General features: G+C 44.6%; 1 protein-coding gene across 1 annotated transcript; it reads left to right on the forward strand.

The window, feature by feature from the left end:
• The first annotated feature begins 10,231 nt into the window (after positions 1 to 10,231).
• TRIM8 (tripartite motif containing 8) lies at positions 10,232 to 114,627 on the forward strand. The gene is made up of 6 exons (XM_086922695.1): positions 10,232 to 12,727; positions 61,603 to 61,698; positions 102,049 to 102,282; positions 104,470 to 104,501; positions 109,642 to 109,757; positions 112,747 to 114,627. Exons 1-6 carry the CDS (start codon positions 12,152 to 12,154, stop codon positions 113,352 to 113,354), a joined length of 1,662 nt encoding a protein of 553 aa, XP_086778821.1. The 5' UTR covers positions 10,232 to 12,151; the 3' UTR covers positions 113,355 to 114,627.
• Positions 114,628 to 144,179: the final 29,552 nt, after the last annotated feature.

Below are 144,179 nucleotides of genomic sequence, written 5' to 3' on the forward strand. Positions count from 1 at the left end.
AAACACCCAAAATATTTTTTATTTAAAAATACTGAAACTAGCTGAGGTGCGGCAGGGGCAGCTCACCTGTTCTCTGGGACGAAGGCGGAGGCTCCTAGGCTCCAAGGGAAGCAAGCAGCTGAGGCAAACGAGGAGGCTCTGAGCAGAGAGCAGAGAGAGGCTGATTGAGAGCCGAGTGAGCCTTAGGAGACGGACACGAAGGAGAATCGGTAAAACTGCCTCGTGGGAGACTGTGGGGGGCTGCAAGAGGGGGCCGAGGCACACAAAAGCGGATTTCTAAACAGCGAGGGCTGGATGTGGCGTCTGTGGCTGATTGAAAGCCGAGTAAAGGCAATACTTAGGACCATCCGATTTCGACACATATAACTTCAAGGGGCTGGACGGCGTTTGGTTTATTTAATCTGCAGACTCACTGGGGGTTAAGCTTAGGCTCAGGCTTTGGATCTGTAACTGCTTCAGAGAGACTTGCTATGGCACCTAAGCCCCCAACGACCACCAGGATTACACGTACCACGAAACAGACGGTGGGGACTACAGGATTGGAGAGCAATCCTATATCTGCAACAGTAGCTGTAGGAATGGTCATGGAGACGTTTGAGGCAAAAATCCCCGATGGTGGAAAGAAACCAGGTAAACTGGAGAAACCTGCACCAAACGTCGGTAAGCCACTCAACTGTTTACCAGCTTTACAAACTCTGCCAACTCCTGTTAAACCCATTGCGGTACTTGATAAGAATGCATCAAATGTACTCTCTAATGATCCTACAACAACACCAAATATCTCTCTTGGGACACAGGGCAAACCCATAGCGAATCAAACAAAGGGGGAGAATAATAATATAGTTATTGTCTCAGATACTGTCTTAGAGAGTGCACTCAACACCACCTTGAAAGGTGCAAATACAATATCACTAAAAGGCTCTGTACAGGCTCAACCAGCGACTCATCTAGAGGCTCTCGTGGACATTAATATTAACGCTAATGCCAAAGCAAACGCTAACTCTTTCCCACCTATGTCGGCTTCTATATCAGCGGTAGTGATGTTGGAAGATTCCGGCGATAAAGAAACAGCTGACGGAGAAGAGATGGTAACGCCGGTAGGGCAGTTGTCAGCTGTAGGAGAGGAGACCATAAAAGATGTGGCAAGAGTAGCTGAAACTGAACAGCTTAGACCGGCTGAGCTCCTGTTTGATCATCTGACTGGACACTTGGAAGATACTGAAATGGATGAGGATTATATTGATTACCCTGAACTTGGTAATAACACACCTCCGTGCTCAGCTAAGGAATTTCTGAACGGCATAAGGAAAGGAAGAGGTAAAAATAAGAATAAGACTAAAAAGATTACATGCAAAACTAAAACTACTACAACAAAAGCAATAGCAGAGGGTAGCCCTATAAGGAAATGGGCACAGGCTAAATCTTTGGCATCAAAGCCGTCTGAGGTCAGTCTCTCTGGTGCAGCTGCTATTTCAGGGGAGACAAACTGCCCTGCGGATGAGATTACTTCTGTGGTGGCATTGATGAAAGAAACTGATAGTGTGATTGCTACGGCGGAAACAATGGGCGCTCTGTCTTCTCCTCTTCCTACCTCCCATATGTTAACACCGGGAGTGATCTCCTCCCACAGCTTGGTATCTGGAATATCCGGAATACTTGAACCAGCTTCAGTTACAACCGCCAGTCATGGCTTAACTGGGGTAGACTACACTAATGATATACCCCCTCAAATACATTTCGAAATGAAGCATCCACTGATTGTAATCTTCACGGGGAGGTTTCCTCGTCATTTTAAATGATCCTGCAACTGCTTAATGAACAGAAACATAAAGCGCAATCCCACTACCAGAAGATGCGGGATGACAGTAATAAGACTCAATCAACGCTACATGAAATGTCTCAGAAATTAGGGGCTATATCTCAAGAGATGGAAGAACTAAAACAAAGGGTCGTCTTAACAGAGGAAAAAACAACCCGCTCTGAAATAACAGTGAACAAGCATGAGGCTCGGATCTGCCAAATGCAAGTCAAACTCGAAGATCTAGAAAATCGGCAACGAAGACAAAATCTACGTGTATTCGGCATTGCGGAAGGGGTCGAAGGAGCCGATCCAAGAGCATACATTGTTCACTTGTTTCAGAAAGCTTTCCCAGAGTTATCAGACTGGGACTGGGACTCACAGATACAACGTGCCCACCGACTCCCTCTGACCCAAAGAAATAAAAACTGTCAGTACCCGCGCCCTACCTTGATTTTTTTTGGTAATTTTCTTCTTCGCCAAGCAGTCTCATCAAAAGCAAGACCAAACACCCTGGTTACTAGTGACTTAGTCACGTTCTTCGTACGATCGGATCTAAGTAAACTCACGATGGATCGTCGATGTACCTCTCAGCATCCAACTTTAGCGCTGTGATATCCTACTCAGGATGATTGTTAGCGCTCTATAAATAAATTAAATACAAATACAAATACAAATACAGATGGAAACTTCGACAATACATTGACCCCATCAAGGAGCTGGGAGGTCAGGCTTACTTGCAAGAACCAGCTAAGCTAAAGGTTCTAAAAAACGGACGTTCATTTTACTGTATGGAAGAAAGGGAGGTAGAGCAAATAATGGATCAATGGAAATCGGAAAATAAACAATGAAATAATCTTTGATCATCAATTAAATTAGACTGAATTAAGTCACGTATTGGTTAGTGTGATTAGATTGGGGCATTAATTAAGAGAATCAGCAGCTGAATCTGAATATATTACTATATAGTGATAAAAGATACAGTTAGATAATATACATGGTCTGGAGTTGGTAACATTATACAGCTGGATCCTTGCGGCCGCAGCTCCGTCTCTTTTGCTGCCAGCACATCGGCAGTTGGGTTAGTATATTTGGGAGGGGTACCCTTTCTCAGGAGGAGGGAAGGGGTAGGAGGGGAGGGGGGTCAGGAATGTTTGGGGGGAGGGGGGTTTTGTTTGGAAAAAATAGCACAGGAGGAAAGGTTTCTTAAACAACTAGAGATAAGTTTATTACTTGTTTTAACTACACATAACGACAGGATGTATTTGAGGTTTTCTTTTTTTGTTAAATGTCTCGAGTAAAATGCTTAGTTTGGAATGTTGCAGGTTTAAATAGTAAAAAGAAAAGGCATTTGGTACGGGAAGAACTAGCCCTGTATAAACCCAATTTTGTATTTCTATCAGAAACACATGTAGCCTATAAAGATAAAAAAATCTTGAGTCATTTGGGCTTAGAGGTGCTAACCTGTTCCAAGTTTAATGCTTCAATAAGGGGGGGTTGCCATCCTTGGGGATAAACGGCTTAGAATAGAAGTTAACAAAACTGCCTGTGATAAGAATGGGAGGTGGGCCATAGCCCAATTAACTATTGGAAAAAAGTAAACTGGTATTTTGTGTTGTCTACGGGTCAAATTTTGATGAGGCGTACGTATTTGATCAACTGAATATGGAACTGTTGCAATGGTCAGGAGAATTGTTTATCATGGGGGACTTTAATTGCATAATGAATTATCAGATTGACACTACAAGGGTTAATTCCTTTCAACGAATGGGGAGAACACGGGCCGCCATTCTCGAGCTAGGGCGTCTGCATAATTTAAAAGACGTTTGGCGTCATGCCTTTCCAACTGCGCCTGGCTACACATATTATTCGGCTCCTCATCGACTCTGTTCCCGCATTGACATGGTCTGGGCTTCTAATAGAATAGCAAGTACTAGTACCATCGAACTCTGTCCTAGAATTAATTCTGATCACAACCCAATATTACTATCATTTGATATCGAACAGAAATACACAGCACCTCGACATTTCTCCTTCCCTAGGCATTTATTTTCTAATACTCTATTTATTTCACAACTGAAGGTGCACATCTCTGATTTTATTAAGTTTAATCTTGATTCTACTACATGTCTTATGGTATGGGACTTTTGCAAGGCAAGCATACGTGGGTTTACTCAGCAATTTCTTCTTCATCAGAACTCAGAAAACCGCAAGAAAGACATAACCTTGGTAAATGACATTCTATCAGCAGAGTTATTATTGGCAGATGCCCTTCGCCTATGGACCATTAGCACAACTGAATTAGAACTGCGTCTGGGACAACTTAAGTCAGCCATTAAAACCACCTTCTGGGAAAAAAGCAGCATAAAACTGCATAAAAATCAAATCACACAATATGAAAGTGGAGATAAAGTTGGGAAACTACTAGCTTTTAAAATAGCTGAGGAGAAAGCTAATACCTTGATTAAAAATCTGAAGGGCATTAATGACACTATAATCGATCAACCACTGCAAATACTAGAAGAATTTGTAACATTCTATAAAAAATTATATACTCCTGAGATTTTCCCTTCAGCAACATCTATCCAGAATTATCTGGATCATTTCCTCGTTAGACCTAATTCCCTTGGGATGGACTCACTCTCTGCTCAAATCAGTCAGCTTGAGATTAGACAAGCAATTTTCTCTTTGCCATCTGGGAAGGCGTCCGGTGAGGACACTATCCCAGTGGAAATATACAAGCTGTGTGCTGAGGAACTTTTACCACTCTTTTTTCAAGTTATCAATTTCATAGGGGATAGTAGGAAAGCCCCGAACTCCTGGAATAGGGTAAAATTCGTTTATTTTTAAAAAAAAGGGAAACCACCGGATGATTGCGGCTCTTATCGCCCTATCTCTTTAATTAATGCAGACGCTAAAATTTTTGCAAAGGAGCTGGCCATCCGTCTAGCACCTTTTATACCCAAAATAGTCAGCCCACACCAACATGGGTTTGTCATAGGCAGGGATACTACAGCACACATCACTATGGCGGTAACTGCCTTTGATATAGCGGAAAAGGAAACCTCCCCACTCGGTACGATCATGTTAGATGCAGAAAAGGCATTTGACCGAGTGGGGTGGGAGTACTTGTGGCTAGTCATGGGTGGGTTTGGTTTCGGGGGTAAATTCCTGAATTGGGCACAATCTTTATATGATAAGCCTAAAGCCACAATCAACTATGCTGGCTTGACGTCGGCTCCTTTTTTTATTACTCGTGGAACTCGCCAAGGGTGTCCCTTATCACCTCTTTTATTTGCATTATCAATAGAACCATTTCTCCAAGCACTACAACTTCAATCTGATATCATTCCTTTTAAATTTGGCCCGCATACACTAAAAATCACAGCTTATGCTGACGATATTGCTATCTACTCAACTGATATCGTAAAAGCTATGCAAGGTATTAAGGTAGAAGCTACCAGATTCGGGGACGTATCCGGATATAAATTAAACATAAATAAAACCCAAATAATTGGCAACTACAAACCGGGGAGTGCAATTATTGGATTATGTCAAACGGCCACCTATCTAGGGGTTAGGATCACTGCTCAAGTCAAGAATATAACGAAAATAAATTATGATGAATTAGTTAAAACTACTAAAGATTTATTTAAAAAATGGCATAAACTACCCTTAAATATCGTAGGCAGAATTAATCTGATACATATGATAATACTACCAAAATTCCTTTACTTATTCCGCTCTATTCCTTTGGCTTTAGGTAACTTATTCTTTAGAAACCTGGAAGGTATCTTCAGTAGTTTTATATGGGGATATCATAAAGCCCGCAGATCTATGACTCTTTTAAAAGGGACTATAGAAGCAGGAGGGCTGAACTTTCCGGATTTTAAATTATACTTTTGGTCCGCTTATGTTGGACGTATGAGATACTTAATTAATTCGGAAGGATCAGACAATCAACCATACTTTTTAACGTTTATGTTCGATAAGGATGCTAAGTTTTTTCTTTGGAGGATCAACGACCCTAATTATTTTAAAAGAGTACAATTCAAGACCGCAAGAGATTTGTTAAAACCTGGCGCAATATACAGGCTTTTTGTAATTTGACTTTCTTTCACCCTAATTTAATTTTATGGGGAAATCCGGGCTTACCCGGGATATTTAACGATGGAGCCGCCAATATATGGCGGGCGCATGGAATAAAAACACTCGGAGACTTATATGGCGCACAAGGGCTGTTGAGCTTTGAGAGCCTTAAAACACTATATAATGTTACTGATACCATGCGATACAAGTATATGCAAATATATGATTTCCTGACTCGAAAAATGCAGCTTCAGAGTATCTCAGAGCCCACTGTTATCTGGGAGAGCCTGTATTCTCAAAAGAATAAGTCCCTAATAAGTCACTGTTATAAACGTTTTATTACATACAGAGTTAGTGATTGTAGTATCTTGGTGGAGAAATGGAATAGGCTGCTAGGGAGTAATATTAGTTCAGCAGCTATCAACAGATCTTTGGGCAATATCCATAAAGTCGTTCTTTCCTCAAGTTTAAGATTGCAACAATTTAAGACAACTTGCATGCTTTATCATACCCCTGAAAGAATTTCTAAATGGGCTTCTAACAGTAGCTATACTGATAGAACTAAATGCCCTAAATGTTCGTTGGCTGCGGCAGACTTGGTGCATATGTTGTATACTTGCCCTAAGATATCTGAATTCTGGACATCGGTTGAGAATGTAATGAAATTAAAATTAGGATGTACATTTTCCCTGGATCCGGCTTTAGTTCTGCTTGATGTTAATATCACGAACACTCCACATAAGTATATAATTACAATCATGCTATCATGCGCAAAACTTATAATCGCCCGCGCTTGGATTTCCCCTACACCCCCACACTTCATGGAATGGTGGTCATTACTTAATGAGATTCACTGTATGGAATCTACTCTGGCTAGGATTAGAGGCAACAAGGCCTTGGTTAAATTTGATAAGATTTGGGGGTCTGTTATTTGCTGAAACGAATACTTACACAAGGCCTACTTAGCACATGAATATCGATTTATAATATTTGCCTGCAACATGAATTACACTTTATGTGTCTGGGTCTAATGAGAATTCATTTATTATGATATGTTTATCCTGTCCATGATCAGAAATTCTTTTTTCCTTTTCTTCTTCTTTTTCTCATTGTTAAACTTCTTGATATGTGTGTTTTTGATTACATTTCTTTCCTGTGCTGCTAATAAAAAATGTTTAAAAAAAAAAAAAGTAATGGAGAAAGATTAGAGGATAAAACATTGTGTAATACAGTTTGGGAAAATGTTAAGATAGGGTATTTATTCAAAAAAGAACAATTTGACATAAAAACAACATGTTGAAAGGAATGATCCTTCAACAGAGAGCGTTCTAGAAGAACCCAGGTAGGTACAGGAGCTCCATCAAAATCATAGGCTACAGAAAAGGATTGTTTGATCAGGAAAGCGGAATGGTACATTTTAAAGTTGGGAAATCAAACTCCACCTTCAGGTTTAGGACGAATCAGTTTCTGTAGCGCTATTCGGGATGCTTATCATTCCACAAAAATTTTGTACAAATAGAGTTAATGCGGGAAAAATAGGACATGGGAATCTTGAAAGGAAGCATAGACACCGTATAGAGAACATGTGGAGTAATCATTTTTAATTGAGTCCAGTCTACCCCACCAGGAAAGAAATAATGGGGACCAGAGTTGAAGAAGGGAGGAGAGTTTCTTTATAAGAGAATCAAACGTAAATTTAAGGGTATCCTTCAAGGAGGGAGCAAACCAAATACCAAGGTATTTAATTTTAGATGGACACCATGCAAAATCAGTATTATTAAACATGTATTGGTAGCAAAGTGAATTAAGTGGGAGGACTTCAGTTTTGGAGAGATTCAATTTATATCCCGAAATAGAGGAATATAAACGGACCTCATCCATGAAAGGCGGAAGGGAGGTTTCAGGATTGGACATGTACACCAGCACATCATCTGCATACGCGGACAATTTAGTTTCTGTAGATGCCAATTTAAAACCAGTGATGTCAGGATTAGAACGAATTCTCTCTAAGAAGGGCTCAAGACAGAGAATAAATAACAGGGGAGAAAGGGGACATCCCTGACGAGTACCTCTAGATAGGGAGAATGACTTGGAAAAGTGGTTGTTGACAAATATACTGGCACGAGGGGAGGAATAAAGGAGTTTAACCATAGAGATAAAAAAGGACCGAAACCAAACCAGTGTAGTGTACGTATGAGATAGTGCCAGTTGATACGGTCAAAAGCCTTCTCAGCATCTAAAGACAGTGCTGCTAAAGGAACTTTAAGATGTTTGCTGTGCGCAATGACATTAGAGAATAAGCGAGCATTGTCCGCAGCAAGCCTCCCCTTCACAAAACCCACCTGATCTGTCTTGATAAGGCGGGGAATAAGGGAATCAAGGCGAGAGGCAAGTATTTTAGCAAAAATTTTGCAATCATAATTTATTAGGGAGATAGGGCAATAGTTTTTGCACTGGGTGTGATCTTTATCAGGTTTAGGAATGATGATAATTAGTGCATCCAAAAATGACCCAGAAGCCTTCGCACTACTAATAAATGAGTTGAAGAGTTGGAGGAGTTTAGGGGCAAAAAAGGTATGAAAGGAAGAATAAAATTCTACAGGAAGGCCATCAGTGTTTTTGCCTGTAAAGTTAAGCACATGACACCCTATTAGGTCCATGTATAGGCCTGAAACTTTGAGGGGGCTGCTCCTACCTAAAGCCCCAGGCATGCATTTAAAAAACACATTCAAAACACAGCTTTGAGTGGGCTACAGGCAATTATTGTATTGTATTGTAATTGCATTTATATTGGGCTTAGTACCCCTGACGAGGCGCCAAAGCGTTTTTTCGGCAAGTAGCATGCTACTCCTGAACCCATAAAGGATTAGTGTTGAATTAGTATAGTGAAATATGAAAGTAATTTGAGTGGTGGATATGTTAGTCAGTGTTTTGGATTGAAAAGGATAGCGAAAGAATAGAAGAGGGAAAAAGCTTTGCATTTATATAGCGTTTGTTATCCCTGATGGGGTGTTGAAGCGCGTTCTTGGCGAGTAGCATGCTACTCCGGAATACATAAAGGATTAGTGTTGAATTACTATAATGAAATATGCAAGTTATTTGAGTGGTGGATAGGTTAGTCAGTTATTTGGATTCAGAAGGATAGCGGAGGGGTAGAAGAGAGAAAAAGGTTTGCATTTAATTGTTACCCTTGATGGGGTGTTGAGGCGCTTTTGGGCGAGTAGCACTATATTTATTTGAAAATAGTGAAATATTCCGATATAGCCTATTGTGCCATTACTCTTGTATTAGTTTTGATCCATTTTTTCAGGACTTTTCCCTAACTTAGCAAAAATTACCTCCTACAACAACTGTTTCTTCTTTTCCTGCATTGAAACTGGCCTTCCCTAGGATCCTGGAAGAAGTGGTACAATCTCTTGTTACCAACCTTCTCAAACCTGTGATTGCCTTTAATATTTCTTGTTGCTAAGCCTACAAATCCTTCACTGGATCCATGAAATCTTTCATGGATGAGAAATTGCCCCACTGTATGTCCAGGCCACAATCACACAACACATCCTGGGATGCTCTGCTAATTACAAGGGGACTGAAGTCAAGATGGAAAATAAAAGAATAGAAACCCAGTTTTTATTAAAGATAAATTTTGAGTCTTTATAAAAAAGGTACACAAAAAGATGTTCAGCCATTATAGGAAGTTTACTGGGACCAGGAAATCAAATAGGCTTCCACCCACCCTTCCTCTCTTTTCCGGCTCCTCAGATCTGCTCTGACTAATGCTAGCAATTTTACCAAAGGTAGGCCATTGCAAGATTTTGGTAACCGCCTGAAGCATTCCTTTTAGCTCCTGTTCGAAGAACTGGGCTTGACCTCTTTAATAGATTCAACATACAATCCTCAAAAGCAGTAGGATTATTTGGAGGAACCGTTGGGCCTTTAGTATTGCCTCAAAACCACCTAAATCAGCAGGGCAGACATTTGTGATTGTGCGGTTGCTGTTGCGTAGTTCCCATGATGCATGCGCCTGCTTCAGGAGCGGTCCCGTGGACAGGCCTCTCTGACAGTCTGCTTTAAGCGCAGGCCTGCGTGTTGCTGCTTCCTGTGTCTGTTTTTAAAGCGGGCCTGTGTGCGTGGTTCCCTGTCTGTGCCCGGGGCCCGCCCCCTCGGAGGGCCCTCCTTTGTCCTTGATCTCTGTGTGCGGGAGTGACGGCGGCGGTGGGATCGCAGGAGGCTGTGGGCCCCTCCAGTCTGCATTCTAGAACCCAGCGGGCTGGCGCGCGGAGGCAGCGCCCTTTTAAGAGAGGAGGAGCCCGGGCCTTTGATGCGCGGCGCTGGGCGGCTCACGTGAGGGGTGGGCGCGCCGAAGGGGCGGGGCCGGGTCAGAGCCCGTCCGCAGCCCCAGCTGAAGCCTCGCCAGGCTGCAGCGCTCATCGGCCACCGCTGACGGAAGGTAGCAGCGTCGGCCACCGCTGACGGAAGGTAGCAGCGTCGGCCGCCGCCCGCCCAGTCTTCCGGATCGGTCTGGAGGGAGCCACCGAATACCGGGCACCGCTAGGACTGCGTAACAGAGGCAGGGAGTTACGGGCCAGGGGGCGTCCCGCGAGCGGCTCTGTTTACAGCAGAAACAAGATGGCTGAGAGGAGCGACTGATCGACAGCCGCCGCCGAGCAGCGGAGCTACTGGGGCGAGGAGCCGAGGGTCCGGAGCTGTGCGGCCGCCAGTCCTACTGTGGTATCGAGGGAGGAAAGACCCTCCACGAGCCTGCGGCATCTGTCAATTGTACCCGCAACCCACCTCCGTCATTCGGGGCTCAGGAGGAGAGCGCCCCCCAGGCTCAGAGACGCCCCCGAACACTCGAGCCCCTCTCCATAAAAAAACAGGGATCCATTTAGGGCTGAGCTGGTATTTTTTTAAGACTGACCCCAGGCTGTCTTTTGCATTTTGTTTTTAACGAAGACGTTGCCTTTGTTTCCCCCCCTCCTATACAAACAAACTGGATAATAGAAAAAAAACTTTAAAAATCTACGAGGATACCCGGCTCCGTGATTTCGAGCAGGAAGACAAATTCGCTCATTATTGCAAGAATTACAAAACAAGATGGCTGAAGGTGGCCGTGATGAGTGTGTTGGATTTTTTTGATCAGATGAAAAAGGCACAGCAGCAGCTGCCAGCTCGCCGTTAAGTTTCCCTTCGCCGAACCGAGACCACCGCCGTTTAAAAAAAAAAAAAAAGAAAAGCCGGTGTCCCTGGAAGCAGTTTTATATTCCTTTTCTGAAGCAGTCCTGTGCGGATTGGGGCTGTCGTTTGCGCCGGTCGACTCCCACCCTCGGTCTCTGGGCTAGATCTGAAATAGCTTTCATGTCCGAGGGGGAGGGAGAGTAAAGGAGGCACCGAGGGGGGAAGGGTTATGATTAACAGCGGACACATTCCTCCTCACCCTGATCAAGGCATGCCTGCTGACCAGCACAGCGTTTCTCCACCCTCCGCCCAAAGGCTACAATGTGCATAGCCTAGCAGACTCAAGGCTTTTAAAAGAAATATTTTCTTTCGAGGATACATTGTATAAATAGCTCTATTCTTTTAGGGAGTGATAAACGAGATTCTGCTATCCGTAATGTGCCCTGCCTGGTTCAAATAGGTGGAAGGACTGGTTTCATTTTTTTTCTATTTTTCTCGCCCTGGGCTGGAATTTAATACACGTGATTAGCTGGTCTCTCCCACGGAGCTGCTTCCCCTTAGCAGCAGAGTGTGCCGAGCAGCCTTTACAGCTTTGAGACTATTTTCTGGTGAGGCCTCCTTCCTCTTCCTCCCTGGGCCTTTTTTTCCGACTGCCGTGTTCATCCTCAGTGATCCTGTTCATTAATGGTGTTTTGTAGTGTTACAAACGCAGTTTATACTACTAACCATATCTAAGCAGCTCCTATTCGACGGCTTGTATGGAACTTGGACATTGTGTTTCTTCACGTGGATATCGATCGCTGCTTGGGGGTTTAACGCTTCTGGCATTGATATGCTTGAGACTTCTAGGGAGCCATCTTTTAGGCAACACTGCCTTGCAACACTCTTCTAATTGAAGTCAGAAATATTGGTATATGGTGTATGTGCAGAACTGCGTGATGGTCACGAAGTAGCAGAACCTGAGCACACACGGTCGTTAGATCCGTGCAGCGAGATAAAATCTCATTGGTTATAAGGTGCACGTTAAAATAGGCCCACCTCCCAAGCGTCTTCCGTTTTTTGATAGGACCTTGATTGTACGCCTTTGCGATGGAGTTGGCAGAGAACTGGAAAAACTGTTTTGAGGAGGAGCTGATTTGCCCCATCTGCCTACATGTGTTTGTGGAACCAGTACAGCTACCTTGCAAGCACAATTTCTGCAGGGGCTGCATTGGCGAGGCCTGGGCCAAAGAGACTGCGCTTGTTCGCTGCCCTGAGTGCAACCAGGCCTACAACCAGAAACCCACATTGGAGAAGAATTTAAAGCTTGCTAACATTGTGGAGAAGTTCAACTCGCTGAATGTGGAGAAGACTCCCTCGGTCTTGCACTGTGTGTTCTGCCGCCGGGGGCCACCCCTACCCGCCCAGAAGATCTGCTTGCGCTGTGAGGCGCCCTGCTGCCAATCCCATGTACAGACGCATCTCCAGCAGCCCTCCACAGCCAGGGGCCACCTGCTGGTTGAGGCAGATGATGTTCGGGCCTGGAGTTGCCCTCAGCATAATGCCTACCGACTCTACCATTGTGAGGCAGAGCAGGTGGCGGTTTGTCAGTTCTGCTGCTACTACAGTGGGGCGCACCAGGGACACTCGGTGTGCGATGTGGAGATCAGACGAAATGAAATTAGGGTAAGTGATGTATTGTTCTGTCCTGTTTTGATGTGGTAAATTCTAGAATCCCAAGTGGTAGCTGTAATGTCCGGATCTGGATCACTTGCTCACTGGTAGCAAGCAAGGACACAATGTGTTGGGGTTTCTTTATATCCCTTATAAGTGGAACATGACCTGGCTGTGCTGGCATAATTTTTCTATTTTTAGGTAAAGCTTGACTTGACTTCGCTTATATACATCTTTTATAGTTACAGACTGGTAAGAGATTTTTTACAGCTGTAGTGAGGGCACAGGTACTTGCAAACCTGGACCAATCCCGTAGACTCCTAGGATTGGGTTAATAATAGTGGTAAGTTAATGTACAATGTCCTGTGGGATTCATTCAAATGTTAACAAACAGGATGTGTACCCAAAAGGATGAGCCCTACGCATAATATACATCAGTCAATGTTACAATAAAAATGTGGTCAAGACCGGTTATTTAAAGTATGAATATTTGTTTTAATAGCTTAGTAAAGAATATTCTTTAAAGTTAAGACATTACCTCTCTAGTGTGATGAACAATTGTCTTTGGGATTAGTCTGGATATATTGAACATATGACATACTGTTTTTACAGCCTTCATTTGTGTGTGTGTGTTTTTTTTGGGTTATATCAGCAATAGTGGGTGGGGGAGGTTAAAGGGATATTTGGAGTCCCTTTCCTCTTGACGCCTACACCCAGCCAGTATATAAATGGCAAACTGTATCAGTAAGCCGCGCTGTAAAGGGCAATCACGAACACTGGGATCAATTAAGGCCCCCAGTTTGAAGACCTGTGTCCCTAACTAAGGGCCCATGTCTGACAAGGCCTGAATGTTTGGACCTATTGTTTCCATTGCTTCATGTTTTGAGGCCAAATCTTAAATACTTTTCTTTCATCATGGTAGTCATATCAACGTCTGAGCCGTACTGGACTTGATATATATTATTTTTGTGTGCTTGCATGTTCCTGTAAAGGTTAATGTTCAGATCAGTTTGGGCACTGTCCGTTTTGTAGACATGGACACCTACAGCGGATGTTTTTGATATCCAGAATTGACTGTAAAAGTAATGTCCCATTTCCTCTTATGTTGTCACTGAGCATTGTAATTCATTGGAGGTCTGAATACTGAGTATCGAAAGAATTAAGATGCTGGTTTGATTTTTAAAAAAGGCCGGAAAAAAACCAAAATGGTAATGAGTTGGCCACATAGCATCAGGGATTGAATGTTGGGTGAATTTGGGAGGATGGTGGTAAGATTAAGAATGTGGTCCCTGATAGAGTGGTTGTGTGTGTGGGGGGCGGGGGGTGCATTACCCATGCACCATTGGTAGAGGTTAAAGGCAAGCTGTAACTAGAGACTAGCATAGCTAAGGAGCAATCGCCTGTGGCCAAGATATCCTAGGGAAGTGTATGTTGGTTGAGATGCATGGCTAAGTAGTTAATGAAATTAGGGAATGTGTTTTGCCGGAGGTAATCTGAGAAGGGGATTGAATGCTGGGCTAATGGTTAATGAGGAATTGCATATCCAAGTGGCTATGTGGTGAAACATTGTGTTCCACCGTGATATAGTTGTTGAAAATATTTCAATGCATTGGAAAGGGACCAAGACCAATGGTATATATGGACATTGCTTACTATGTTTTAATTTTTTTTGTGTGCTAGGAAAACTGCCTAGGGCATTTCATATTCGCAATATTCAGATTAACCTTTCTTTTTTATTTTTGTTTTCTTGGTTCACTGCATGTCTAGGAATTTATCTGGACTATTTTTTTTTTCATTTCAAGAAGATTTTATTGAGCGAAATAATGATCCAAATAATATCCAAATCAAAATACAAAGATGCGATACATTCCAATATGAGCAGAAATGTGAAAACATGGGCAATACTTGATCAATGACAAGCTCAATGTAAGTAAAATTGGAGAACAGGCAACTAAAATGAGGGTAATGAATTGAGCCAAAAGAGGAATACATTGTTCAGAACGTAGAACGTATCAGTCCGTAAGGTGAGGACAGGGGCAGGGGGAGGTAAGAGGAACAACAGGAAGAAGGAAGGAGAGCAAGGAAAAAAGCAGCAGAAAGAAGGAACGGGAAGAGAGGACAGGAAAGAGGAAGAAAGAAAGAAGGAAGGAATCCCACAGGAACAACCCAATGTAATGCACCTTACCAAACAAGAAAATTAGGTAGACATAACAGCAGGAAATGGAGGGACTACACCATTCGCAGAGAGTTCCATATATTCATCCAGAGTTGCCCAAACCCCACTAGAGATGGAAGGTGACAGGTGTGCTAGATCTACTGAAGTGTGAGCACTGCGTAAGAAGGAAACCCATGCCCACCAAGTGTGATTATCTGGACTATTTTAACACCATCCTACCTATAAGTGGAGCTTTGCATTCCAGATGAATCTATCTGAACATTAGACAAAGCAAGATGTCATAGAACATTGATATTCAGATGACATTTTTCTTTAATGTATCAGTTATTGAATTCTGGGCCTGCTACTAGAAAGAGAACAGTTGGAAATTAGTTGGTGAACTTGTTGATTGCTTCGTTATGTGCAAGTCCTGCTTCTTGCATAACCTCCAAAAACAAACCATATTGGATGCTCAGCTTTAGGGTGTATTTTAGACTAGTGCGTTAGCGGGTTGATGGGAATTTATTGATAAGGAGAAGTGCAGCAGAGGGGTTATTTCTAACAACCTACTACAGTACAAATTTAATGGGAGTGTGTTATACATAACTTGAATGCCTAAACAAAACCCTTAGTTTTTCAAACATTCAGGTCTTTAAAAGTGCAAACATATAGGTAACAGGGAATACGAATGCGTATTATTTTTGTTTCCATCCCAATACGGTCTAATTTTTCAGACAACAGGGGGCCTTTATTGATGGTATCAGTACTTTGGGGACTTTCCAACGCGTGTTGCCTTCAAAACATTACCACCACATTAATGCAAGTGAGAAGTGCATTTGGTTGTCTTTTTCCTTGTCTCTTAAGTGCCATTACTAGTTCTAAGGGCCTACAATAATCTCACCAAGTTATGCACATTAAGTAGGACGACCATTGTTACTTTTGCACACGTTTGCTTGCATCTTCTGAACATCCCTCATGTCACAATTGGACTTATTCATTTGAAAGAGCCAAGCATTGTTGAAATGGAAAATCATATAGTTCACAGGTACATTGTACAGTAAGTATGCTCATTAGTTTGAATTTTGAGTAGTTTTGTCATCTGAGAAATTAAGATCTTAAGGGTCATAAGGGCACATCTTGTCATTGGGTTAATTAAAGTAAGATGTTGAGAAGAGACGGAAAGCTGTACTATCTGCTACATCATTAGCTAGAGACCGTTTGCTATCTTCATTCCACTCCACCACAGAAAATATGGTTAAAACTTGTGGCTTTTAGGGTCAGTGTGGTTACCCTCCTTGATGGTGATATCTCACTTCGGTGTCATAGAACCACCCCAGCTATTGAGAAATATGGTAGTGGTGCAATCATCTGATTTTGCTGGTAAATGTCTATCATTTATCAGAGTCTAAGATTTTGTACTACATAGAACTAAAGCTCATAGAATAAGATTCGTATTGAACGAAAAAGTCTGGATACCCCTTTCAGACATCCCAAGGAAAGGGTGAAGACTCCTGCTGTGTCCATGGTGCTGCCCAGCAAAGAAAAGTGAGAACTGCCAATTGTCTCCTTTTTAGATGGTCTCAATTATGCGGGACCCCCCCTCCCCGAAAGAGAAACTCCTTTGGCAATCCTGTTCTTGAGTGGAGTTGGAGGTAGCAATGGAGAAATTAGCCAGGCACAAAACTCCCCCCCCCCCCCCCCCCGATATCCGGAAGGAGAAGAGCGCCTGGCTTTACCAGGAGAAGATCCATAAAGAAAAACTATCCAACTATACTAGCTAGATGAAGATCACAACGAAAACCTAGGAAACAAAATGTTGCAAAATATGTTGCAACACATGTTTCTCTCATAAGGCCTCCTTTTTTATATGCTTCAAACAGGAATTGGCATCACAATAAGAGACTCTGACATCCTCTAATGGACAGACCACCATCTGGAAAGGGCCCTTTGTATGCCATGCTGAATTCTGGATTGCCACTGTTGCCCTTCGTGCACCACATGGCTTGCAAAGAAACAAAAATCTTTCTGGGTCACAATGAGCATGAAAGTGCTGGAACAACATGGGCATTAAGGATGCTCAGCATCAGTCTGAGCGTGGAGTCTGGCAGTGCCTTGATAGGGAGTGCTTGAAAGAGTTCTTTCTCTTCTGATCTCAGGCATTCTTGGTATTGTCCATTGCACAGGTTTCAGTGCTCGTGTAATACCGGCTTTGAACTAGTGCAGGTCTTTCTCTTCGACCTGTGTTGAGAATTTGGAATCTGGCCTTAAGGTCAAAACCTACTTTTATACTGCTCTGGAATACAGCTGTCTTCCAAAGGTAATACACTTTAGAGTAATATTGGCCTTCAAATTGTAAGTATATCAACATGTCTTTGCCGTTGGGTCCTCTCTGAATTGCCACTTCAGATAATTAGCACCTTGCCCTAGCCTTATAGCCAAAGAGATAATTTGGCTTGAGTATACTGCATGTGGTTCCCCCTTTTTTTGCTATTTCCCTTCTTTCGCTTTCCTTTTAACACTCTTGTGTCGCTCTCTGTCAAAAATCAATAAGATTCAGCATCTTTTCTCGTTCTCAATTTGGCCTATTTATCTGATCTAATCTTTGGAAGCTTTACTGTTTGCTACTCTGTGTGAGAATTCGGTGGGAAAAGGGTCTGCATTATTGCTCTGGGCAACCCAACAAAAACTTCAAGCCCCACCTACCATCTAGAAGCCTGAACAGAAGAGTTTACGATTAAGCCGGTGAACAGGACCAGCTAAACTACCAGATCTCGAGTGTGTGTTCAAGCGTGGGTCACCTTTGTGCTGGGGCTCACATGCAAATGGGGGGGTTGGGTTGAATCATGGAGTTCTCTTGGTCAAATGTGTAAATTTATGGTAATGCTTTATATTTGGTCCTTACTGATATGTGGTACCTGTATAATCTACTGAGGAAACTAAAAGTTAAAGTGACATCAGTGTTAGGTATGGTAGTAAGATCTTGGATTATAAAAGATGTATATATAAAAAATATATATAAATGCATTCCAAAAACGTAGGTTGGAGTGACGTAATAGTTAGTTGTGTAGATCAGAAAATTACTGAAATTCACCAGGTAAATTTTTTTACTGAGGTAACTATAGCTTGTCTTTGCTACGCACATATTTAATCACTGATGTCATTGTTACAGCGTCCTAAAGGGTTTTTGATCCTGAAGCAGTTCAACATACTACACCTGTGGCAAATTTTCTATTCATCTTAATAGGATTACTTCCTTGCCACCAGTGTATAATACAAGCATGTATATATGCCAATGTGTATATATAACACACTGGCAGTTACGCTGTGTAGGCGGGTCAGATTCCATAGGAAAAGCATTTTTTCTGTCTCGCTAATAACTTGGGTGCTGACTGATGAATATGCATGAAACTTCCTGAAACAAAAGTTCATGCACATCTGGAATATTTCAAGGTGATCCATCGTATGTGTGTGAGGGCAAGAAACAGAGGGGACTAAAACATTGATTTCACATAGGAAACCTCTAACAAAAACGGCTGAAGGGAATTACAACTTTTGGTACACAGTGAAGCTTTACTCAAAGAGCGGGACTTTTTTGATTCAGTGTAAATCAGTAACTGTTTGCAGAAATTTGAATTTAAAGAGATGCTTTGGGTGATCAAGAAGGGATTAAAATAGCTATAGCTGAACTGTTGGTATCCAGAAATGCTCTGCTTGACCAATTTATAAAGTGGACTAATCAAGCCTAATTGTCTGGCCACATCACGAACACTGTTATGGCAACCATTAAATGACTTATGGACATGGTCCTCGCTAAAATGTAGTGGTTGCAAGGTTTTGAGGTTTACTTTATGGAGGACATAAAAGGTGATAACCGATTTTTAGGTACACTGTAAATCACTTGTTGGTGGTGGTTTACTCATTTTAGAAAATCTGGTTTGTCTCTTAGGCAAGACCTGTTGGCTTTGCCAATGCGTGTTTGTTATAACAGGTTTGTACAGGACTAGGAAGCTTTCAGTACAGTCTTGCATTCCTTTCCTTGTAAAATAAGGATCCAGAATGCAACAACTGCCACCAGAAAACAAATGGGTATTCATCTTTTTATTCATGGTTTTCTAGAACAGCATTGTTGCCTGGATCCATGGCCTGCCATTATGTTTAATTTAAAAAAAGAAAAAAGTAATGGTAATCTGAGGGTTTTTCTTAGTGATTACCCTTCTTCTTTATCTAATTCGCAGTCCCGGTTTGATATGGACCTTTGTTTTAAAGATATAAAAGGTTTATATAAAATTGTTTTTTCTTTTGCCCTGCTCTGTGGGTTTACTCGGTTTTTGTTTTCAACTGCATTTAGTTTAATTTGAATGATTAATAAAGTTGTTTAATTTGATCTACACTGATGCCAAAGGTTTGGTTAATATCCTGATCTGGTTGCAGTTGAGCTAAGACGCACCAGAATTGTTTACCTTCCTGTATGCCCATTACTTTGGCTCATGAGCATATACTTAGGCATAAGATAAACGCAACATGTTTGGAAGGGATCAAAAGCAGGAGTTAACATAATAAAATATTGTTATAAGTAGATTGTGTCCCAGAGATAGTGACCTAAATGGTTTGTTATAAGCTGAAGATGCGTCCCTCAAAAACACACCATTCATTCCTTGTCATTTTCGAGTCATTTCGTTGTGGTTAGTGTTCTAAGCTTCTTTCTCATTATATGTGAATTATTAAATAGTTTCATTGGAATACAAGGGAGAAAGCAAAATATTAAAGATTAAAAAAAAATAATGGAACTTTAAGGTAATGGAGAGGAAAAGTAATGATTTTGAATAATGGAAGCTAGAGCACGTCCATTTTATTTTTTTATTGCTATGAAATTAAACTAGACGGGAAGCTCCCATCCTCCACGGTTAGTAGTGTAGCTGTCTTCACCTTCCAATTTGTGGCTTTGAGTCAGCATGGCATGGGGAACAAGTCATTAATCTGCAGTTCAAGGTTGAAGATACAATATTGTACAGGACCTGGAATGAAGCAGATCTTTTAAATAAAGTAAGCCAGAATACAAGGAACCATGTGGAAATGTGTTGTTTTGAAGCCTAGGCATCTACCTGCGATCAGGAGACACTAATGTATTATGTAAAGATTTCTCTGGACTAGATTTACAAACCTTTTATCCCAAAGAAAAATATCTATGCCTCTTCTGATTTTCTTAAAGCTTCTGCTGTCTCGAAAAGATGTGACTTTGGAACGGACAAGACTATTTGTCTAGCACATCTGAGTAGAAATGAGAAAACGCAAATCTTTGCCACTTTGCAGACCAAGAACTACATGCCAATTCACTGAACAGTTTTACAGAAAGTATTTGTCTTTTTTTAAACTTTGAAATTGTACCTTTACACGGGTGATGGTTCTATGGGAATTATCACTGTAGGCAGGTTGGCCGCTTTAGAAAGGAAGGCATGCATAGGTTTTTGTTGGTCTTCGGAAGGGAGGTCAAGGGACCGAAAAATAATGTTTGCTTGACAAGTTTCTCAGTTGTCTCGCTATTCAAAAACTGGATATTTAGTCGTAAAAAAAATTCACAGATCTGGGTTGAATCCATCAAAGTTCTTTAGCTCACTTCGCCACCTCAGTTCAGACTCCGCTATATGCAAATGAGTCTTGACCCTGTGCCTCATGGGAATAGTCAAGCCCGAACTGCCAAGCCAGGTCTTCCCTAAACTGGAAATCAGCATCCTGGGACCGGTTTTGGGGTAGTAACACCCCTCATCAGTCAGGCTAGCTTGAAAGCAGCTTGTTTTCCTGTCCAGGGAGGACCTGACCTGACCTGGCAGTTCGGGCTGAACTGTTCACATGGGGCACAGGGTCAAGGCTGATTTGCATATAGCTGGGTCCAAACTAAAATGGAGTGGTGAACAAAATAATGATGGATTAAACCCAGATCTGTGGCTGGGGGTGAATGTTTGACAAAGTTCAACTTTCCGTCCATTTTTTTTTGTTGCATTTAGACCCAAAGTGGTAAAGGTATACCCAACATGGGTCCTGTGCTTGCTACGCCACCGGTTTTAAGCTAGCCTGGCTGATGATATGTGGTGATTCCCCGAAACTGATCCCAGGATGCTTGTTTTCTGGTCCATGGAGGACCTGGTCTGGCAGTTCGGGATGGGGCACAGGGTCCAGGCTGATTTGGATATGACTGGGTCCAAACTGGAATGGCGTGGTGAGCAAAGTAACAATGGATTAAACCTAGAACTGTGACTGGGTTGAATGTTTGACAAAGTTCAACTTTCCGTCCATCTTTTTGTGTTGCATACATGGTTTGCTGCCTGTTCTATTCCAGCTTATTTATGCCCCTTGATTTCAAGTATATAAGAATGAATGTGTTCTTGAGTAGTGACTTCAACTATTTCCTTACATTGCCACGTTAATTGGATCGGCATGCTGCGTTTGAACTCATTTTCAAATGCTACTTTCATATCGGTCAGTAAAGATACCAGTTATAATGACCAGTTTGTTAGTTTCAATCTTTTTAGATTTGAAATATATTGCTGCAAGCTTTTCAGTCTGCTCACTGCTTCTTACTATATCCATTCCCCACTGCTTCCTCTCCTCAACCAACTATTTTTTGGAGTGCAAAATAAGTTCAGGTTAGTTGTTTACCCAATTATGTGATCAGTGCAGCTTTACAATGCACCCTGCATTCTGTATAGCAGTTGACATTGATGCAGTTGAGCTTCTATGAGTTGAAGCTCTTGGAGTGGCTCACCTATCAGCTGACTCTTCATGACAGTGGAAAGATTGTTATTTCCTGGGTGTGCAGTCATGAGGGAAGTGATCTGTTCGTCATGCCATCTGGGAGTCACATAAGCAGAAGACCTTCAGAGATGTTAATTGCATACATTTGGTTGCTAAGATTAGGTCATTTACAGCAGCGATCAGGCCACAATCGCTTCTCAATTTGTAATCATGAATGTAGTGATCACTGGTGCCTTTCCCATCCAAGTTTAAACTTTTTTGTATGTTGACTCCAAAGCATGTTTTTCCACTAATTCTGCATCACCGCTGTGTTGCTAAAATTCGTTTCTCGGCATAGCTAATTAAGCTGTGCCTGGGAAAGTGTAACTGATTTTTTTCAAATTATGAATACTTATAACCATGATGAATGTCTACTTAAAGTACCTGGTGAGTAAGTATGTTAAATTTCACCGTCGGGCAAATTAACCATTTCTGACGGTCAATGCAACTTGAAATCGGACCTCAGCCTAAGATGAAATAGTGCCCCCTAATATGATCACAAATTGTGACATTTGTGTTTTAAAGATTGCAGGAGCACTGCTCATTTAATCTAATACAATTTGCAGACCAAATTTATGTGGTGTTCCTGACGTTTTGGCATGGCTGTTTAGAAAAGGTATTTCAATCTTCAAGTACCATGTAGTGTATGTATCCAACTATCTGCTGTTATCTAGCAGGCCTGGATGTAGTTACGCAAGAAATCTGTATTTGTTTGCAGGGCGGGAAGGCAAAGGCTACTGAGCTCCATCAATGGGAGTCGAGGTCCTTTACAACTGGTGTACTATGGTCCGTATTATTATGGCTCTGCAAATTGGACCAGTTAGACTCTTCCAGGCTCCAGTGTGGGGAGGGCAAAACTCTGAACTCAACAATCCACCATTAGGCACAATAAGTGCTGACCAGTCCAGATCTTTTTTTATTCTTGCAAGAAGAGAAGTACTTTAAAACATAAATGTAATACTACACACAGTAATGGGGTTCAGGTACAGGGTTCTTCTAGCTGAGGGCTATACCCAAAGTGTGGTACTTGCATCCCCCTGGGAATCTGATAATGTGTTGTAATCACCTCTTTACTGCAGTGATCTCCTGCTAGAGCAGCAGCTCCCATCCATTTATATAACTTCTACTCAAGGTGAACATCAGCTAAGAATTGGCTCAGGTGTAGTACTCTACTATGGCTAGAAGATCAGTGGCCCAATGTGGATGACCATAGGTTTAGTCTCCTATATTGCTAAAAGTTATAGTGGTCCACTAGCAAGTTCATATATGCAGTTCTATGGCAATATACAGTCTCTTAGACATTCCTGCATGATCTGTTTTACAGGTCTGAATAGAGTAAAGTTCAGCTTTTGGTCGTCTGCACTCCGTGCGGTAACACCTCCAGAGTCCTTCAGGAGCAGAGCCAAGAAGCGGCCTGCCTCTCGGGTCACACCAGAATTGCTAGCAACAGGCTGGGAACAGCAGGCTGGGATCAGCTTTTAGTCCAAGCCCTTCTCGGTCAAATAGTAATATCCTCCAGCATCACTAAGGCAGGCCTCCTCTCGGTTAACGACAGGCCGTAATCAGTGGTTCTCTTCTCCTGGGCATTTGAGGCATCTGAGTAGCCAAAGGCACCCCAGACTATAATTATGGTGGCATCTGGGCACACTGCTATTTGGGGGCAGCTGGCCCCTCTGGTCATAAAGATTCCGGATTGTTCAATAATGTTGAAGATGGTTGTTGATATACATAGTTTAGCAAATGAAACTCTACGGTCTGGTCTGCACCCAACAGACTCCTGCACACGAGGCTGATTCTTAGAGTGTTATCGCCCTGTCTGAGTAGGTATGCTTCTGGTGATGTCCTCTAACTTCTGGGAAACTCGTTGTCCGGCGGTTCTCTAGGCTTGGTTTATATCAGCTGCTTGAATACTCTGAGGTAACCCCCTTTTTTGGTCAAGAAGAACACAGCGCTGGAACAATGTGAGGTGGTTTAGGTTCTACTTTCATACTCATTTTCCAGATGGGGGTGTGGATCTACTGTATGAGGTTCTGGAACAGATTTGGGTCTTCCCCTTTCAGATGCCATTTTCTGACTGTAGTAGAGACCAAGCCTTTATGCAGTATGATGGATCGCACAATTTGTAGCTATGGTGCTTTATCCTGCTGGAGTATTCAAAACATGTTACAAAGAAGTGTTAGCTCTCTGCGCCTAGCTACACCCTCCTGAAGTAGTAATCGGAGACCGATAAAAGGGCAGTCCCTGTCTAGTAATGTCCTCAACTTTTAACAGAATCTGCTGACCGGCCCCCATCACCATCAAAACAGCGTTGCTCAGGAAGGACTAATGAGCAACCCTTTTACAAAAGGACCTCATGGAATTTCTAACAATAGCCCTGTCTCTATCCTTCCTTCCTTCAGTGTCCGAGTCCACTCTCAAGTCACAGGAATGCAGGCAACACACTTCTGCTGTCTGCAGGACCTATATTCACTTGTCTTGTACCATGTTAAAACCAAGGACCTTTCTGCATGGGTCCCACGGGTCACAGCAATCCTACTCTTACTACACATTGCAAAGACAGGTGTGCCACCTAAAACCATTATGCACAGAAATACTCAACACATTTGTGATATGCCAACGCATGGCTGAGGTTCTCACATACCAGTGGAATTATGTATGAATGAACCAGTAGTTTACATTACTCTGTCTGGCATAAAAAAGGCGCTTCCCAGAAAGATTTCTTCAACGCTATATGCTGCCCCCATCCATGTGCATCAAGCGAAGACCAATACAAGGATCCCATGTTGCTACAGAGAGCATGCTTGGTGCAACCTCCTATGTCACAGACCTTGCTCTGGACCTTGGCTGTGCTACAGACAGGCCCAGGCACATGCTATGTTAGGATGCTGGCTGGGCCAAAGGTAGGCTACCAGATTCACATGCAGTTGGGCGCTTAGGATAGGGGTACATGTCCTTATACAGTGCAGGGAAATTCACATCCTAACTGGAAGCCACTTTTTAAAAATTATGACCTGGCTTCTTGTCTAAACATTATCATACTATACTACTCAAGGTTTTGCTGTGTTGATCATTTCTGTAACACATTTTATTTAGCCTTTTGGTGTCACTGTCATTTAGGCGAAATTATGTTATAATAGAGCGGATCGGCTTTATTTTGAATTGAGGGTTCTAGTTCTTAGTAAATGATAAGGTGTGTGTGACTCCACTGCGTAAAGTGTTTGGTTGCATATACCATTGAACTTTGCTGTTTTATTTCATTTGCAAATGTGAGCAGTTGTCATCGACTGGCCAGGTGTGTATGTTGATATGACACCTTTGTTTGCCTGCACTGTTTTTATTAGTATTTTCTAAGAGTGTCTGTGGCAGCATTTTGACTGTTTCTCGGCTTGGTTTCACGTTGTATTCTTGGAGGTTGTAGGAAGGTCTGGGGCAATCTAGTTGATTGGAGTTCAACTAGCGAGTGCTGTCAACGTAGCAACTCTTTGCCACTGTGACTTTAATGCAGTGTGCTGTAGTGGGCTGAAGAAAATGGTGAATGACACTAACAGACCAATGGATGAAGAGGACTGGTTGGAACCTCTTAAAAAAATATATATACATATAATCTCTTTCTAATTGTAGTAAAATCAAAACGCGTTGACTAACGCCAGACCAGAGATAAAACACTAATATGATCCATGGAAGTCGGAAAACATTTTTTTATTCTTACTACAGCTGCAAATGTGAAATCTATTGGGGTATGCCATTGCTGTGTGGCTAATTGCGAGAAGAAAATGTGTTGCAAATATGGTACAGATTTCTATTTTTTCTCAATGTATTGAGGGGAGTTATTTTGTTAACTTTGAAAACTTAGTAAATCAAATTTTAAAAAAATAGACACTAATATTATCTTGCACTCTTGAATTCTAAAGAACATTAGGTGCCCTGCTTAGTGAGTTTCTAATTTTTTACACTATAGTGTCTACAATGTTTTTCACCTCCAAGTACTGTGCACTTGTAGCCTTTCTTCTTTGTATTCAATAATGTACAATTAAATTCAACTTAAGCCAATATTGCCCAGACAGGATACCCTACAGCGAAGTTTGGTTGATTGTAAATGTCCCTTGAGCCGCCCCACTAGTGATTGCTATCCTCTTTCGATTTATACTTGTACATACACATATCTAAAATCTGATATGTTGAAGGAAAACTGGCATCATCTTTTAAGTAACTCAGCGGTTCCCAATGTGAAAGTTCTTCCCACATTCCCCTTCCTGGCTAATATGGCTGTTGTTGGAGGTGGTAACAGTTCTCGAGAGAGAGGAATTATGCTGTAGGGAAGCATATAGGAACAGTATTCTATTCCTAAAATTCCTCCACTGTACTTTCGGAACGAAACTCCATAACTGTAAATGGAAATCATATTCCTGACTTTGGTATTAAACTTATTGCACACATCCAATGTCTGTTTCCAAGGCCTGCATTGCTTGTGGTCTTTTGGCTGAGATGCGGTAGAAAACCATATTGTCAAATGGCTTTACTGCTTAAGGCTATGTCTGACCCCACATCCCTAACCACCTATGTCCAATGGCTGTGACCAAAAACCTACCCCACGCATTATATGGAATTAGTCTCAAATTTGTCATTGTTGTGTTCATCCCATCTGCCCTTTGTTTTTGCTTGTACACCCAACCTACTTCTACCATCGCACACATCTACGTTTAAAGAATCAGTTGTGTTTGCGCCCTCCACAATTGCTTTCCCTCTACTTGTATTTCGTGTGAACCCTTATATCCAGTAGTGCTGAAATTGGCTGCTTTCCATCCAGCCATAAGCTGAAAATGGATCAGTGTTCTGGTTAGACAAGTCTGATTGTTTGCATCGGTAACTAACATTTAACTTGTTTGTGAATAAGTGAAAGGCTGACACAACCTATGTGCGTGCTGACCTAATTATAAAAGTTGAAGTCCTGTACCAATGTGGTAGTTCTGAGTTGGGTCCTTGTCAAAAGATCTGCAAAGACACCACACACCCCTGATTAGACCTGGAGTCGTGCATCTCAAGACTGACTTAACTGGCATAACAAGTGAGCATGAAACCATCCACTTGGAGCCTCCGTCAGTAGTCTCCAGAAGAGAATTAAAGACAAAACATCTGTGCATGGCCTTCTTGAGAATTAAAAAGCACTGAAAAAAGGATCTGCTACACAAAGGTCCAACTCTGATCCCAATCTATTTTAAAGAAGCTATGTCTGTGTATAAAACCTGGTGACCGTTTCTTTGGGAAAACTGCCCTGAAATGGCTCAGCTGAAGGATGATTCCTGTTCATCTCTTTTGAGTTCAGGAAGCAGAAGGTGTAGAAATACCTTCTGTTCAGTTGGTGCAGATTTACATTTCTACAGCAAGCAGAATTTTAAGTGCTTTAGAATTGGAATACCAGCATCAACCTATGGTGGTCAAAGGTCCGAAGAGCAGAGGTGCAGGGTGAGATGCTGCCATTTTAGACATGACTGCTTTCTATTAATAACAAGGCTCAAAGAGGGCAAAACAAATGCCAGCGAAAAGGCTTTCTGAAGGTTGGTAAGAGTACGGCGTCAAAGTATTTACCACAGGTGCTTGCTGTAACCATACAGAGACAACAGTGTTTACATCTCAAAAATCAAATGGAGGTCAAATGTAAACCACGCCTAGGAGGAACCTCATCTAGAAACCTGACTTGTTGAACAAATGCATGGAGTCTTCTGAGGTAGTATGTAAATAGAAGCCTTGGAGGTCTGCTTTAGCTAGGACTCTCACCTCTTTCTCACTCGTCTCGCCTCCAAACTGCAATCTAAATCTAAGTTGAAACTTGTTAGGTTTTGCCTAGCCAATGCGTACGAAGTACGCATGTGCTAGGAAAAAGCTAATGAGTATAGTATGGGGGCTGGGAATCCGCCCCCGTCTTTCATTGGCTAGCTCCATAAATGGAGGCTAGCCATTGGAAGACACGTTTGTCCGTCAATGCAGGACCAGATTCGGGGGCGTTCCCGAGAATTTTTGGCTTTTGGCGACGTCAGCCGAAAGCCTGTTCTTGGGAACGCCCCCGAATCTGGGCCGGCATTGGAAACACCGGAAGAAGATGTCCGGCCCGCCGCCTGGTTGTGGGCGGGGCCGGGAGGACGTGGTTTCCGCTTCCCCCTTCCTTGGGGAAGCCATTTCCTGCCTTGCCGGTCTCCCGTGTTGTGAGGGAGACCGGAGATGCTGCCCGCAGCGAGATCCGGCCCGAAGGAAGCAGCCGTGTGCCTCCAGCCAGGGCCGCGCTGGGATTGGCCCAGCCGGCCTAGCCTCCGCCACGTCATCCAGAGGAGGAGGGGACAGCGAGTTCCCCGTCTCTCCTGCTCTCTCAGCGCTTCCGGTCACCTTCCCCGTGCTCCTCGTTATGCCCCCACAACAGTCGGGGATCTCTGGTGACGAGTTCGCCACACGCGGGGTAGGCAGCAGTCACGTGAGGGCCCAGGGGCTGGCAGGAGGACTTCCCCGGCAGCAGTGCCTCTTCTCGAGGGGCACAGGCGTGCGTTCAATCCGTGCGCGGCTCTCGGGACGAGCCCCTGATGACGCCGCACGCCTCTCCGGTCCTCGGCCAATAGGAGCGCGGCTCCTTCGTGTAGACCCTGGTGGTGGACCAATGGCAGCGCGTCCTTCTCAGGCGAGCTTCCCTGAGCGAGCCAATCCCAGCGCGGCCGCTCCGATGCTGCTCACGGGTCCCGGGCCGCTGGCGGTGTGTTTTCTTAGCGGTTATGAGTCCCGGGCCGCTGGCGGTGTGTTTCTTAGCGGTTATGAGTCCCGGGTCGCGGCGGTGATGATTCACAAAACAGTCCAGCAAACTAAAGAAAATACGGTAAAATTCTGTGTCTGCGAAGACTTCAATCGGAAGGTGTAGCGTTAAGAAAATGTGATTTGGAAATTTCGCCTTTCTTCCATATGCAAAATCCTTCCTCCACAATTATGGCTTTTTCAGTGCTGCCTTCTAGAAGCTTACTTATTGTTAGAAGTGAAATGAGAGAGAGGAAAGGCCTTTACCTTGTTTGGCAATTCTTACAAAGTTACAACTCTGAGGCTGTACACCAACACAGGTGCCACCACCTACGGTGCGACCAGGAGACCATTATGTTTCTGACCCTTCGCCACTCTTATGATTGTGAAAAATCCATCGACCTCTTAGATATTCTGAAGCAATAAGTCATTGACACGTATATATTTACTGTGACTCAGGTCGAAGTATATTTTGGAAATAGTAAATGTGTTCAAACTAGACAAACCCGTTCTAATGGTTTGTTTACATTCTGCTTCTGATGCCACGACACAATACTTCACCTGCAACACTAGGGCAAGATCCTGGTCTTCGTAAATGTAGAGGCTGCCAGACACTTTATAAAGTAAATTTGTGACAAGAGAGTACCTTGGAAAAAGTCCACTAAATACTTATTTCAGCTATTGAGTGCCCAATCTGAATATCATTGAGTTTAATACGTTAAACCACAGAAGGCTAGCAGTGAAGCTGTTGGGCTGCTGCCCCCTGTGGTCTAGAAGAAGCTGACCCACCGTAATTAAAGGTTTCTACTGTGTTGGCGGAAAAATTTGCTTTTGTGTGCTTGGTACCCCACCTGGAGAACATATATATTAGTTTTCATTTTAGCCTTCTTGGTCTGATGTTTGTTTGCTAACCACACAGTCTTGAGCCTCATAAGCTAAAAAGAAGATATTAATATTTCAGAAGGTAAACATTTTTTTGGCAAAGGGCTCCCACAAACAGGCCATGGCCACAACGACAGCATTCTGCTGGTCATGCCAGCTCGACTTGCATGTTTCTGTTGTAAAGAAACAAACCCCAAAATAAGTGGTTTGTGTTGACAAATAGGATAGCAATGGAAACTTTTGACAGGAATTTGGGGTAATTGTACATTTCTCCTATTTTGACTGCCCTTCCTTAAACAAAAGTGTGGTGGGCAGAACAACCGTCGATGGTTGACGGATTGAGGAGTGCAGAATACACTGACCCCCTGCTTCTTGGTCTAACTCAGTCATTGCCCTATTTTCATGTTGATCCCCAGTGTGTGTGGGGGGGACTCGCAGTGTGTGGGGCTCGCAGTGTGTGGGGGGGCTCGCAGTGTGTGTGTGGGTGTGTGTGGGGGGGCTCTGTGTGGGTGTGTGTGGGGGGGCTCTGTGTGGGGGGGCTCTGTGTGGGGGGGCTCTGTGTGAGGGGGTCTCGAATGGCTGTGTGTGTGTGAGGCTCTGTGTGTGTGTGTGGGGGGGCTCTGTGTGGGTGTGTGTGTGGGGGGGCTCTCTGTGGGTGTTTGTGTGTGGCATTTGCGAGAGATTAAGCTATTGACATTGTAAATGACAATGCCATTTATTTATGTTAGAAAAAAACATAAATAAAAATGTCAAGAGCAATGCCAATAGCTCTAACTTTAACAAAGGCAAAGCCATTGCATTGTAAATGCTTGTTCTAAATGCCATCCCTGCTACTAAGGGCCTACCAGATAAGCAAATCTAGAGGATTCCAGTCTAGTTGGTGCAGTGGAAGACCTAGAATTGTGACCTTCAGAGCAACTATGTTTGCTATACTTTTAAATCTGCAGTTACATTTCCAACGCACTTTTTCTTTTTTTTTTTTTTAAATGAATATGTATTTTTTTCTGTTTTTGTAGGGCACTGCAGTATTGCCTTCAAGGAGACCCAAGATTACTGCTCATTGATAGGAGTCTGTCACACAACAGAGTGCTAACATTTCCCTGCAAGCGGTGCTCAAATATGTATAAACTTTGGAGGCTATATTGTCATCATGAGGCACTGTGGAGAAGCTGTGAACTTCCATTGGACTTACATAGCCGTGTTACACCTTTCCTAGTGCTTCTGTCTAGCGCTGCTATGTCTTTAATGCTAACTATCCATGCACCTGGTGCCTGTTGTGGAAGACAGTTGTGCTGGTCTACTATTTTTTTTAATCCATAGAGGGTACCTTCTCCTTTCCTAGGGCTCACTGGAGCCACAAACTGCAGCGTGCTGTATAGAGGATGACTGGGTGTTCCCATCCGACAGTTAAATTTGGCCATGTTAAAAATATACATTCTCGAAGCATAAAGCTGAGCCTGGGTTAGTCTTCCCAGTTTAGAACGAAGCTAGAGGCCTTTATGGGAGTGACTACATTTTTGTGTAAACTCTGGAGCCTTCCTCAAAACTGTCTTAAGTCATATATGTTTACATGGGCCAGCAATAAGCACCTCCCCATCACTGTTCTGCAATTGCAGTGCCAAATACGTTCTTTTAGGAAGCCTTAGTTTTGCCTTAGTTTTGTAACTGCCCATGTGTGATTTTTGGCAAGTATAACTTGTTTCATTCTTTTATGACCTTTTGCGTGATCCGCTTCTTGGAGGGTGGGGGTGGCATGTATAGGGTGTTTCACCTGCTCGTTCTCCCCTGGTTAGAGGTTGATCGTAAAGGAATTGAGGGTCTGTTTTACATTTTGGAATTGAAAGCAGATGCATTTGGCACAGGCTTTGGACAGCTGGCGCTTTGAAGGCGTTCTCCAGCATGTTCAAGAACTATGGAATTCATAAAGATTATAATCTTTCCCTTTGCGATTCTGTGCAGCAAATCGGAACATAAAAGCCCTCTACCCCATTTTGAGAACCAGCTGAAAACCATTTAAAAGTGCAGGAGCTTCCGTAACTTGGCAGTCTGCTTCGCCTTCCGTGGTTGTTTGCTGTACGCTGTTATACTGGGAAGTCCTAAACCTGTTCATTAACACCAGAAGGATCACTTCTGACATTTGATTGGTTATTGCACTTCACTTTACTCATTCAGTACGGCTGTTGGATAGATTTTGTTTGCTTAGAGCACCATCTCGTGCCTTGCTGTGCTTCGGACTCGCATGTGAGCTTCTTTGAAGAGAGATTTAACTATAACATTTTAGTCTCAATTGGGAGACTTCTCAATCCGCTAAACGTGTTTTGTCTTTCTTTTTCTTTCTTTTTTGTATATGCCCCAAATTATGATGGTTCGTTACCGATGTCTGTTTTACCTGGAAATATTTTACAGGCTTTTTTGTAAATAACCCCAAGCATTTTTCTGCTGCGATGGACGTTGGATAGTTAAAGTCTGCATTAAGGTGGTTTCAATTTTCTGTTCCTCCGAAAATGTTCTTTCCATGCTACATTTGGTAAAAATGCCACTGTAGGAATCCTGTTCCCCCTTAATGTTCTTCTGCCTCAGCAACCTGGCTTTCCCTTCACTAGCCTCGGGTTGCTTAAGGAATGGAATTAAATATCTTTGCTGCACACTGACTATTGGTTATGCAGCATTTTCCGTAGACGAGCAAACAAGCCTGAATGCTGTCCTTTTTACCACCAAAAATCCCCACAATCGCAAGGATTTCAGGAAGCTGTTAAAAACTATGCATGCCTGCTCTGGTTGTACATCACTGTTCTCTTCCATTTCTGTGCCAAGGTGCTTGCAGTGGTGATGTACAGGCATTGTGCTTTAGAAATGATCGGTTAGTGTCCAACACATTCAGCCATAGGAGAAACGTGGTCTTTGAGTAGGTTGTGTCCGTGAATAGCCTGCAGGGTCTTTGTATTACAGACCTTAAAGTTGTTAGAGGTGATGAACGAGTTAAGTGCTTTTGACTAGTTGATGACGATTCCTATCCCACTGTCACCTGTTTGTGATATTCTAAAGGATCATCCAGACTGATTTTAAGCCACTTTCCAGTTGAAAAAGCCCACCGGCATAGGAAGACTGTAGTGCCAGACCTGCTTGCAAGCTAGCGTCTTCAGGGTTTGGTTGAGTATCTGTCGCATGGGGTTCTAGCTGGCCAGTTGGTGTCAGTGGGCACTTCATCTCTGTAGTGTCTTAGTTGTTTTTGGTAGGCCAGTTTGTACAGATGAGGAACACTGTATTGAGCTTGTGACGGTCCATTGTGTAAAACGATATAGTTAGCCATATAAGCATTAATTTTAAACTGTTTAAAGGCAGTCCAGGCTAAGTTTGATGGGGCTGTTTGGTTTCAGGAAAGTAACTGCACTTCAGCAGCAGTCAGTCCTGTGAGACCAGGATTAATTTGGGAAGTCATCCATGTTACCAGGAAGGATTGGTTGGTGGATGCTGTGTGTGGTTTCGAGACCCAGGGATGTGAATCTGTTGGTAAAGGTCTTTTGGGAAGTGGTTGGTAGGCGGTATCTTGGCTGAACTCTAAATCGGAACCTTGGATTATGTGTGTATATCTTAAATGGCCCTAGTCTCCTTGTGAACACGGTCCCTTTACTTGGGCTCCACACAAATATTTCATATAGAAAAGTATTACTTTCATAGTCTAAGGTCATTTCAGACCAACAGTCTTCTAACAAAACGTCTTCTGCTGCATTATGTGTGTTTTTGTTTTAAAGAATAATGGAGACGCAAACCGGTAAACTTTATATACCTAACAACGTGTATACTAGAAATCCAGTGTGTTGTAACGTTCGTATAAGGGAACATAACCCATTACAGTGAGCATTTTAGGGGGTTCGAATGTGTGGTGAGACTGACAATAACGTTACTAACAAGGTTTTACGTGGAGTCATCTGAAAATCGCCAACCTGTCATGGCCACACGAGAAAAACTAGATGTTCAGTTACCTGCGCTACATTTTAGCGTTGATAACCAGCCATGCGAATTCCTCGTATTCCTAACTGAAGAATACAAGGCTCTTCTTTTCACTTCTCACGGAGGCCTCCTTCAAATCCAGAGATCTGGCTGATACTTTTACAGTCTACTGCTGAAATGAAATTTTGGACTTCCAAAAATTGGATGGAATTAATTTGCACCTTGGAGCATGTTCAAGTTCCTAATGATGGCTGCGGGTTTTCTAGTGTATGCACTGTCTTTTAGTTTTATTTCGTTTTCCTATCCTATCCTGTTAAAGCAGTTTTCCTCAGGCCAATTGGAATTTCCATCGGTTAGAGGGGCAAAACATGTGAAATGGTAGTTTGGGGAGGAGAGGGGACCGTGTCCGTGTGAAGAGATTCGTTAGTGTAGTAGGCCAGGGAAGGTCTCGTGGTGTGCATGCGTCTGTCTGTAATGGGAGAGACGCAAAGCGCGCTGGAAGCTGCTGCTGAGCGAACAGATGCCGCAAGATTAATATCAGACTTGGCAGACCTCTGCAGAAGGGAAGCCTACATCAACTGCAAGGCGTCCCTGCGACCGACGTGTGCCTTCAGGCACCACTGGGAGGTGGGGGATGGGCGAGGAATTAAAGCAGCAGCGAGCGAGAGCTGCAGTCGAGGGTTCCCAGAGAAGAGCCCGAGTCTGATTGGACAGGGCGCTGCGGGGCTGGACCTCCCTCCCTCCCTACGGAGCTGGAGCCGCGCCTGCTGAACGCCGCCAATGTGCGTCCACGTCCTGGAGGTGCCAGGCCCAGGTGCGCGGTTTATTTTGGCCCCCGGTATGTGTTTACAGGGAAATCCTTCACGGCCGAGACTCTGCTTCCATGTTAAGCTGCCACACGTTCAGAGCCAAGAGCCACAAAAAACGGAGAAATAACGTGGTCCCTGGCAGAGCTTTAAGTGGGATGTCAAAGGTGGCCGGGTTTCACTTCGGAAATGTCACTAAGAAAGCCTCAAGAGCCATGACCTATGTAAATAAGGACCCTGCCTAATACAGGTGAAACAGATTCCTGTGCTTAGCTAATTCAAATGGACCAAGAATAGCTAAAGCAAGCACGCAGATGTATACTTGTTTAGTTTGTATAGCACCATTGCCATGCGCCATAAGTAATACAACTTTTCACAAGGCTACCTGTGGATTTAATTAAAATGGAATAGTCTTGGGCCCACTAATGGTGAACGAAAATATCCACCTCCTCTTGTGACCCGGGGGTTAGTTAACTGTTCCGCATTGTGGCGCGCAACTGGTTTTTACATACGGGTTACATAAGAAAATAATTTGTTTAACTTAATACAAAAAAAAAATGTTTCAGCAATGTGACCACGTATTTGTGTTTGTCTTGGAAGTGAGGTGACTCAATCAATCACCACTTCTCTGTGGAAAGTCAGGCTTTATTTTTAAACAACTGGGCCAATGTCGTTAATAATATGCAACTGTTTTACTTTAAAATGTGTTGTGACCCAAATTCTCTGTCAAGTGGAGCTACCGTTTAACGCTACGTGCCTTTTTAGGTCGAGCCTAGCGGCAGCGCGCATGCACTACTCGCTCTGCAAGGCATGCTGTAGTAGGGTATGCGGTGGAAGCCTAGTCTACTCTCTGCACCTATTTGTTATTGGCTTTGTGTCACTGTCCTTAATTGCTGGCTTCTGATTGGTAAATACGCTTTTTTGTCCCTCCTTGTCTCCATTTGTAACCAGTCTTAATGACTGGACCTCTTACTGGTCATGCTACACGGTCTGCTTTATCATTGTTGAGAGCACTATTTTTTTTATTTCCAGCGCAGTTCGCTTTCACTTCAGCAGCCAAGCTTGGTTATTTAATTAATTTGCTGTTTTCTTCTGCGTGAGGGGCGAGGCTTGGTTCTGTTGGGGTGAAAGGCAGGCACTTTTACCTAAACGAGCATTTGCAATGCAATATGTCTCACATTTACGCGAGTTTGAGCTATTGACATTGCAAATGGCAATGCTTTTATATTTTTGTTTTTAAAATCTAAATAAAAGGCATTAACAATGCCAATAGCTTAAACTCGCGTAAATGCGACACCTGTTGCATTGCACATGTCTGTTTTTCTTTTTTTATCGGTGTAGCATGTTTTTTATTGCCATGTTGCTTTTAAATTTTTTTGCAAACACCCAGATAAGAGAAGCCTGTGAGGATCTGCTTTTATTATTTCTCTTCTGCTTCTTTTTTGGTTCAAGGCGTTCCATCCGAGAGCACAGAGAATAAACTCTTTGAAGGCAGGAAAGCATTCTGCAACATGTAGGGAATGTAAAGTGTCAAGAATCCTCCGGTGGTCCAGCTTCTGTGGATAACTAATTCCACTATGGGCTACTTAAAACCCAGACTTGTATGTAACTGCCGGGCAAGCTGTGGCATTTGTAACATTGAAGGTACAACGGTCTGACCCAGCTCAGCCTTCCATGAAGGCTTGGACATATTGCAACTTTGTTACTGTTAAAAATAAAGTATACATGCCCTCCCCTATGAAATTTAATTTTCCAGTCACTTAATTCTATAAGCCTTCTGAAGGTATTAGAAAATGTAGTTCTGCGTATGCACTCCCTTAAGAATTGCTGATCCCTCCTCTGTCCTGAGTGGTAAGTCCATATGTCTTTAGGATTCTCAAATCTATACAAACCTTTGCACCGAAAACTCGGTTATCGGTCTCATTAACACTCAGCCCTTGCAGATGGCGTGTTGCAAGCCTTGTGGACTATCCTTAGAGGACTGTTGATGGACTTTCCAGCACTGGTCCACACGGATGAACCCCTGAAAAGCTTGATTTGACTCCGCATTGTAAACTGGAAATATATGCACATTCAGTGATCTGTTTTGAAACTGAATAGATAGTTAAACAAAAGTTTACAATGCTTAGTCTTGAGTTCTCATTACTATTTCAGGTGCTGTAAGCCAGGCATGTGTGGTCTGGGGTGCACTTATAGTCCACCCCCAAAACTAATATGAATCAAAACGTGGTCGGTGCTGAATCATTGGGTCCTTCTGGGCATTGCTGTTTTCTGTATTGATTACTGACTCGTGTCTCCTGCTGTTTGTGCTCTTCCTCCAGCACATCAGTCCCAAGCCTTAGTCAGTCGAGTTGTGTATATACTCCTGTGCTGGGACCCTGTACTTCATTAATTCTGTCAGCGTTCCAATGCATTTATCCACTATCCCTTCCCAAGTCTTACTCTGTAGATTGATTTAAAATGTATAACCCTCTGCTGACGAATTTAGTCTCTGGACCAGAATGGCAATTTATTTATGCTTTTGCCTGAGGTTAAGCTCTATCAATTTTTTTTACTTACCACACACTTTTATGTTGGTAATTTTAACGCTGTAGCCCAGGAGTGGAAGGTCCTGTTCTCCCAACAAGCTTTCCCTTTTTGAAGGCACGTTGAAGGAAGTATATTCTGGCTCGGTAAAGTGCTCTTAATTGGAGCCCTTGGGGCGTGTACTCTCAGGTCTTGTGTTTTATTGATATATTGCCGAAATACTTCTCTTCCATCTTCCTTGTTCGTTGGCAAGTGACACTGAGTGAAAGCTGAAAAGATGATAAACTTAGTTGGGCATTTTAGTTGGCAGCTGCAGTGTTATTTATGAATGGGTAACTTCTGCCCACTGTCCTAGCTTTGTGCCAGCCCTAATTGGAGAGTGATTTTTGTACGTGGCAAATGATATGCTGGGTTTCATGTATTTTCCAGGCAAGCCACTGAAATAGACGTTGCTTTAAGTGTTCAAATGAAATAAATGAATTTGAAGTGAGCAAAATTGAATAAAATGGAACCGCAAATACGATCTGATGAGCAATGCATTGTGGTCATTCCAGTGTGCATTATGATTTTGTTTTTTTTCTGTTGTATGTTAGAAACTGAAAGGAAAACGTACAGAAGAATGCTGGCCGCATAAATTACCCATGGGCGTTTTCTTTTTGTGTATATTGCCTTCCATAACGGGTACTCGGTCTACTTTACCTAGATCCTTATGCTAGAAGAGTTGCCTGTGGAACATGAACAAGTAAAATAGTACATTTTATCTATCTGTACATTCTCGCCTACTCAAAGTGCAAATCTCGAACTGTGGTTACTGCTTTCTTTAAGTATGTTATCCAGCATCCATGTGCTAACTGATTCTTACCACAACAGAAATTAAGGTTCTTACCAAGCATTAGACTGCTCCTTGGTCTGTTTCTTTCTGCATCCACCAAAACTGGAATCTTCTTAAAGTCCTCCAACTGCAGCAATCCATTTCTCCTGCCCTCTTCAGTTGCAACTTGGTCCTTCTACCTCTGTGTAATGCACTTTCCACCTGTTCGGTCCTGGCCTTAGTTCTTATTTCTGGGCACAAAACTCTAGGAGTTAGACAGCACCTGTAGTAAAATTTTAAATGAGCTCTCGGTCCGAATGATGGAGCTGTGACTGGGTGTTAGTAGGGATATTTATTATACTAGTAGAGCAAAGCCCATTTAGGGATCGAGCATGCTCAACATTATCCGAAACGACGAAGGTCAGTGTACCATGCCTTTGCATTCCCGTGCATTTTTATTCTGCAGAGGATAATTTTTTTATGGAGTTTCTTGCCTTTATGGTTTAAAAGTGTCTGTATTGAGCTCATATTTCATACTCCGTCTGGATCATGCTATTGTTCATTCTGGAAGGTTCTTATGTCTCAGTTTTGCTACCTCCACTGAGGACTCTTGACTTGCTCCTGGCAGCTTGAGCTTCCAGCATGCACTTCTCTCTTCCACCTTTTTCCACCCACATTCCTCTGTGACCTGTGTAGAGTGTTTCTGCATAGTCGTTCAGTTTCTGAATGATCCCGGATTTTAAACATTTCATGTTTGTCTTATATGGTGGTAAATACCAAAGATGGCCGGGAAAAAAGTGTGATTTAGGACTTTAAATCTGACATGCATAGGTACACAATTTGCATGATTTGCTGAACTGCACTGTTTGCCGCACAGATACGAATTGCATGGTTTATCGATCACCCAAGAGAACCATTCCTGATTGCACCTTCACTTCCCTAGGTGTAGCAATAGTCCTTATCTGTTCCAGCTCCACCGATGGCTTGAAGTTCTGAAAGGTGCAAATAGTTCTAGATTGCGCTTTCCCGTACACTGCATGCTCGTTGGGTAAATGTTGCTAATAATTTCCTAAGCAAGACCAAGATCTTCAAGCACCAGCTTCAGAACAGAAAGCCAGATCATGAGACAAACAATGATTTGAGAAGACTGATTTAATGGGAACAAATTTTCACCTCCGACCAATAGAGAGTGAGATCACCGTGACTACTTTTCCCTTGATACGTCTGGCCCAATAACCATCCAAATGAATATGAATTCCTTAGTCCTTGGAGATGGCCTGCTTCTGGGACTAGAAGGCTAAGAAAACGTTCTTTTCTTTTCTCCTGTCTTCAAGACTTTGAGACTGTGTAATTAGGCTATCAGATGATCGTTCCAAACTGGCCTTTGTGAACTCTGGTTCTAAATTTCCATGTGCTCCCAACCATTGTATGTTTGTGTACATGCCAATCTACCATGTGGTCACCCAGTCTTATTGCTCTGCAGCCTCTGAGATCTGTACACCTGGCTGTCAAGAATAAAGCGTTTGTTTAAAAAAAAAAAAAAGTGAAAAGGCTGTGTCTCCTTTCATCTGCTGACTAGTTTGGGCAGGAGTTGTAGTAGAGTCGGTAAACCCTCTTTTGAAGAAGCTGCAGCTCAGTTTAACTTTTTGGCTCACACACGACATTCAAGGTTTTTGGGTGTGGACTAGACAGGTTTTCTGATGGCCTAGTAGTTTGCCTTGTGTTTTATTCGTCACTTATGAATATTCATCAAATTACTTGGACATATATCCAGTATTTTGTGGCTTCCGCTTGAGACGAAAGTTTCCATTTTTTTTTCTTGTATAAGTTTGGATAGCATTAGTACTTTATGGATTTTTGACGTTCAGGATAGTTGAGCATATCGTTTAAAATATCAATTAAATCAAAAACATTTAACATTTCAAAGTAGCTCCAGTACATACATGTTCATGCTTTTACTTTAAATTAGAACTAGTAGTCGCAGGGTGCATATATTCTATCATTGTAATGTACTTTTTTTATTTTTTTTGTATTCTCTCCCTTTTGTCAAAATATTGTGCAAGTTAACTTCTCCCAAAGCACCACTATTTGCCCATGAAAGTTCAAATGATTTAATGGGTGGATAGCAACGTCTTCAGCAGCTTTATTCCACACCTTCGCTGAACAATTGAACATTGCACTAGGATTCAGGTGTTCCTTCTCCTCCAAGGCCTCTCTATTTGCTTCGGAGAGCAAGAACATGAGTGTTACTGGTTTGTCATGGTGAGTAAGATCACAGAGTTTGCAAGTCGGTCACTGCTTCAGGTCAGCTCAACTGGAAAAAGCTGCAGGCAGATTCTCGGTCACCTTAAAGTTTATTCACAGGCTTTCCTTGAGGCCGTTTGCCAAGTCCCAGAGTAGTTGTCTTCAGCTCTCCTCTACTCAAAGACCAAGTCCATTAATTGCCTGTTTCAGAACCAGTTCCCTTTTCTCTTTGGCCCACCTTTGTATTAGTCTGTGAAGGAATAAAACGTGTCTAAGTTTGTCCACGTTTTGGAAAGTTTAATTTCTACCTACTTGTTATGCATTATTAATCCTCAAGTGTATTTTTCACAATTAAGACATAACGATGTTCAAGAGCAATTTCGACCATTTTACGGAGAAGTTGGTACAGTGTTTATATTGTCTTTTGAGATCCTGCATGTCTTGATTGCCATGCAGGACAGTGTTCAGTGTTCAAGCAGGCCTTTGTATTTTTTTTGTCCATCCAGAAATCCGTTCTGACTAATTGATTTGCCTGCACATGAATTGTGTATCCATCCGTATGTACAAGAATCCTCCCGCCTCTTCTTTCTCTCTCCCCCCCCCCCCCCCCCCCCCCACCACCACCACACCCCGTTTTTAAAAATGTTTACTGCCATAATTTTCCTCAAAAGACTAACACTTGAATTCCGGTATGGCCCTTTGAAAAGCTTTGCATGTAGTTCATGGACTGCAAATCTACACCAACTGACGGTGGGTATGACTTATCTTCAATATCAGCCTGTGTTCTTCGGGGTATGAAAATTTTCGAGTTTGTCATGTTTCATATCCATCACTTTCTCAGTACCCTTGCCTGCTGACATTGCTTGGAAAGTCGAATGCTACTCCTAGTACACGGGTGTTCTCTGCCCTTATTCCTTGAATTATATCTGCTGAGTGGAGATGGCGGGAATTCCTTATAAATGTTGTCACTTAGGCCTGTCACCCTATTTGAAGCATTGACCTTGTGCTTGGTGCGAGATGGTAGTGCATCTTTCTTTTAATGCAGTTCTTGCAAGGTGCAGTACATAAACATTAAATAAATGATAAAATGCAAACATTTGAAAGCTGAGCAAGGCATTTGAGTGAATGTGCGGAGGCTTTATTGTTCAGAGGGATGGAAGCAGCAGGTAAAAAGCATAAACCTAAGCTGGTAGACCAAGAATGCAGTGGGAAAGTCCTCTGGAGAAGGCAGTGTTGGATGTGAGTCCCAATGGCTAATCTGGAAGATCAGACAATAGGGCAAAGGAGGAGAGGACCGTGTTAGATGAGAAGAGGCCACAGGGAGAGAAAAGGACACAGTGTGCCTGGGAGTAAAGGATAAAACTTGTCAGTGAACCGTGAGAGATCGTTGGGCAAGACGAGAGTAGATAAGAGCAGATTGAGAGCAAGTGAAGGTTGAGATAGGCTTATGGCAAAGTGTGAACGTAAGGGAATTAAATCTGTTGCCAGTAGATTTTTGTGTCGGCACAGAATTGCTAGTCTCGTTCTCTGTGAGACTGGGCCCACGTGAACAGCAGTCTACCTTGCAATGGCTCCACATGGTGAGCATGCCTACTTATAAAAAGTCGGTGTTTCCACATCTATTGCGTGAACTAACTGCTTGGGCTGGACGACAAGTGCAGGGTGAACTGGTCTTCTCATAGCTCTGCTTTTTAATTTCTAAGACTTATTGGTTGGTTTGCTTTCAGGGTTTTTGGGTATTGTCGCAGGTCATAGGCGACCATAGGTTCAATAGCATATGTTATAAAGGGCACTTTGTTATGCTAAGATTTAAACATTTTTTATATGCAATGGGGCTGGTTGGTGTAGGGGATAGTTCAAAAGCTGTGAATTTCTATTGGTTCTTTAGTGATCATGTCTTCCCTAAGTAAACAAACCTCGGCAAAGTCAATAGCTCGTGCCCTCGTAATCTATTGGCTGTGTCATGGTGTGCAGCTTACCTGATTAAGTACAGCATGGCTAAAGCAGAGGGGGAGGGGAAAGCTTAGGATAATGACTACCCACGCCATTTTGTAGGTGCACACTTAACGCATGCCCACGCCTACACCCTAGGACCATTTTTTCTTCAACTATCCGGAGTGGATCGGTAAAGAAAAGCCATTGTGCAAGCAATCTTGGTTTATAAAAATTTTTTTTTTATCATTTGATGGCTGGGGAGAGAAGCAACATGGATGCGGAAGAAAAGCAGGGTGATGCAACACAGTGAGGTTAAGGGGAGCAACACTGACAAAGCAATTTGGAGTGTTCTGTGTGAGGAAGAAGCACGGGGGCGAGAGCAATGTTGAGCTGTTGGAAGGCGCATAGGGAGGGGCAAGAAAGCAACACTGATGGGAGTAGCACTTGGTCAAGCACATTTCGGAGAGTAGGGGGGCAGAAGCAAATGGGAGATTGAACAACATGGAGTCACTTAGGGGGCAAACTAAATCCATGAGGGTGTTCGCTGTAAAACATGCTTTCTCATGGAATGCTTAAAAAGAAAAAAAGTAATTAAGAAATAAACACCGCAAGGACACGTAGTGTCCCCATGTAATAGGGAAGAAAGATAACACATGAAGAGGAAGGCTAGCTCGCACAAGGGAACAAATTAAAAGCAAGCAAATGAATGATAGGCATGAGGCTGGCTCACAGTCTAAGCTAACAATAGGTTTTATTGCATATAGACTGCCTTTGCTCTCTGATAGGCGAGACCAAAAAATATTATGCCGTTTATTAAAGGAGACTGCTGTTCTTTTCTAAGCCCAATTTTATCTCCCAGCCCTAATGGTTTTAATGAAACACTTTTTTTTTCTCTCTCATTGTGACCTCTACATCAACTCTATGCATTTGGGGCCCGATGTAGGTCACCAAATAACGTTCGGTAATAGCCGAATTTGGCCGTTACCGACCAGTATTTGGTGATTGAGATGTAGGGGCCATTATTTTACAGAATCGGTAAATTTGCTGATCCTGTAAAATACCGAATCGGTAATTTTACCGATTCGGTAAATCCCAGATGTAGGTAGCACTGTTTACAGTGCTACAGGCCTTCATAATTCGGGATTTTATCACATGGCACACAAACCTGGAATTGGGGTGCTACAGGGTGTCAAAGTGACACCCCTTTCACCCTTGCAGGATTCGGTATTTACCAATTCGGTAAATACCGAATCGGTATTTCCCATTGATTCCTATGGGCTTCAAGGCCAATAGGAATCAATAGGAAATACCGATTTACTGAATTAACTAAATCTGCCCCCTTCCTATTTACCTACTCTTAAATACAGAATCGGTATGATTTGGTATTTTAGAGTAGGTAAATAGGAATTACCTACATCGGTCCCTAGGTGTTTTATGTGTCACCCTGGCCTCATGTCTCATCCTAGCCCTTTTTTTTATGCTGTCCAGTGAATCTTATGCTTTGTCCCAATCCAATGCTGTTATATAGTGCAACTGGCGAGGAGGGCCCTTTTCTCAAAACATTTCTCTTGAACCCAGAAAGAGGTTTTGTCACACTGCCCAGGACAAAAAAGTATGCTCCCCGTTAAAGCCTTACACCCACCTCGGACTGCGTTATCCTATTTACTAATCACTTAATCAACTTTTTTACACACCTTCCAGTCCCATTGGCTGTTGGTTTAGCCTTGTTTATGATTAATTACGTCATTGTTCCACCTCAGAGTTTGAGGTCATAATATTGATGTACGGTAGTCTTTTTACATTCTGTAAATTTACTTGTTGTAAAACAACTTAATGTATTTTTCGTCCTTCCTTTAAAAAGCATTTCCCAAAATCCTGCATTTCCGAACTGATCCTAAAATATTTTCCTTGCAGTAATATGCGACACTGCTTGCAGTTGGGTGCTCAGTGCATTTGTTATTGTCCTGGCCCTGCAATAGGCCCCGCCCACCAAAATACTGCTGGTGATAAATTCTGAGAGACTACAAACATATTGTTCGTGTTTGATGAGAATAGCAACAGCTAAAACGCAGTGTTGATTTACGCCTCTTTGCTCCAATTTGCCATTTATTTTACCCTCTTTATTATGGCACTCTGTATATTTAGTTGGGAGTTCTGTGCCATCACAATTGATAGCCTCTAATCCGTGCTATGTTCTTTACTTTCTTTATGCTGGTGCCTTTTATGCATGTGAACTCAATGGTGGTGTAACCCAAGAGAGCACATAGAAATTAAGTGAATGGGCCTTGGTGAACCCACTGAAACCTGATTCTGGTTCAGTTCGTTTGGAACGACAGGGGTTCAGCTAGGGAAGTATTTCAGTAATGAATTTTAATCTAACTATCTGGCATGTCGTTTTTCACAGATTGTAATTAATTTATATGAAACGCCTTCAGAAGGTTGAAACAGCCGGTCCTGGTGTTGGAGACTTTAGGAATCATTGAAAGGTCACAATTCTTCCAAAGATTACATTGTCCTGAAAGTCATCTGGTACAAACGATTGGTCTATGGTTCCTGAGCGTGCACACTTGCAGAAATGCATTTTGTAGAGACTACCATGGTTATTTCTTCTCCGCATGGGTAGTGTTTTTTTTAAATCTTATTCACTAATTAAAAAACCCTAAGCCATTTCAACCAGGTGTAGGTCTATTTTCACACACCCGTGTCTCCATTATAAACTTTCATGAGCAAACTTAGTGGAATATGGTGTTTATGATGACCGCAGGAGTAATCTACAAAGGTATATTTATTAAATCAGTATCCAAGTGCTATATTCCTGTATAACAATATTTTGGCATGTGGGTCCTGTGCGTCGTCTTGTATTTCACACCAGTTCATTTATGCATTAACCACTAATCTGATTGCTGCGGGGAACTATGGCTATATTAGTCCTAGTTAATTTCTGATGGGCAGGCATCTTTGCCCCACTCAAAAAAACATAGTTGTGATAACAAACCTCTTGCCACAACTTCATGAGTAGTTGTTTGAAAGTCAAGCTATTGGTCACTGAGCTTTCTGAGGCGCTCCCCTTGCAGTTAATCTGCGCCTCAGATTAATTTGTTAGTTATGTCAATCAGTGTGAGATATGCCTGGAGGTTGTACGGCTAATGTACCAAACGGGGAATTGTTAGTATTGGCCCCAAATCAACACTCGGGAATGTCTCCATCTGGCGTAAAACCTCTGCATTGCATCCCTTGGTTCTATTTTGGATATCAGTTTAGCAGCCTGAACTATCGTGAGTAATCCAATCTCTTCTTACCACTGGACTGTGTGACCGCTGTTTCCATAACTAGATTCTCTAATGTGACCTGCACGTTGCCTCACGTGCTAAGAATTATGAAATATGCTATTGATCCTACCCGACCTAAATGCTTGCCTGTTATCGAGATTTTAGAAATTGCATTCCCGATTTTTTTAATTTTGTTTATTTTTTTTAGGTACAGTTTTGAGCAGGGGTTTTGGTTCCCACTTCATGGTGCAATATATTCCAGTAGTGCGTACGGTGGTTCAATATATGCAGTGAGCATTTTATTATAGAGGCCCACTCTGTCTGCTCAAACCACTCGCATGTGGCATGTTTGATCTGCTCATAACTAAAGCTCTAAAATCAACGGAGTGCCCTATGGTGGCTGATCCTTCCCATCCTCGGCTGTAACTGAAATGCTTTACAACTCTGTATCTTGTCTGTTTGGAATCGAGAAATGATCTAAAAAGCCGTGCAATACTTGTCGTCTGAGTAAATGCAATGATTTTGCTCCATTTTTATAAGTGTCATTAGACCATTTATTGTAAATGTGTGCTCCAGAAATAACTTTTACATAACTAATACCCAAAATTAAAGTGAAGTATAATAAGAAGGGTATTAAAATTATCAAGCCAGATTCGCATTAGCGCTGCTAACCTAACCGTCTCTGGTCGCAGAATGTAAGAGTGATTGGATGTTGAAGAAAAATATGATCAAAAAGTTCTCTATTGATTTAGTCAACAACCCAACTTTATATTCATAGTTTTAATTTGGTTGGGCTTGTGCAGGTATTTTTGAGTTCTCATGAATATATTCGGCGTCCGATTTTTTTTTTTTTTTGGGGGGGGGGGATTTTTTATACTACCTAGCCCACCTTCTGCCACAGTTGCTCAACGCCCTCCCTGACCGAATCTACAACAATATTTTACACACCATCATCCAATCCATGCATACACACAGCCTGTCGCCTCCATAATACTGTGCACACCAACACTTATATGCTTTGCACTCGGCCAATACGCTTAGCATGCTCAACCTGCAAAACCTCAACCACTCGCTGGAGACCCTTGGTCAGTGAAGCAACCATTCTCACATGCGCTTCCAGATTTTGAAACACTGTTCCTTCAGCTGTTTGGACGAACCCCTATTTTTAAAAAATTCAAGAAGGATGTTAAGGGTCTCGTTTTCCAAAGTAACTTCCAGATGTGAGTGGGAGCCTATAGATATTTTTGCATTGTTCAGCTTCGAGGTCGTGGAGAACAATCTTCTTTAGTTAACGGGAGAATTTCTTTGGATATTGTACTGATAACCGTACTCAACTTATTAGGATTTATTTTGGATTGTTTGGCCCTCGGGTTTACTCTCTTGCTATCCATGCATAATTGACTGCCAGCTCCCATGAGGGAGTTCGACTCCCCACATAATACCACCCATATCATGCACAGGTTACGTTTGATCCAAATGTTTAACTTCATAATTGAATTATGACGTGACGTAAAAAAAAATAATAAAATATATATATATATATATATATATATTTATTTATATTTCATTTCATTCCATTCCATTCCATTCCATTCCATTCCATTCCCAGGGCTACTAGAGGCCTGTCCAATGAAACTGGCTTGGCAGTGATAGAAGAGAGCATATTTACTATGTAGGTGTCAAAAGAATCTAAGGGGTGGCCAGGACCAGGATCTTCAGTTCATTATGCTTTATTTTTTTTTTCTGTTTTCTTTACTATTATAAAGTGCTGTAGTATCCTGGTGGAGCTGACTAGCCCTACATACTCAATCATTTTGAGTCCTTGGGCAACACTCCAAACCTTCTGCCAATTATGTGAGAGGGAAAACTGCTTTCTTGCCATTTAAGTGGGTGGAAGAAGGGGAAAGCCTGTGTAGGGAGGAGAGCGAGAATGAAGACTGGCAACTGCAGAGGTGGCAAACTGGCTACGGTACGTGCCAAGCGGGAAAAACCCCACAAGATGGAAGAAATTGAACAGTTTAATTTGCTGCACCAGATCCACGTATCTTGAGGTTAAGGACTTCTCGACCGTCTTGTGTATGCGTCTACCTCCACTCTGAATAAATCAAGGCTGCATTGGAGGGATTGGTAAGCAGTACCCAGCCATAGATTTCTCCCTAGACTGAACTCACTGTTTTCAGCTCTGGTCATCCCAGTTAATGAGCTCAGCAAAAAACCTGCTTCCTTTCGAGCCTCTGCACGGAGCTTGGCGTACAAGTAAGGTGCTTGGGTCTCTAGGTCCCCTGCAGATGCTGGCCCCTCTGCCTGGAGAACTTGCAATGTACTATTGTGGCTGTATTCTCTACGATGGGTCATTAAGCTTCTTTTGGAGCTCATGACTACAGGGGGCAAACTGCATTCCTCTATCTTGAAACTGCACTTCAGTTGCAGTTTTCAGATTTGAATTTGCTGATCTTAAGTTTCCATTTGCTTTTCTATACTTTGCCCTCCCTCACACTTACCTAGTAAAATAATCTGCACAATTTGGAGGTGAAAAGAAGCTGGTTCTGAACACAGTACCAAGAAGAATTGATCATTCTGGTCTGTATTGTATGGTGGCAATGCGCTTTAACCAGCCAAGCCTTACTAGCATGCTGGATTTATAGTCCAATTTGTCAGTGCTGTCATTTTTAAGGGTGTCACCAAAATGCTACTTGTTTCCTTTACTTCATAGCAAGACTGCACCTCTGACTTCCGCAATGCTCTTTCCAATAAATAGACAACATGCAGGAGATGGATGGAAGCTACTCGTATGTGTACTTCATTCTCCTTGCTAGCAAAAAACCTTCCTAGAGCAAATCTTACATTTGGCCCCACTGCTCTTGTTGCATCATGGCTTCAAGTAATTTCAGATTCCTTCAACTTGTTTCTTCTCAGTTGGTTCCTGTGAGCTGGAATAGAAGTGAGTTAGATGGTAGAGTAAGGATCTTTCATAGTGACTCGAGTAATCCCTGTGCTATGGGCTCCTATTTTTGCCTTCATTCAGATCGCCTCTGTGATTCAGCCAACAGTATGGCATATTTTCAACTCCGAATGTCGTCTACTGTTTTCCTGGCTTTTTCTTTGTATATCAATTGATGCCAATGACTGGTGAGTGCAAGCATTCCACAGATTCACTCATTTTGGGACTGATGTGGATGAAATAAATCTCATCTGTTAATTGATAGATTTGGAAAATATCTGTGTTCTTACTGTTGTGGTCCTAGCAAAATGAGTGTGTAACTCCCGCCCTCTCGGGTCGAACTTAATACTCCCCTTTTCAGACTCGTTTGAATGAATCTGTGAAATATGTGCCAATGAGTTTGAAAAGTTTTGTCCAAACTGAAGTATATTACATTAAAAGTATGAGCACTTTGTGAAACCCTATTGTTTGCTGCAGGTAGAGCTAGATACATTGAGATTGCAGGAACACCTGACTGCTTGCTGTGAGAATTGGACATTTGTTCGTGCCCAGCTCGTTGTTGGCTGTATAGTTGACTCCTTTCCACATAATTTATCAGCAGTCTGATCGCAAGAGTGTAAAAGTAAATGTTATCCCTGCCTAGGCCGGATTTCTTGATTACCAAACAAGGCAGCAACGTATCTACGATACAAGTAATTACGGGAATCAGAAGAGAACTCCTTCCACCGAGAGCCTGCAGACCCCCAACGCAACTGCTCTACCCAGGGACCCAACCACTAAGACTCTGAGCAGCGAAGGATCCTCCACCAACTGCTTGCTCCTAAATTGCAGATCAGCCTCCAAACATGCAACGGAGCTAGCGGAAGCCATTCTCTCACACAATATAGATACAGCATTCATCACGGACAAATGGCTCAACAATCTCTCCTACCCCATCATGGACACGTTGGTACTGCCTGGATTCACATTGATCAACGGAGACAGGATAGCTCAAAAAGGAGGGGGCCTAGCAATCCTTCACAAGAATAACATCTCCATCTCGGAAACCACTTCCTGCCTCTACAACTCCTTTGAATGTGTCTCTGTCAAGATCAAGACAAACGAGAACAGGCCATCTCTATGCCACCTTCTGTACCACCACCACCCTGGTAACGCCACCGAATTCGGAGAACACCTTTCTGACTTGATTGCCCACTGCTCTCTTGGAAACTCAAATAATATCATTCTTGGCAACCTTAATCTAAGATGGAATGAAACAAATAACCTGCTCATTCAAACCCTAAACAACCTCCTACTAGAAAACAACCTGACCCAACACTGCTCAGAAGAAACTCATCACAGAGGAGCAACCCTGGACGCTATCATTGCCGAAAGCAAGCAATCTCCATCGACCACATCCTTCCCGTAGACTGGTCCGATCACCACATCATCCTTTTTCAAATCCATCAAGAGGTACAAACTCAACCTTCCTATAAGGCCCCTCCCAAATAGATAAGGAACACAGCTCAGGTCCCACAAACTGATCTAGAAGAAAGAATAAGCTCACTTCTCCCGAGCACCACTGACCACCTCCCAACCAGCAAACTCGCCTCTCTACAACTCTAAAATGACGCGCACCCTGGATCAACTCTCCCCTCTTAAACTAAAAAAATCTAGAAGCATCGCATCCAGATCATGGTTCACCACCGATATCAACGAAGAAGACATTCTAGAGCCGTAGAAAGAATCTGTAGGAACAATTCCACCACCCTGCACCGCGAGCAACTCCAAACTGCCCGCAGGAACTAGAAAAAACACATTAAGAACAAAGACTTCTTTCTTCTGCTCAGTGCTGGACAACGCTAAAAACAGACCCAAAGAGCTTTTCAATATCATCAGGAAACAAACCTCTAAACCAATGACCTCCTCACCTCAGGCATCCAAAGAACGATGTGACAACTTTGCCATTTTTTTCCAACGACAAAATCGCAAAGATCGATCTCTCTCTTGGCTCCAACCTCACTCCCGCCACTGAGATCCAACCTCACTCCCTCCACTGAGATCCAGACAGCCGGAACCATCGACAGCACTTCCTTGAATCCCCCTAAACTCTGGTCTTCCTTCACTTCCATTCAAGAAGAAGAGATAGTTAAACTAATCTCCAACGCAAAACCCTCATCCCACGCCCTTGATCACCTACCCCCTCAACTAACCAAAGACTTGAAGCTAGTTCTAGATCCAGATTGGTGCAAGATCATTAACAGCGCACTGAGATCAGGGGTCGTACCAGATTGCCTCAAAGTTGGTCATGTCACACCTCTGCTGAAAAAGCCAGAATTAGATACGGAGGATCTGAACCACTTCAGACCAGTCTCGAACCTACCAATTCTATCCAAAATCATGGAAAGATGTGTACTCCCCCCAACTGACCCAACACCTGGACAACATTAACGTTCTAGATCCCCATCAATCAGGCTTCAGAAAATGCTGCAGCACCGAAACTGCAATCCTCAATGTCATCGACGACCTACACAAGTCACTGGATTCGGACCAATGCGGTCTTCTCATCCTCCTGGACCTATCGGCAGCATTCCATACAGTTGATCATAAGCTTCTCCTCAAGGCTCTTCGAGAAAGGGCTGGTATTGAAAATACAGTCCTCCTATGGTTCTCCTCCTTCCTCCACAACCGATTGCAAAGAATAAAAATTAAAAACGTTGAATCCGACCACCCCGTTACCAGGGGTGTTCCACAAGGGTAAGTCCTCTCCCCTCAGCTTTTCAACATTTACATCAAACCCCTCGCCTCTCTACTCAGGAAATCCAACATCCCTTTCCACCTATATGCTGACGACACGCAGTTGTATCTAGAAACCACTTCCATTGAGGACCTCCAGAGACTCAACGCCACGCTCAGAGAGGTACAACAGTGGCTCTCAAGTAACCATCTGAAACGCAATCAAGGGAAAAAGGAAATACTCCTCCTCTCCAACAAAGATGAAAACCACCAAATTGCAGAATGGCTCAAAGCTATAGACTCCTTCAATGGCAACATCTCACTGGCGGAATCTGTAAAATCTCTAGGTATCACCCTTGACCCAAAACTGGACATGAAAAATCACATCTCGATTTCCTCTAAAAGCGCCTTTCTCAACTTAAGACTATTATACAAAATAAAACCTTTCCTCCCTCCCATTGACCGCCAACAATCCACCCAAGCACTGGTGCTCGCCAGAATAGACTACAGGATCGCAGCCCTGACTGGCACTGCAAAATCCCACCTCGCCCCTTTGAAAACCACCTTCAATGCAGCAGCCGGATTGGTCACCGGAACTAAAAAATTAGAACACATCTCCCCTGCACTCAGAACTCAAATGGCTCCCAATTGAGTTACGAGCCAGTAAAATGTTGTAGTATTTGTGTCATGCAGTTTTATTAACTAGGGCAAAGTTGGTCCCTTTCTGTCCCTTTCCTTCTCTTTTGCCCACCAGACTGGATGCAGCATTTTCTGGCGAGTGTTGTCTTTGTATCAAGTTCACCTAAAACATTATGAATAATTGCAGACTTAAAGTACTGGCCATATTCTGACAGTGCCCATTGCTTCTTGGCACCACCTAGTTATCCCCTCACCTTCAGGCTTTGCTGATATGTTTACCTTTTCCCCTGTCCTGTCCACCTCCTGACTACACTTCCTTCCCGTGTCAACGTATTCAAACGACTTGTTGCGAAGACTTATTTTTTTGAAAGGTAATCGTACTGAACAAGTCTTGATGACATCAAGCTATGCAACCACTGCAAAAGGTGTTAAATGTTATAATATTTAGTTGGGTTATCTGAAATATTCTTCTGATTTAAACTTTTGGTTCAAAGGTTGTGAACAGTATAGAATCCCTGCATTGTGCACTCTTTTGTACATCCACAAAGACTTCTGCTGTTTTCCTTGCTTTTAGAATGGAAAAACTGCTAATAAAATAAAAAATCAATAAAATATTGAAAAACCCTCTTCAGCCATCTCTGTAATTAAGATGTGCTTAATACAGGTTATGAATGTACCGTATGATTGTGCCCTCCTCTAAATTGAGTCTTTGGCAGTTAACATTTGGGCTCATTTTGTTACAGGTAGTATGTGGTATCCCTGTTGTATTTGACTGAAGCACGAGCTGCATCGCTTAACTATTATTTTTACACAGCAGGACATGGTGTGTTTTGATCTTTCGGTAAAGAAATTAGAGTGGTGACAATCAGTTCCAAGCAGGAGCAGGTGAGGGTTGGCTATAGAAACTGTGATGCAGGTGAATGTGATTCCCAGGAGAGGGACAGGATGGAACAGGTACTCTGAGGCATGCTGGGCTTAGAGGAGCCTAAAAGGTAGCAGACCGAAGTGTCATTTGGGAGGCGGGCAGTATTTCTGACAATTGGAGGTAACCGCAAAACGAGTCTGAAGCTGGTTTGCTTTGGTTTTGGCCACGGATTCAGGATCAGTGCTCCTGTATGTATCAGATTCGTCATATGCTACTACTCTGAAGGGCGATTAAGACTACGATCTTCTGAGTATTGTAATGAGGATCACCTTGCCCGAACCTTCATTTTTTTCGTCTTAGAAGCTATAACAATTGAAATATGAAAGCTTTATAGAAATATCAAAATTCAGGTGGAGACATCTCTCCTTTAAAAAAAACGAACAAAATATACTGGATCACGGTGCCGTTTTTCCGTTTCATATTCAGATACATATGACAGTACTAGACACCGAACAGCTGTCACGTGTTTATATGAAAATTGAATGGTATTATGCTGTGTGGTGGCCACTCCTTGTTCCTGTTTTTTATGCTAATAAAGAAAACTATAAAATACTTTCTTGAACATCTCAATGTGTATTAAAGTTATGCCAGCATTTAGCCCTGGTGACGGACTCTGTAGTTGACCCTGTGGGCTGGTGTACCTTCGTTGATATTTAACTCGAATCATCTGATAGTTAAAAAAATATATATATAATTTAATCTAGACTTTACAATTGCCAACAAGTGCCGAAAGTACTTTGATTACGTTTAGCATTTTAGCTTGGTCACATGCTCGTACAGAACACATGACTTTCTGTGTACTTAATATTCGAAACCTGTAAACTCATTGTACACTGTTTTGCAAATATTTTCTCATTGTTTAGTATAATACCTGACGTGTAATTTAGCTTGATAATTATGCCAAAATGACCAGTAGTGGTTGTATCTGCTTCCATGAGGGGCTCAGAGCGAGCCCATGCTATCATCGACGTAATGGTAACAATGATGAGATGTGCACAAAAATCTGCAGGATTTCGAAGAAAGTCTGTGTGTGGGTTCTTAATTCCTCTTCAGACGAATTGCATCCTCCTGCCACGATCAGAACAAGTATTCCAGTCCCTTGCTGAGTGCCTGAACGACCGACCTCCCAGGATATTGCGTCATAAATTAACGCATTTTGCAGCACTTAAAAATGTGAAATTCAGGGGCCTTTAGGCATCAAATTATATTGCTTTTCTTTTTTTAATATACTTCCCCCGGGGGACCCGCCACATGCCTACAAACGGCGGGTCCTAATCCTCCACCCCCCCACCCCCCCCACGCTTTTTGGGTTGGAAGAAAAACATGTTGCCCCCTACGCCCGCCGCATTATGTCCCCACCTCTCCTGAAAACCCACAGCAGTCACACCGGCCCGTGGATGGTGGGAGTGCTGAGGGCAGGGGAGCAACTGCGAAGAGAAACTGCGTCTTGCCATGTAGAGACAAAACGTACCTGCTCTTTGGTGTCCTGGTCCGACCATCATCAGTGTTTATTTTTTTTTTTTTTTCTTCCCTTCTATCTTTTCTTCCTTATTCCCAACAAACACCGCGCCTGCTTTCCGATGTCCCCCCCCCCCGCCCCCTTATTTGGCTCAGTGGTCAACGCTTTACCAGTAAAAGACACGGGGTTAGGCACTTTTGTTTAAAAAAACAAGCACATGCTTTTTTTGCAAAACTGCTAATTTGTGTGTGTATTTTAGGTTTTTTTCCAAATGGTGAAATCTTATCGGGTTTGCCTGTCTAGTCCATATCGCCCCACGTTCAAGGGAATTGGACTTGCCAAAATGAAATACGAATGTGCATTAGAACATTGGAATGTTGGGAGCTCCATTGAAAACAATGGAGTGCTCTGGGCTTAAAATGGCTGGTATAAGCCTGGAGCTCCAACATTCCAATGTTTCTTTGTTCACAGCTCTAGATGTGAACAAAGGCTTCAAGGAGCCTGAGGGGATTCCAATCCCCTCACGCTCTCAAAAGGCTTTGTTCTTTTTTGTTAGAACATTCTACCCTCTAGGGGCAGAATGTTCTAATAGCCTTATAACCCTTCGTAGCTGGGCTATACCGCTATTAAAGCCCCTCTTCTTTGTTAAAGGCCCGAGCCGCTGGAGAGGGTTTTTAATAGCCGGTATAGCCCTCTACGGCGGGCTATAAGGCTATATTATACACAGGACTATGGTTGCAAAATCACTGCTTAGGTAGTGTAACTGGCCTGTGGAGAGCTCAGGAATGCTAATATAATGAATCCTTCAGTAAGATTCTTTGCAGAAACCCTAGTTTGTAAAGTGAAGTAGGGATGTAGTTTGTTAATTTACAAAAATGACAGGTGACATTTACCTTTTGTGAATGAGTGGCATTAAGAAGAGTTGTTGATGTGCTAAACATGTTTTTTCTCCCCCACGCAAGAACAGTGTTTAAAGGAATCCACTTGTAAATAAACACAGTTTCCTGCTCGGCTGTTTGAGGTGTATTTTATGCAGTAGTTTCTTCTAACTGATGAAAGGCACCACATGGCCACCACATGGCATAGAAGATTGCTGCTCTTTGGAATCCATGCATTCATTGTTTTAGTGTACCTCGTCTAGTCTTGAGTTGTGTTGAGACTAGAACAACTGTTCATACCTTGATTCTAACACTCCAAATCTCCCCCACCCTACCCACTTACATGCCGGTTTCCTATTTCTCAGCCAAGAGTGAGCTCTTTACCATTTTATTTTTTCCCCATGAGCCTGAAACCATAACCCATAGAATTATAGAAGCTTTTTCAGCACTAGATCCCCTCACAATGCTCGGGTGGAACTTAGGTCCCAAACTTCCATTCATGTCTCACTGGTTGAGTTCAGCTTCATAATAAGGTGTTCTACAAGAGACCAAGTCCTTAAACTTTAAACAGCAGGCAGACTGGTATAGGGTGCATTTTATTGACACAGGGTGGTGGTGTCAAAAGGATACCCAGTGCATAAGGCCCAGTCACTACTCTTCCACTGCTTTATTAATTTTTCCTCCTGCACATATAAGGAGACTACATCTTTGAACTGTCCTCTAATCTTCCACTGCACGTTCGTTTGTGTTCCATACATCGCTCTTTGGCTGCAAGTTCGTTTTAATTATGCTACCACTTCGCTCAGTGTTCTAACCTTTAGGATAAGATGCCATTAAGACTTGGGCCCATTCGCCTCTTCGGCCAAAGATTCTTTCTGCTTCTCAAACTAAATAAAAATTCTTGCAAAAAGCGCCTATTAAGGCTCTGTCTGCTGTGCTCCTCATTCTTACATCCTCCTACGCAAAGTAGGGCGTTTGTGGCACAAATATCAATTCCTCAACGAGCACAGTGTTCTTACTTTGCCAACCCAGGCTCTCTGACCAGTATTCATTCAAAGATTTTCAGGTGTCTAAAATTCCTTCACAGTCAGCAAATAGCTAGATGGACAGTTTGCGAATATAATCACTGTGCTAGTTTAGAAGGCTTCTTTACACTCTTATTTAATTGTGATAGAAAGTTTGTTCCACGGATGTCCAATTGAATTTATGCTTTGACCATCACCTGCACTTTACCCAATGTTCCATCCATCAATCCTGTCAATGTGGAAGCCCTGCCCTCGCTCTGTTCTTATGATGTCTGAAAACTGCATGTCTGTGGCCAGTTCCAGGCAAGGGTGGGAATGGTGTTGAGGGCAGTGGCTTTGTGCTTAGATGTGTGAACGCCGTATGATGTGAATCCCAGCTGCAATCTGTTTAACAGGTGCTAAACTTCACTTGAATTTTCTTTCCAATTTTCCTTCAGTTTGTGAATCCTATCTGTAATCTGGAATAGATTTTCCAGCCTTTAGTCTTGGCTCCTCCTGTGGGTCGCTAAAGCACTATATAAATACTCCTAAAGCTAAAGTGGGTGCAGATCCTGTGACGAAAGCAGTCCATCAAAATATGACTCGTCCTTATCTGAAACAGCACAGTTGTCCAGACTGAGACGCCTCGTAGTGAAGCTAGTAGGACACCTATAGACTGTTGCTGATGACAAAACAAATCCAAGCAGATGTTGACACCTGGCAGTAGTCAACACGTTTGTCAGATTCATCCAGTGCCATCGCATTCAAACTCGCACAGGCTGCATCAGTAGAACATAGTGCAGAACTGCTGTTGAGCATAAAGGAATAACCTTGCTCCTAATGCCCAGCTGCAATTTAATCTGTAAGTGTCACTTAAGCTAGTTAGTCCCTAAAAAATGCTATGGCTTATAGGACTAGACAGTTAAAGGTCAAAGAAAAGATTACCACCATAGCTCTCAATAGCATTGAATGTGTTAGATCAGTGGTTAACTTTTTCATACCCCCTTTATCACAAATGGAAGTCGGGGGCCCAAGCTATATCTTCAATTTGTACCAAAACAATGCTCAAAAACACACACAAACAAGTATAGACTATATTCGCTTTTCAATTGCATGCATGAATATGATCGCAACTATACACTGGTAGAATTCACAAATCAAATCACGAGAAAGCTGATATTTCAGCAGAAATGGTTCGACAAAAGTAGTTTAGTTTACTTCAGTCATGTCCTTTGTGTAGTGAGTATGCCCAGACGTAGGTCTCGGGCTTACTGTGCCACTGGAACCAGGATGCACCCGACTGAAGAGCCCCAACTAGGGCGAAACCAGTCGTGGGTTGCTTGTGATCCGTTTCCAAGAGGACCTGGCTTGGAAGTTTGTGCTGGACTGTTCGTATTGGCGCAGGACCAAGGATGATTTGCAAATTGCTGGGTCTAATCTGAGGCTGCATTGTGGGCAAAAAAACAATAGACTGGTATGTGGCATGAGTAATTACCAGTGGGCGTTATTAGTTAAAGCATTCCACCCATCACTTTTTTTATTTACTCTGGGACAGAAACAGTAACTGTTTTGACGCTGGCCTCTGATCAGTCACAGGTCAGTAGTTGAACTTGGCATGGACAAAGCTGGAAAACCTATTGGAACTTGGTATCAAATGGTGGTAGACCAGGTGCCAGAGTGCATCTTACCTCCTGGTAAGTGATACTCTGCCGGAAGAAGTACGTCAGCTCTGCTGAAAGTGCAGGTATGCCCATTTCCCAATACAGAAAGTGTGGATGTTTGGAGTCTGTAAATGAATGCACATGTTTAGTACTTGATGGGATTCCCTGGAGCATGCAAGGGTCTTTTTGGCAGTCTACCTGTGTATACATGTAAAGGTTACTGAGCACTTATAACACTAGCTTTCTAAATGTGCAGATGTGTACAATTTTTCTAGAAAATCATTAGCAATTCAAATTTTTTTGTCTGAAACGGATTGCTTGTTCAGGTCTGGGCAAGGTTTAATGCTTATAGTGTGCACATTCACATCGGCTCTGTCTTGAACTATGAATCCGCTGCTGACTGAACTTTTTGAAATGCTTACAATTTTTTCAAAACCTATATTTATTCATTGTATTCATAAATATATACAAAATACATCCGGGAGGCAAAACTGTAGACGTCAAGGAAGTAGTATTTTTTTGATGAAACTATTATCCTGTTGGGAGGAACTGTGTTTATACAGTTATTTAGCTCATTATGCTTATGATTATAGACCGAAAATAATGGTTAGTGGTCATGTGTCCATTGACCTCCGAAATAGGCGCTGAGGACTCCCAGAGGTCTGCAGACCACAAATTAAGAAATATTAGGATTTTCCAAGTTGAGCACACAAAACATGCATGTCAAAATCCGCAACACACTGCCTGTCTAGCTTTGTCACACACTCCTTTTTGGGAAAGTCTGTGATCTGGTTTGAGAAGGAAGCGAACACAATGATGCTTTTTCAGAGCTTTAAGTCCTCTGTGTTATCTTGTTGCCTCACCTGAAATTGAACTTAAAACCGCCGCATTTAAGGGCACATTTGTTAAGACACCCGAATAACCGTGGGCTATTCCTGATAGAATAGAAAGAATATTTATTTAAAATATGGTGGCGAGGGGGGTATTGTCAGGCCATGAAGATTATGTATGGCACCCCTTTTTAGGTCTCGTGGCGTAACAGCGCGTTAGCGCTGTGTCCGCCAGGAGACCTTTTGTCACTAGGTCTGCTTCCCAGGAGACAGCACCTGGCCGCGCGCATTTCCTCTTGAAGGAGTCGATTTCAGCGGGCCACGCGAACGCGCTCGCTGTGGCCAGCTGCTGTCTCCTGGGAAGCTCCAACACCACACACACGCGCCCCCCCACACGTACGCCCGCCCACACGCACGCCCGCCCACACGCACGCCCGCCCACACGCACGCCCACACACATGCACGCCCACACACATGCACGCCCACACACACGCACGCCCACACACACGCACGCCCACACACGCACGCCCACACACGCACGCCCACACACGCACGCCCACACACACACACGCCCACACACACACGCACACACGCCCACACACACGCACACACACTCACATACAGACACACCTCCCCCCGTCGCACGCATACATGCACGCACACACACACACACACACACACACACACACACACACACACACACACACACACACACGTACACCAAGACCCCCTCCCCCCTCCTACAACTAAGGGCCACTTACCGCCACTCCGGACTTCAGCCGCCACCGCGTCTCCACTGCTCCTCTCCTGGCCAGGCACTCCGTGGGCGGGGGGTTCCCAAGACGGAAGTCCCGCCCCACGACAGGTTTCGTTTTGGGCGGCACTCAAAGACCGCTTCCTATCTTTAGCGGAACGTACACCTATAATATCTGTCTTCGAAATGCTAAAAGCAGCATTATTATCTGTTTTTGGCGTCTACTCTATTTAAATTAAACTAAAGGTGAATTTCCATTCTAAAAACAGTTTAATAATGTATTGTTGTAGCGAATTAAATTGGAGTAATCATTCCACCATTATAACTAGAGGTATAACTGTTTTAACAAGAAGGTAATTCGCAATATTATCTTTAAGGCTGAGACTGCGTTATTCAGTATTAGATTCGTATACCTTCATTGCAGTGTACCTACTCTCCGTTTACTGAATACAAATAAATACAATTTAAAGATGGCCGCCGGCCTGCACTCTAGTTTTTTTCCATACTAATTGGCAAGGCTGTACAGCGAGACAGAGCCACGCAGAAGTGACGCCCCTTGTGGGCGCTTCTCCGAGCTGGAGCAGCTGCTGGGGGCTGCGGCAGAATGGTGAGAGACTTGCTGCTTGTGCGTGTGGAGGGTGTGCGGTGCATGAGCCGGGAGTGTTCTCACTGGGCAGGAGGAGCTAGCAAAAGTCTAGCCGGCGAAAAAGCGGGCACGGAGTGCTTGAACAGAGGGAACCAGCGTACAGGTACTGTGCCGGGACCCTAGCTCACTGGGGGAAGCTGCTTGTGTAGTAAGAGAGCATCCTTTCAGGGACATTGGAGGTGACAATGGAGGGGTGGCGGTGTTGATTAGCAGGACATGCCAACTGCACTCGAGGGCACATTGCGCGATGACACCTTCGGTGCATGAGTCATGCCATTTGAACGTTCGAGCTGTTGCAAAAGCACCAGGCATATAAGTGCACTGTGCACTTTGTTCGTCGGATTATTTCGGAGTTAAGAGAATTCAAAATGGAACGTCATCTAGGATGAATGTGAAACCAGGGATATACGACTGCTCTGGTGGGAATTTTCAGGGGCATGAAAGGGGGGGGGTGTATCGGGCCTTAGTGTGTGCGCTGCAGAAGAGTAAGAACTGAGAAGGGATCGGCCGGGATACCGGAGAAGGCTTTTGGACAATATGAATCCCCATAATTTTATGGTCTATTAGGATGTGAGAACATTGCTTGAAGTGATTCATAAGCAGAAACAGGACTCTTTTATTTTTTTCGGAGGGAGTTGTTGTTTTGTAGATTCATATAGCAGGAACTTGCATCAGCACCAGTTGCATTACACAAAATCACATTCATTTTTATTTATTTTGGCACAAGAAGATTAAGCTGTTTTTGCCCAGAATCACAGGATGTTGAGCTGACACCAAGACTTGAATCTAGTTCCCCAGTTCCAAAGTCAACATTTCTGGGCATAATGCCACATACACTCCATTAGCTAAAATACAGCATAATGTATTTTGAGAATCAGGTAGCTCTCCTAACTGGATTTATGGTGCTGATAATACAAACTTCTTGTGTCAAAGTCCTCTGAAGTGGATGAAAATACTTGTTGGATACTAAACAAAACATGTACTAAATATGGCTCAAATCAGAGAGGCAACTGAGGTAGATGGAGATCCCTCATAAAATGTGTCTGAGCTTTACCTGGAGCTGGGTGCCTTGAAACAGATAGTCTTTTCTATGGTCCTTTTTCTTCCCAGAGACTGGGCAGCACCTCCATGTTGCTCACAAATAGAGTGGTGAAGTCATGCCTGTGAATCATGAAGTGGAGCAGTCAGGAAAGGAGGAGCCGTATTACATGCCAATATGGTGTATGTTGGGAAAGAGTGAGATTGTATGGGCCCATCTGCTCTTTCCTTTCAAAGGTTGCTGGAGAGCAGCGGGGTTAGCCCTGGGCATGTGTTAATAGAAAATGTATGTGCCTTGCTGGGGCTACTGAATTGCAAGGGGAGGTCCAGGGAAGGTGTAGGATAGAAAGTGACAGTTTTTCTCTGGTTCTGCCAAAATAGGTTGGTATTGATTCTACCGCATGCCTCTTTCTTCCACCACCTTCAGCAACAACTAACAGCTACCAAAAAATCTTCCTAAAACAATACAGACTTTCATAACAAATTTATAAAACACATTGTTATATACAATGCCAATAGCTCAAACTTTAATGCTACGAGACCTATTGCATTGCAAATGCTTGTTCATTTGGTAAGTGGGCGATGCCAGGTAGAACAGGGATATGGATGTTAAAAAACCCACCCACTTAGATCCATCAGCTATCACTTTCCTTGAAAATTGCTCTTCATAGGTCATGTAAGTGTTGTCCTGTATACTTGTGTTATCAACCTACTCTGTGTATGTGCCTCTGTATTATCTTTGTTTTGCCTATTTGCAAGTCTCGTCTTATTTAGGTTTTGTAATGCTTATAATAAAGTTGCTACTGTTTATGGCCGGTGCACACATTTCATCTTATTTGATATGGCGGCTTGCATACTTCAGTTGGCGTTCCCATTTCTTTTTTATCTTGATGTCAAGCCTTTGTGTTGGACAGGACACATAGTGACTTAAAAAACTGACCCAGCTTTGTTCATCACTGCATTTTGATGGCCAATGAAGCAAGGAATATTTAGGGTTACTGTATAAATTGTTATAGACTTCATTCCTTGTGCACATTCTTTGGTGGATCCTGTGACCATGTCTCCCTGATGCAATAATCTTGTCTTAGGCCAGTCTGATCCTTCGATCTAATACCCTGAGCTTGGTATCAACTAGTTGAGCTTATAAACAGAAACGGTGACCTAATTGATCCTGTGGAGAGTTGGGTATTCTGATGATGACTGATATTTTTCTATTGAATGTTCTCTTCAAATCGTTTTTGCTTCTGTTTTCTTACAGAAAATGCTAATTAAGCAGCAGGATCGACTAGAAGAGCGTGAGCAGGACATAGAAGATCAGTTGTACAAACTGGAGTCCGACAAACGTATGGTTGAGGTAGGCAAGGCATGTCTACTGGAGACTGGGCCTCCTTTTCTTTTCATACACTGTTTAGGGTGGCTGAACTGTTGGCGTTCTACAGTTTTCAGTGACACTGAGTTAGAAAACCCCCTAGTTCCTTCCCTGTGACTAAACATGTCCAGATATGCTTTCTCTGACTGTAAAATGCTTGCTTAGTATGAAGTAGATCCACATTCCCGAAATGCAGTTGGCTGGTTCCTGCTAGTTGATCTTAATCTGCCATATGGGTCCAGCCCATAGACTACCCGCTCTCTGGTTTGCAAGGGATTCTGGGATGGAGAAGAAGAGTGGTGGCGTTGCTCCTATCCCTTTCCACTGCTGCTTATATGCCCTCGACTGCCAAGATAACCTCATTATTTAGTGTTCTACCAAGTGGCTTGGCTCTGTGCAGCACTGGTATATGAATCGTGTCCTTTCGTTTCTTATGTATCCTTGGCTAAAAGAAAATGTTTTTCCATGTACATCGGGCCATGACTCCTGTGCAGTAATACTTGAAAGCTTTTGAGTTCAGACATTGTTCTGATTTAACAAAAATGATGTTTAAAATGTAGAAAAATGTTATCATTATATTCTGGATGTAATGAGCATTTTCTTAAATATGGGTAATTGTTCTGCGGTAAGTGCAAAGGCGAGCACACAATTGTTTTTGAGCAGTAATAACTCTGTAACTGGGAGAATGCAAGTATGTAATGCTAGCACATTCTCTGTAATATGGAACATTTTTACTAGAACCAGTTTTTCTGATGCAGCTTTCAAACTACATGTTGCATGTGTGGCCCACTAACGATGAAGACAGAATACCATTGATAAGTCATCGTTTTGCTGTTCTGTAATAAACTTATTCCATTGGTTCCTTGAAAAGTCGATGGCAGTTGAGCAGTTCTCCATTCCTGCTTCAAAGACTTAAAATCAGATTTCATGGAAACCAATGTCATTGAAGTCTGGAGGGTGACTATAGCGTCTTAGTATTTTTGATCTGCATTTGAGTGAAAACTTGGAGACTTTGTACGACCAAACTGTGGTGAAATCATACGGGATAACAATTTCCAGTTATTGCAACAGCATTTGTGTCAGCGGGCCAAGTTCCCACCCAGTTGATGAGGGTTGTTATCCTTCCTTGAGTGCCTGTCAGGGTAGGTATGATAATGTCTGGATCCATCTAATGCCTTACCACTGCTTGGTTTCCTTGGTGTGTGTGTGTGTGTGTGTGTATAATATGTTTGTAGCGTGTTGCTGTAGATACATATGCTCTGAATACACGGACACTTGCAAGTTGGTTTTCTTGGCAGACCTCTTTCAAGTCACAAGGCATATAGTGACTCCTCCCTTACTTGGCAATGTGTATGGGTACCGACTCCATGTTAGACGATTTTTTACACTATTGGGCCTGAGCATGCAGGGTAGGAGCTCCATGTTCAACATTTTTCCTCGTTTACATTTGGGACCAGCCAGTGTATTGACTCAGATATATGGAAAGCAACTTTTGGCTTTGTTTCCAACAATTGTCTTCAGAAGACTGACCCGGTTCGACTCTGCAAGGCCTTGTGACCCTACTCTATGCTTAACATCTTTTTCAGTTGGTAATGTACATAGGTAATGGAACAAACCATTTTAGAAATGACTCTACGCCTTCGGGACTTCAAAGTATTGCCTCTGTGCAGAGCTCAAATATGGCTAAAGAGCACACCATACCAGGCTTCTCAAAAGTCCTAGAGTCGAGACAGAGCACTGCCCTTGATGGGGTCAACATCAATCCATTTGACAAAGACACAGCCCTCTGGGGCCCTATTGCTCTCTGCACCGGGTGGCATCTACCAAAAATGTAATCAGAGACCAAAAGACACAGATGATGGACGGAATGCAGAGCAAATCAAACATTCAACCCAGTCTACTTGCATTATTTCAGAGACCAGCATCTCCATCCAAGCAACCGAATCGAAGACTTTTTTGGTGCACATCACTGATGATTCAGAAAAACCTATACTCCAGCGGCTTCAGGAATAATTGGATGCAAGACAAAACGTCTTTATTCATCCGTACACCAGCAAGATCTCCATGAGACCGCCGGAAGATATTTTGCCTTGTAAGCAAAAACCTACCTTTTTAATGAGGAACTTGCCTTGGAACCCTCCCCTGGTGCCCAAACTAAAGAAAAGCAAGGACAGGGCACTATCCCAATTCATTGTTGTCCTCCTCCACCTGCTCCTCAGTCACCAACCCATACTTAATCACTGACATATTAACCGCAGGATTCCACTCACTACTCCTGTACAGGGCCAACTCCCTCACCCAGATGACCCCATTTGACCCGGTGCACATTGATAACTGGAGGATGACTATGATGTAGGTTTGCCAGGGTATCCAGACTTGGCTCATTACCCAGCTAGGTTGTTACCTTCAGATAACACAATCGCATATGAAGTAATCCAGAAGACTGCAGCTTTCTACAACGTAGATATGCTAGTTCTCTAAGAGGACAACCATTTCCTTGTGGAAACCTTATTTAAATTTGTGCTGACAGTGCAGTTTCTGGCCATGCTCAAGGAGATGCTGAAGCCTTCTGCAGATGAATTCAAAGAATGAATCCCGGCCAGGGTTGTCACACCTAGGGTAGATAAGAAATATAAACCTTCCCCAATGACTCCTATGCATCAGAGCTCAGGCTGTTCCAGATTATCTGATGGTCTACACTGTGCCAAAGCACGCTATCTCTCACGTTTCCACCGCCTGATAAAGAGTAAAAAAAACACTCAATGCCACAGGGAAAAGGGTGGTGGTCAGAGCTTCCGCCCGTGGAAGAATCCCCAAATCCATTGGCCTACATTCCCAGTACCACAGAGCACACTGGGATGCGATGAGTGATGTTCTAAAAGTCCTGCCTGACTAGTTTAAGGAGAGGAAGGGAAGAGTGGGTGGCAGAGAGCAGAACCATTTCAAATGCCACCATCTGGTGCACCTTGGATGCTGCAGAGACCGCTGCTCAAAGTGTCAATACCACGGTCTTGATCTGGCACCTCGCCTGGCTCTGCATTTTGGGCTTTAAGCCCGAAGTTCAGCAGCATGTGCTCAACCTGCCCTTTGATGGGGAGCATCTTTTTAGCCCCAAGTTGATCAAATGCTAAAGAAAATTAAAGACTAACACTGCCAAGGTTGTGGGTAGGCTCCAAAGTCCACCCCTAGAGGCTCCTTTTGGAGGCACAAATATTTGGCCAGTTCCAAAGCCGCCCTTTCCCAAGCCTACCTCTTCCTATCACAGACAGCAGCAGCTGGCTTACCAGCAGTACACATCATGGTGCTACAGCAGGGGTGCCTATAGAGGCAATAAAACCAGAGGCAATAACACCAGAGGCAGGAGAAAAGGTGGCTCTGGCAAAGGGTCCTCTGCCACCAAATATTGACTTCCTCCACTGCCCCGATCATGGAACACCTGTTGGTGTGGGGCTTAGCAGTGGTTTGCCACGGTGCCTTCCTAGAATATCATGCACCCTCTCCCAACATTTCACCCAGCAATCACAGCCTGAGAAGAGAGCATCTCCACACCTGGAAGAAGAGGTCCAAACATTACTTCAACAGGCTATAGAACCAGTGCCCTCCCATCAACGAGGCAAAGGGCGTTACTCTACTTCCTAATTCCAAAGGATGGCACCCTCCGGCCCCTAAACCGGTGCATCCTGTCCGAAACACTTGCGCATGTTAACCATAAAGGATGGTATCCCTCTGCTGCAGCAGCGCGATTTCATGATGGCATTAAATCTCAAGGACACCTACTTCAACATTCCAATCCATCAAGACTATCAACACTACCTGAGTTGTCTGATAAGTGGCCCTCATTGTTCAAATTGTTCCCATTTGGCTTCACCACAGCACCAAGGGTCTTCACCAAATGCCTGGCAGTGGTCCCTGTACATTTAAGGAGGGGGCATCCTCTTCTTTCCCTACTTGGATGATTGTCTCGTCAAGATCTGAAGCAAGGCATGGTGCCTTGCATAATCCAGGACATTGTTTCCCTCCTCCACAACTCGTGGTTCACTGTCCATGCCAGCAAGTGCCATTTGTTACCCCTGCAGATAAAACGCCTCCTGGGGTCAACACAAAACTCTGGCACCTTCAATCTCAGCTGCCACAGAGTGTCTGCTTTACAATAGCTACTGCCTTTCCTTCGGCCATGCCATTACCTTGCACTCAGAACTGTTATGCACCACCTTGGCATGATGGCAACTGTCCCTTTTCCGCACACTGGTCACAAGCGGGCAGTTTATTCGACCATCCAGTGTTGGTAAAGGCCAGCATACACCGCTCACCCCAGTGATGTAAAAGCAACAATCTGTTGCAGGGCAGGCCTTTTCTAAACCCTTTCTCTCAAGTCACCATTACCTTGGACCCTTTCAAGATGGCCAGGGAGCAAATCTCAATCTCAATACAGTACAATACGCGTGTGACCTACATCAACGGGGTATCACATCAACTACCTTGAGTTGGTAGCAATCCAACTTACCCTCAAAGCCTGCCTTCCTCTCATTAGGGGCAAAGTCATACTAGTCGAGATGGACAGCATGACAACCATGTATGATCTACGAAACCAAGCGGCACACATTCTCTGTCCCTCTCTTTGCTAGCTCAGAACATTTGGCACTGCGCACTTCTCCACCGTAGTCCCCTGAGGGTGAAGTACCTTCTGGGAGTGGACAGTGGCCATGCCAACTTGCTCAGCAGGGCACACAAACAAGTCCATGTGTGATATCCACCTACAAGTTACTTCCATCACTGGGGCAACTATGAAATGGACCTCTTTATAGACCTCTTTGCCCCCCCCCCCCACCACCAGATACTCACACCCCTTGGCAGTGCTCTATGAATTAGTCCGGGATAACATTTTCTAACGCTTTCCTGCCTCTCTACATCCTTTTGTAGTGGTGGAGTTGAGGCGTATGTCTGTCTCGCATATTCGTAGCCCCCTACCCCGTTCCAACAAGCCCTGGTACTCGGCACGCCTCAATGTCCATCAGTCCCCATGAGAAGCTCCATAATAGGCCAGACGTCTCACCAGAGCCAAGCCCAGATATGGCATCCAGACCCGAGCAACTCAGCCTAGGTATCTGGCAACTGAGGTACTTTAATTCACTAACCTATATCTCTCAAAGTATAGTCATTTTGCACAAGGCCGGTTGACCAACTACACAAGCCTGTTACGCAGCCAAGTGGAAGATTTTTTTTTTTTTTTGCTACTGTATTCCTAGGCACCTGGACCCCTTAAAACGTGCTATCCAGGATATCATATGCTTTTATTCCATCTCCAGAAGTCCGGCCCAGCTTACACTTCCATACGCCTCCGCTTACGAGTTGTTGCAGATTATATGCAGACTAGAGAACCTCCTTCCCTCCCTCCCTCTTACACCTAACACTGGTTAAAGCATTTATGGAGGATCTCAAAATGGTAATTTCCCTTCTCCAGTATGGAACTTCAATTTAGTCTGCATCCGACTCTTGGGGAGCCTTTTTTGAGTCTCTCCAGTACCTCTCCTGAAAAGTGCCTTTCTAGTGACAGTTGCCTCTCTCAGATGCATTGGCGAATAGCAAGCACTCTCATTACAGGAACCCTTCATCCAAGTGCATAGGGACAGGGTACTTCTCAGAACCAACCCCAAGTTCCTGCCTAATATGATTACCCCATTCCACCTTAAACAGACCAAAACTTCTAGTCTTCTTTCCCCAACCAGACTTTGTAGCAGAGAGAGCACTACACACTGCAGACGGTCTACATGTTTTCATTTATTTCCTTGAACGGGTTAAGCCTTTCCATAGATCGGACCAATTCTTTCTGTCCTTCACTAAACTTCACAAGTGTCGGCTTATATCCAAAAGCAAAGATTGCTAAATGTGTAAGTGCATTAAAACAGATTATTGCAAAGCCAAGCAAGCTCTCTCTGTTACACACACGGCGCACTCCTCGTAAGAAGGCTGCGACTGTGCCTTCCTAGGGAATAGTCCCCTAGTAAACATATGAGAGTCAGCCACATGGTCAACCCAACTCACATTTACCAGACACTATTGTTTGGATGTCCTCGCTAGACAACAGGCTATGGTTGTCTAGAATGTCCCAGGGATCTTATTTTAGACACAGGAAACTAAATTTTGAATGGAGTACGTGAAGTCTGAGATATTACTGTATACCTTGCCTACTCTTATTTGGCAAATGTCTATGGTTTTTGCACCAGTTGAACTAAACTAATTCACAACTTGATTATTGTTGTCTCTTTTATTTTAACCAGTTTGTCCAATCCAATCCGCTTTTATAAAATACAATCATGAATTTGAAAAACAATATAAACAATTTTTGACCAATTCAAAGTCAAAATACCAGTCTTTGACAAATTCACAGTCCAGTTAACAGCCTTGACAAATTCACAGTCAAGTTAACAGCCGACGTGTTTCGTCCCATTCAGGGACATCATCAGGGCTGTGAACAAAAAAAAGAAAAAAATTATATATAAACACATAATGAAGCTGAATACATTCACCTTCCATTTTCCCCCCAAAACACTCTTCATATGTACATTGATTGTCAATAGACACCACCCTATCCAATCGAGACAGTTGAAAAACAAATGTTGACATATAATTTAAGCTGCAATGTATCATCACTATATACAAATCACAATATTTATTGCGAAAACTCCTTCCGACATGGAGTACTTTCATCATTTGCTAAAATAGCATACAGCCCGCTCCTCCTTCTCCCTCATCGGTATTGTAAACCATTGAAGACCAACCCCAGGGCGGAGTACTAGAAAAGGCTCACCTTTGATAAATCTCCGATATTTGATCATGAAATCTTCATATCAAAAGAATCCAAAATCTTCCTATATAATGTCACTCTCCTTTAGTCCCTATATAAACAAAACATGATTCTAAATTTGCATCGGGTGTAACTATGTATATCTTTGCTGACCAACTTAGAAAGCCAAATTGAAATGAGTGCTCTATCAAATATCCTAGCTCCTTATCTTACCAAGATCGTAGTCTTATGCAATTTCGTTGGTCCTTCCTTTAAACAGCGTGATTCTATTCTATAGCCCCAAATTTATCTAAAATAAAATAAAAAATAACTAAGTATTTCCAATGTTAAGACCTAACTTCTTACACCTTGCATTCCATTCGTCAATCTCATCGAGTCTTACCAGAAATCTTTATTTAATGCTGTTCTACAATGATACCTTGGGGAGGTCGAGTATGTATTCATAATACTTGGAGAATAGTTTAAAACCAATAACGATTGTGGAATTTACCCCTTAGTAGCACATTTAGAGACCCCACACCGTCTCAGTTGGGTTAAGAGATCTTCTTTTAGACCTCTGCATCATTCACATGCTAGCCAGTGCCTCTAGGGGTACGGGGGGGGTGTTCTAAATTAATGTGTAATTTTGTGTTCATTACTTTAAAAATGGTTGGTAATGCCTGAACTTAGCACACACACAACTCGGGGGTACGCCTGCTGCTGGTAACTGTGGGACAAGCAGCAGGCGTACCCCCGAGTTGTGTGTGTGCTAAGTTCAAGCAGTACCAACAATTTTTAAAGTAATGAACACAAAATTACACATTAGTTTAGAACACACCAACATTTAATGAGAACCAAGACCCAAAGATCATTCGGATAGTTTAACGAAACTGATGATAATACTTTTTAAAGATTTGAAGGCCAAAAGCACATAGAAAAAGTCTAGCATGATGGAAAGACAACAGTTTCTGGTGGACCGGGATTTCAGGCTGGCCGCGATGGAGTGAAGGTCGGGTACACCAAGCAGGTTGCTCTGGTCAAAGGTTTTACCTTTGGACCTAGTCTCCAACTGCTGGGAAAACTTCTTCTCGTTAGTCCTGCATCCCCTATTCTCCTTGGGGCAGGCTTCTGGGTCCCAGGTCTTTCTCCACCCAGGTCCCTACAAGATCTAGTCTTCTTTAGTAAGCTATCCCCTCTTTGAGTCAGGCGTCCTGCTTTTTGTTTTCCTGAAGTAAATAGGAGGCAAACCACTTGTTCATTGAAGAGCAATTCCAGTCACTGAGTGCCAGTAGGATTTGCGGTCCTTGCGCCTCTCGGGAGTAAAGAGTGATTTCTTCAAGCAGAGCTGCATTATTCAGGTGGAGTGTTCCCATTTCTATGAAAGATGCACTAGCCTGTGATTGGAGTAATTCTGCCACCCAGTCCTAACCCTTTTCTCACAGCCCATCCGCCTCCTTTTGCAACACTTTCTTTGCCTTACTGTAAAATTACCCAAGAGCTCCTGTTTCAAGATGGCGTTGAGGACGTAGCCACTTTTGTTTGTCTTGAGTACAAAATGTAAGCGCACTATTCGTTAGAATTTTCTGGTGACACTATAGTTGATTACTAGGGACGTCAGGCCTCAAAATTCTTAACATTTTACCAGACCTGCAGGTCTAGTGACTTGAATAATCTACTAGACTTAACTGTAATGCACTTTACCCGTAAACTGGTCTCAAATTGTGTGATCCTAGGGACATTTTTTTTAGCAGTGCTGCCTTTTTTTTCACTATTCACATCGGAGAGCGCCTTCAAATATTAGAGTTCAGCATTTTTGCTGTACAAAAAAACTCCTGCGCGATTAAAAACTCACTAGTAATAAGTATTTTCTAAAGCATTATGTGATCGAGCTGTCATTTACTAATAGCACATTTTCCATTTAAATAGCCTCAAACTGTCCTAACATGCAGTTTTATTGATAAAACTATATAGTGCAGTGGTTCCTAACATGTGGTCTGGGGACCCCAGGGGTCCGCGAAGCCTACTCCGGGTGACTGCTTAGTGAATAAAATCAAAACCGATAAATACTGTATGTAAATAAAAAAAGTAAAATGCCAAATTAAACATTTTAAAATGTTGTTAGGAAAAAAGACATCCTACAGCCTTTCATTTCACTCTTTGTACAGCGCGATTGTCAGACAGTTCACTTAAAAAAAATCTCAAATTTTGCAGCCTGAGACTGAAAAGTAAATACCAACTTCCATATTCTAAAGTAGGCTGCATTTTGTAAGAAGACATAAGTTGACATTTGCATACTGAGTAGCATATTCGGTTCGAGGCATGTGGGCTGCTGAATTCATATCTGTGCATAGATTACATAGCAGTCCTGTGCCAGCTGCAGCAATCTAAACAAGCATTTACAATGCAATAGGTCTCCCAGCTTTAAAGTTTGAGCTATTGGCATTGTATATTACAATGTGTTACATTAATTTGTTATCAAACTCTGAATTGTTGTATAAAGATGGTAAATGCTGCAAGAAAAAGCAGCACTGAAATTTATAGCTTTCGCAATCGCTATTGTAATGAAGCTGAACAGGCAGGGACAAAAGCATAGTCATAACAATCGATTTAAAAAATAAATGAAAAAAACACTCACTGAAAGTCTGCTTTCGATTCTGCGACTGTCCGCAAACCCAAAACGGCCTCCTCCTCCCCCGAGGGCACCTCACCACGCCCTCGCCCCCCCCTAGCTACGCGGGTGCTGACGCATGCAACCGTCAGGGAGGACACCCACGTGTGAGGAGGAGCGGCCGGGGATCGAACCGCGGGCGCACGCGCCCACGGAGAGAAGCCGCGCCCACGGAGAGAAGCCCCGCCCACGGAGAGAAGCCCATGCCCTAGAGAGAGCCCCGCGGTGGCAGCTGAAGACCGGAGTAGCGGTAAGTGGGGGGGGGCGCTTGGTGCACGTGTGTGTGTGTGTGTATGCGACAGCAGGGGTCAGTTCTCTTTATGTGGGGGTGCATGCGTGCATGGGCGCTCGTGTGTGTGTGTGTGTCTCTGCGTATGCGCATGCATGTAGGGTGTTGGAGCTTCCCAGGAGACGGCAGCTGAGCGTGTTCGCGCGCGTGTGGCCTACGCCGATCGCCTTTGCGCGCGGCCTGTGCTGTCTCCCGGGAAGCATAGTCAGCAACACAAGCATTTGCAATGCAATGGTCTCGGCATCATTAAAGGTAGAGCTATTGGCATTGCTCATGACATTTTTTTTCTTTAAATGTAAATTGATACTTGTATAGCGCACTACTCACCCGCAAGGGTCTCAAGGCACTTGTACGAATACCGCTGTGGAACCCGTCCTGGCTTTCCCTGTGAGGCGTCCACTCCTGGGCACTCCCAGGGTGAAGGCCAGGCATCCTTAGCGTTGTGGGGGCCGTTGTGGAGATTAAGCAAGCTATTGCCCAGAGTTGCAGAGTGGGACTCTATGATTAGAATAGGCACCGAGGCGAGAATTATCAGGCCCGTGGAATTTTGAGCCCAAGACCCGCCGAGGCGGGGAATTGAACCCTGGTCCCGGGCTAGACCTCTGCATCAGGGTCTGCCGCTCTAACCATTGAGCCACACTCAAAAATAAAACTCTGCCCTCACCACTCTGCACTCACCACCACTCTGCACTCACCACCACTCTGCACTCACCACCATCACCACCACTCTGCCCTCACCACCACTCTGCCCTCACCACCACTCTGCCCTCACCACCACTCTGCCCTCACCACCACTCTGCCCTCACCACCACTCTGCCCTCACCACCACTCTGCCCTCACCACCACTCTGCCCTCACCCACCACTCTGCACTCACCACCACTCTGCACTCACCACCATCACCACCACTCTGCCCTCACCACCACTCTGCCCTCACCACCACTCTGCCCTCACCACCACTCTGCCCTCACCACCACTCTGCCCTCACCACCACTCTGCCCTCACCACCACTCTGCCCTCACCACCACTCTGCCCTCACCACCACTCTGCCCTCACCACCACTCTGCCCTCACCACCCACTCTGCACTCACCCACCACTCTGCACTCACCCACCACTCTGCACTCACCACCATCACCACCACTCTGCACTCACCACCACTCTGCACTCACCACCACTCTGCCCTCACCACCACTCTGCCCTCACCACCACTCTGCCCTCACCACCACTCTGCCCTCACCACCACTCTGCCCTCACCACCACTCTGCCCTCACCACCACTCTGCCCTCACCACCACTCTGCCCTCACCACCACTCTGCCCTCACCCACCACTCTGCACTCACCCACCACTCTGCACTCACCCACCACTCTGCACTCACCCACCACTCTGCACTCACCCACCACTCTGCACTCACCCACCACTCTGCACTCACCCACCACTCTGCACTCACCCACCACTCTGCACTCACCCACTGCACCTTTTCTGTAAGAGATTGATCTGTCGCTTGTCAGAGATGTTGTTTACTGTTCCAGTCTCTGATTTCCCAGGGATCCAACTGCCACCCGACCATGGAGATCCTGGTTATAGTCCAAGTGTAGTACATTAAAGAGAGGTGTTCAATATGCCCTGTGAGATGGAGTGTGTGTCCCCAAATCTGCCCCCTTGGACCTCTGGCACCAGAACGTCTGTGTGCATGTTTCTACGTATTCGTCACGTTCACTGTGCCCCTCTGGTGGAGTTGTACTTAAGCAGAAAAATCATTGAATTATCTTAAAATATGCACGCGCCGACACTCAGAGCTCTTAGGGGTCATCGCTAGTGGTTTTACCAGCAGAAATCACAAACAAACGAATAGAAAATAGCCCCGCTTGAACTTCGTGAGTGTCAGACAAAAAAGCAGCATTTCAAAGCCTGGGACGGCCGGGAAACCAGGCAACGAGGCTCGACCTCAAACTCCGAACACAGAAACACTGGCGGCGACCGGCGAATGAGAGAGGCTCTCTCCTTCCCGGCTGAGAGAGGAGACGTCACTGGGGGTCCAATGTAGCACCCGTTCCCACCACGGGACACAGGACGCGCCTTTCCAGGTATGTACACTTCTGTATTTTCCGGGCGCCGCAAACAGAAGTGCTCTACAGACGTTGAATACGGAAACTGCACAGTGCAATTATCACAGAGCTCACAAAATGAGCGGCTTGTTCAGGTGTGAATCATGATTCGTGCATTCTGGGATGTGTGGTCCTGCATGGATAACCCGCTTGCCTTCCCAGTTTTAGATTTGAGTGGTCTTCCGGTCTGGTTATTCGCCTGCATGGGGTTGTAATTGTACAACAGTTTGAGTACGGCCGGGCAGTGTTTGTCGTGCGTGGTTGTTAGAGTGTGTGGTGTAATACAGCGTGGGTGATGGAAGAATCTGTGTGTCCTGCTTGAGGACAGGCGCGCGCCAGTCACGTCGTGGCCTTGCACTGCATACCGACACAATTGTAGTTTTGCTTTTCACATTATGTATATGTGTTTACACTGAAGTATAACCTGCTACAGGCCCCTGGGACCGGACATCAGCAGCGCAGCTTTGAACTCGCGGCCGCCCCGGAAGTCAGGCACGGTCGCCTGTGACGGGGGCGGGGCCACGTTCACACCGGAAGAGGAGGCAGGCGGAGTCGTAGCGTCTCGCGGCCCGGGGCTCCTGTGAGCGGTGTAGAGCCCCGGGGCCGCGCCAGCAGGAGGTTGGGCGCCGCATGCTGAGGTAAGGTAAGTTCTGGAGCGCGATTGGTGCACTTGTGTGTGTGTATGCTCGTGTGTGTGTGTGTGTACGTATGTGTGTGACGGCGGGGGAGGGGGAGGGGGGGCCTCGGTGCACTTGTGTGTGTGCGCGCGTGTGTGTGAGTCAGGGGTGGTGTCTGCACGTGTGTGTGCGCGCGTGTGTGTATGAGTCAGGGGTGGTGTCTCTGTATGTATGTATGTGCGTGCGTGGGCGCGTGTGTGTGTGTATGCGCATGCGTGTGTGGTGCTTGCGCTTCCCAGGAGACAGCGCCTGGCCACAGCGCGCGTTCCAGTTACAAATCGCCTGGAAGGATGCGCGTGGCCAGGACTGTCTCCTGGGACTGAGTCGCTGACAAAAGATCTCCTGGCGGACACAGCGCTGACGCGCTGTTAAACGCCAGGAGACCTAAAAAGAGTTTTGAGAACAGCCTGTCCTACAGCTGCCTGCTGTTTAGAATGCACATCTAGGCAGTAGTGTTTCGTAAATCTATGTGTGGTGGACCAAGTGGCTGCCTTGCATATCTCTTCTAAAGGAATATTCCCCAGGAAAGCCATGGACGCTCCTAACGTACGTGTGGAGTGTGCTCGTGGTGGAATAGTTAGTGTGCGTTTAGGCTTAGCATAGCAAATCTGTATACACTTAACGATCCACCGGGCTATCCCTGCTTTGGAAATGGGTTGCCTTTGTGTTGTGGAGAAAAGGCAACAAAAAGCTGTTTTCTGAAATCCTTTGTTCTGTCTATATAGTACATTAGAGCCCTTTTGACATCGAACGTGGGTAGGGATCTCTCCGCGACATTTTCTGGATTAGGAAAGAAAACTTGCAGTTCTATGGTCTGGTTCATGTGGAACTGCGAAATCACCTTGGGCATAAATGTATGGTTGGTGCGTAATACAACCCTATTTGCGTGGACCTGTATGAATGGCTCTTGAATGGTTAGTGCCTGGAGTTCACTAACTCTCCTTAGTGAGGTAATGGCTACTAGGAAAGCAACTTTCCAGGTCAGAAATTGAATCTCACGAGTGTAGAGGTTCAAAAGGTGGTCCCATCAATCTGGTGAGGACCACATTCAGGTTCCAGACTGGTGACGGTGGGTGTCTGGGAGGGATCACTCTTTTAAGTCCTTCCAGAAAAGCTTTAATGGCAGGCACTCTGAATAATAAGAGGTGCTGCCTGTTCTGAAGATAGGCTGCTATGGTGGATAAATGTATACGAATGGAACTGTACGCTAGATTACATCTGTATAAATGCAACAAATAACAGAATGTTTTGAATAGATGCATCCAGTGGGTTAATGTCATTGTTGGTGCAATATATGACAAACCTTTTCCATTTAGCCGCATAGCATGCTCTGGTTGTGGGCCGTCTTGCCTCCTTGATGATATTCATACATTCTGGCGGCAAGTTGAGGTAGCCAAATTCTAGGACTTTAGAAGCCAGATCGCCAGGTTGAGCTGTTGCGGATCTGGATGCTGAATGTCACCATGGCTCTGCGTCAAAAGCCTGGGTGTGAGGCGTAGCCTTTGATGCGGTACCACGGATAGTTCTAGAAACGTGGTGTACCATGGTTGGCATGCCCACATTGGAGCAACCAGGATGAGGGTCATCGAGTGTTGCCGTAGTTTGCGTGCCACCAGCGGTATCAAAGGTGCTGGGGGAAAAGCGTACGCAAATTTGCCTTCCCTTTTCATCCATATCGCATTGCCCTGCGACTGTGGATGTGGGAACTCTCGTTGCAAAGCTTTGGCATTTTGCGTTTTCCCTTGTGGCGAACAGGTCTATCTGTGGATGACCCCACTGCTGGAAGTACGATTGGAGCACTGATGGATGTATCTCCCGCTCGTGCATCTGGTAGCTGTGTCTGCTGAGCAGATCCGCCATCTGGTTGTCCTTGCCCGGGAGGTGTTCCGCCATGAGGAAGATGTTCCTTTGAATGGCCCACTTCCACATGCTCTGAGCCAGTTGAGACAACTGTGGAGAGTGTGTTCCTCCCTGCTTCTGTATGTAGTACATGGCAGTCATGTTGTCCGTCCGGATCAACACGACCTTGTTGCACAAGTGTACCTTGAAAGCTTTCATCGCCATGAAGATTGCCATCAGTTCCAGAAGGTTAATGTGCTTCTTCTTTTGCTGTGCTGTCCATAGTCCCTGCACTGTGTAGTGTAGTACATGAGCTCCCCATCCCTGGAGAGACGCGTCCGCCGTCAGTACAATCTGTGGCACAGGCTCTTGGAACGGTCGGCCCTTGCAAAGGTTTCGTGGGTTCCACCAATGCAGAGAGTTGAATGCCCGACCGCTCACCAACACTAGGTCTTTTAACTGTCCTTAAGCCTGATTCCACTGACTTGCTAAGCACTCCTGAAGCGGACGCATGTGTAGTCTCGCGTGCGGGACTATGAAGATGCAGGAGGCCATCATGCCTATCAACTGCATGAACACTTTCGCTGGAAGAGAGTGTTGGGGTCTGAATTTTTGTATCAGCAATTGCATGCTGTTTATTCTCGCTGAATTTGGCTGAGCTTTGGCTGCCAGAGTGTTTATTGGTGCGCCCAGGTACTGTCGCACGTGGGCGGGCTGAAGATGTGACTTCGGATAATTCAGTGAGAATCCCAGACTGTGAAGAAGATGAATGGTGTGGGACATGTGGCTGGCACACTGCTGGGCCATCTTTGCTTGAATAAGCCAGTCGTCCAGATAAGGGTAAACATGTATATGCTGTCTCCTGAGGTGTGCTGCTACTGTCGCCAGGCACTTTGTGAACACCCTAGGTGCCGTCGTTACTCCGAAAGGGAGGACTTTGAACTGATAATGTTTATGTTGAATAGTGAACCCGAGATACTTTCTGTGTGATGGGTGTATGGGTATATGGAAATACGCATCTTTTAGATCCAGTGTTGCGAAGAAGTCTCCCTGACTGAGTAACGGCAGAACTTGCTGTAAGGTGAGCATATGAAAATGCTCTGACAGAATGTAACTGTTTAGAGGCCTGAGGTCCAGTATAGGTCTGAGAGACCTGTCCTTTTTGGGTATTAAAAAGTACAGAGAGTACACCCCTGAGCCTTGGTCTTCTACAGGCACAAGCTCTATGGCCCTTTTTTGCAGCATGCTGACGACCTCCTGCTGCAATAAGTGTATGTGCTCTGCCGACATAGGACGTTGTCTTGGTGGGATGTTTGGTGGAGTGGACGCTAATTCTAGAGAATACCCGTACTGTACAATGTCTCTCACCCACCTGTCTGTGGTGATGAACTTCCAGGCTGGCAGGAACTGTTGTAGTCTCCCCCTGACAGGTGTTATATGGTCGGGGACAGTGACAAGGCGTCACTGTTTGGTATTGGCAGATGAACTGGAACTTTTGTTGCCTCTGCCCTTGATGTTGTTTCCACGATATCCACCCTGGTTGTTCTTATTGTAGGTGGATTGTGTACCTCCCTTATTGTATTGTCTGTTGTGTTGACTGGCCTCTTGAGGGGCCCCTAGTATTGGAGCGACGAAAGGAGCCACCCCGAAACTGCTGTGACTGCAGAGCCCCCATAGATTTTGCAGTCTGTGTCTTTTTTCATTTTTTCAAGGGTGGTGTCAACCTCTGGTCCGAATAAGAAGTCTGGGTTAACTGGCTGATTGAGGATAGAAGTTTGTATTTCAGGTTTGAATCCTGAGATTCTCAACCAGGCGTGTCTCCTTAACATAACTCTAGTGTTGATGGCCCTGGCTGCAGTGTCAGCTGCGTCTAGAGCGCACTTGATGAAAGCATTGGTTATCAGTTTCCCCTCCTGGATGAGTAGTTCTGCCCCCTCCTTGTACTGATCAGGTAGGTGTTGCAACAGTGTCTCATGGGTATCATAATGGGACCTGTCATATCTGGCCAAAAGTGCCTGAGTGTTGGCAATGCGCCAGATGTTAGCCGCCTGCGCAGCCACTCTTTTTCCTGAAGTTTCCATAACTTTTGACTTTGTCAGGAGGAGAAGCATCACCTTTAGTCTGGCAGTTTGCTCTCTTACGTGCATTAGAAACAACCAATGAGTCCAATGGCAACTGTCCCCTTATATAAGTAGGGTCCGCAGGGGCCGGTCTATATTTCTTCTCAGTCCTTGGGTTTAACACCCTGGCTCTAGTGGTGTCTTTAAAAATGTCACCAGCATGCTTAAGGACCCCTTTTAGCATGGGTATGGTTTTGACTGCCCTTTCTGAAGTGGAAAAGGTGTCGACCAGAAAGTCTTCATCCACAGGGTCAGCATGTAGCTAGACGTCATGATTACTGGCTGCCCTTTCAATAAGGGTGTTAAAGGCAGTTGTGTCCTCAGTAGGAGATGTTTTCACACTGTACACATGAGTGTCGGGGCCAGTCTGCGGATCCCTTGAGTCAGCAGGGTCCGCCCATGGTTGGGCTTGATCATCGGGATCAGTGTCCACATGATAGAGGTCATCCTCATGTTCATCATCCCCGGCATCCACATCTGAGTATGTTGGGGAAAGGTTTTGAGGTTCCTGTCCATAGTGATGGAGGGGTTCCACAAGAGCTGGAGATGTTGTGGAAACTCTTCTTCTTCAAGGGAATCTTATGATTCCATGGGTGTTTCTGGTATTAATTTTCTTTTGTATATGGACAGTCTACCAGTTTCCGAGTCGATGAATTGCCTCGGCTCCTGGTCTTCAGGCTCTTCTGTAGCCTCCATTTCCGCCGACACTTGTTTAGTGGCGCCGATAACTTGTTTCGGCTCGAACATCTTCGGACGCACCGAGGGTGTCAACCCGAATTTGATAGGTGTCGACGTGGTCTGAACTTGTCCGACCAGCTTTGGCGTCGGGGCCTTCTTTGGACCGACCGATGTAGCCTTACCCTTGATGCGTTGGAGTGACTCCGACACTTCCTTGGCTATGAATGGACTGGGGCGCGTCAACTCAACAGGGTCCTTGGAGCCAGTCTTCGACTTGTCCGTAGGCCTCGACCGAGGATCGATCCCGTCTTTCGGTTCGAGCCTTTTGTGTGAATCGACTCGCGTCGGCCTTGGTGGTTTGACGGCCTTGACCTTGGTCTTCGGTGCCCCAACAATCGGCTCGATGACCTTCTTGAGCTTTCCGGCATCAACAGCCATTTTCTTTTTATTCGGCTCCGAGGCGTTTGAGGCCTTGGAGCCGACCAGAGTCACTTGCACTTTCGGTTTCGGTTTTAGCAAAGATGCTGTTGGTTTCGATTTCTTTGTATCGACCGATGGCGGTTTCGAAACCGAAGGCTCTTTAGTAATGTTCGAAGCCGGGCCTTTATGCGGGGCTGTAGAACAAGACTGTAGATCTTGGGTATGGCCTAGTGGCGATCCCTCGACCTCAGCCTTATTGAGTGCGTCATCGTCGGCCCCCGTATAGCCGGTTGGGCCTAGCTCCTCGCCTGAGCTTTCTTCTACGGCCCCAAGGGCCTCCACGTCGTCTCCTACCTCATCAACGTTTTTGTCTTCTTTTTGCACCTCTTCGTCTTCGGCGTCATACTCGGAGTCATGGCCCGAAGCCGGATCGGAGCAGTATTCCTGATCCTCCAGATCAACGACCTCTTCGTCTTCGGTCCCAAAGATGTTCACGGGAACAGGCGCTGACTTCTTTGACTCCAATCGAGCCGCGTGTCGAATCCAAAGAGTTTTCTTCGACCTGAACCGGGCACAGGCCATACAGTTGGCTTCGTTGTGGTCTGGGGACAGGCACTTGTTGCACACCGGGTGGACATCGATGTGCTGGTATTTTGCATTGCACAGGGGACACCTCTTGAATGGACTTCTTTCCATTTGAGATCTCTCGAAACAAAGGCACCGATACCGAACGAAACGATACAGACACAGTCGAAAGCCTTTTGGCTTTGTAGAAAGTTTTCCTAACTTGAGCTAAGACAGTAACATCCGAACCCAATGGCGGAAAAAACAATCTGAGGATGGATAGGATGCCCATGCGCACTGTAGTCCAGGGGAGGAGCCACCTATCTTGTGATTCTTCGAAGACTCTTCCAGGACAACAATGTGCAAACATCCAGACCCAACACTAGGCGGATGCACAGATATGAATGTCAGCAGCCCTACATGCCAAGAACAGATGCATACTGGTAAGTAGCATATTCGTTAAAGGCATCTTTAGTGCCCATTCACTTTGAGAAGAGGTGACCTGTTTTTATCAGCTCGCCAGTAAATAGCTGGCCCTGATCAATTCTGAATCCCCATACCGAGTGGGCGGGGAGATTATTCGAGTCATGAGTCTTGAGTCCTGGAGTTAACTGACAGACTGCTTCTGGTATTGGAAATACATGTTTCACTCTGCATATCACTGTTTTTACTGAATTGGATGAGAAAGATATTCGAAGACTCCTAGAATGTGTCCTCGTTTTAGCTTTCGAGAGCACTAGGCTTTATTTAAAAAGAATGCCCTTATTTTGTTTACTCTTAGATGAAATGCTTTGTTTTACTGATTTGATTCCACCATGGTGGCTTAAAGTGTGCCACACTGTTGGCAAAAACAGAAGGTTAGCACGCTAGTTGTTCCTTAGAACACTGCGGAAAGCTGCAGTAGGAATGAACTCCAACTGTTGCTGCTGATCGAAATACATGTTTAAATACCAGACTTTATTCTCACATGACTGCAAAAGATAGTGTGAATGTATAGAAAATAAGCTACTATTTTAGAATCTGGAGCACATTCCATAACCTCTGAGAGAAAACCGTTTCCTCTCAAGCATAGTTCATTAAATCACAGCATGATTTATATTGTGGCTAAAATCTTTTATCACCCCTTATATGTGTTCCTTTTCATGACCCACAACAAACTTTCTCTATAATGCATTTCAGTGGAGACCATTACCCTGAATCCTGTAATGGCTGCCACAACATGTTCTACTTCTTTAGCCAGCCAATCGGGGAAGTTCCTTGGGACCCACCCCGGGGTTAGGAGCACACAACCTGCTGTCTTTTTTATTTTTTTGTAATGCAATTTCGGGACGAAAGGATAATGTCCCTGAGTCCTGTAATTCACAAACAAGTGGTTCTGTTGGGTATTGACAATCTCTTTGGGTTAGGCTGAAGACAGCTCCAAAACACACAAACAAGCAAAACTCTCTGATAGGCAAAGTTTTTATATATATTAAAAACAGGAAAAAAGAAACTATAGACGTTTCGACCCTGGTTGCGCCCCAGTTGGTGGTCGCGGCGGGTCTTTATCAAGACAGGGGGGGGAAAGGGATCGGTCAAGAGGTGAATTATTCCAGAGGGTAGCACGTTGGTCAACCCTTGATGCAGTAACATCAGCGATGAAACTCCGCGATGTAGCAAAAGGCGATCTGGATATGAACGCCAAACGAGCTGTCCGTGAGAAGCGCTCGTGACGAGCGCTTCTCACGGACAGCTCGTTTGGCGTTCATATCCAGATCGCCGCGACCACCAACTGGGGCGCAACCAGGGTCGAAACGTCGACGCTCTTCCATTTGGCCAAGCTAACTCCAGGAATATGGACACTAACCACTTGTTTTCCTTGGAACATTTACTTATATAAAACTGGCAACAAAACGATAGAAAATACATCGTTCTAGCTTCCCCCGGTCCCCTTTTTTCTGTGATTTTATTGTGAATAAATGTTTTTGTATACAAGTGTCACTATATGCATCACACTTGTCACTTGAATCACCATAGTCACTGCTCACGTATTTGATAAGTACTCGCCAGTAATGTAGTGGAATGAAGTAATTCCAATATATTGTTTCTTTTTTCCTGTTTTTAATATATATAAAAACTTTGCCTATCAGAGAGTTTTGCTTGTTTGTGTGTTTTGGAGCTGTCTTCAGCCTAACCCAAAGAGATTGTCAATACCCAACAGAACCACTTGTTTGTGAATCACATATACCCAGGTTCTGAGGGACACAGGGTCACCCCATTTTGTTAAAACCTGAGTCCTGTAATGGCTGCCACAACATTGTGAATCCCATACGAAGGATACCTTGGGTGGTGAAATCTCTGAGAAGAGACCAGCATCGAAAGACCATCAAGGTTGAGAGAAAGCCAAGACGACGGCAGCCCAGACAATTGCAGACAAACCTTTGACGCCAAAGAAAAGTTCAGTGACCACACCAGACACCGAAGAATGCACCCTCGAAATAAAGTGCAAGAAAAGATGTCTCAAGGCCGAAATGGCTGCTATGTGGGCTTCAGTGCCTCCCTGCAGGGATTTCAAATTATAGGTGAATCCTTTGACGGAAAGTAAACCGGAGGAGAAAAAGCTTGGGGGAACTTGAACCTTGAAAAAAATGAGCCGCAATAAGAAAAGGAACATTAACTTTCCTATGAAGAGGAAGACCCAGAGTCTCTGGGCCTGTGTCAAGACATTGAGAAGTCCAAAGGCAAGGAAGAACAATGACAAGACCATTATCCAGATTCGCCCGAGGAAGGTTGATCACATCGCCATGGGTAACCAAATAGTGAAAAGGGTGTCAGAGCTGTATGGAGTCCAGGTTGATAAAGAGGAATCACAGACATGGTTTCTGCTAGAGCAACCTGCAGGTCAGGGACGCCACGCGTTGAGGAAATGCAGTCATTATGCAAAAGACCCTGCATACATTCCGGGCAATGCAGTGGTGTACTTTATCATTGTAACCACAGCCAGGAAAAGAATCAATGTGCCAATTAGCTCCAGGCCACCCCTGGATAAAGAAAGTAAAAAGATGGAAATGTTGGGGAGAAAGTTTGAGGGAGGAGCTGCAACACAGTGGTGCATTACAAACCCAAATGTCCTGCTAGGTGCCCTCGCAAAGGAGGGAAACGCATTTAAAATCGGCACCAAACTCCACTGACACAGCAGCAAGACAACTGGTGGCGGGAACATCCGTAACAAGGTATGCCTAGCTATGAATCTCTGGGTTAAAGAATGAGGTTCAGGCCAATATTATCAACATCCCTTTCAAATGAGAACACCAGTGTATGAGTGCAGTATGGCACTAAAGCAACTAAAAAAGGATAACGCAGCAAAGTCGAGGGGGCCCTGCAGTTTGAAAAACTCGTCCCGTCCTCCAAACAGGTGCAACACATAAAGCCCTCCAACATACGTCGGGCATAAGCACCAGAACAGCAGTGGCAATTCCAGGTGCCACAAAGACAGCCCTTTCGCGGCCGAGCAAGAGGTAAAGGACAGTCACCAAGAGGGGCAGCAACAGCAAAGAGATTCACAAAAAAGTCAGGCACGCATCACCTGTTTGATGGAGGGGGAGAATAAGAGTCTTCATCCAGGAATGGAGTGAGGTCACATCTGACAATTGGATACTCCCCATCATCCAACACTGCTATTGCATAGAACTGCAAAAAAAAACACCAAGTTGGGGCCCAAAGCGCACAACCCATACGAAAGAAGAAAAAACATATCCTTGTCGGAAAGTAAAACAATTGCTACAAGAAAAGGTAATAAAGAAAGTGCCCTTAACCGCATCCGTGCGGCTCGAATTCGCCGCCCATGCTGACTCCGCCTTGCGCGGGCGGAGTCATGACGGAACGGTTCTGTCATCAGCACAGCTCAGCCGATGCTGATGACGGAACCGTTCTGTCATCAGCATCGAAGGGGTTAAGAGATCAACCGAGGCATTTACTCAACATGCTTCCTGCTACCCAAACAAGACAAATCGTTATAGCCCATACCTGACCTCAGTTTCTGTACAAGTTTTAGAAAAATATAAAAGTTCAAAAGAACAAGTTACTTACCTCCGGTAACGCTTTTTATGGTGGATACAGTATATGCCTGTGGATTCCTCCCCTGCGTCAGCAACATTCGTAAAATTCTTTCGTAGCTCATCACGCCGAGGTGGACTGTCACAGAAGCACAGCATCGCGCGCGGCTCCGCTGACGTCACTGAATCCATAATAGGACCCATTTGGCGTGATGACATCAGTTCCGCCCTTTTTTCCGTGCCCTCGAGGCACATGGACGGACCGACAACAGTATATATACACAGTGTACACAGTACAAAATAATCAAGGTAACACACAGTGTGAAGACAATGCAGTAAAGCAAAAAGAAACAAGACCTTGCCTTAAACAACATGCACAATAGCAACTATTATAGGTATACAAGGGTGGACAACGGGGAGGCGGCTAAGTCAGTGAGGAATCCACAGGCAGATAGTGTATCCACCAGAAAAAGCATTACTGAAGGTACATCTGCCAGTGGATTCCTCACCTTGTGAATAGATTCCCACAGCAGTCCCAGTCCCGGAGGAGTGTGTCCACCCTTCTATACTAAGAAGTCCTGGAGGACGAAACGAGCAAAGTGTCTGTCCCTCCTCACCTCCTGCTTCTAAACAATAATGCTTTGCGAAAGTGCGGAGGGAGGCCTAAGTTGCCGCCCTGCAAATGTCCTCCACAGGAACACCTCTAGACCAAGCAGATGTTGATGACTTTGCTCTAGTAGAATGACCTCTCAAACCTTCTGGAGGTTCCTTACCAGCCAAGGAGTAGCATATCTTGATACTCAAGACAATCCATCTAGACAGGGTGCGCTTGTGCACCGCTCTGCCTTTCCTGCAGCCAACGAAACCCACAAAGAGCTGGTCATCAATTCGGAACTTCCTGGTTCTGTCAAGGTAGAAGCTCACCGCCCTATTAGGGTCCAGATGGTCAAGTCTCCTCCTCCTGCTTGGAAGGGTGAGGGGGAGGATAGAAGGTAGAGATGGGTAATGGACGGCCCCAGATGGAAGGGAGTTACCACCTTCGGCAGAAAAGCAGCCCGGGTCCTGAGAACCATTCTTTCAGCATGAATAGTCAAGAACGGGGGTTTTGAACTTAGAGCTTGAAGCTCACTTACCCTCCTTGCCGAGGTATTCGCAATCAGACCGTTTTAAAAGATAACAACCTCAAGGGACACCTGTTCAAGGGCTCAAAAGGTGAACCTATTTAGAAAGTAAGGACAAGATTCAAGTCCCATTGAGGCACAATAAAAGGAGTAGGAGGAAATGTATGTGTAAGACCCTTTAAGAACCTTAAAACAGGCAACTTAAACAAGGACGGCTCGTCCGGCAAGCAAAGGAATGCCGACCAAGCCGAAAGGTAACCTTTCACTGTCGCTACAGCAAATCCTTGCTGAACCAAAGAGTGCAAACTGAAGAATGTCAGACAAATGAGCCTTCAAGGGGTCAATGGACTTCTCTGCACACCATGAGACAAACTTGGACCACCTATAAGAATAGATAGACTTGGTGGAGTGCCGCCTGGCCGATAACATCCACCTCGTCAGGTGGGAGAGAAAAAGAATTCCGGTTGCCCCGTTCAATCTCCAGGCATGAAGGTGTAAGTTCTGGCGGTGGGGGTGTAGAACCTGCCCCAGCGACTGCGAGAGGTCTGCCCTGAGAGGGAAACTGAGCAGCGGGCATGAGGAGCAGTGGAGAAGATTTGTGTACCACACCCTTCTTGGTCAATCCAGAGCAATCCATAGGACTTGGGCCCGGTCTTGGTGAATCTTCCTCAGAACCCATGGAATCAAGGGTATGGGAGATAACACGTGAGTTGTGAGCCCCAACTCAACTGAAACTCGTCCCCCAAAGCACCCTGCATCGGATACCAGAGACTGCAGAAAGACTGGCAGTGAGCGTTCTTGTGAGTAGCGAACAGGTCCACCTGAGGAGTTCCCCATGTCCGAAAGACGTGACGAACCACCTCCGGATGAAGCCTCCACTCGTGGTCGGCTGAGAACTGCCGATTGAGACGATCTGCACGTAAGTTCAGAACTCCGGCCAGATTTGCCATCAGACAAATCTGATGGTCCTGAACCCAGGACCAGAGACGCAGAGCCTCTCTGCAAAGGCAATGCGATCCCACTCCTCCCTGTTTGTTGATATACCACGTCGCAGTAGTGTTGTCTGTTAGGACTTGAACCGACTGACCGCGAAGGGAAGGGAGGAAGGCCTTGAGCGCTAAACGCATTGCCCGCAACTCTAGAAGGTTCATGTGAAGCAACCTCTCCTCCGGAGACCAAAGGCCTTTGATCTCCAGATACCCCAGATGCGCACCCCACCCTAGGGTGGATGCATCAGTTATCACTGTGGCCAGCGATGGAGGCAGATGAAAAGGCTTCCCTTGAGACAGATTGCCTTCCACGCTCCACCAAGCTTCTCTGGAGATCCTCACTGACTCCCTGAGATCTCCGTTGTGCTGATACCACTGCCTGCGGAGACACCACTGGAGTACCCTCATGTTCCAGCGTGCATGGTCGACCAACAGAATACAGGAAGCCATCAGAACGAGCAGACGAAGGACCTTCAGGGCTGTAACAACCTCTGCATTGTAAATAAAAGAATCCTTTCCTGTATGTCGAGAATCCTTTGTGGAGGAGGGAATGCCCGACACACAGTGGTATCCAGTACCGCACCTGTGAACAAGTTGCGCTGAGAGGGCACCAGGTGAGACTTGCGCATGTTTATCGAAAAACCCAACCTGTACAACAACTGAGTTGTAACCTGCAGATGATGGAGCACCTTCTCTGGAGACTGTGCTTTGATTAGCCAGTCGTACAGATAAGGGAATACTGGAATCCCCGACCTTCTGAGATGGGCTTCCACCACCGCCATCACCTTGGTGAAGACTCTAGGTCCAGTAGTAAGACCAAACAGAAGAACCGCAAACTGGTAATGTTGCGATCCTACCGTAAAACCAAGATACTTCCTGTGCGACTACCAGGATTTGAATGTGGAAATACGCATCCTGTAAGTCGATCGACACCATCCAGTCCTCTTGCTGCAGCGCTTGAAGAACCTGTGCAAGGGTGAGCATCTTGAACTTCTCCTGTTTCAGAAAAAGGTTCAAGATCCTGAGATCCAGGATTGGACTAAGACTGCCATCCTTCTTGGGTATCAAGAAATACCAGGAGTAGCATCCCTGACTCCTTTCCTGCTCCGGAACCACCTCTATCGCAACTTTTCTCAGTAACGCCAGGACTTCCTCCTGTAGGAGAAGTAGGTGGTCCCTCGAGCAAAAACCTTGACAAGGAGGGTAATTTGGGGGAAATTCCCGAAAGGGAAGAGCATACCCATTTTCTATAAGGTTGACAACCCAAAGGTCCGATGTGACCAATTTCCAATCCTGTAGAAAATTAGTAAGCCGACCCCCTACAGGACCAACATGATCTGGAATGCGGGATCTAGGGCTACTTTGCTTTGGCAGGAGGGGGGTGGGAGGAGGATGACGAGGAGGCCTGACATCCTCAACCACTGGTCCTATTCCTGCCTCTGTACGATTTGTACAGAGAATTCTTCTGCTGCTGCTGTTGCTGTGGCTGCTTGTAAGAACGAAAGGAAGACCTTCCGAAACCTCAATCTCTTGTTTGAAGATCCTCTGGTTTGTAGACCCAAAGACCTAGTTATCGCCTTGACGTCTTTGAATCTTTCCAAGGCCGCATCAGCCTTCTTGCCAAACAGACCCGATCCATCAAAAGGAATATCTATCAATAACGCCTGTACATCAGGTGAAAACTCTGAAGACTTCAGCCAAGCAGCCCTTCTTGTGGCAACAGAAGAACCCATGACCCTTGCCAGAGTCAGCCATATCCAATCTACTCTGTATTACCTGATGAGCGTCAGCCTGCGTGTCAGCTAGAACCTCACCAAAGTTCTGTCTTTCCTCTACAGGTAATTTCATGACCAACTGCTTCGCAGAATCCATAAGAGCGTGGATATAATGCCCCAGAAGGCATGGTGCATTTGTAGATTTCAAAGCCATGCTGGCTGATGAGAACCTTCTTGGCTGATTGGTCCAATTTCTTTGATTCCCTCTCATTTGGAACTTGAGGAAAGGAACCAGTAGATTTCTTGGAGCAGGCTGCCTGAACCACCAGACTCCCAGGGGATGGATGTGATGACAAAAAGTCTGGTTCCCCAGGAGCAACCCTATATCTCCTTGTAACAGTCCTTGTTACTGCAGGAGAAGAAAAGGGCTTACTCCATATCTCCAAAACTGGCTCAGTAATTGCCACGTTGAATAGCAACATTGGTTCCACAACCGAAGAAGGAGAATGAAGCACCTCCGTTAAGATGTTTGATTTAAACTCTGCAGTAGGCAGACTCAAATCCAAAAGATCGGCCTCTTTTCTAATGACCGTGTGATACGGTACAACATCCTTTGAAGGAGAATCCGAAGTCGAAGAAAGCTCCCATTTCGGAGATAATTCTAATCCACTTGCCTCTTTAAGCTCATCAAAAAAGTCCTCAGACTCTTGTAATTCTCCCTCCTCCATCTCCTCTGCTCGATACCTTTGCTCCTCCAAAAGCCTTTGAGCCTCAATCCTAGACCTCATCCTCTTGATCTGCGTCGATGGAACTACAACCGACTCCGATGGGCCAGCGTCAAGCTCTGATCCGGTGGAACAGTCTGGAATGTACGAGGTTGAGAATAAACCGGAGCCAGAGAAGATGGAATCGGCATCAAAGACCTCTGCGCAGGGAAGTTCCAAGAAGGCGTTGCCGGCATAAAAGGAAAAAACGGTGCCTGTGGAACACCAAGATTGAAGGCCATTGGACCCATGGGACCAGAAGGTGCTTCCGAGGGGTACATGGCTCTTGAGAAGACGCTGTACATCGCATTCAAATAATGTCGGGTCTTGGCCTGGAAAGGGAGGGTATGGACCCATAGGCTGCTCCTGTCGAGCCACAATAGGAGTGGGGTCAATCGGACCGGATCCATCAACATCTAAGACCCTTCAGGTAACGGAGCTTCAAGCACCGGAGAAGGATTCGAAACCGGCACCGGGGAATGCTCCGGAGAAGCCTCAGAAGAAGGCTACCTAGTGACACCGGATTCGATCGAACAGGAGAGGGAGAGGCATAGTCCTTCCGATGTCGATGCTTCGGAGACTTGGACTTAAGAGCAGAGTGACGTCACGATCCATGCTGCTTCTTATGATTCCTCTTAGATCGAGAAGCATATCCCGAAGTCGAAGCAGACCTCGATCTCGAACGGTATCTCTGTCTCCTACCTCTCTTCTCCTTTATTTTCGCTATAAGTAGATTTTCCTCTCTTTCTAGAAGCGCTTTAGGGTTCATCTTCATACAGCTGGAGCATCCTTGGATGTCGTGGTCAGATGAAAGGCACCAAACGCACTCCTCGTGCGGATCCGTGATGGACATCAACTTCCCACAGGGCTTAAAGCCTGATTTCCTCGAAGACATGGCAAAAGGAAACAAAATTTCTCTAAACAAGAAACCGTAACAAACTAAGTACTGTTGATCCTAGGAAAAAACCGTAGTCGACGACGCGGTAAAAAGGGAACTGATGTTGTCACGGCGACGTGGTCCTATTATGGATTTAGGGACGTCAGCGGAGCTGCGCGCAATTCCGTGCTTCTGTGATGTTGTCGGCGTGACTAGCTACGAAAGAATGTTCCGAATGTTGCTGACGCAGGGGATATTCACAAGGTGAGGAATCCACTGGCAGATGTATCCATCAGAATGACAACTCTACAAAAAATCATCCCTCGACCCAGCTAGCGAACTACTCGGCAACCATAGACTTCAGTGACACCCGTCTGCACATCCCAATGAACCTCAGGCACACAAAGTTTCTGCATGTCAGGCCTGGTACCTTGGAAGCAATGCTGTCAAGATGCCCTCCTTCTTGCAGCACTGACTGAGTTTTACAATTGACAAAGAGTATTGATGTGGCCATACGGGGGAAGGGAAGCTAGCGTGGGTACTGCAGGGAAAGTTGCCTAGAAGGAAAAAGGTTAGTCAACAATTCCTAGTTCTAATTTCGTGAATAATTGTTTTTTTCACTTCACATTCCTCCATGAAACGCTGTAACAGTTATTTTCAAAGTTCATTGCAAGTTCCCAAAACAAGCCTATTTATGCAAAGAAAAATCTCTACTGAGTAGGGAACCAGGAGCTCGTTCCCAACGTCACTCTCATGCTACGGTTGGTTGATCTCTCTTCACCAACCACTAGTGCAGACTTAAACATCCCCCCCCCTCCAAAGCTCCACTGTACTGGAGTGCTGTATTTTCCCAATTCTCCAGATGAATTTCTGCTCAAGCACCAGAAGGCGGTACCTCATGTCGACGTCTGCAGAAGGTGAGCGGGGGCTGAAAGCAGGCAGTTAATGTGTGGTGTCAGGAAACACATGCAGCTTTGATCTGTAGGAAGACCAGGGCAGCTCTCTGGAATTGAGTACCTCTTCAGTGTTTGACTCCTCGATGTGGCAGCTCCTTTCAAAACCAAACCGTAATAGCAAGTGCATCTGAAAAGACACAACCTCTTTAAATGGAGTTGCAGTCTCAGAAGGAGGCACCCTCCGGTATGTCCCAGAATTTACACCTGCTGTCAAAGGAAAAGAACAATGAAATCATCGAAGTCAGCACAACCAGATGAGTCATCCGGGTCAGCAGGAAATTTTAGCATATTCCAGAACTGACACCTGCTGCCAAAGGCAAACCACGGGTGAGTCATCAGGCAGCACAAACAAATGAGTTGCATAGTTAAGCCCCTTACTGGCATGAGTGTTAAAGCTCACAAAACACTAACAATAAAGACATTACAGTAATCTGAAATATTTTGTTTAAGCAGTGGAACATTATTTTTTACAAACATGCTGATGGGTTCGACTTTTAATACTTTCAGTGCTTCATAATAAACCAGAAACATGATCAATTCAGGGTTCTACCATTTGGGATAAAATCAACTCCCAGAGTGTTTACAAAGACGCTTAGTAGCCGTAGTCGCTCATCTGAGAAAGAAGGGAGTACATATGAGCCACTGCTTAAACGACTGGCTGGTAAGGAAGAGTTCTGCACATAAGTGCAGAGACCACATAACACTCCAAAGTCTGAGGTTCACCATAAAAAAGGAGAAATCTTCACCCACGCCAGACCAGAAGAAGCTCTTCTTGAGAGCTAAAATAAACGCAGCTAAAACTAAAGCGTTTCCATGTGCAAAAAAGCGTTCTGGCAATAACGCAAGAAGTTCACTGTTGCTGGACAGATCAATCTCTTACAGTGAGGACTGTTGAGAAGTTGCTAGGAATGATTGATTCCTGCATACTATTAATACCACATGCAAGGCTACACATGAGACAGACCAAGGAGTGGGTCCAAAGTCAATAGTCACACGCAATGATTGTCACGCAAAGTGTACAGGCAGAAATTGGGTGGTGGAACTGGAAGAATACAATAGTACCAAAAGCTCCAACAGTGACCATCACTACAAACGCCACACACATGGAATTGGGAGCTCACATGGTGAAGCTTGATATCAGGGGGATTTGGGAGCCCCGGGAAGCAATGCAACACAAACTTGCTAGAAACTAAGACTGTTTTCCTAGCCGTAAAAGCTTTTCAGAAGAAGCTGTTGAACAAATCAATACAAGTTTAATCAGACTATGTCCTACTCGACAAGCAAGGGGGAACAATATTCTCCACCCTCCAGATTAGCACGGGAGATATGGAGATCGGCCATCCAGAGACAGATCACCATAACAATACATCTACGGGAGTAGACAACATGGAAGTGGGCAAACTTAGCAGGCAACCATCCACCTCACAGAAGTAGGAGTTGAATCAGGCAGTGATTGAGAAGGTGTTAAGAACGTTGGGACCCAGAAGTAGATGTGTTCACAACACCAGAAAACGTAAACTGGCAGTTTTTCGCATCCAGACACTCATACCCCCACTCCCTAGGGAATGCACGGTTGATAGACTGGTCAGTCTGTGCTTTTCCCTAAATCCCGCTATTATCAATGGTGATCAACAAGTGCAGACAATCCTGGATGATGCTGATACTCCTCACTCCCCAGCATCACAAAACCTGCTTTCCATGCAGGGGTCTTCATCCAGAGGCAACCACACTGGATCTTGTGGCATGACTCCGGAAGACATAGAATTTGGTCATCTGGGTTTGCCAGAGAAAGCGATCGCTGTCCTCAGGGAGGCAAAAAGACCAATTAGGCAATGCTACACATCAGAATGGAAAGATACATGTAGGGGTGGCAAAGATCTGGCTTTTTTTCAGGACTGGTGATACTGCAGTCATCCGGTATCTTACACATCTGTTGGGGGAATAACTCTAATGTATGCGTCACTAATAGTGCATCTCACAGCAGTGGTGGTCTACACAAGGGGATGCATAGGAAGAAGCTTCTTCAGCAATCAAAAGATTTCTGGAAGTGACAAAAACAATGGCCCAACAGGAGTTCGCCATCGCCCATGTGGAACCTAAACATGGTGCTGACCCAGCTGATGGAAAAAAAAATTTGAACCATTCCACAAGGCCACCTTGAATTAATCATGCAGAAAACCGTGTTTAAAATTGCAATGACTTTACTTCGCAGAGTTAATGAACTGCAAGCACTCACCCCACAGGCAACATGCATGCAAATATACAAGGACTTAGGGTAGTCATGAGGGACAACCCATGCTTCCTCCCAAAGGTCATCAGACTTCCCTCATAAACCAAACTATTCAGATACAGAGTTTTCCCCAAGAGCAAACACTTCTGCAAAAAGATAATTACACACCCTGGACGCCTACTGGGCGATAATAATGTTAAATGCAGATTACAAAGGAAATCAGTAAAGTGAAGCAAGACTTTGTGTCATTCGCAGACAATAACAAAGGAGAACCGGTCTTCAAAAACGCAATTGCAAGGTGGATAACTCGAATAATTCAAATGTCCCAAAAGAGCTGGTATACAGCTAGAGACCAAGAGCACATTTAACGAGAAAGAAGGGAGCTACAATAACCCTCTTAGCCAATGTCCAAATTAACAAAAAAGTTATGGCACCCGCATGGTCATTGGTACACACGTTCATAAAACACTACTGCAACGATGTACAGGTGATTAGAGGCACAAGTGGGACAGAGTAAAGGGAAATAAACAAAGCTAATTGCAAGCATCAATGTTTAAAGAACACATATAGCAAAAATATAATTATATATGGCTAAAGTTCACAATGCATTAGAACATATGACATATGAGACATAATCCAGTGGAGAGAATTATACACAACAATACAGTTTATATACAATACAGCATTTTCTTTTATTCGAAACAGGGTCCAGATCATATTGTTATGTATAATTCTCCTATCCACTGGATTATGTCTCATATGTTCTAATGCATTGTGAATTTTAGCCATATAGAATTATATTTTTGATACGGTTTGAAAAGATGACAAAATATCAGTAAAATATTTTTTTTTTAAAAAGGTATATATATCTTTTGATAATATTTAGGCACGAAGTCTGTTGATTATATGTACCATGTCCTGCTATGTGTTCTTTAAATATTGATGCTTGCATTTAGCTTAGTTTTTTTCCCTTTACACTGTTTCCCTACAGCTAGCAAGTATATTGTGTTATGTATGGGTCCCCACCTTTTCCCAAACGACAAGTGGGACAGAGTACTGAAGAATTTGTTTACAAGCTCAACCTCATCTCCGACGCAGCCACCACAATGAAAAAAACACCACAAAATAAATGCACAGCATGTGATCCAGAAAAGATTTGCATAGTAAAACGAAATCGTCATTTATCAGTAGTAGTCGTATTGCAGCTTGAACCATTTTCTGGCTTCACATGTGACCCACCTACCTTCCCAGGAAATGAGACTAGTCTAGTAAGCAGGGGACATAAAGTAAACACAGCCAAGAGCGAGCCAGCGGGACATTAGACATCGGGGGTTTTGGGGGTACAGGGGAATCTGACGATGGTGAACACGTGGAGACACGTCCAGGGAGGGCGTCTGACAACAGGAGAGGCTGGACGAAGCACCAAATAGAGGACCATTGATGGCCAATAACATATAAAAGGAAAGAGAAAAGAGACTACAATGCAAGAGAAGGATTCCAGACCCAATCACTAGTGGCTGAAATAATGCACAGCATCTGAATCTAGAAAATTCCTCAAGCTGCAAAACCACTCCTACAGGTAAATAACTGTGTGTGTATGTGGATTTACTGTAGTTGTAAGGGTGGGTACTGGTGAAGGGCGGTACTTGTCATTTTAGGTTTTACAGGTGGGTAGTGGTGATGGGAGGTTTGGGTCATTTTAGGTTTATGTGGTGGGTAGTGGTAACAGGTTTAAAATAAAATATTAAATTAAAATCGTACATAAATTTAAATTAAATGTGTGTATTTGGGTTCTACATATCTTAAATATACTTAACATGCATGGTAAAAGCTGTGTCAGGCGTTCCTGGTAATGTCATAAATACCTTACAGAAGCTTGCAGTTTTCCTGTACCATGGGGGTGCGTGCCCCTTGACCGAGTCCTCTAGGTACCACACAGAAGGAACACGCTGGGTCCTGCTGGACTGAATTATTTTTGGGACCTTCGTGTGCTTCCTTTACCTTCTCTTTGACTGGACTGCTATGGGGTGGAGTTTATTTATTTTGATAACTTTAGGGTACATGGACTAAGTCTCTGTATTCTGTGAAGGCATGCACAATATTTTTTTCAAGATGCAGTCAGTCAGATTGCAGGTTATTGGGGAGCTGGTACTGGTCCCACAGTAAGAAAAAGGCCAGTGGGTGAACAATCTCTTGGCCATTTGGAATCCCTTATTTTTTAAATTTAGGGTACTATGGGGCAAACCTTCCAGACATCCATATAATTTTAATCCCCCTTGACGCCGCATGCATCTCTTAAAAGACGCATGTCTCAAACACCTTCACAGATTTACATCATATAATGAAATGCAAATTTTCTTAGTAAAGTTCTGACTGTCGAACTTGGTGTTATTTCGATCGGGTGCTTTTTCTGTATCTCTTCCCAAAATTTCCTATGAGAATGAGCATCGGGATACAATGTTTTGGGGACACCCTGTTTTTTTTTGTTCCCGGTTTGATGGATCATCCCAAAAATTTCTAGGAAGGAGCTGAGGTGAATTATCTGATCTATATTTTTTCCAGAAAGTTTTGTGAAGATTTGTCAAACGGCACCAAAGGTATTAGCTAAACTCAAACCTTCTACCTACAGAAACTCTGACTAACTATAACTACACAGTTGCGACCACCACTGTGTAAAATAGATCTAGATCTATTGTGACTCGAAAGTGAAAACAAAAGAAGATGGAGACGATTAGGTTAATTGGTTAGTAGAAAATAGTTGTGTGAGGGGGGGGATGGCCGTACAATAATAAATGATAAAGACTATGGAATCGCAGGCATGGGGCTGGCATGACCAGCCCGAAGCGTGCTCGTCTGTTAATGCCAACTGTATTTCCCATTTTGTAATCTGTAAACACATTGCTGACAGACTACATTGGTGTAAAAATGATCTCAAATTTGCTTTGGAGGAGTAGGACCAACTGACTGAGAAACCTGGGATATTTCTGAAAAGATTTTCCAACCTCCATAGGAGAAGTTCGATTTCACTTTGGAATACAGCTCAATGGCCGGCTCCAGTATGATTAATATCTACACGGGTGTTGTTGGCACTTAATTTTTCTTTCTCCTTTAACCCTTTTAGTGCGTCGGACGGCCCCCGGCCATCCAATGTCACAGTGGGTGTGTGCGGAGGATTGCCGGGGGCCGTCCAGACCACGCCTACGGTAAACGGGTAAAGAACCTAGTCTACAGAGTAGGTTTTCAGGGCTCTATAATGGAGGAGCAGTGATGCAACTCTGGGCCAGCAATGTTGATAATGCATATATGTTCACTGAAGTTCATATATAGCACCATATTATGACAAGGCCTGGCCATCCAGTTCTTTAACAAACTCTTTAAAATTTCTTACACATTTGTTGAACAAAGAGAAGTGAAGTTTGCTTGAGGGACTTGACATTAATCTCCTTCAATGTGGACGATGCTACGTAATTTCATGCTTAACTGCAGGAGAACTGTGTCCACGGATGCTGGAATCTGAAAAAACTAAGTCCACTGATGCTAGTCCTTAATTTCTGTCAAGTTAATCTATCTCATGCTTGGAAGCTGGTAGGATACACGATTCATGAAATGCAGGAGGAGTGAGGTCTGGCCATCAACCTGTCCTCCGCCAACAGTACTCTGTTGGAACCTTGGGGTACTAGACCAGAATAAGATGTTGTAAAACAAGGATAAGGTGTAAACTCTCGCCCGTACATGCTTTTCGCTAAATCTTTGAAATTGAGCTGCGAAGCAGGTTTTCCGTTCCACGCATGCACAAGATATTGAGAGACCAGTGTGTGCAGAGTAAGGTGAGCCGTGTGCATGGTCATGGAAAGTCACTTTCCATTGCATTAAGTGCAGTCTCGGTGGTCATAACAAGTTAATCATTTGTCCAAATAAATGGCTGAAGAGTAAAGATACAGACTAAACTTACTTGAGTTACTCTTTAATTAACTTTTTCTATGACTTTCATTAACAATTAATACTGTAATTGTCCTTTGTGCTCCATATAAAGTATACTGATATTTAGACTGCGCTTTTAATTTCATAAGGAAAGACGAAAGGTTTGTTCTACAAGTAACTTGAAGCAGTGCTTGAAAAAAGGTAGAGTACAATCCCAAATGGTACTTGTGATTTGACACCAAGGCTGCTAAGCAAAAGCACACAAATGGGGAATAAGATAAAAACGTACGTGGAATTTGTGTTGTGGTTATTGAAGTGTAAAGCTTCCCAGTAAAATCAGAAGTACGCTTTCATCACCCACTACTGTCTCTGTGCAAGGTCGCAAAGAATCAACAATTGGAGAGCGCTACGATGTAAATGGGACAAGCATTAGTGATACAAAACATCCGGTTAGTGTGGGTGTTTGCCTTGCTGTGCCTGGATGAGGGAATGTATGTGCTTAGCTTCCGTTCGATCCCGGGTATTCTCTCTTTTTTTTTTTTATTAGCTCGGACATCATTGTTTCTACGCAGTATTATTCACGGTTATATTATGTTACCAGAAATGTCACTTCCTATCTGTCAACTTATTGTGGCGTCCTGATTATTGCACTGAGTGCGAGGTACGGTTTGCATGGTAGAGGGCAAATTAGCCAGTTTCAGGGTGTCGGGAGGTTGTAGTTTTTTTTGTTATACACAAGTTAATGTATGCTGAACAGAAGAAACCGATGCTTCTCCATATAGATCAGTTACATTTGGGTGATTTTTGATGTATTTGTGGAGTGTAATTATCGGTTTAAGAATTTAGTGGAAATATGTGGGGTGAAATGTTAGAGTGGAATTATGTGTAGTGGAATTTCCTGGAGTTTGTGTTGTGTGGAGTTTAATCTTCTTGTTTGAAGTAGAGTGTAATTATGTGGCAAAGTGGTATTAAGTGAAGTGTAATTTAGTTGCATGGAGCGGAGGTGAATTATGTGGAGTTTATATTATTGGTTTGTAAGTATGTAGCATGGCGAAGGATGCGTAGCAGAAGTGCATGTACTTGAATTGTGATGCATTTTATGAGATGTTAAAATGTGTTGTGTTTAGTGGATTTATGCGGAATGAATTTGTGTATTGTGGCACTTTCCGCTAGTTCTGATTATTTACCAACTGCATTTTTGGACCTTGCAGGTCTATACTTTTATTAGGAAAAGTGGTACACTGATAAGGCGCTGGTGGTGTGCTGAGGCGAAGATGGTGGTGTGCTGATGCTAAGATGGTGGTGTTGCGCTGGTGCTGAGGTGGTGATTGTAGGAAACCAATTTCACACCATGGGGAAACGATTAATGCAATACAAATCCCTAAAACAAACACACCCACACACAGGATTATCTTCTACCCCACAACTAACAAACCTGTCAGTTATACACCTAGTAAAACTACTTGCCTGAAATAAGAGTGAACGGAGGACTTCACAATGAAACCACTTTCCAGTCCTAGACTTATCCTTGTCTAGATGTTTTTTTCAGAATGCAGATTTGTTACCTGCAGATATAGATGATACCAGGTGAAAACACAGTGACATAAGGTCTTATGGTAAACCTACTCTTGGCAGAATAAAGATGTAACGCCGAGAATTCAATTATTTCGTAATGCACATGATGTGAACACCGCATCCTGAAATTTCTCGAGATGCTTGATAGTTGGTATTTAACATTTAATGGTTCATCTTCCTCTAAACTGCATACCAACATACACACAAGCCTTTGCAGTATGTGCATTAACCTACTGAGCAGCGTTACCAGCTGCGAGTTTTCAAGTCTGCACTTTAGTAAACCGGTAATATTAAGGGTCTGTGACCTAAGCAAAGCGCTTCAGTGAAAATCGGCAGAAGCTAGTTTAATTTTTCTCTTGTCGCATTGAGGGTGGAGCGAGTTTTGTTTGTCAAGCCCTGCGAGCTGCAACTAACAAACATAACCCTAAACCGTCTGACTGCACAATATCCCTATATTTCTTGTGTGCGACTTGATGCCAAAGCTGCACAAAACAAAAAAACCCTCACCACTAAATAACTATCTTGCATTTTTACAGCGCGTAACTAACAAAGCACGTCCTGGCGCTTCAGTCTTACTAAAGGAGCCATATCCCCAGCAAGGCAGCCACTGAGGCTGTGCGTTGCTCACCTGTGAAAATGCGCGGCAAGTCGTGTTGAAGACGTTTAGAAGCTGCAGAGCAAGAAATCTGGCCACACTAAGGGCCTGATTACGAGTTTGGTGGCGCGACGCTGCATCTGCCTCGCTGCTGCACTACTAAACCCCTGGTGGGGACTCATGCCAGAATAAGAGTGTAACTTATGTCTGGCAGGCACTTCTTTGGCGTTCCCACTGTGGTGCCATTAACAAACAAGCACCCCAATGAGAACTCTAAAAACAGTTCCTGCACAACATAGACTTAAAGGTTCATGTCATGTGCCCCCCTGTGTGCATTCACAGGGTGCAGAGGGACCAGGGGGCCCTGTATAGCCTCCTTTGTTTACTCTCTGCTAGGGTTTACATGGAGTAAGAACCTCCTTGTAAACCCTGAGGTAGAGGAAACTCTTAACCCCTTCGCTGCGGGGCTAATTTCCCCACAGTGTGGGGGGGAGGGGGCCGCGCACGGCGCCGCTGTGCTCATGACGAGCCCAGGCTCGTCATGCAGCACGGTGCTCGTGTGCTGGTGACGAGCCTGGGCTCGTCATGACCACGCCCGCGCAATGGAACGCTCAGCACAGCGGGGAAATTAGCCCCGCGTGTGAGCGTTCCACGGCTCATGACGAGCCCAGGCTCGTCACCAGCACACGAGCACCGTGATGCATGACGAGCCTGGGCTCGTCATCAGCACAGAAGGGGTTAATAAGCTTGTCCCCCCAAGCATATTGATGCCTCTACGCTGCTGCAGCACCACCAGGGAACAGCGGTTCCCTGGCGGCTGTGGTAGGCCAGGGCTGTCCAACTGCCCAACTCGTAATCAGGCGGTCGGGAGACTGCCCCCGCGAGGCGAGTCTTCCTCTCTCATGACGTCTTGGCCAGGCATAGCTAAAGGGACAGGATGTTCGATATCCAGAGTGGCTGCTGCCATGGGAGAGACGTGTTTGAAAAAAAGTCTGAGTTATTAATCTTGAGTATATGCCTTCATTCAGAAAAGTTGGTGTTGGAAAAAGGAAGCATGCTATTGTACACTACACAAACTCCTGAGTGACTCCGTATACGTAATATTATGCCAACACAGTAGTACCGTCTCACCCCTTTGCTGCCTCACAAGTAAGTCTCACCTAACAACATGAACTTGGTATCAGTATTCAGTAAACACATTCAAAACACCGTGCTGCTGCCGCACCCCACGTCCCACCATGCTCCTGGGAAAGTCAATATGGTGACTCCTGCAAAGCCTTCAAGTCTGACCTTCTTGCATAATCAAGGAATACTTGTTAGCGCTCTCCTCGCTTTGGGCTCTTGAAATAAAGTAATGCGCTATCCACATCACCAGTGCCCACCTCTTAACAGCACACTTCCTTGTAATCAAGGGAAGGACCTTCTCGTGCTCTTGTGGGGTGCGCAGGGAAACAAAAGGGAGATGGGGTTAAGAGTGTTTGCATGGTGGGAGGGTAACACTGTGAGGGGAAACCGATTAATCCCTCCAAAATGCTGATTGCTTCGGAGCGAGGATGTGGCATAGCATTCAGATCTGCTGACTTTGGAACCCGGGAAAGGGTTCGATTCTGTTCCGTCTTTCCAAGTGCCTTCCAAAAATAAAATGCTAAGACGTGCCATCTGAAAATTTTAAGTAAAACAAAATGCTGATATTTATTGGTGCCTTTGTGTGATTTCAAAGGGAATCTTGATGGAAAAAATCAAGTGTTTGTCACCACGCCTTAATGCGCGTCACAGAGCTGGGCTGGAGGAGTGATTTTTCACTGCTGCTGTCCTGTAAATAACTGGGAGGAAAGCAAGCGTTTGTAAAAGATAAAGCACCGCGTCTGTGGAGCGGGTGCCGTGCTTAGCCAGGAAAACCTATGCACTCGGTAACAAAACAGTGCACAAACATAAAGGAACAAGCCAGCGCATGTAAACAAAATGCGAGCTGCGGCGGGCCAACAAAAAAAGTGCTCTCAAAGTATCCTAAATAACCTGAACAATAATAGCACATGTAACAGGGGCAGTCCTCCTGGGAAGATACCAAAGTCAAAAAGGAGGGGCTACAAAGCGTATTTACCAAACAAAAGCCGGCATTCACAAAAGACAGTAACCGGAACCAATGTAAAACATGGGCGGTGCTTGAAGCCCATATTATAGGAGAATGTTAGAATGCTTAGGCTGGAAACTTTCTGATTGGTTTGAAGACCGAATCACTTCGGCATTTACGAAGTTAGTGTAGATGTCTTCCTGAAAAAGGAAAATGGAGCACAAGGTTGGTTTCACTTTGCATACTGAGGTTTATTTTTGCATTGGATATTAATTTCCACCCACCTGCTATCTTTGTAGAGTGTACGGCTTTTATCCATCAAACCACAGATGAAACTCCCAACAGATATTTTCAGTAAATGAATGTGCTGGATCAGAATCAATTTCTAAGTGCTGTGCTGAATGATTGGTTTTAAAATGTACACCTACCACTGCATTAGGTTCTTCTAAGCCCTTCAGCACAATCAGCCAGCGTTAACTGTTTTTCTCAACAAAATATCATGGTTTGATTGAAATCCTCAGCACTTGCAGGCATTGTCATGCAAGAGCCAGAACGCCTGATCTTTATTTTTCATTTTATTGGCATTTCCATATTTATTTACACTCTTAAAATCGTATTGCTTCCAGATACATATCTACATTCCCTATCAAGGCCTATTTTTATTTAGATTTAAATATACCACTATGAAAATGAAGGTTCTGAAATCATGTTAAAAATCCACTCTGCCTCAACAATCTGCACCTTTGAAACCATGTCCTCCACTGTCTTACGCCCATTACTTTACTCAAGCTTGTTTCAGACAATATTGCTGCAATCATTTTTTTTGTTGAAATATTTATATTAACATTTCTGTAATAGAAACTCAGTGCATTACATTACATGTGAAATTGGCTTCATTTCATGTGATAATCGACATTGGGCATTACAATCTTGCCTCTGGATTGACATCTATCTTGCACGCAATACAGTCAATATTGCTGCAATTATGCTGAATTGGCCATAGTCCATGATACCTGGCCAGCGGATTCTGTTGCTGAAAAGACGCACTGTAGTTTATCAATGACTTAAACCCATGAGCTGGGTATCTTAGTGTTTACCTTGCAGCCATGAGATATTGGACCTGATCTTCTCATTAAAAAAAACGCATAGGTGAATGTCCTACTGTTCAACCGTATTACCCTTTCTATAACCCCAACTTCCGTTTCCTCTGTGGCACTTCGCCCGCTCCAGAATTTAACACTGGTACCATAGAAATTATCTTTCTATAGTGGGGCATTTAATGAAGAATGTTGTCTGTGAATTTGTAGACATACAAATGAAAATGTGTGCTTTTTTTTCTGTAGGAGAAGGTGAGCCAGCTGAAAGATGAGGTTCGCTTGCAGTATGAAAAGATGCATCAAATCTTGGATGAAGATCTTAGGAAGACTATGGACATCCTGGACAAAGCTCAGGCAAAGTTTTGCAATGAAAATGCTGCCCAGGTTCTTCACCTGAATGAGCGCATGCAGGAAGCTAAGAAGTTGCTTAGCTCTGTTCAGGTCATGTTCGACAAGACAGAGGACATCAACTTCATGAAGGTACATTATTCTGATGGTTAATAGTCGGACAACAAATGTCTAAGACTGTATTCCCTGATCACGTTACTGTAACCGAAGGAGCTGCAAATGCTTGCATGGTCCCATTTGTAACACACATCAGGAATGCCGGCACGATCTTAGTGTGTGTGTGTGTGTGTGGGGGGGGGGGGGGGGTTTATCTTATTTGCATGTTGATGTAGCTCATCACAAATGAGGAAACACTGTCTCAGCACACAATTATAGACACAGATTCAGGGGGCACATTGACTGTGCACAACAGAGGGCACCCCTTGGGAGGGGCTAAAGGATTTCCTGTGGAACCCCCTCTTAGACAGCACAAAAAGGCCCCTACTGTTCCTCCAGGGGTCACATGTTGTGAGGGGCTAAAACATTTGCTATGGATTCTTCCACTCTGCAACCACCAGAAGGAGGATTAGGCGGTGGGGGTAATCACGTACTGCATCCTAATGCCCCAGTTTAAATTGGAGGCCAAGTCACTGTCTCTAGGCTTCTTTAACACCTTCGACGCTCATGACGAGCTCAGCTCGTCATGAGGTACACCTCCATACACTCATGACGAGCTGAGCTCGTCATGAAACAATGGGAATCAAGAAATATCAGCACAGGAGGAAAATAACACTAGCATCGATGGTGTTAGCTACTCCACCTTTCACTGATGTGTACCACCAAGGTAAGTACATTACGCCTGCTCTGGAGACAGCATATTCATTTTGATAGGATGCACCGACCGGGTCTGCATTCACCACACCAAGTTAAAAGATGTGCTGCAGTGCATTGTGCACTATCTGTCATATGGGCCATGAAATACTATTACTAACCTACTGTTACAGACTGCACTTTTAAACAAAGAACTCCTGAAATGTGAGGTTTTGATAGGAAACTGGAGGCTTGACTCTCCTGTCATCCTCTCTTAGCAAAAGTGATACAAAGGTAAAATTGAAGAGCATGGGAGGCCTAAAAGGAGTGGACAGACTGGTTGGGCCTGTTGGTACCAGGCTACTAATCCGTTTTTATTTTCTTATTTCTGTTGACTATTTAAGGAATCGTTTTTACAGCAATTAGCATACTTCAGTTGTACTTCATGTAGGTTGGTGAGGTCTCCATTATTAACCTTTAGTGCCAATTAGTTGTATTTAAAATGTATATATAGCAAATAATGGCTAATTTGAATCCTTTACCTCGATTAGCCGGTAACATTAATCAACCGCTTCAATTGCACTTTAGCGATAAAAAAAAAAGACAAAGTAAGATAAGTTTGAAAAAATAACAAACATCTAAAAAATAGTATTTGAGTTCAAAGAGTATAAAGTAAGTTATAAGGAGGAGTTTTGGGCACTGCGGGGCATTAAAGGAAAAGTGCAGAGGAACTGGCCACATAAGTAGCGAAATGAGAGTGGTCATAGAGGTTAGAAGAAGGTGGTAATTGGTATCCTATATTTTTTAGGGGGGGAAGTGAGAACAAAATCAAGTGGACACATGAGGTCCACTGGAAAATCGTTTTTCACATTATGTGGTTAAATCTTTGCTTTCGGACAATGTTCTCTTTCAAACCAGGTTCAAATTCATGATTTTGAAGATAAAATGAAGCTAAAGTTGCGTGTTTAAAAAAAAAAAAACTTTATTCCTAATGGCGGATTTCCTATCGGACGTTTTTTTCCTAAAAGTAAACACTGTCCCACTTGGAACACCTTCTGTTGCAGCCATTTAATATAGTGTTTGCACAAAGCTGAGCTTTAGTTGCATTTGTCCAGTTGTGCTATAGGTGTTTGACCTGCTGTTATTGTCTTTCTCCCACCAAGTATTGTTGAGATATGGGCGACTCCATATGTGAACATTCTTTTGAGTACCTTACAGTGCTAAATAGTGGACAATGATTACAAAATTGATGGCTGCAAGCCAGTGAAATAGGTTCCTACTATGAATATTGTTTTAGAGTGATGAGCTTGCAGGGTCAGCTTCTAAAGTCTGATGTGAGGGCACTAGAATGAAATAACCCTACAAGCAAGCAGCTCCTCCAGCATGTCTTAATTTGCTTTGAAAGGAGCACCGAGTAATAGTTTGTTAAAGTTGTCTCCTGGAGTGACTGGTTCTCAAAGGTATCCAAGACCATGTTGCTCTTATTTCAGCATGCAACTGCCACTAACTGCCTTTCTTTTTCCATCCTAGAATACAAAGTCTGTGAAAATCTTGATGGACAGGTAAGAGCTTTTTTTTTTTTTTTTTTTTAAACTGCATGCGTTGTTGAATACAGTCTCTGTGTAATATGTTTGTTATCTTGTGCCTAGTTGGATGGATAATGAGTCATATTTAGAGGATAGTTCTATTGTGTGATAAGAACATGTTAGCGATATCGAGCTATTGCTCTGTCTGGCTGCCTCTGCTAAGCTGTGAATATTGCATTTTCACTTTGAAAATTGTCCTAGGAAGAATGGACTGAACCTCAAGCAAAATGGGAAATGTCCTTATCTAGATAAGCGTTTGAGCATTGACTCAAATTCAGACACCCCATATGGTAGGAATATGAAGGGATTTTTTTTCCTTGGCACAACACTGCTTAATCCTAGACTGGAAGGTTTCTACTTCGGGTTAGGTGGATCCAAGGCACTGAATGAAAACCTCTCAGTTCAAACATTGTGTTTTGTTTATTTCTTTACATAGTTATCTTTACTGCTTGAAAAGTAAGGGCTCATGCAACAAAGATAATGGTTGCTATTACATGCTATTAATTACTATTACATGGCAACACGCGCATTGCTTGGTCATGGATGTAAATAGTGAAAATTTGCTAAACCAGTGGTGGAAAAAAATCATTAACTGCTTAGATTAGTAAAATCCTGGATTCCTGAATATCTCTGACCCTCCTTCTACATATTTCTTTTGATCTCCATTTTGGTATTGTGATGCCTGTCTCTCCCCCATTAACACATACACACATCTACCAGGAGGGACTGCCTACCTGTGATAGGATATTTGCACCATCGCACTCCTTGCCTCAGACCCCTTTGCATGTTTGTATCCCTTAGAGCGTACTCATTCTTTCTGCATTCCGATACAAGGGATAAAAGTGGTGAATAAGTTGATTGATGGACGATTTCTCTGTAAAAACGTACTGTCCCAGTGCAGCTGTCATTAGGGCAACTAGTTGGATGGCACCAGCATAGAGGTGTTAGAGTGGCTCTTTGCGACCAAGTTATGCTATTCAATCAGGGCAGCCGTGCTTGCAGTGGGGCGCTTATCTAAATGTAGTATTAATATGCAAAAGCCCCACTTTAATAGAAGTGTTTTGAAATAAATGCAGAATTTCACGATGGAGACAGAAGTAAAAAAATTGGCAGGTTAACGCTTTGGCATTTAAGATCTCGAAGGAAATTCTTGCAGATGCTACATTTCCCTACTAGAAGGATAGTGGTGCAGTCTTTGGAAAAAAAACCTCTCTCCTTGATTACGGCAACTCCCTGTATCTTGGGAGTCCGTAATATGTGACCTAAAGGCACCACATGTTCTAAAATGACACCGTAGGAATTCTTCAAAATGACCAAAGCATCAATTAGCCAGACCAGCCCTCGTAGCTCTGCACTGGCTTCCTGTTTCAAAAGAAATTCTCTTCAAGGCACTCTGTCGCACAGCAGGCTATCCATGGAAAAGGCCCATCTATAATTCGATCCCTGCTTACCCCTTAAGCTCCAGGAAGGGCTCTTTGCTCTAACCAACCAGAGACCTCTGGTAGTGCCTAAGATTAAAAGAGCATGGAATTGGAGGCGGCCTCTTTGTTTTCCTCACCTCCAGGCTCTGGAGTGCTCTTCCACCTTCCCTTGGTCAGCTGTCAGAAGCCTGTTTGAGGATAATGCTAAAAACTCACCTTTTTAAATCTGGCTTGAGTAAATAGTTCATCTCAGTTTCGTGCAGGGGTTGTTTTGCATCCAGTGACAGGAGGCACGGTTTGGGTAACCATGCGCTATACAAGTACAACTGAATTGGATTTCAAAATTCCTCAATTACACTAATTGGAACAGAGCATTTATAAGAAGTCCCATATTGTCTTGGTTACCACATGAATCTACTTTCAATTGATAGATGCCTTCATATACCAAAGGCCCTTCCGGTGGCATCCTTGATTCTCTGCTGCAGGTGCCCACTGCACTGCACAGCTCAGCCTGCAGCACGGCTAAGCTACTAGAAGAATTGCCAGCTAGGTCTGTCAGTGTGCGTAACTGTTGCTAATTTACGGAAATAGCTGCCACTGGTGACCCTTCCTTAGCCATAGTTACTCCTCCTTCCTTTTTAATATTTTGCCACAATTCCTCTGCTGGGAAAGGGATGCAGATAAACCATTTGCAAGTAATATCCTAGATGTTCAAAAGCTTTGGAAAAATAGAAAAATGTGACCAGCAATAAAATTGATGTATTCTACAGACAAAAGCACGGTGAATTTGGACTGTCTCAGACCTTCAATGTCAAAGTAGATCCAGAAGGGATTGCTCCATGACAGATTTCCTGGATAACCATTGACCGTGAATGAGCTTTGTTTAGAAGAACTATATGTGAATTAATTTTGTCTGGGTGTCCTGTAAATGTGGCATGGATTTGGAAAAAAACACTGGATTGGTTCCGCACCACAATAACAAAATCCATAACTGTACATAATTATTAACAGTAAAACCAAGTCACTGCTAATACAAAATAGTCTTGTCATTCATCCGATGGCTGCTTAGGAGACTACGTTTTATTTGATTACAAGTCGAATTGGACACTATCCACCCTTTGCCATATGTTCTCAATGGAACCTACTGGCTTTACGCTTTCCTAATGCTATGGTGATCAAGCCATTTACCCCAGGACATTTCATTATGAATGAGGATGGATAATGGACATCTGCATAACTTCCGTTTTCTTTTGGATTGTTTGTTAATACTGCAAATAGAAACCACTTGGTAGCATTAGCTCTGCGCAATTAACAGCACCAGTTGCAATTGGACAATAACAGATTTTGATTGATCTGTGGCTGGTCTACCATTTTGCCCTGAAGAAGTCCTAAGTCAAGAGGACTAAATGTGTTGGCTGATAAAAAAAAAACAAAACTTTTTTTGATTAAATGGAATTAAAAAAATTAGACGACGATTTTGCATTAGCAGTGCCTTGATTTTACTGTTAATATTTATGTACAATTACGGATTGTTATTGACCGATTGTGGTGACGAACCAATCCAGTGTTTTTTTTGTGGTGTATCCCGTTTAGTGGGGAGGAGCTCCTGGACAGGGGGGCCCTTTTGGTTTGTTAGCACACCTTTTTGTCTATTGTTTATACTGTATGGGTGATTGTACAGTTGCTGCATTTTATGTATGGTCCACTGTCCACTGCTGTAGGTTTATAGGACCTGGATTTGGCTCTCCAGCCCACAGTGATGGCTGGTAACGTTTGAAAGTGGAGCGGCGTAGGTTCCGAATGAGTGACTTGTAGCGAGCAAGCCCAACTGTCAAAAAGCTAGGGTTCTCCCCCCATAGCCATAGAAAAGTTAGAAAAAAGAGGGTAAACAGTGCATTTTCAAGCAAATTTGAGGAGGATAGAAGGTTAATAAGGAAAGTGTCGTTATGACGTCAATAAAGATTTCACACTGATGTAGGTAGCTGCTAATTCAGTATAACTACAGAACTGCATAACAGACTTTGAGAGATCAATGCGGAGTACCACACAAAATTCCTTATTTTGTGATACCTGTGCAAATGAAATCTTCTGAGGAAATGCAAGTTATTGTGATTTGTTGGACTTGCTATGACAGCAAGGAATAAAACTTCTATTAATTAATGCAGTGCACCAGAGAACCATAGAATTGAATCATGGGTCTGCATTGTGCATTCCGTGCATTTTCCTTCATTGCGCTGGATGCCGCTTTAAAAAGGTGCGCACAGTGCAAGGAAGGAAAATGCACCGTATTATGAATGTACTGTCCACAGGGCAGCCGCGAACTTGCGCTGCCCCCAGGGCAGTGCATTCATGTGAAAAACAGAGCGGCTGCTTTAAAGCAGCTCCGTGTTTTCACAGTGCACGCGGCAACCAACCTGCACTTTGAAGGGGGATTAGAGATCCCCTTGCGGGTGGGTTCAGTCAGTGACTGCACCCACTTGCAAGATGTCTAGGGGGGTCCATAGGGCCCCTATTCCCCCCTCCAGAGGGCTGCTTTCAGTGTGCTGGTGCACTCAGTGCGCCTCATGAGAGCTTCTTTGCCTTTGCGCCCGTGTCTGCAATACGAAATTCCCTCATTTGCATATGGCACCCCACCATGCAACTGAGGGAACGCCCCCAGAAGATAGCACTGGCGCTTTATGTACGCCCACACCTTCGGTATTACAGCAGTGGCTGCACAAGCACCTGTGGTCCCTTCTGTATTACCAAATGCCTGTTGTGCCCCTAGGGCACTTTGCATAATATGATGCCGTATTACACAAAGTGCCCCAGGGGCGCAACAGAAGTTTTCACCTGCTTTGCGCACCCCCAGGGCACTTTAGTATTACAGAAAGGGCTGCAGACGCTTGTGCAGCCCCTGCTGTAATACCCATCGCTGTCGGTTTATCTTCAGGGGGCATTCCCTCATCCTATGCAGTGCAATGCAGGCTAGCATTAGGAACTGCGTCAGGCAGCCAATGCAGACACCACTCACATGCTGTTACACATCATGAACGCAGCGCCAGGATTGGCGTGAGCAGGCAATCTCCCCACTCATTTGGAAACCAGAGGTTGTAGCTTTGATCAACCCCCGTTCCCTAATATGCAGGTGGAAAGAGGCATCTAGTGCGCATGTCAGGCTGGCCAGGGAAAGGTTGCTGGCCAACCTGCACATTGGACCTTGGTGCCCTGTGCTCGATTGCTGCCGGCTCCAGTATACTGCAGAGGTGTCTATCAAAAATCAAAGCCCCACCCATATCACAGCCGCAGACTCCCGAAGTTAAAGACTGGCTGCTGCGGACACAGACATGAAGCAAGCAAAGTTAATTTACGTATGTGCCAGTCATAAAAGAGGACTAAAAGAGGAGTGTGGTAACATGCCAACGCAGGAACCGCTCTTGCAAGCCTATTGTTACAGACATTTTAGTTATCCAGTGGGCGCCCAGTAAGGACTATTTTAATTTTTTGTCTCGTATGCATGCTGTTAAATATTTCCATGTAAGGAAGTTGATATTTGATCACTCTAATAATTGAGGTTTTTTTTCCAAGTGGGTCTACTTTAGCTTTTTTGGGTTCGCTCTGAAGTGCTTTTATTCAATTTTAACGTGTTGTATTGTGTACACTAGTAACTTCTGAAATAAAATGTATGTATGTGTATATCTTTCTTGGCATAATAGAACGCAGAACTGCACAGGAGGCACTCTCCCTCCTGCCAAAATTGGACACCTGAACTCCAAACTGTTCCTGAATGAGATTGCCAAGAAAGAGAAGCAGCTGAGGAAGATGTTGGAAGGTAAAAATGGCGCCTATGCCAGTTGCATCGTGTGCATCACGCTGAAGCCTCTGTTGTGTTGGAGTTCATGTGTAGAACTGTACGCTAGGGGTCATAATAACTTTTGCTTTTCCACAGTCATTAGCTGGACGTCGCATCTAAAGTGACTTTGCCTTAATATTGTGATACTGTGTGGTTCCAGTAAGTTGCTTTCGGACCCACATCTCCTTCCCCTGTCATGATTCTTGGGTAGAATCCACTGATAAACAGATGCGGTAAGCTGAAAAGTGTGGAAGTGGTTCTTTGGTTCTTTCATGACTGATCACAGTGGTTGTTTCTCACGCCACATACTCCAAATAGGAAACGTCCTGTGTTATTTGCCCACTTAGTAAACTATGGGTTTTCTATGGATTTTTTAGTTCTGGGTCGGCAACAAAGATTTATAGACGATACATGAGGTTATATGTGCTGTGGAATGTGGACATCATGAAGGTTGGTTTTAGATAGAGTGCATTCAGATCTGGCAACAGGAACCCTGATCAAAGATCCTACTAAAAAGGAGAGAAAAGCATACTACGCAAGACATTCACATTCATAATGTATTTAATCTTGCAGCATATCTATGCCTAGATTTAGTGCTATTTTTTTTTTCTCTTGAAAAACAAAAGGACTACATAAGTTTTATCTGTGGAAACATTAAGGTAATGCCAATCAATTAGTCTACTTGAAGAGCGCGCTTGTCATCCGTAAGGGTATCCTGGTAGGTTCCTGGTGATCAGCCGAATAGCCAGGCCTTCAGCTACATATGGAACTTAGTTGTATGGGTAATTCGCTCCATGTCTTCGCTGCCAGGTAGGAATAGTGTTCGCCACTCAGGGCCGAACTGCCTGTAGCGTGCACCAGGCATTTCCCTGTGGGCTGCCAGGGTGGGGGTAAGGGGGGAGCTGGCAATATAGGCCCCCTGTAACAAAATTGACTGAAACTGGCCCTAGCAAACAGCTCAGCTGCACCCCCCTCCTGGGGGCCGGCCGAGCAGTTTGCCAGGGCCGGTTTCAGTTCCCGGTCCGGTCCTGCCTCCACTCTTGCTTCGCCGGATTCAGGGGGTGTGGGTTAGCGAGAGGGAGACAGGACAGAGGTGTTGGGTGGGCTGGTTAAAGTTCAGGCAGTAGTTCATGTGGGCTGGTCTACTGTTGTGTAGGGCCTTGAAAGCAGGAGTATGATCAGTACTCAAAGACATTTCTCAAAAGATAGTTACTCAAAAGCTTGGGTGCCAAAACAAAGCTTTTGCCATTTCCCGCTGAGGTTATGGGTTTTGAATTTCAAAGAAATTGTTTCATGCTGTTGGTATGTTTGTGAGGGTGGGAACAGTGGCTGGTTGTTGAAGTGAGTGGTGTTTTTGCGTGTTGGTCTCCGGCAGGTGATCTTATAGTCCCATTTTTCAATATCCTCTGCTGGGATCACTTGATATTCTCATGGGCCTTCGAGTGTCATTGTCACCTCTTTAAATTATTTCTTCATCAAAGGAGCATCACAACCCTGGACTGCTCATAACAGATCGTCCTATTTTGCAATTCTGCAAACTGGAACCTGTGTGACATGTTCAGTATATAGTTTTTAACTCGTGGTCCTAGCTATTTTGTTTTTTTCTATACTATTGTGCGTCCTTCCAGTGTGATGTTGTGCACTTTAAATTGCGTTGCACTTTTGATGTCCTCTGTATGCTCTTTGTATAATCCCTAGCAGTTGGAGTGGGGGCTGATGGGTGCTGGGAGTAGATTTACCATTAAGGAAACCGTCGCAAGAGGGGACCGAAATGCACATAATTGGCCAGTATGTATATATTGAACAAATGATTCAGGTGGTACCACGAGCACAAAACTCTGGATGTAGCAGACGGTCGCACCACCTAATCCCTCGTAGGAGCACCCTCTAGGCCAATTTCCCAAATTGCGGGTCGCAAGACTATTTTTAGTGGCCATAAATAGACGCCTTTTAAATTCTGTCTTTAAAAACGGAGTTCAAGTGTCAGACCATGTCTGCTGCCAAATTGGTGCTTATTCTTTTAACATGGGGATTGGGTTTTACTTTTCTTCCTCGGGACTGCAAAGTGAGAGGATTTTTTTAAAAGTAAATTATGTAACTACCTTGCTGGAGTATGTATTTACAAAATGTAAATACATGCAAATGAACTGTATGCATTCAGCAGTTAAGAAAGCAAAAATGAATCTCCTTGTTTTGTATTTCTTAAAATTGGAAACAGATTTTAATAGGATAGACAATTCAAGACACTTTACTTAATGATGCACATATGATGATCACAAACATATTTCGACACACTTATATTTTTTTAATATAGTTTTAGTGATAAAATTGTGTCTGTGCAAATGTAGTGCCCATTTCAGTGGAAAATGTGTGGTCTGTAAATGACCATGCACTACCATGAGATGCTTTATTTGCATTCAGAAATCGCTTTGTCTCATGTCTATTAACCCCTTCCATGCTGATGACGGTGACGGCTCCTGGCACACAGTGCTCGTGTGCTGATGACGGCTCCCGGCCGTCATGACGGCACCCTCGATCAGAATGTGCTGCACAGGTGCAGAAAGGGGTTAAAGGTAGATGGGTTGCAAAAGTTTGTCCTTATAAAATGTGGGTTGTGGATCTGAAAAGCTTGGGAAGCACATGTGGGTTGTGGATCTGAAAAGCTTGGGAAGCACTTCTCTAGGCACAACCGCCATCCTCACACTAATAACCGCTACACTGCAGTGTACACACAACAACACCCAATTGGCCATGTGCACTATAAAGCCCGTAACGTTGCATAAGATCATATTCCTGAAATGTACTGTGCAGGTCATCCTCCAGAAAGATGTTTTATACTTGGTGGCGAGTGCTTAATTTTATTGGGTAACCAGTATATGCTCAGCTGAGGGCGCATGTAGGACCAGCTGTCCTTATACCTTTCGATGTATTGCTGATTAATTGCATCATTGTTTATTTTGTTTTCTAGGTCCTTTCAGCACACCGGTGCCATTCCTTCAGAGTATTCCTATGTATCCATGCAGTGTAAACAGCTCTGGAGCCGAGAAGCGCAAGCACTCCACCGCCTTCCCAGAAGGCAGCTTCCTAGAGCCCGCTTCTGGCACAGTTGGGAGTCAGTACATGAGCCAGTCGGCATCTGCTGGAGAAGGCCAGTCTGCACAGCCCATGGTGCCTTGTAGCTCCACACAGCACATTGTTGGACTTCCCAGTGGCCCGCAGTCCGTTCACTCCAGTTCAGTTTTCAATCCATCTCACTATCCCAATAGTACATCGTCTCAGCAGTCGGTGCTTTCGCAGTATGGTGGTCGCAAAATTCTTGTCTGCTCCGTAGACAACTGTTACTGTTCCTCTGTGTCCAATCACAGTGGGCACCAGCCCTACCCCAGGTCGGGCCACTTCCCATGGACCGTTTCATCACAGGAGTACTCTCACCCGCTTCCACCAGCAGGCTCTGTACCTCAGTCGCTTCCAGGACTTGCAGTGAGAGATTGGATTGATGCTTCGCAACAGCATGGCCGGCAGGATTTCTATAGGGTCTATGGTCAACCTTCCACAAAGCACTATGTCGCCAGTTAACCAGGAAAGAGTGTCAATTCTTGTCAGCTGTGCATTCAGAGTGAACACTGTGCCCACAGACCCATTTTTGGCGAGGCACGAGTTTAAATTTCAAATTAGAACAAAGTTGAAATCCGTTTTTTCGTTTTCTTTAATTAAAACCTGGTTTTGAGTTTGACCAGTTTTTGTCTTCCCTCTTTTAGAGCTTATAATAGGTAGTCTCCACGTATGTTAAAAGGGACAAACACTCTAATATATAATGTTGCTTTCCTTCCCTCTTTGTTGCATCACTGGATGTAATGTAAGCAAAGATCCATAGGACTGGGTTTCGGAATTTCAAAGGCCACCTATCATTGACTGGAATTGATTTCATGGACCTGTAAATACATAATGGCAGGAGAAAAATGCACAGAACAAAAGGGAAAATAAACTCTTATAAACGTGGCATTAGGCTGCTTCCATACTAGTTCCTTTGTTGGTTTCGATGCAAATTCCTCTAACAAGCACTTTGTATAAATGACGGACTTCCTGTTATACAGTGCAGCGGTATTTATTCTGTAAGCAATTTTAGATGCCAGACGCAAACATTGAAATAAATGTGATCCTTCAGAGGTGAGGGCTCCTCTGCCTCCTCCAGCAACCCCCACTCCCACCAGCCTGTGAGGGAGAAAGTGTACTTGAATAGACATCTATAAAGAACAGACTAGCCTATATTTTTTCAGGTGTTGGAAATGATCGAAGTAGAAATGCAGGGATCAGGGAAAGAAGTGTTTGGAAGGAACACTTGCTTGTAAATAATGTTAAGACAAAATACAGGGTATCGTTTTATAACTGTAATTCTGTATCTAATATTTTAAAATTAGCGAAGGGAAAACAATGAATTGTTTATTCTTACAAAATTATCGTTGGACCAAGTTTAAAGCCGTACATACTGAATGCATGTGTGTTAGATATGTGTATGTATCTATATTTCACACACATGCACAGACTTTAAAAGGTCTTAGCTTACAATTGAATTAATTCTTTCTTTGAAACATTATTCCGAAATATTTAGAACATTCCAAATCTGATATGTATGAAAAACGTGCAATTGAAAAGTTCCTTCACTTTTTAGTGCTTTTATTTACTGATTGGAAGTTTTTTTGTTTTTAATATTTACTTGACAATTTCTGTCTGGAGTGCCACAATCATACCTATAAGAAAATGTTTATGTATCTAAAGTGTAACTAAGGTCCAAGCACTTTCCTTTTTCTGCAGGAGCATTGATTAATAAATCGCATAATACCAGATTGTATCAGCGCAGCCAAGCAATATTCATTTCAAAGATGAACATCAGAATCTGAGCAAAGCTTCTGTGGCTCTGCTGAGCAGGCCTACTGTGGCGTAGCTTTTTTCTTCTTCAAATTAATTGTTAATAAATCTTTGTTTCGGATCATCACCTGAAGAGGTTTTAAGGAGACACTGGAGGGGCAGTTCTAATTGTATTGAGATTGCAGCTAGGTGTATGCTTCTCCCACCCATTCCCCTCTATCTTTTTGCTGGAAGTGATACCTATGAGTGAGACCATGTTCTTTCCCTGCTGATGGAATTTCAAACCACTTTTCCCCCCCCCCCTCACTTCCTTCGTAATATGTCTTGATGCAGAACATTTATTAAACAAGCTGGTCTTTGGAAAAAGAGAAATATACTATTTATGCAGAGTTCAAATCTTTATCAGTTGCTTTTTTTGTTTTTAGATTTTGCCTTTACCTTTTTTTTTGACTGTGCCGTAGTTTGGGCACGTATGGTTTGTCTGTAAGAGGTCCTAAGAGTTGACTGGAGTAGCTGTGAGAACAGTGGTCCACCCACCTCCTTTCCCTTCTCTGTGGTCTTCGTTCACTTGTTTTCTGCTCGCAGGGGCCGCTCTTAGTCGATCACCCTGCTACAACGAGATGAAACTTTAAAATGCCAAAATGGGAGGACCATGCACTATATCCGTTAAGTTCCAATGATTCTTACCTTCAAATGAAGTGTAAAATGCTGTGAAAAATGCACTGGACCACTCAGTGACATCGGAGTTGTGGGGTGGGAGGAGTACAAAATGATACAAATGTATATATTGACAAGTTTCCTTCATTGCGTGCTGTATACACTATGGCGCATACCAAAGTAGACTTCTTACAGAACATATTTGCTCAATAGCACAGGAACATTTGTTATCTGCTCTAGCCAGTTAAACTCTGAACTGCATTACTGTTGTACTATTAACTATCTGGTGGCTGTTTCGAACTGAGCAGGACGTCCTTTTGTATTCAGGCATGCATAACTCGGCGGTTCTGCATCTGTGTACCAATTTGTCTATTAACAAGAGGCCTGCTGTAGGAGAGCAGTCAAGGTGGGTTGAACGGTAGTTGTATGCAATTATCTTAAACGAGCCACAAGATTGGAGGAGCCGAGTATGCAAGACTATCCAATTGGAACTGGTTTGACGTGAGACATTCTGCCTGTCTGCTGCAAATGTGCTGCTGTGTCTCCGAGGGCAGGGAGGACAAGGCGCGTTTCCTTTGCCCCACCACAGTCTGATATGAGTATCAGATGTATGTGAATGCCTTGAACTTACTAAATCGATGAAAGAAATAGGGGTGGTGTGGGTGGGGGCGAGGGGGGGAGGCGAGGCGTGGGTTCTGAAGTAAAATGTCCTGGGAACTAAATTGTAAAAAATAAAAAAGGTAATAGCTCTGGCAGATTTTGCTTTTGTTTAGTTTTTTTTCTCTTTACATTTAAAATAGCTGGTTATGCGGGAGTTACCTTCATAACCCTCATTTCATGTCACTTTATCAATATTCTTTAAATAAAAATGTATACACCGAATTGACTACTTTTTCAGTTGTTTCTTTTTTAACCTGGTTTTCAAAGCCGAGTAATCGCCGACTCAAAAAATTATTTGACCTTTCATTGGTGCTCCCAGAAAGACTGACCTTTTCCCTGCCGAGTTTGAAGGACCGGATATAGAGAACACAAAAATCAGTCAGAAGCATTGTTCATACCCAGAAAAAACTGTCAAAAGCGCCTAGAGAGCAGTCTAGTTCTGCAGATGTACTGTTGGTGCCATTAAAACAGCCAGCTCAATCGGATAGTTACTCCCAGTATTTTTTAAAACCTCAATGGACTTCGGATACCATCAGGAGACAAGCCTGTATATGCAAAGGAATATGAATATGATATAGTGGAATATAATGCCAAAGTATTCGGATTATCAGACAGAGGACTATGGGGCATATGTATCGAAGGATACATTTGTGATTCTCAAATAGCGTTTTTAGAGAATCGCTATTTGAGAATCGCAAAACGCTATGTATGTAGGATTTGCAAATAATTTTGTGAATCCTACATATTCCTTAATTGCAAATTTTGATTCACAATTAAGGAATACCTCCTCATTCATTCAATGGGCCTAGAGGCCCATAGGAATGAACGGGAAGATATTCTTAATTTACGATTCTCAATTAGAGAATTGCAAATTGAGAATGAAATTTCAAGGGTGCCAGGGTGTCAAAAGGACACCCTGTTGCACCCCTGAAATGTGCATGTGTGCACATGTGGCACAAGTGCGCCGCATGGCACTTTGAAAAATGCAAAAAGGTGAATTTTTCAAATAAATCTCAAATTATTACCAACTTGAAGCTGGTGGTAATTTGCGATTTCTTAAGGAGAAATTGCACAACTTGAGTGCTTTTTACATCGCATTTAAGGAATCTCAAATTGCGATTCCTTAAATGCTTTTGCAAAATAAGGAATCACAAAGTTCGCAAGAGCTTTTTGGGATAATGCATCCCAAAAGGCTTTTTCCAGTTCACAAACTGGACGATTCTGAGAATTGGCCTGTTTGCGAACAGGGAATGGGCTTCATACATATGCCCCTAAGATTCTTAACTACTGAGACCTTCAACACCAGATGAATTTATCTACTGCAAAAGTCTGATGCAAAAAGATGCCGCCTACATTTCATGTAGCTAGATAATCGTTAGAGGACTATTGCTTCTCTGCAAAGGGCTGGCCACTTTATGCATGTGGTACTATAAATGAGTATTTGCAATATTGCTACACACGTCACTTTTGGGATAAGAAAATAAAACTTGCATCACAAACCTTTATATTCATCGGACCTGTGCTTGATGCGATCTGGCATTTTCACAGTGGTTAAGAGGTTGCTGAAACCTTGTGTAACCACAGTAATACTGTTAGAGTAAAATGATGCAGTGCGAAGGAAGCTGAATGTTGATGGTACCACATGGAAAGATAGTTATTTTACAGTACATGCCCGAAAAACACGAGGAGGCAACCACTATTGAACAACATAACATAGTAGCAAACATCAGCATTAAAGCATCTCTTGATGCCTCTGTTAGTGATGGGGTGGCCGATTACAAATGTGTTGCTGTAGATATGTTTGGCATACTTCGCCACCTGAGTAGTTTTTGTTCAGACGTCTCGAGTCATGAGATATGGTGTGATTCCTCTTTTTGGGCAGTGCGCATCGGCAGTCTCCATACATGCTAGCTTAATTCTTTTATTTTTTCCTTCCACCATCAGTTCCGAACATGCACACCGTGGTGTCTGATGACCTCTTGTTTAGAACATGTTTTTTCACCATTCGCCTCTGCATCAGAGCAGCTAGAGGCACCATTGAGTCTCTCCCCTTTGCAAAACCATCACACATCTGAGATGGTATCTTTCAATGACTTAGATTACCTAATAATGGAGGATATCTGTATGGTGCTGTAGACCTGCCCATGCACCAAGACACTACTTGGAGCCATCAGTATACCATAAGCCCCTGCAGCCCATGTGTCAGAGCCAGGGCCACCGAATAAGACCCAATGTAGAGGTAGAGCACTGCTCCAGAGGGATTTGGGGTTCATACAGGGTGCAGACACAAGGCAGGTCATGGACTTCTGTCCGCTTCAGGCTCTGGTCAGCATTGGCACGAACCATGGGTGCCGAGTCAGGCTCCTGGATAGAGCATTTAACTTCGCTCTCACATTGGAGAGGCTCCTCTAGACTAGGAGAACAAAAAGATCAATGCTGCTGGGAAAAGGGGTAGCTAATTCTCAAGCACTCAGTGCTACTACAGGGCACAATAGGAGAAGATACAAGAGATGCTTAAAGATCTCCCAGGCCAATATAGGATGCGTAGGAAAGAGATCGTAGATGTTAGCAAAGTCCTACCTGAATCCCAACATCCATTGTTAATGTTAAGGGGGTGTTTTGTATAGCGCTCAGCTACTCCGAGGAGTGTCCTGGCGCTTATTTTAACCTACAGCGGACAGAGGGCAAGACGGTGCAAGGGCGGACCTACTGAACAAACAGCCAGGATTTCAGATCTTTCTGAAAGCCAGCAAGTTGGTATTCCTGTGAAGGGTGACCGGCAGGGTGTTCCACAGCTGAGGTGCAAGACCCTGAAAAGACAGGCCACCCATCCGAGCTCTTCTTATGGCTGGGACTGAGACAAGAGCCAACGACTCTGACCTCCGAGATCTGGCGGGCTGATAGAAAGCCAACCGCTTTTGAATCTATTTGGCCCTGGTAGCATGCAGAGCCTTATAGGCCAGAGTGAGAGCCTTGAAGACTATCTGTTTCTGAATGGGCAGCCAATGGAGAGTCTGCAAGAGGTCAGAAGCCCTGGCTCGCCGATGAAGGCCATAAATGGCCTGCACAGCCGAATTCTGAACCACCTGCAGACGTTGGAGAAGGTACTCAGGCAGACCAAAGTACAGAATGTTGGCATAGTCGAGGCATGACCCAATAAGAGCCTGCAACATGATTTTCCTGTGCGCCAGGGTGCCATTGCACCTTGGGTGCTGCAGACACTGCATCCAGGGGCATCAACCCATTGTGCTGCGTAAAAAGAATGCTTGGCTCTGTATCTACAGGTTCAAGACGGAGGTTCAACAGCATCTCTTCGACCTCCCTTTTCACGGGGTGCACCTTTTCTGGCCTCGGGTTGATGAGATGTTTGAGAAGATTAAGAAAGTTATGGAGACCAACAAACCAAAGAAAGCCCTTCAAGCCCCTACATTTAGGAGCGCCTTTCGAAAGCACCAGCCCAGTCGGGGAGTGAAGGCAATCTCTCTTGCGCCACTGTACTCTTATCCCACCTATAGTCTCTCAGATACAACCCTTCCTAGGGCTAATCTTGGATACCATAATGGCGAAGACTAGTGCCTTTCAGCAGTGTCTTGCAGTTTTCCAGCAGTTGTCTTTTTCAGCCCAATCGTCTACTCTCCGTGGGAACAATCCTGCGACTCCTAAGGATGATTGCATCCTGAATCACCAATGTCCTATATTCAAAGCTCCATATGGGCCCCCTACAACAGTATCGTGTGGATTAATGGCATCAAGCAGATGATCACTGGGAAGATCTAGTGTTATTTCAGGCCAAGGCCTATGCTTTCTGCAGGGGTGAAACAGCAATAATTTGTTACGGGGCAAGCCTTTACAGAGCCAGTACCGCATGGGACAATCCCTTTGGACGCCTCTCGCATGGTGGAGTACGAGTCTCAACAATCGTGACTGTCCAGGGGATGTGGCCATCTCAACTCCTGGGTTGCCACATCAACTTCCTAGAGCTATTAGTGATTCCCTTGGCTCTAATAGCCTTCTTGAAAGTAATCGCTCACCAGGTGATCCATATCAGGACTTACATGACCACCATGTACTACTTTCAAAAGCTGTAGGGGACACCTGCTCTCTGTTGGCCCAGATATGTCATTAGGCAATCCTCCACAACAGTCAAAGCTTGGCACAGCACCTTGTAGTAACTGACAACTTTGCAGACACAATCTGTTCACAAATGGGTATGAGTGTGGGAAATACACCTCCAAGTCCTACAGAGGTTCTTCCAACATTAGGGCACTCTACACAGACTTGTTTACCCCCCCCCCCCCCTTTCTGAATACCAACATTTCACCTCCAGGTTTCCACATGCAGTCCATGCGCAATGCACTATGGACGAATTGGTAAGGGGTATTTGCCTATGTTTTTCATTCTCCCACAGCTTCTATAATGGTGAAAGCTCAGACGCTATTTGTGGTAGAAAGCACCATCTTGGTCAGGTCACCAAGGTTACCCTAATCTCATAGAGATGCCTCAAAATGGAAAAGGTTAGTTTCCCACTATTTTTATGAGCCATGATCCCTTAAAACCGTTAGTACAGGAAATGTTTGCCTACCAAAATTTCCATTTGCAAAAAGCAGGCCTCGCTTGTAGCTCCATTTGTTTGCTTTTTGCTGTCATTGAAGCCTACGTGCAAAATAGGGAACAGCAGTCTTTTTCTAAATACAGGTATTAAGGCTTTCATGGAGGGTCTAAAACTAGTAATTTCCCAAGACTCCCTTCGGCTACTGGGTGGAACCTGAATGTAGTCTTCACTAGCCTCATTGAATTTCTTTAATGTGAGCTGGGGTTTCTAGTATCTATTACCGGTCTTGGAGTTAGTGAGCTGCAAGCCTCTAACTATCCAAGAGCCGTTTACACTGGTACACCAGGACATGAAAGTTCTAAGAACCAACCCTATGTTTCCCACCTAAGGTGGGGCGTCTCCTTTTCCCATTACTGTAAGAACAGAGCTCCCGGTTTTCTTTTCATACCCAGGCCTCTGTTGTATTCTTTGTAACTTTGATTTTTAATCTCTCACGCCACCTCTATCATGGCCTCTTAGGGGTACTCATACACGCTGTGTAGTATTGCATAAATTCAGCTTGCGTTGATCACAGATACATATTTACTGTTCATCTGTACTACGGGCCACCACGCTGGTATCTGGCTGGACCTTGGCTGATAATCTGAAGTTCTGCTTTGTGCTTTACATTGGTATGTGGGTGGTCTCCTACCCCAGTTTTATCCTCAATTCATTTTAGTTTATGCACTTTGAATCTGTTGGTTCTGTACTGTTGAATGACTATATTACTGAATAACAATTTGTCTTGTAAGCTTTCTCTACTACGGAGGTGGACCAAGGCTGTGCTTTGAATACTGGTAATTCTGCTTACTAGATTCATCCTTCAAGTACCCAGATGGGCTCATTCATGCTTATTGCTTTATCTGTACCTTCATTAGACCACGTTTTGATATTTATTTTTAGTACCTGTTGCAATCCTGTTCACTACTGTCATTAGCATCTAGCCGGACCAATGCGGTCACCAGTAATATTGTCGGTCGTTTCTTAGGTTACCCTACATGCCCAAAGTTATCTGTCATGGCAATGGTCACACTGTTTTATTCTGTTTAAGCAGCAGGGGAAGAAAGTAGGCATGTGTGACATTCTATCTCTCGTCCTTCGCATACAGAGCCATAGCATCCAGTTCATAGCAATATGATCAGAGCACATCTGAGCTTCTCATGCAATCCACTTCCTTCTTTATACAGCGTCCTCCAAATATTTTGCTCTTTTCCAAAAATTTGTTACGGACATTGAGGGTGTATACCAAATACTGAGAAGTAGTTCAGTTTCACCCATGCCCCACGACTGGCTGAAAGATCCTTGTCATGCCAGAATAGCACAAATTGACACACTTTTTCCTGCTGGAGTTTATGGACAATAGCAAGACAATGAGCCTGACTCCATGCCCACACACTTTTGCCCCATAACTCAACCCCCAGCCTTCCCTTAAACATCACCATGAGGAAATGTATGTGGGTTGACGTGTGTGTTTGTATGTATGTATGTATGTGTATGTATATATATATATATATATATATATATATATTTATTTTACACACACACACATGCACGCACACATCCTGAAATACAATTCTGGCCTTGCAGAAGACATTCTTTGTTTTTGCCTGAAATCTCAGTTGTCAGAGTATGGCGGTGGAGCTGTTCGGCATGCTGGCATCATTACTTGCCACTGAATGCGAGACCCTTAAAGATGATCCATTGTCATTAATCACGTAGTGCAAGGAGGATCTAGTGACTGTAACACACATACTGAGATGTCTCGGGACACGCATACAGGTAGTCACAAGCACATACGCAGATAAAGTATCTTTGGTGACTAATATCGAACAGCAATGTTCTGGCTGTTTGTGGAGCACACGAAGAGTGGTTTGCCGCACTCCAAACAATGGAGTCCACACGGAATGTCTTCCATTCACACAGAAATTGAGTCCAGATTCTAACCAGAACGGATTCTCTCCATGAGCAGAGGAAACGTGTCTGCGCCCTTTTGCCATGGATCACACACACCAACAAACACCCCCGCCGGTGCACGATTGAGCAGACTGGAAAGGATAAAAGAACTACACCAGGAAGACAGCTGGCGAACACTTGCACTGTCATGGAGTGCTTAAGCCAAAATAAAAAGTAGCACCTGAAAATGTGGCAGTGGAATGTATCCATGCTCCAGGGGTGGGACAACACAAGAAGAGGAAGCAAAGGAAAATAAGAAGCAAGAAAATGAAAGTAGTGATGTAGCCAACCAATGGCTAGCAATAGGCAGACTCTAAGCCGACTATGTCTTGCAAGAGGCAGAGCAATCTTGTCTAATTGGAGACACCCATAAATGGAGGAGGCACAGGAAGGTGCAGTAGGGCTACATCCATAACATCACCAGGCTGACTTTGCCGTGGATGAGCAGTGGGTGCAAGGGAGGGGAGATACGGGGTGACTGAGGGTGGCGAAAGCTGCTAGGCTGACGTTCCCAAGGTGGACACAAAGGTAACGTGGAGCAGAGATTGTTATAACATTACATTTAGTAGTCCGCAGCGGCAAGCTGGTAATGCACCATTTCATCTACAAAAGGCACCACAAGCTGGTAAAGCACAATTCCATATAGAATCCACATTAGCCATGGGACGTAATCCACTCTTCCATGTGGTAACCAGATACTGCCCCTCACAATGATGAACCGGCAGTTAAGAAGCACTTTTAAATACCGCATGTAAAATGGACCGGTTCACTGCAGGTGCCATGGCCTTAATGTGTGAAGGCGCAACAAGTAGGTGTTTTGAGCAATTTGACACAATAGCAAAGCTCCACATGGAAGTGCCCTCCAATCTTGGCAGAGTCTTTTTAAAGGAGACACCTAGGTGACGAGTAGAAAAGATGTGAAAGTGACAGGTGCTTAACATCATTGCTGCTGCAGCAATTCTCCTCATATGCTAACTATTCTGCATTCCCATTGTTCATGAGGAGCTCAGCTCGTCATCAGCACAGCTCAACCGTGCCTCATGACGAGCTCAGCTAGTCATGAGCATCAAATGGGTTAAATGAAGAAATGCTGAAGGCCAGGGGGTTACTGGGGTAGGTGGAAGGAATAGGGTACCTTCTTCTCCTGCAGTAAAAGGTAAGCCCTCAGTGGGTGCTCTTCACTGCTCGAGGCGCTGCGTGACTGGGCAGCACTATGTGTTACATTACATGATATCTGCTCTCTGTCACCCAGTATCACACGCATTGGTAAATTCAGGGGGTGCAGTCTGTTAATTATTAACCATGTGCTCTTGTTTATTAATCTAGCTAGCTCCAAAATAATAAAAAGCCTGTTCACGTTCTTACCTGAATTTCTCTGCATAACCAGTATTGCTCAGTGATAAGCAGCAATAAAACACTTAAATGTCTATTGAAAACACTATGTGCGAGGCATGTGGGCTGCTGAATTCATATCTGCATAGATCGCTGCCTAGTGTTGGGTCTGGATGATTGCACATTGTTGTCCTGGAAGAATCTTTGAAGTATCACAAGATAGGTGGCTCCTCCCCTGGACTATAGTGCTCATTAGCATCTTCTCCATCTTCAGATTGTTTTTTTCCGCCATTGGGTTCGGATGTACTTTCGTAACTCTGAGTTCGGAATCGATTACAACTTTCTAAAGACCAAAAGGCCTTCAGGGTCGTCGGTATTGTTATTTGATCGGTGCCGACAACTTTATTCCTGTTGTTTCTACTCAGGACGTCGAATCGGGCCGAGTGGCCTTTTCGACACCAAAGGACCAATCGTCGATGGAACGAAGTCCATTCAAACGATGCCCCAACTGTAACTCTAAATACCCACACATAGATAAACACCCGGTGTGTAACAAGTGTTTATCTCCAGAACACAAAGAAGCCGACTGCTTAGCTTGTGCTCAATTTTGATCGAAAAAGACACTTCAGGTTCGACGAGCAGCGAGGCAGACGATGCAGAAGTCAGCGCCTGAGCCGGAAAATATCTTTGAAGACGATGAAGAGGTTGTCTAAGCTGAAGACTCAGATCAGCAGTCGGAGCAGGGGTCAGAACATGACTCCAACTACTACATCGATGACGAAGAAGACATCGTCGAGGTAGGGGACGACGATCCAGGCCATCGGACCCGTCGAGGACGACTCCGGCGAGGACACTGGGCCAACCGTGAGTACGGAACCCAATACCTTTACTGATATACTTCCAGAGGCTCAGGTCGAGGCATCTCCGGAAGGCCTTAGCCAAGATCAAAACATCGATTCTATAGCCCCGCAATTGAGCCCGGCTAAGAATATAATACAAGAGCCATTGGTGTGACATTACCAAAGCTTGGGAAACTCGAAACCGAAAGTGATGGAACCAAAACAGAAACCGAAACTGATAGACTTCACAGTCTTCGTCCCAAGAAGTGTGGATCCATCGGAGCCGACCATATAGAAAAAGGTCGTCGACCCGGCTGGGTCGCATACAAGGGTTGTCGAGCCGAGAGCCAGTACACCCATGTCCATGTTCAAGCTAAAGGCCGTCGAACCGACGAGATCGATGTCGACACCAAGCAACACAAACAAAGGACTCAAACAGACTGTTGTCGAACCGAAACCGAAAGTCGACAAACCAAGGCCGGTGCACACAAGACACTCGAGCCAAAAACAAGGATCGAACCGAAGGGGTCCGTCGAGCCGAGGCAACAAAACATCGCTCCGAAGTAGCAAGCTCCGAAGAAGACACAAGGCCAAAGAGTGGTTATCGAACAAATAACAATTGCGGCTCCGAAAAAGTTCATACAGACTAAAAAGATTGTCGAAACACCGAATTCTCTCGGACCAATCAAATTCGGACTTCCTACACATGTGAAGCCAAGAGCGGTCGAACCAACAACCGGATTCGAACCGAAACAAATAAAAAAGGCGATATCGGGGGGAAAAGAGCTAAAACACCTGAAGAGCAGGAGCTCTCAACAGAGGAACAGTCAAAACTGTATGTTGACCATGATACTGGCAGAGTTACCCTATTAAAAAGGAAAATCAGACCAGACACTTACGCTGAGTCCTATAAGATACCACTCAAAAAGAAAAGAGACACTTCAACATCTCCAGTTCTCTTTGAGTCTATCACACCATATGTGTAAGAAACTTATACATATTCTCCCACACGCACAGATGAGTATGGGGAGTATGAGGATAATGAACAGTACAATTATCCAGTGGACAATGACCAGGGCATCCAAACTCAAGCATGGTCTGACCCTGTAGACCCTGGAGACCCTGGAGACTCTCAGACAATTCCAGACAATACTGCATACCCTGTTAAGACTTCGCCTACAGTGCATTGATAGCAAGAGCAGCATACAATGACTGCGCATGTGTGTGCGAGGGGACGCCTACTAAAGGCGAGTCCCTGGCGTTTTCCGGTTGACAAGGTAGCGAAGCGCTATATTACTGGAGCGCGCTGTGTGTTTACCGCGTTTTTAATTGCAGTTTGTTCACCGAATTGTGCTGCGCGTAGACAGGTGGGTTTTAAAATACTCCCTCTTACCCTCACAGTAAATTGTGCCCCCCACCGCCGTTTGGCGGGCTTGGTTCCCGGGGTGGGCGCCATAGTTGATAGGGGCAGAGCAGCTTCCTTTGCCAGCGCGTGACTGCGCATGTGTGCGCGAGGGGACGCCTACTAAAGGCGAGTCCCTGGCGTTTTCCGGTTGACAAGGTAGCGAAGCGCTGTATTACTGGAGCGCGCTGTGTGTTTACCGTGTTTTTAATTGCAGTTTGTTCACCGAATTGTGCTGCGCGTAGACAGGTGGGTTTTAAAATACTCCCTCTTACCCTCACAGTAAATTGTGCCCCCCACCGCCGTTTGGCGGGCTTGGTTCCCGGGGTGGGCGCCATAGTTGATAGGGGCAGAGCAGCTTCCTTTGCCAGCGCGTGACTGCGCATGTGTGTGCGAGGGGACGCCTACTAAATGCTCCTCCCTTCCGTAGCGGGATCGCGGAGCGGGCGCGTCCTCGCGTGGCCGGAGTCGTGCCAGAGTCCTGCCCGTCTGCGCCCGGACGCGCTGGACGTGGCTGGACTCTGACCCCCCTCCTGGCCGTACTCCTGTACATCATGCGGTGCTACACTAGAGACAGTCTGGTTGCCATCAACCGGTCCTGGGTGACCTGTGCTGCATCTCGGGTAGATCCCTTGTGCGGCCAGTTTTCGTGTGGTTGCGGATGCTTCTCTTTGTCCGCCCCCGTAAGTAGGAGCTGCAGGGAGGCCACCCGCGTGGCCATAAGCCCACAGCCTGGTATCAGCGTATGGAATCTCAATGCCAGGTCGCTTGTTAAGCATCATCTAGACATTTATGATCTGCTAGATGAGGAGTTGCCTGACCTATTCTGTGGGACAGAGACCTGGCTGCAGGATGCCGACACGGCCATTGTCAATCTGGCCTTCCCGCCGGAATACTCGGTATTCACCTTAAACCGAGCTTCAAGAGGCGGAGGAATAGCTCTCGCTGTTAAATCCTGCTATTCTTGTACGTGGCATGGGCAAAAAATCCCGGGTTGCGAAAGCGCATTGTTCAAGGTAGCTATTACATCAAACTTCACCCTGTCGGGCCTATTGATTTATCGGCCCCCGGGGAGTGAAGTGGCTTTCAGAGCAGCGCTACCTGACGCCATTAGTGAACTGGCTACGGGGTGCTCCAACTTTTCCATCATTGGAGACTTAAATCTGCATCTTGACAATTCTATCAGTCCCTCGGTGTCCAGTTTTGTGGCAGACCTTGAGGCGCTCCAGCTGAATCAGCTGGTGGCACAGCCCACCCACTCAGGGGGTCATACCCTTGATCCGTTTTTTACTAATCTTACGGAAGCCTGCATTACCAGCTACACACCTCTAGCATGGACTGATCATTATTTGATATAGATCCATTGCCCTATTTCTGCTATTCAACCTAAGCCAGTGGTGTGCTCGGTTCCTAGACGACGCTGGAACAAACTTAAGCTGGATGAGTTTTTCCACCTCCTATCGGCTGACCCATTTGACTTCTTGGGATCGCCTGATCAGGTTTATGACAGGTTTTGCAACTGGGTATCCAGGGCTTTGGACACCCTTATTCCCTTGGTAGGCTGTAAAACTGGAGCTGGTAAAGCCAGCCCCTGGTACGAGGACTCACTGCGGGCACTGAAGGTCTCTTGTAGGCGTGCAGAGCGGGCTTGGCGTAAAGCCTATAACAGCACGAAGAAAGTTCTCTACCTGTCGACTGTGAAAGTGTATCATCGGGCGGTATGCAGAACTCGTGCCGCATTTTATGCTGCACAATTCAGGTCTAGTTCGAACCCGTCTAAGGCTATTTTTAAGGTATTGAAAGACCTTACTGCCAAAAAAGTAACAACGACGCACCAGAGCTCTGTTGAGCACTGTGAAAAATTGGCAGAGTTTTTCCTGGAAAAGGTGAATGCCATTTATCGGGCCTTTCCTTCGGCCACTCCCTCGGCTAATCCATCTCCTAAGCCGTTACCATCTGAGGGATTGCATTCCTTACCTATGTTAACATCTGATAGCCTAGACACATTGGCCCGTCGAGTGAAGTCTGGGTCCCCAGAGGATCCACTTTGCCCAGATGTGTTCAAAGACCTAGCGGTACATGATATCTCACCGCTATGTTCCTTGATCAACTCGTCGTTAACATCTGGCGAGGTACCACTGAAGTGGAAGCGAGCCATGGTTCGGCCTATTCTTAAGAAACCCAGCCTGGACGGCAGCAAGCCTGAGAGCTATCGGCCGATTTCACTCTTGCCGTGGCCGGCTAAGGTTATGGAGGCGCATGTAAATGCCGTCCTCTCGGAACACCTTCGCCGCGCAGATATCCTCGACGCAACGCAGAATGGGTTTAGGGCTGGTCATAGCACGGAGACGGCTCTGCTTTATATGGTGGAGCATCTTCGCTCCGTGCTTGACGCGGGACAAACTGCAGCGCTTGTGTTATTAGATCTGAGCGCTGCCTTTGACACCGTCTCGCACCCGATCCTTCTGCTGCGCCTAGAGGAGGCTGGTGTCACCGGTATCGCTCTCGAGTGGTTCCGGTCGTTTTTAACCAACCGGGCCTTTAGCGTGACCGTCCCACCCTACCAGTCCAAATTCCATCCGTTGAACCTGGGGGTCCCCCAAGGTTCCTCGCTGAGCCCTACGTTGTTTAATCTGTACGTAAGGCCGCTAGCTGAGGTTGTCAGGCAATGGGGTATGACGATGGTGTCATAGGCCGATGACACCCAGCTAGCGGTCACGATCAGCGGGGATGCCGAAGTCGATGCCCCCAGGTTTCAACAAGGACTGCGGGCGGTCGCCAGCTGGATGACGTCCAACTGTCTCCAGCTGAACGCTAGTAAGACCGAGGTCATGGTTTTTGGCAGACAGCCGGATCTGTGGGGAGAGAGATGGTGGCCTGGGGATTTGGGTCCTGCTCCCATCCCAGTCGCGGAGCTTAAGAACCTCGGGGTCTGGCTGGACCCCTCCCTCACGTTTGTGTGCCATACCAAACGCACGGCAGCATGTTGCTTTGGCATCCTGCGCGGGCTCCGTCCTGTGCTTAAGTTCTTCGATGCCCCCACCAGGCAACTCATGATCCAAGCCACTGTCGTCTCCAGGCTGGATTATGCGAGTTCCTTGCTGGCTGGTTTGAATCAGGCAGAAATCGGGCGCTTACAAAGGATTCAGAACGCCGCAGCTAGAGCGGTGGTAGGCCTCCCAAGATTCTGTCCTACCTCCAGTACCCTGCGGTCACTGCATTGGCTTCCGGTGGCCCAGCGGATCCAGTTTAAGGTCCTCTGCGTCGCCTATAAAATTCTGAAGGGGTCCCCAGCAACGATCCTTATGGCCCTCCTTGCCAACTACACCCCAGCGCGACTCTTAAGATCTGCGGACCTAGAACTGGCTGTTGTGCCGCGCTTCAAGCGGAGTAGAGCCGGAGGACGCTCGTTCCGAGTACGCGCGGCGGTCCTGTGGAACTCCCTGCCCCCGGCGATTCGCGCTATGAGAGATTTGCTTTCCTTCCGCAGCGCGGTGAAAACCTTTTTATTCCCTTAGCTTGTGTACATATGTTTGTTTTTTGTTTTAGTTGTGTTGTGCAGCTGCCTTGTCGGGCGCCAGGACGCTCCTTAGCTGGAGCATCTGTGCGCCAAATAAAAACGCATAAAATAATTAACATAACAATCACCATGTGGAGATGCATGCAGATCCCATTGACGAAGACTTCCTCTTTGACACTTTCAACACCTCAGAAAAAACTGTCAAAACATTGCCAATGTTAAAAGGGGTGCTTAAACATGCAGGGGACATATTTAAAGAAACAACCAGGGCACGGTTCATTAACCCTAGAATAGAGAGAAAATATAGGCCAGCACCAGTGGACCCTACATACATTAAGGGACAGCTGCCTTTAGACTCTTTGGTCGTATCCAATGCATGTAAACGTGCTAATTCACAAACCTCTGGCGAAGCTCCACCTCCAGACAAGTAGTCTAAGATTCTGGAGGCTTCGGGCAAAAGGGTAGCTGCTCAAGCAGCTAACATATGGAGAATTGCAAACACACAAGCCCTGTTAGCCAGGTATGACCGGGCGCACTATGACACACTAGAGCAAATTCTCCAACATCTACCTGACCTTTTATAAGGAACAGGCAGAATTCCTAATACAAGAGGGGAAGCTAATATCTAACGCCTCCATCAAATGTGCCTTGGATGCAGCAGACACAGCAGCCAGGGCTATCAATACCAGTGTCATGCTCAGAAGACATGCGTGGCTACGCATCTCTGGGTTTAATAATTAGGTTCAGAGCACTTTACTCAATCAACCTGTAAACCCTGATTTTTTTATTTGGTCCTGATGTGGACACAATATTAGACAAAATGAAGAAGGATACCGAGACAGGCAAGTCTAAGGGAGCCTTGCAGTCACAACAGTACAGAGGCGGCTCCTTTCGTCGCTCCGGCAACAGAGGAGCTGCAAGAGGAGGCTCAACACAGCAATCCTCATACAACAAAGGCAACACGCAAAACACCTACAACAAAAACAGTAGAGGTGGATACCGTGGCAATAACACCAAGGGTAGAGGACGAGGGAATAACAACACCAGATCCTCTACCAATGCCAAACAGTGACTTCTTGTCACTACCCCCAGACCATGTAAAACCGGTCAGGGGAAGATTACAGCAGTTCCTGCCAGTCTGGGAAAACATAACTACAGACAGGAGGGTGAGGCAAATTGTACAGCATGGCTATTGCCTAGAATTAATCTCCACACCACACAACATACCCCCAAGACACCGTCCTATGTCCGCAGAACACCTACACTTATTGCAGCAAGAAGTCATCAGCATGCTACAAAAAGGGGCCATAGAACTAGTACCCTTAGAACACCAGGGTACAGGGGTGTACTCTCTGTACTTCTTAATCCCCAAGAAGGACGGGTCTCTCAGACCAATTTTGGACCTCAGACCCCTAAACCAATACATCTTATCAGATCATTTCCACATGATCACTCTATAGCAGGTATTACCACTGTTGTGTCAAGGAGACTTCCTCGCAACACTAGACCTTAAAGACTCATATTTCCATATACCAATACACCCGGCACACAGGAAATATCTCAGGTTTACAATACAAAATCAGCACTACCAATTCAAAGTCCTCCCTTTTGGGGTAACAACAGCCCCAAGGGTGTTCACCAAGTGCCTAGCGACAGTAGCTGCACATCTCAGAAGACAGCATATCCATGTCTATCCATATCTGGACGACTGACTGATACATGCACAGTCAGCCCAGCAATGCGCCAGCCACATGTCACGCACTATTCACCTCCTGCACAGTTTAGGTTTCTCGCTAAACTACAAGTCCCATCTTCTGCCTGCCCATGTACAGCAGTACCTGGGAGCGACAATAGACACTCTGGCAGCAAAAGCACAGCCAAATTCTTCCAGAATAAACCGCATTCAAACGCTGATCCAAAAGTACAGACCCCAACACTCACTCTTAGCCCGAGTGTTTATGCAACTGATAGGCATGATGGCCTCGTGCCTTTTCATAGTCCCTCACGCGAGACTGCACATGCGTCCGCTGCAGGAGTGCCTAGCACGGCAGTGGAACCAGGCTCAGGGACAATTAAACGACCTAGTGTTGGTGACCAGTCGTGCATACAACTCTCTGCATTGGTGGAATCAAAAAAACCTTTGCAAGGGACGGCTGTTCCAAGAGCCTGTACCACAAATATTGTTAACAACGGACGCATCCCTGATAGGGTGGGGAGCCCATGTCCTCCACCACACAGTGCAGGGCCTATGGACCACGCAGCAAAAGAAAATGCACATCAACCTGCTAGAGCTGATGGCAATTTTTATAGCCATGAAAGCTTTCAAAGTACATCTGTGCAACAAAACCGTGTTGATCTGGACGGACAACATGACTGCAATGTACTACCTACAGAAACAGGGAGGAACACATTCTCCACAGCTGTCACATTTAGCTCAGAGTGTGGAAGTGGGCAATCCAGAGAAAAAAAATTCACATGGCGGAACACCTCCCAGGCAAGGACAATCAAATAGCGGATCTGCTCAGCAGACACAGCAAGTGCACGAGTGGGAGATTCATCCCACTGTGCTACAACCATACTTCCAACAGTGGGGACAACCAGAGATCGACCTGTTACGCCACAAAAGAAAACGCAAAATGCCAGTACTTCGCCGCAAGGTTCCCACACCCGCAGTCTCAGGGCAATGCGATATGGATGCACTGGTCAGGCAAATTTGCCTACGCTTTTCCACCAGCACCGTTGATACAGCTGGTGGCACGCAAACTGCAACAGCATTCAATGACGCTAATCCTGGTTGCTCCAACATGGGCGAGGCAACCGTGGTACACCACATTCCTAGAACTTTCTGTGGTGCCTCATCAAAGACTACAACTAACACCCAGTCTCTTAACGCAGAGCCATGGAGACATTCAGCACCCAGATCCGCAGCAGCTGAACCTTGCAATCTGGCTCCTGAAGTCCTAGAGTTTGGCTACCTAAACTTACCGCCTGACTGCATGAACATTATCAAGGAGGCTGAGGTACTGGGTTTTTCAGAACCGGTACTAATCCGGTAACCCAGCGGTGTCAGGGCAACACCCAAAGACCCCGGATTCCCCTGTCTTGGCAAACAGAGACACGGGATACTTCTTGATGGCGTAAAAGACCAAAGTTTATTGGTTGCAACCAGGGACAGAGATCTACGAAGTACACACGGGTAGTTTGTCAGAGACTGCACACTTCGATAAACGGAGCTCGGTCTTTTATGCCGAAAATTACGCCTCTGGCAACATTACAATTTACATTTGGTGCATACAAACTGACCAATGACCAAGTAGCATTTCAAAAGTAGCGAATGACAGTCAAAGATAATCCCATTTTCCGTTGTCCAGCCCACCAAAACGAACGCACACATGCTTGGTTTCCTGTTCGATCAGGCCGGACAAACCCATCATAAACCCTTCAACCCAGATCGATAAACATGTCGTAAAGGAAAGGCAGAAACAGATGGAAAGGAGATAGAGGGGTGGGAATGGTGTACCATAAACTCGGACACGTCCTGTCCTTTGATCTTTATCAGGCCAGCTGCTGCACAAGGAACTGGCTCAGCGGGATTCGCCCCAGGCGAGGAGTCAGTTTGGCCAGGTCAACCAGAAGTCAGCTAAGGCGTATGTGTCAAGGACTTTCTCGGCCGCAGTCATCGGGCCTATGTTAGAGCAACCACACAAAATGGCTGCAGCATACAAAATGGAACCCGGAGGTTCAGACTAAATCCTCAAATGCAGAGTGTTCTCCTATATCGATTCATACGAAAACACTCAAACACGTTACACTCGCCATTTGCGGTCTGTAGAGACCAAAATCGTCCATTTCCGACGATCTTTATAAATCAGGTTCGGAACCACAGACCCTCCTTTTGCCCTATCATAGGCAATAAACTCAGACCCATTTTAATCTGAATCCGGATCTACATTCATCAGGTCATCGATATGCTGCTGTAGCATCATCCTATTACTAAGCATCTTTCTCTGGACAGGTTTCCGTACGCACAAAGTAGCACAAAGGCCACAAATAGCCGGAGCACACTGTACACAGAGACAGAACATGAACAGGATTGCTAAGACCATCCCAATAGCCATCAGAATCTTCAAACCCCAAGTGGATATCAATCCCCATAACTATCCCATCAAAGACCAATCTCCTTTGTCCAGATGGACAGAATCGGAGATTTTGTGCAATTTGGAAATGGCCTGGAAGACTGATGGAGCGTTGTCTGGAATAAAAACACAGCAGCTTGATTGAATCAATCTACAAACTCCACCTCGATCTGCTAGAATAACGTCTAGGGCAACTCTATTCTGAAGTGTCATAAGTCTATCCGACTAGAGCTCAGCAGTCAGGTTACCAAGGGCACCGGCAGTTTCAACTATAGTGGACTCAACCACTCTCGTAAGCTGACGAATATTCCTACTGTTAGCCATAGGTCCCCAGAACGTCAGAAAACCCTTGAAGAAATCTCCCAATTCTTGTCCTGCAGTGTCTTCTTGGCTAAAGACACCTCTTGCAATTCTCGTCTTGTGGTAATCTGCCGCAGCTGTAAAAGTGGGGGGTAACAGAAAGGAAACAAAACATGTGCCCGAGAAGTCGGGGGGCAACCATGTATACGCTTTGTCATAGCAAACAAAGTAGGTACCCTTAGCAGCTAAGAACGCTGGGGAAGACTGAGACGGAAACACATAAGTCTCAGCGCAAACGCTCTTCCCTGACTGAGCCTTCGGATTCTTACCGTTGCCCTGCAGACAATAGTAGCCTTTATGGGGCACTATCCAGATCGGTAGAGGACTTTTCGCTCGCTGGTTAATACTCAGACTAACTCCATATCCAGTAACGTTCCAACCACTATATGGTTGCCTCTCATCTTTCGGAATAGTCTCTACCGCATTAGTCCCTTTAATCATGTCGACTATGCCTCTAGCTATAGGACTATTCTTCGGATTGTCTTTCGGTGGACGTAAGGGGTCGACACTGTGGGCATAGATGAACATGGTTCTGTAAGCTCGGATCGAACCATTCAGACTGAAGGGCAAAACCAAATAAGGAATACCTTTATCGGTTGTATGAGGCATCAAACCACAAATCCAACAGTTCGTTGTATTGATCACTAACTGATGCTGGTGCAAAAGCTGTATGAAAGAATTATTAGAAAATTCCAAGTGTCTGACCACCTCATATTCAGGCAAAGGGTGGAAAGAATGAGAAGAAATAGTAGGTGAAGGTGTAGGTTGCACAGTAGAATTAGACGTCATCTTAAAAACAAATGCTACATAACCAGCTATGAATATTACGAAACTCAATAGCAAAAATATACATGGTATCAAAAAGCATTTCTTTGACATTATTTTGCATATACGCTTTCTAAAAGTCAGTGTCTGTACAGGTCTCTCCAACCCAAAGAAATCCATCCTAAACTAAAGGTGCTGCCCGCGGTGGTTGGTTGATTCTGCTTGAGAGTGCCTCTGCTGCACCCAGGAAGGCTGCCTCGGGCCAACGGAACCCTCGACCTAGTGTCTCAGGCTTACACTCCCAAGACTGGTAGCAACCGCGACCCGAGCAGCGAGAACCGGATGGCAGTTCAAGAAAAACAAAAATAAGTAGATCCTTGGTGGAGAGTTAACCTGCAAACAGTAAAAAAAAATCAACTGTATTAAAGCTTTATTTGTCCTTAATTCTCGATCTCAAATTGTATCGATTTCTTCCAGGTAGTTCTTGATCAGTGAACAAAAGATGAGGCTCGGTAGTATCCAATCGCTCTGCAGGAGGCACTGATGCTTGCAAAAGTCGATCGCTCTCCTTTTCTGAGTTAGTTCCAATCAACCGAGCATCGCTGAACGGAATAAACTTCGGGATTGTCTCAGTTTCAGAATCCGCGAGTCCCTCCTGGACCCACTTGTCATAGGGCAAAGGCAAAGGTGCCTTTTTGGTATGTGAGCCGTGGATCCAATTGCGTTTCCCACGCACTCGCAGATCTTGTAGATAACAGGACCTGATAGGGTCCAGTCCAGCGGGGTTGCTCGTTCTTCGTACGCTGGAAGTTTCTGACGAACAACCAGGCACCGGGCTCAATAGTGTGGCCTGGATCCTCTGTAGCTTGAGGAAGACTATTGTGTACCTGTTGGCGTAAAACACTCATTTTAGTTGTCAATTCACGCAAATAGTCAAGCAAAACAGGGTGTTCGAGGTCACTAAACCTCGTCGGTCTTGGTACGCCCCAAATATTCGCCGGGCGACCAAACACAACGTCGTACGGACTCAAACCCATTCTTGAATGCACAGTCATTCGGGTGGACAAAAGTGCTAATGGCAAAGCATCTGGCCATTGCAAAACAGTGCTTTCCTGAATCTTGTCTAGTTTCAGCTTAAGGGTGCCATTATAGCACTCGACTAAACCAGCTGATTGGGGATGATTTGCAGCGTGGAATTTCTGCCTAATCCCGAGACCATCACACACTCTCTTCTCATATTACTCCAAATGATTCTCGGCATTCCAAATCTCGGGAAAAACTTTTATCAAAACTTTTGCTGTGGACAAGGCAGTATTGTCCTTAAGGGGGTAAGCTTCTACCCATCTAGAAAAAGAGCAAACAACCACTAACACATACTTTAAGTTGTTGCATCTTTCCATATGGATAAAATCTAGCTGCAAAGCCTCTAACGGATACGTAGGAGGAGCAAAATGACCAGCTGGTGTCAGTTCCCTTACCAGGATTATGCATCAAACACACCATACAGTTCTTGACTAAATTCTCTGCACATCTGGGGATTCCTATATTCTGCCAAACCGGAGCCAACAACTTGCAAATCCCTTTCACACTAATGTGTGCCATTCCATGTGCCATTGTAACAACTGGAAGCACATACGCGTTCGGCAACCACCATCTCTGATGTTCGGACAAATCAGTCCAACAACCATTCGAGTCCAACCTACCCTTACTTTCTCTCCATTCATCTAACTCTTTCTCTGTAGCCTCACTCTGAATGACTTTCACACTCTCAATGGTGTCGTCGCACATACTCTTCTCTGGAACCCATCTCGCCAGACCCACAACATACATTCGACTCATCACGTTCCTAGCAGTTTCTTTCGCAACTTCAAACGCATTACCACGACCAACGTCATCCGTAACCTTTTTATGGGCACTGCATTTCACAATCGCTACTTGCAGAGGTAACATAAGAGATTCAAGGAGTTCATTCACCAGTTGTCCATGCTGGATCTTCGTCCAATGCGATGTCAAAAACCCACGTTCACGCCACAATCGTCCAAAGCTATGAGCCACACCAAACGCATACTGGCTATCCGTATATACATTCACTCGTTTCCCTTTCGCCAACACACATGCTCTCGTAAGTGCAATCAGTTCAGCCGCTTGCGCGGAATTATGTGGGATACGTGCAGCTTCGACAACTGTATGCAAAGTCGTCACAGCATATGCTGCAGTTGTATCACCGTTCGGTAATTTAAAACCCGAACCATCAACCCACAAAGCATCATCACAGTCAGGAAGAGGAGTATCCCTCAAATCTATTCTCCCTTTCGTCTCTTCTTCGGTTCTTAGAAAACAATTGTGTTGCTCTTCGCTATCATCGTCTGTCTCAAGCGAAATCGGCAACAATGTAGCCGGGTTTAAAGTATTGCACCTCTTAATGTGCACATGACTCGCTATCCACGTAAGCTCATACACTGACAACCGAGCACTAGTTAAGTGCTGTGTCTTTGTACGATTCAGCAAGGCATCCACTGCATGTGGAACCATAACCACTAACGTATTGTCCATAACCAAACCCGCAGACTGTCGAATCGAAACAGCCACTGCCGCTCTCAAGCAACTCAGCAACGCTCTAGCTACAGGATCTAAAGTCGACGAAAAGTACGCACATGGGCGTTGCTTCCCGCCAAACTGCTGAGTCAAAACCGATAATGCACATCCCTCTCTCTCATGGACATACAATGTGAAAGGCTTACTGTAGTCGGGAGTACCCAACACAGGAGCCGAACACAACGCATTGCGTAACTCAGAGAAACTCTTTTGACATTCATCAGTCCAAGAAATCGGATTTGGAGTATCCTTAACTGTAAGGGCTATCAAAGGCTTCGCTAGAAGGGAAAAATTTGGGATCCACTGTCTACAGTACGACGTAATACCCAAAAACGCACGTACTTCTCTCTGTGTCATAGGGACACTCATTCTCGCAATAGTGTGAATTCTTTCTGGGGTCAGCTTCCTTCCCTCCTTCGTTAAGAGGTGACCTAGGTAGGTAACTTCTTAGCGACAGAATTGCAATTTCGAGAGAGAGACTTTATGATGGCAATCAGATAAATGAGACAACATGGACACAGTGGCATCCTTACATATGTCTTCGGTATCAGCAGCGACCAACAAATCGTCAACATACTGGATAAGGGCTGCACCTTCAGGAAAAGCTAACAAGTCGAGTTGCGTCTTCAAAGCTTGACTGTAAATCGATGGACTCTCGCAATAGCCTTGAGGATCGCGTTTAAAGCGGAAGCTTCGTCCTCCTAAAGAGAAGCCGAAGATATCTCTACTCTCTATGGCAATCGGAATGCTGAAAAAAGCATTCTTCAGGTCAATCACTGAAAACCAAGTGGCAGAAGCTGGAATCAATGTCAATAATGCAGTAATGTCGGGTACAACAGGGAATTGCGGAACAACATTTTTGTTCACTTCACGAAGGTCGATAACAAATCTATATACAGGAGGCTGTGAAGGATCAGTTCTTTTCAAGACAGGCAAAACAGGACTATTACACACATTACCTTGAGTCTCTTCAATAACGCCTTTATCGATCAGATCATAAATGATCGCCAAAAGTGCACGTTCACCATCACTTGAAATATGATATTGCGGAATGCGCTGTAACTTAGCATTCGCCTTCAATGTCACAACATATGGGGGAATATCTAACAGGCCCACATCATTTGGACCCGTAGCCCAAAATGAATCTGGTAGCGAAGACAATTCTGGTCGAAGACAATCTTTCGAGACATATATTGGAGAGATCACATTCTCACCCAAAGTAAGATGTACTCCTAACGGAGAACAGTACAACGTCGCATACAATCTCTTCAACAAGTCAAGGCCTAGCAAGTTCTCATTACAACCTGTAGTCAAAAGAAGGGGTGCTTCAAACCTACGAGGACCAACAGAAAGAGGCAACGGAACGGAAATCGGATTCGTAACGGGGGCACCAGAAAAACCTATAGAAACATTATTAAAGCCAGACAAAGGTGCGCCAGCGAGTTTAAAACGCATAATAGAACTCTTCGTAGCACCAGTGTCTAGCAGAAAAGGCTCTGACACACCTGATGCAATCACTTCTACGTAGGGTCCACTCTGATCTACTGGAATCGAAACAACTCCCTCTCTTTGTCCATGGCTGTCCTAACAATCATTACCTTGCGCTCCGTCGCCTTCAACATAATAATCATCCACGTAGTACTGTGCTGTCCTACCAGACGAATTCTGCTGTTGGTCAAAGCTATTCAGTGAATTCGGCGGAGGCAAAGGGCGCGCGTTCTGTCCGCGACCTCTACCTCTAGGCGCTTGCTGAGCACCTCTACCCCTCACACCAGGAGCACTATTGGCACGTTGCAACAGAACCGGACAACTGTTTTTATAATGACCCTCTTCTCTACAATACGCACACTGATTTGGCTCATACTGAATACGCTGTTGAGGAGTCTCGTCTCTCTGCGAGTTCCTCGAATACTGTGGTGATTGTTGATAATCACGCTGATTATTAACACGGGGTGGATAAGCTTGTTGTAGAAGAACTTTAGTCTTCAATTCCTTAGTCTTCTTAGCCGCTTTCTCTAACTCATCCTTACGCCTATTCTCGTAGTACTGAGCCGTAGCAAGAATCTGCGCCGAAGTAGAAACGGGCCAAGCACTCTCGGAATCCTTCAACTTGGTACACAACTCAGGAAGAAGATTGTGCACAAATAATAGTCTCTGGCCACCCTCGGTAGCCATATCCTGACCACTATGGTCAACAAACGTTTCCTCGAAACGCGGAAAAAATCTGACAGTCTTGTCTTTCTTCTGCTTACAAGCAGACAATTTATCCCAATTAACACGGACCTCAGGCATCAAGGTCTTCATGAAAGTAATAATTCTACCAGGAAGTTCAGTAATAACATTTTCAGGCTTAGCACCTCCAACTTGTCTATCATTTGCCGCAACAAGATTCACCCACGAATCACCCAATTCATTATCATGATCTGTATGTCGAATGACATTCCAGATGGACTGTGGAACAACGTTCCCAAACAACATGTCTATATCCTCCAAATTCATAACGCACAAACTCACAGTTTGCTTAAGTTCCTTATAATATCCTGCCGGATTCTTCCACGGATCAGGTAAAGTCTGCTTAAGCGCTAAAACTTCTGCACGCTTCCATGGAACATGAACCCACACTCGCTGAAAGTGCGCAACAACAGGTGGCTGAGCAGTTGCATCAGCAGGTCTCCATACCGGAGGAACCTCTCGCATTGGATATTGACGCGCATGTCTCCTAACTGACGAATCTGGCTCAAACAGCCGTTCAGTAGGAACATCACTACGAAGCGACAGTAACGTCGACACCGCTTTCTCAATGTCATGTAGACTCACAATTGTCTCTTTAGCAAACTCGGAACGCAATCGGAACAATTCTTCAGGAGCTTTACCCACTTCGTCCGTCCATTGTTCATGGAGGAACGCACACATAAGTTCGAAAACCTAACGTTGCTTTGGTGCTTCCCATTGCCGGAAAACCTCCATAATACCCTCTAGATCATACTGGGACTTATACGTCACCCATCTACGTGCCATATGATCCAAAACCACTCGCTCATCTGTATCAGGCAATTGACTACGCAGCTGTCTACGCTCACTCACAGGAGACATACCCAATTGTCCCAACCAAGGAGTTAGAAAATTAGAAAAGGCAGCGGTCATCCGCTGTCTAGGAGAAGGAGTAGTCGGAAGGACAAGAGGAGACGAAACAGTAGTAGGAGAATCCATAGTCGGAACAGGCATAGAAGCAGTAGTAGCAGGAAAAGGCAAAGTTGGCAACCCCTGAGGAGGCTGCGCATAGGGAACAATAGCCAACGAAGGAGCTGGCTGTGGAGGAATAACAGGAGGCAAAGCAACAGGCACTTGCACAGCCACAACCGGTGGCGGTGGTGCTGTAACATTCTGCACATAAGGTGGCGGTGAATTTAACAAATGTGACATTAAAGGGTCTTTCACAAGATCCTTCTCGTCTTTCTGCTCTTTAGACGGCAAGACTGGGTAGCATCTGTCTACCGCTAACTTCTTCACTCTAAGCATCTGCTCACTTTCATGCACTTCGTCATTATCTCTGTATGCAATGGCAGCTTGCACCATAGACATACCCTTCCTATTCTTCTTCGCTAACTTAATTTCTTTCTGTTTGGCTTCTTTGCGCCATATGCGGAAAGAGTCAAACATCGCCTAAAGCAGCACGCTGCACAGCTGTCTGTAGGGTACACGTGAATCATTTTACAAGGCGCCAAAGAGTTTCCGATGCTTTACTTTGAGAGGTCTCTGATCTCTTGCCTATTAAAGATTTTGATGATAATCTACTTCGTTTAGTGTCGATTTGCTTCAGTTGCAGTGACTGCATGGCCTTGTGGGAGCGTGTCGAACGTTGTGGATGCAAGGCTTGGTCAGACATTTTGTCTTCATGCTGTGACGCACTTTTTTTCCCTTTGCTATGCAAACAGTCACAAAATGGTTTGCCTTGCCACAGCCGTTGCAACTCTGTCCAATAACGGGACATATACCGTCATGTGGAAAGGTCTATCCACTTCTGAAGCACATTTCTTTTTCTGTGAGGACATCACTTTGCGTCTCTCAGTGTTAAGCTTTGGATTACTTTTCATGTTAATGACTGACACGCTCTGGGAATCTCTGTCCTCAATGTCAGCCACTTGCCGTTGTGGAAGAGGTGTGTGCAGTGGCGCCTGACTCCGGACTACGGGGTTCATGGTTTGATCGCTGGTGCCGGTGGCAGGTTAGCCCAGCACCATGTGACTCTGGACTCTAGCTCGCTCAATCATCCAGATGGCCCCAAACACCAGGACACCACTTCGGAGGTAGCTGTGCGCTTTAAAAATACTGGTATTTATTTGCCGTTTAGATCGCTTTTCTGCTCAGGTTACCGTGAGAACTTGCTCAAAGCTCAGTTTCCTTCAGCATTCATTGTCTAAAGGAATCTGACCAACATCTGTCTATCACTCTGAGGAGTTTAGCCTCTTCATCATTGAACTTTCAGTGCTTAATGAGGAGATCCAGTTTCTCAACAAATTCATAGACTGTTTCACCTACTTTCTGCCATTCTTGACTGAAAATGCATCATTCATAGTCTAAATTTGAACTTGACATTCAAGGCTGCTTTGATGTGATTGTATGTCACTTCACCATCCTGTGGTATTTTTTTGGGCCTAGTTTACACCTTGACCAGCCATGTTCTTCAGATACTTGATAATCTTCTGTCATCTGCTTCATCGATTGAGTCTATGAAATCCTCAAAAGTTTCTATTCCAGCAGTCTATCTATTTATTGCCAATATTGTGTTTATTAGAGGTATTAAATGATGATGGCGGTTTTAAAAAAAAGCAGCTGCAGTAAAACCATTGGTATACAGCAATGGTCTCTCTAACGCCTCTTGATGAACTTGCTCATGCAAACCATCTCTTGAGCCTTGTGAAGTACTAGGTTCAGGGTCAACCTTGACAGTTGGAGGAGCTTTGGCCACACCATTGCTCACCATTAGAGCTCTTTATTTTGATGAAGATCTGTAGAGTTGTTCTGAGCCCCTACTCATCAGCTTTTGGTGAAGGGACGCTTTGTTTATGTCCAGATCCGCACGCATAACCCCAGCCCGCTCTCTGGAGCCACTCCATAGCAGTCAGTGGTTTGATGACTGTCTTCAGGTGTTTTGGTAACTAGGCAATTCTTTTTGTATCCAAATGATTTGATAAGCAGATAGCGGTATGATAATCAATTAGCTGTGCCCTTAAATGTCTCTTTGTAACCACCTGGTTGATCGCTGCTTCAAAGCAAATCAGATTACAGCTAAACTGTCACTGGATTGTCACAGTATGCTGCTTTTCAATACCTGGTTGCATCTGTCTTCAGCGTTACCACTCCGTACGACATAGTGTTAATTTGCATAGTAGCACGGTACCTCTGTTTGCGTGCTTTCCATTAGATTCTCAGCCACTGATGAGTAGATTTTCAATTATACTTTCTTTGTTCGCAAATGCTTTATACAGCTTGCATTGTGCTGAGACTCCACAGGTGCCAGAATCGGTTCTGCACTTTGACTGTGGTACAAGTGGCACGCACAAGCATGTTGCTGGATCAAGGCAAACTCTATGTGAGAGCGCTGTCAATCTATTCCTATTCGTCGCCAGTTGTAGCTTCCTCCCCAGCCTTGGTACTCACCAATAACTGTGCCACACACAGAGTCGTTCTACACGTCTTTCTTTTTCATCGTGTAAGCAAGAACTCCAGGTTATAAACCTGCGTTCACTTCTACGAGTCCATCAGGAACCAAAAGAGTTCTGTTATTCTTTATTTTCATGATCCTACACAAACCACAGAAGCTGCTGAGAGATGAGGAACAGGAGCCAAAACAGTTGGAGCTGGAGCCTCCAATGACATAAGGGCCCTAGGAGGAGGCATAGGAAATCTTCTATACAGAAGGAGACAGCAAATATGGTTAGTTTTATCAAGGGTTCTTCTAAGAAACAGTCAGCAGAAGAGGGGAGGCAGGATATAGAGACAGACTCCTGTAAAGAAGCTGCAAACGCCCTCACCTCCACACCTTTGCCCCCCAAGGACATTGTAGTGTACAGCGCTCTGGTTAAAAGATCAGCAGACACAGCTGGGTGCGGCTAGAGGAGGAACAGATGGAGTTGTGTGCCTCATAGAGATCCAGCTGCCTGCAAAGATGAACAGCCAGTTCCACCAAATTATACCTAATGTCCTGAACGAAGGATTGGAGGCCTTTAGAGGACGAGCTCCAGCGAAAGCTGTGACACAAAGGCAGTGGTGGCTGGTGTTGTGAAAGAGTGGGAGGGGTGGACAAAATTGAGAGGGAAAAAAACGTACCTGCAGCCACCTGTGTTGTGATCTTCTGCTCCTCATCTCGTAGACGCAGCCTACACTGCGGCCGATCCTGAGGCTGCTCTCCTGTCATGAGAGCAGCATTGGGATTGGCCTGAGTGCCCTAAATTTGCAATTGCACTGAAACTTTGAGCCTGTGCCTGCTCTCTCCAACATGGTAATGCAGCCCGGGTTGGAGACCGCTTCAGGGCACATGACAGTTTGGCTGGCCTGAGACGGCTGGCCAAACTGTCATATGCACCGACAACAGTGTCTACCAGTCCTCTTGCAGCCTGCCGTTACCCCATGCCATCACCCCCAAAGATTCGGCAGGAAAGGAAAAATAAAATAGTATGCTGTTTTGAGGCAGCTGGTGGGGGAACGCTCCACCATAGCAGAGG

This window comes from Lissotriton vulgaris, chromosome 5 (assembly GCF_964263255.1).
Source record: "Lissotriton vulgaris chromosome 5, aLisVul1.2, whole genome shotgun sequence".
Taxonomy (NCBI): domain Eukaryota; kingdom Metazoa; phylum Chordata; class Amphibia; order Caudata; family Salamandridae; genus Lissotriton; species Lissotriton vulgaris.

What these genes read in the sequence shown, in the direction of transcription:
- TRIM8 (XM_086922695.1), top strand. Translation starts at nt 12,152, where the DNA reads ATGGAGTTGGCAGAGAACTGGAAAAACTGTTTTGAGGAGGAGCTGATT. An exon ending in CCGACAAACGTATGGTTGAG is followed by an intron (nt 61,699 to 102,048) that starts GTAGGCAAGGCA and finishes TTTTTTCTGTAG; the next exon opens with GAGAAGGTGAGCCAGCTGAA. An exon ending in AGGACATCAACTTCATGAAG is followed by an intron (nt 102,283 to 104,469) that starts GTACATTATTCT and finishes TTTCCATCCTAG; the next exon opens with AATACAAAGTCTGTGAAAAT.